Raw genomic sequence first — 144,179 nt, forward strand, 5'->3', positions numbered from 1 at the left:
TATCTCACAGGATCTGGCCATTTATCAGATGATTGTTCAAGCTAATACCTCATTAACTAGGAGAAATGTTATGGAGTAAATCATATAATGGAAGGTGCATGATATTTCTTCTGTGTCTCAGATTGGCTAACTTGATCTCATATGATAAAGGAGAGTCATCCCAGCTCAGGCTATGTAGCCTGAGCTCTGAAACCTGGTGAGGCGGGAGGGTCTTGGAGCCCAGGCTCCAACTCAAGCCAGAACATCTATACTTCTATTTTTAGCCCCGTAGCATGAGCCCAACCCAGCTGACCCGGGCTCTGAGATTCACAGCCACGGGTTTTATTTTGCAGCACCCTTAGCCATTTGTACTTAGTTCCTCAGAGTTGCTGCAATGTAGTTGAGATCCATCATCCAGCTGGAAAAAAATCTCCAGGACAGTACAAAGCAGCTAGAGCATACCAGTTAATCTGACCCGATACATTTCAGTACATTAATAACTATAAAATAGTGTACACTATGAATGCATTTCCTTTCTCTCTTTCCTATAGTGCAAAGACAAAAATGTCTTCAGTCTCATTACTTGCATTGATTTACCATCAAATATGTCTTTGCCTTATGAAATCTAGTGTATACTATAATTTGTTCTAGTAGAAGTTGATGTTTAATAATGAAGATCCAGATAGTGTATGTAGAGGTAACTTCTGCAGTCGAGTAGTTTAAAATACAATTTTATCTATGGCTAACTCAAATGTAATTCATTTCAGGCTAACATTGGTAATCTTCTTATCTATTGCTATTTCTAATAGGCATATCTTCAAATCCATTGGAAGGACAATATCAAATATTCTGCCTATGATAGTACCAATTTTAGACTGAAATAAATACATTTGGCTACATTTCCAATAGTCATGCATAAAAGTTGGCTTTCCTGATTTTCATATTTTGCTCTCTGAATAATATGCTGTAAGGTATATATAAAGATAGAGGAAGGCATATAAGATATGCATGAACAAAACCTTTGCTAAAAGTAAGTTACAGTTGGAAGTGTTTACATGGATTTCGGCTAACATCCAAATCACAATATTGTATTTTCTTTACAAAAATTCTGTACCTTAAAAAAAAACTGTAAAATCACTAAAAATGAACAGTTAAGGGATCCAGCTGGTTCTCTACTGCCATGTAATCCTTCACTCATTAGCATCCTTTCCTATTTACTTCTCTCACCCAACCTTATAATGAGAAGCTAGCTTCTATATCTTAACTGTTTCTGAGCCAGCTCCCTCTACTCCATAATAAAGTGTAAATAATTGTACGTCTTACATTATTACCACTTGTGACATTATTTACAGAATCTATTGCCTTGCCTACTCTGCTCAAGTCACTAGTGCTTTTAGGACTTTCTTCCATATGAAGTTAAAAAGTTTATCACAGTTCCCATTTTCAGCACACTGTTGCATTTTCTCCAGTTCTCTTGAGCTTCTTTTCCAGACGATGTTATGTTAAAACATCCGGAATGAAATATTGGCCCCATAAAAGTTAATGGCAAAATTGTCATTGACTTCATTAGGGCCAGGATTTCACCAATGCTGCTTTCAGATTAGTTTTTTAGAAGTTCAGTCAAATGAATTAGTTTAGATCCTCACGTAAAATATTTGCAAAAGAACACAGAATTACTTATTATTTCTATGTTAAATATGTTTTTCTATACTCCCGTGCATTAAAGTGTGTACTACTCTGCATTAAAAGGTGCTTATTTACCCATTTAGGCATATAGGCCCAGCTCCACAAAAACGTAGTTAGGCTCCTAAAGCCCATTGAAATCAATGGGAACCAATGTTGCTGATTTTGAGCCAGGCCAAGGTTTACCGTCCATTTTAAATTTCTTTCTCATAAAAAGCAATTTTTAACATTTGCCACTTGTTATTTATGATCAGAATCAGCCCCTCTACTTTTTCAGGCTAAGTGCAAGCCATCTGCTTTTGTGGTTTTTCTAATACCTCAGTCACTGTGTTATTAACAACTCACTCTAATGAGGACCTTGTTCTTTCCAGGCAAGAGTAATTTGGAATGTATACATTATATTTTTGTAGCTTAACCGATGGCTTTTCATATCATGATGCACTTGAACTGGCACCTACTTGGAAATAAATGCAAACAAAGCTGGTGTTAAAATGCTGAACGCTAACCTGATAACTCATGAAAACTTAGCTATGACTCAGCACAGTCAATGACATCAAAATAAAGTCAGTGACTTCTGTTCTTGTCACTTTGCAAATACTGTATTGCTGAAATAGCATTTCTGCAGAATGGGCATTATCTAAATTAACATTGTTTCACACTTAATTTGTTGTGCATAGTTTACTCTGCCTTTCATGCCAATTAAATTCCAAAAATGCTTGATGTGCAGAACGAGGGAGATGTAAATGAATTAAATAGGAGTCTAATTGTACTCTGTGGTAAATGTAGCTTTGCAGTTTACACAGTGGTCTCCATTAATGCATATGTGTTTTAATAACTTGCATTTTTAATGCAGACACTGCAGAGCCATTAGCGGAAATACAGTTGGGTGACTATTTCAGGGTCCTGATGGTTTGTGTCATTGCAGAAAATATTAAGTCATCCAACCTGCATGCTAATTTCCTCATTTTGAAATGTGAAGAATGTGTACATGATGTGAAATGTCAACTCAGTCTCTCATGATAATAGAATTAACTGCTCTTCTTACTAGCAGATCATGCCAATTAGCTATTACAATGTCCATGCACTTCAGGAATATTGATATTACAATGGAATTGACCCATTGTTACATGTCTGTAATTCCCATTGATACAAACAAATTTTCAAATACTGAGCAAAACTAGAGGAAACATTGTCTATTAGCCAAAGGAGAGGTCTGGGAGTCAGGTGATTTGGGTTCTATTCCTGCCTCTGCCACAAACTTCCTGTGTAACTTTGGGCAAGTCACTTTTACTCACCCATTTCTTAGATTCCTCATCTGTAATATGGGAACTTGTCTCCTTCACTGGGAGTGTTAATTAATTATTTACAAAACATTTTGAGATCCTTGAATTGGAATTTTTAAATATCAGTATGACAACCTGTCCATAGCAAGGCAACTTATGCAGCAAGCGCTGCCAGTTCTTTAAGGATTGATTAAGGTTGAACTCAAAATTTCACTCTCTGTGCCTTGAAATTTTCAAATAAACACAAAACAAAGTAACTACATGGTTGAAATACCTAAGCACAAGCCTTAACCCAGCCCCAGGGCTCTGGGCTAGGACTGAGGAGCTCCTCTTCTGACCTAGCTTCACCCAGCGCTCCTTCAGAGATGAATCAGGCAAGTCTTTTCAACTGGCCTGCTGGCTCCTGAATCCGACTGGTTGTCTCTTCCCTTCTTGGAGGACTAAATTTTGTTGGTACTAAATTTTTGTTGGTACCTCAGGATGGGGTGTCCGGGAGTTGACACCTCCAGTAGGGGGCAGAGAAGGCCTGATAGACCCTGTCACAACCAGTAATATTACTAAAATCTCAAAATATCCATTATGTAGCCAACCCACACATTTAGCAAGCACAAATTGGATAATTACAAATACAATGAGGTATCTATGTACCCAATTTGCCCTTTCAGATGATAGTTTGTGCATGATAATGTAGGATGATGTTGGTGTCACCTGCATCCCCTTAAATTCATGTCTCCTTTATGGCCCTTATGTATCTCTCATGCAATTGTTCAAATCATAATCCTATACACGACACACTTCTGGGAGAAGATCATTCATGGGGCTCTAACTTCTGAGAGTTATCTTCTCTCTTTGGAGTGTCATTTCAGAAACAATCCAAACAATAGTTTTAAGAATTCAACAGTCTCATTAAAAGATGATTTAAACAAAAGAAATCATTTGAATAATGTATCTACTTTTAAACATTGCAGAAACTAATTTAGATAAAGAACCTCTGCTTAATTCCAGTGTAAAATAAAAAAAAGAAATACTTTCCATTTCTAGAAATCCAGGATTCCTCTTCGACCCTCTTTGCCAAGCAGCCTGAAACACCTATTCCCCTCTGTGCTTCAAGGATCTTTGGCCAGATTCTCATTGATTTCAGTGGGAGTTAGGTGCCCAGATACCTTTAAAGATTTGGGCCCAGGGAACTTCCACATCATATCCTACATTATCCTCTGTACTTCGTTTCATCTTGAAGGTATGTGAGTCCATTGTCACAAAGCAGGAAGCTACATCTGCCTTTCAACAAAGTACCACTGGATCATATGTATAAAATAGTTTCTCTTCTATGACAGGTTTCAGAGTAGCAGCCATGTCAGTCTGTATTCTCAAAAAGAAAAGGAGTACTTGTGGCACCTTAGAGACTAACCAATTTATTTGAACATTAGCTTTCGTGAGCTACAGCTCACTTCATTGGATGTATGTAGCTCAAATAAATTGGTTAGTCTCTAAGGTGCCACAAGTACTCCTTTTTTCTCTTCTATTTACAGAGATAATTATCCCCCCCCATTTCTAGAACTTTCCTCCCTCACTCTAGCCCCCAACTAGTCTTTTGAATGTATACAAACACAATATAGGCCAAATTCTTTATAGTATTAAATTGAAATGGTGCTGCTCCCCTTTACACCCAAAGAGAATTTGGTCCTAAGTGTCTGTAAATGTGCCATTGGTGACTTTCCCATGATTGTCCACTGTGGGAAAGCTGGTCTTTGGGTGTTAAATTAACTTCCTTTCAAATGTTTAAATTCTTGACCAGATAGACATTCCCTAACATGGTAGTGTGGACCACTGACCATCTCATTGTTTGTTTAGAAATGCAGCTTATTGACATCCATCAACACAAGGGTGCTCTAATTTATGAGAGCTGGCTATGGTCTCTTTGAGACCGCACATTGGATGAAAACTGGCACATTGGAGCAAAGTGGAGCTCCTTTCCTACTTGTTTTTACCCCTATGTTGCGAGGCAGGGGCAGCTGATGAGATTTGAGGATTCCCCAGCTGTGGGAGGAATTGTCATCTGCTGAGGTAGTACAAAGAGGCTGAAGATCTGGTTCTTAGAGTATAGAGTTTCCATGATCAGTAAGTACCTTAGTTGCAGGTGCTTTTGTTGCAACAAAGTTGTCTGTCTGTTTTTTGTATATCTTAAGATCAGTAATAGCAGACCCCATGCTTACAGGTTTTAATTCAGTTTATGTGTGGCACCAATTTACAACACGATAGCTTTCAATATTGCATTGGTGTGTTCTGATGGATGAGCTGCCTCCTGCTGCTAGTCCCTGTGGACGTGGCTGTATGTGCATTGCAACAGTGAGTAATGCAACATAAACACACACAGATAGAATGAGACAGGCAGATAGACAGATATTTCCTACCGGACTATGCTGTGATCAGTCTTGAACAACATGAAGCAAATATAACAACCTGCCAGAAGTTGTCAGAGAGGGAATGGGATATAGGTGTTGATTTTCTCTCTCTTTTTAAAAGTTGGATTTAGCACTAAGACTATTCATATGCTGAAATTTAAAGTAGTGACATTTGGGAATTTGTAACCTGCCAAGAGATCTCAAGTATGTGATGATTTAGAACCGTATAGTGTAACACAGCAATGAATAGAACAGTGGTGTCCAATCTGCTTGTGGCCCTCAAGGTTTTAAATGGTGGTGCTCGGGGACAAATCATTTAAGAAGAACATCTGTATTTGATTATGAATTGAAAATGAGCTTCCTGAACCTACTTCCTGAACCTACAATTTTTAAACAGAGTGTTTGATTCAGCCTCATTGCAACAGGGAGGAGGCAAAGGGCACTTCCTTGCCCCAGTACTTCCCACAGCTTCCCCAGAAGCCCCAGGAGTAGCTTTGGTCTGAGCCAGGAATGCTTTGAGCAGTTGCTGCTATTCCTTCCCTTCTGCAGCTCATCATCAGCAACTCTACTGGCTGCCTGTTGCAATGCAGGGGCGGGAGGATAGAGTGGCTCTGGTTTCTCCTTTGCCAGCTTCCCTGCTGCAGAGCAAGAAGGATAGGAGCTCGACTGCTTCCTCCTGAGTCTAAGTGAGAACCACACAAAGCTTGGCTGCCTTCCCCTACGCAGTCACCCAGGGCAGTCCAGGAGGGTGTGGGGGGAGGGGGAGAGGAATTAAGTATGTGCTTAAATGCTTTGTTGACTTAAGGCTTCTGATTGCAGAGAAGTTACTCATGTATACCCATGACTTGTAGTTCATTGCTTTATAACCCCTGTCCTAGGCAGACCACTCTCAGAAAGGACACACCTTGTTAGGCCATCAAAAATCATAGACCTCCAAATAGCCAACATTCCCCACCTCACCCTGGACCTTGAAGGCAATCCTTTTGCTCTCTGGCTCCTACAGGCTGAGTACACGGGACCAAATCCAAACTCAGTGACATCAAGCTAAATGTGGAGTAAATACAACAAATTCAGTCGAGTTACTCCAGATTTACACTTGTGTAACTAAAAGCAGAATCTCCCCACTGTTTCCATACCACCCTTCGGAGTAGGAGATTGGGCCCAGAAGTTGAACAAAGCCACATGGACAACCCACCTGACTGTATGCAGGTATTGCCAGGCCAACAGTGTATCTAATTGTCTTCAGTGTGAGCCAGTGTAATAGGACATAGTTAAGAACATTTTGATAGAATATATGTTTTTCTCTCCGTTGTTTGTAACACTCTCTAAAAAGCTTGGAAGTAACATTTCTTTCCAAACCAGTTTTGTCCTTTGTAATTTTGCAAACACTTATTTCCCTCCCACCCCTTCTATTTTGGGAAAAAATGTCAACCTGGCAAAAGACTGTGTATTGCCTTGTTTCAGAAAAGCTTCATTGAAGGGACAAAATGTCAACTTAGACTGAGTCCAAAATGTAGTGGAGGTTTGTTTGTTTTTGTTAGAAATAATGATTTTACAAATCTAGTAAAAAAACAAAAAAAAAAGGAGGTTTTCATGAATGTTTTTAAAATGTCAATAGATTTAAATAACAAAGATTTCTCTTCAGTCTCTGCAACCCAAACACAATAACATGGTCCAACTAATGATATTGAGAAAGTGAAGCTGACTAGAAATAAAAGCAAAAAGGATCAATCTACTTTAACAGTCCAAGTTGAGTGAAATGCAGCAAAGAATCAGAACAAAGCATAGTTTAGAGAAGATTTTAAAATTTCTTTAATTGTCATTAATTCACAAAGCAATTATTCACCAGGTAAGGATACATTTTTTGTACCTTTGTGCAGGTGCTTTCATGGATGATATGCTTCAGCCAAGTTATTGTCTTACATCTTGCCTTACATCTATGAATTGCCTCTTTAAATGTCATTATTAGTTGTATCAACACATATCTGGATGTTATGTTTTTTTAGTCACCTTCTGCTCCTTCTGCTCACTAGCTATATTCCAATCCTAATGACAAAAAATATTGCAAGGCTATAGTTCTGGATTGCAAGTGCCAGTTGTTCCTAAGTTTAAAACATTTCTAAGTAGAAAAATGGTCAATTAAAAAAAGATGTTTAGAATGCAAGAGACATGTCTCACATAATTTTAACAGTTTATGGCCTATTTTTGCCATGTTTTACACACCATGCACGCAGTAAAGTGTAAATCAATACAGGATTTGAGCCTTATGGTACAATAGATCAAATTTCAAGCCCAACTATTTGGCAGGGTCCAATTAACATCTCAAATAAATACTGTGTTATCTGTTCTTTAGTCAGGGAAGTCATAACTGACAAGCTGTTATTTAAAACACACAAATCCAGACACATGTAGAAATTGGATAAATGAACATTCTCAAAATGTAATGAAACTATAAATGTGTGTGTATGTGAAATATTATGGCAACATTCTCTACTCTAGCCACTGACAGGGAAACAATTGTTTTTCTATTTGTAAGGAATGCGGAGCAAACAACCTTGTGAAGTACTTCACCAAACAAAACTGTAAAGGGCTGTATCCTAATGGAATCCAGGGAAACCAAATTAGAAACCTCTCTATGATTATTCTAGAACTCAGAAGGGTGCCCAGCATGATACATCCACTTAACTACTATACTCTTGTGAAGAATAGTTGATGAAGTGTACTATGTTTGCCTGGAGGCATGACCCATATCATTGCTAATTTTGCAGACTGGGTAACCAAGGAGTAATGAGACAAGCAGGGGTGTCATTAGAAGGTAGCACATTTCCTTTTGTTCTCATAAATTTCAGATGCAATCTGATTGTTTACTAAAGAGAAAAGTCAGTGCTTTCTGCACTATTAAAATTCTCAATTATGTTTTGAATATCAGTACACACCATCTTTCTCAAAACAAATTACTACATCCAAGCACCAGCTTCCACCACTCTGCGAGGTAAACAAGATATGTTGTTACACTGACCTTTCAGCACAGGAAGAGGCTTATCTGTGCTCCTTTAAGAATTTGGTGAAACAAAAGAATATCTCATTTGCAGCAGCAATAATCAGCTTACCTTTAATCTTTTGTTTGCTCTATTAATGACGAAGATTTATTCTTTTTGAGTTTTCTAAAACCAGAGCCAAAGATCATGTGAATGCATTAATCTTTCTTCTCTGTAACCTCATTTCTGAAAACAGGAGTCAAGACAAAAGAGCAAAGAGGTTTTCAAGTGCTTAGAGAAAGACAACTAAACAGATTTCTTCTTTCCAGGCTATTGGTCTGTTGTCACTGAGTTTAGGTGTGAGCAAAGCATTTTCTCCCAACAAGCTGCAGTATTTCAATTCAAGTGTATTTGAAATAATTCCTTGTTGATTCAGATTTTTTTTTAAACCCAACTCCAGACAATTTTTGGCAGTTTTCCAGCCTTTATTAAAACATCTACTGAACATTAAGCAAGAATTATAACAGCCAATCTGCATGGTAATTCATTACACCAATGACTGTCAGAATTTGGCCTGGCTGGTGGAATTAAGGTTTAAGCTCCAAACTCAACCAAACAGATATTAACATATTTCATATGTTACAATCAGTAATTCATCTTATTCATTTCTTGCTTGCTCTACTGGAAGGATGATTAATGTAGCTATGATTAATAATTGGACTCATAATTACTATTTTTTCCCTCCACTTCTCTAAAAATGTTTCCTTATTTTGGCCAAAGTTGGTATTTTGTGCAAATTGCATTATTCATTTATGAAGCACCAGCCTTTCTCTAATTCCCATCCATTTTACCCTCAAACCTATTAAAATTTGTTACAGGGCATAAATTATTATAAGAGCTAGGCAAACAAAGTGTGCCATATTTTCAGTGCTAAATACATCATTGCATAGGTTGACATAGTTAAAGCAAATGGGTGTTTTTCAACCAGCTTTAGAGCTGGCAGAAATTTTCTGAATTTCAAAATTTTCATGAAAAACAAGATAACTTTTTTCACAAAAAAATAAAATCCCAGTTTTCAAGCTGCATTATTGTTTGGTTTGCTGGGACATTGGTATCCCCAAAATTACTTGAGGCTTGTGCATTGCCACCACAACTTGATGTGGAGTCATGACCAGAAAGTGTTGGCATTGTAGCCAATTATTTCATTTTATAATTCATTTATTGTGGGATGTTATTATTAACTAATATGTCATGTCAGACATAATCATTGTGTGTTGAATAGATTTAAATGGTAGGATTATTGAAGTATAAGATTGATCAGTAGTTAGAAGGAATAGGTTTGCATTAAATATCTAAGTAAATATCGAAGTATGCATTAAATATCTTACAGGCTAAGGTCTGTAAGATTTTAGCTTAGCCATACTAGGCCTTTGAGTTAAGAAATGCTTGTAATAAGTAAGTGACTAAAAAATAACCTCATGCCACAAGATTACGGGAAAAGATATACCAATGAGTGGTATTGCAAAAGATTAATTTTTTTTTATCACAAAATGTCATGGAGGCACTTTTTTTTCTAACACATGCCTTAACCACAGGGTACAGGTTGTGTGTCAATGGTAATGAGAATAAAAGGAACTACACACAACCTATGAAAAATGGGGTACCACAATATTCTTGCGGGACACAATACAAATAAGGAAAAAGAGGGTGGATACCTTCCCACACATGCGCAGAGTGTTAGGTGTAGTCAGAATCACAAGATAAAAGATGGCTCCCAGACTGAGTAAAATGAGTTCCCTATGGGAAAACTCCAGCAGAAACCCACCCTCTACTGATGATCAGTTGGTAAAGCATACATCAGACCCTAAGACTATTATTAAGGATGTGAGTATGACTATATTTGTAACTTGTGCATAGGTCTTTATAGGATTTCTGCATGCATGAGTAATCATAACTTTAATTGTAACTTTAATAAAACTTGTAAAACAGACTAGATCTTGTACTTGTAAATGTATGTGTGGTCAATATCCTTGGTCTCCGTGTGTTCCTAGAGGCTCTTAAACTGAAGCAAGTAGGGGAGGTGACTTTACTTCTGTTGAGCTTTAAACTGCAGCCACCAGAGCTGAACCCATGGTGTTGTAATAAAACATTACTAAATACACTTTAAATAAAATAAAACGCTTCAGCATCACATTGGTGTCATATGATGTCATACCATGATCACTATGTGCCACACTGCCAGTGTGTTATGGCTACAAACACTTGCTAAGAGGCCATGGAAAGATCACTAAAGAAGCATGATCATTCAGTGACATACAGGGAGTCATATGTCACCTACATCCTTGCTGCCAGCGTAGAGGGGAAGCTGGTGTGGTTGAGATGGCATCGTGCTTCCCTGATCCTCAGCTGGTTATTCAGTGTCTTGTGACGTGACTTGGAAGGAGCCCTGAAACTGTTCTAATGCATTGTGCATGATGGAAGAAACCAAGCAGCACCATTTTCATGGCACTCCCTGACCTGTACCGTGTGTGTATCTAAGAATCTGACCCAGAGACTTACATCACAATAAATTTGTCCTGCAGAACAAACAGCAGAAGTTAGCAGCCATTTACAGTAGCCTGATGTGAAGGATCAAATGTTCTATGAGTAGGGATGCTACATGACAGCATCCACTTGCAGCCTAGAAAAATACAGAAAGACAGCTAGCATGAATATTTGATGCTTGATAATACTGGCAAGATAGCTGCAAGATACCTCTTCTCCCATCCTTTTGTTCTGCATTGTAATCCTGCCTAAACATTATCATAGTATGAATGAATCTTTCATAGTTAAAACAGTTAACAGATTTTTATCTTTCACTGCCGATGCTAGTTGATCATTCAGGCAGTTATTGTTCTTGCTTCTCTAAGCTCTGGCAATGAGAGAAAGAGAAGGATGACTCGGAAGTTGTGGTCAACTAGCTCTTAGGGTTTTTGTCATGGACCCACTGTGCATCATTGTGCTAGAGTCACACTCAAGTTCAATGTATTCCCCCTTTACATTTGAGCATTTAATGCATAGATATATTGCTGCAGATTTCTAAAATGTTATTCTAGTCTCTCAGGTAAGTATATGCATTTTCAGACAATTTTTAAGGCACTGTTCAAGACAATTATTCTTTCTGAAGCGACTGTATTTCACTCCATTGTGTAAACGCACATTTATCCATTTTTACAAGCTCTGATAAATGTCTTTGGCAAGAACTTACTGTAACTTTTAAGAAACTTTGCCTATCTCAGCAAACTCACTTTTTCTAGAAACACCAAATGATTCTAACATCCTTGGCAGCAGTACCATGGACTGTGGTCTCGTTAGATCTCGCAAACTAAGCAGGAGCTGACCTTTCAATACTAGGAGATGGAAATCTCTAAAGATAACTGAAGGTGTTGCTTTAGTGACTTATTAAGGGGTACTGAATCCATTGACTCAGATTGGAGTCAGTGTCCTGGTAGGGTACCAGAAGGGGCACTGGACAAAATCATTTTTTCAGATGATATTTAAAACAAAAGTCCTGATTATTTGCAACTATTAAAGAACCCATATCACTTTTCATTAGAGAAGAGGTTGTTAATGTCAGTATTTCTGGCCTAGTTCCAGTTCAGACACCTAAAGTTTATCTTTCAGTTGCAAATGGATGTGGTAATTTTCAATGCCTCTTTTCAACTGTTGCATAGTTTTCCTGTGTGCTGTTGAACAGATGATGTGTTCCACCCCAGGTGGCTATGTTTTAGCTTTGGGACAATTGGTTCACATTTTACACACCCACAAACAGTCTGTCATTGAAAACTCAACATTCATTACTCTAGGTATCTGCAATAATTATCCTATAGTTAAAACTGGAGCTATAGTATTACAATCCCTGATGAATGGCAAATGCTGAATTGTAATGATGCCTACTTTATTTAGGTTGTTAAGTGCTTTGGGATTGGTGCTTTTTGCAATGAAAGGTGCTATAGAAATATAAGATATTGTTATGTTTTGAATTAATCACTTGCCTTCGTCTCCAGAGGGGTGGAGAAAACATCTAAACACCTGTTTTTATTTGCAGCCTTGTAACTTTAAAAAGCAAAGGAAAAACAAAACAAAAACCTTCAAACTCACTGAAAAAAAATCATTCTCAGGTTGATGCCTCAGGGTGATCCTGCATTCCTTGCATGTCTAATATTCCCATTGAAGTCACTGAGTATTAATGGAAGAGAAATGAGATAGCAAAGCAGTCCCCCTGTTTATTGAAAATCAGCTAGGAGCAGGTTATGATGGGATAGTGTCTGTAAACCCCTTAAAGTAGGGGGATTTAGGATAGTAACTCTGACGCAGGTTTAGCTCAGTTGGTGCGAGCATACCAATATCAGAATGCAGAGTAATTAGAGTAATCAAGATGCAGCCCCTGACTTAAACTTCAGAGCACTGTGTGAAGAGTAATAAATTCATACAAAATAAAAGTGGAAAGGATTTAGCAGTAGACTGGATTGCATATTGATTCAGATGATAGTAAAATTTATGTATATGGACACACTTTTTGTAAATCATCCACCAGAGACTCTATTTCAAATGTGCATAGACACACATGCTTCACAAGTATGCCAGTGAGTAAATGAGGGTTTAAGTCAGAGTTTTGTTCATTGCATTTGTTCATTCTGGGTAGAAAGCTGGAATCATAGAAACTAGAATTATAATCATTTTTTTATATTGTGGTAGTGACTTGGACACAGAACAAACAAATGGTCTCTGCCCTCAAAGAGATTACAAGTATAAGACAAGAGACAACATGTGGCACAGACAGACAGATGTGGTCATGCAAGGAAATAATGAAATAATGTTAGGGTTTATCTACACTAGAGAGGGTTTGCCGGTAAAGCTATACTGGCAAACTCTTCTATTGGAGATGCAGCTTATACCAAATGAAATAAACAATATCAGCAAAGGACTCCCGCACCCCACCCAAGTATAATGGCTACACCAAGGCTTTTGTCCACATCATTATGTTGTTTAAGGATGTGATTTTTTTCACATGCCTAACTGACATAGCTATGCCACCAAACTTTTAAATGTAGACTAGCCCTGGAGGGCATGATACGTGGTGGTCTTAGCACACGAGCTGCCTAACTTCTTCCATCTATCCCTTTCCCCTTGGCTAATGCATAGTTGGTGCCGGGACTGATCATGGGACCCAAAGCTTGAATGAAGTAGATGAAAGAGGATTTTGTTTCTATGTGGAATTATTATTTGTATTATTGTAGTGCTTAGGAGCCCCAGCCATGGAACAGGACCCTGTTCTGTTATCAGAACTGTCCTGTCCATAGGACGGACTGGGGCAACCGCCCCAGGCCCTGCACTTTGGGGTGCCCTGTGTTTTGGGACGTGGGGTCTTGGGAGGCCTGGCAGGTTAGCAGGGGGCTGGTGCCAGCAGCAATGAGTGTGACCTGCTCTGTTCCGTCCTGCCGGCTTTCAGAGTCACTTGGGGGAGGGGGTGGAAGCCGGAAAGAGACGGGGTGGGGCTTGGGGAAAGGGGTGGAATGGGGGTGGAGCGGGGGGGGGGGGGAAGAGGCAGGGCGGGGGCAGGGCAGGGCTAGAAGAGGGGAGGTGGGGGTTTGGGGGAAGGGGTGGAGAGGGGGCTGAGCCTGGGCCGGTGGCAGGCAGGGCATTGTCCCAGGCCCTGCACCACCCTAGGGATGACCCTGTCTGTAACACATTATACAAACACAGTCCCTATCCCAAACAGCTTACATACTAGTAGATATGTATGCAGTGTAATTTTAGCCCTGTCAGACCCAGGATATTAGAGAGGCAAGGTGGGTGAGGTAATATTTTTTATTGGACCAATTTCTGTTGGTGAGCAAGGCAAGCTTTCAAGCCACATAGAGCTCTTCTTCAGGCTTGGGAAAGGTACTCCCAGCGTAACAGCAATATGCAAGGTGGAACATATAACTTTTTGTTTCTCGCATTGGCTCAGGAAGTAGATATTTAAGTTTTACTTCCTTTTTGTTCATGTCGAAGAGTTTCCATTTCAGACAGCTAATGCTGTATCCAACAATAGAAGAAACCAAATTTAGTTGTTTGAAGTGGAAACTACCTCTGGGTTCTACCTTCTTCTCGGAGAGTGGCACTAAGCATTCAAATCTGATCTGCAGCACAAGTGAAGTTAGGTCCAATCTTGGGGGAAAATCTTTCAGCACAAAATGAGGTCTGTAGAACGGCCTGAAAGCAGAGGAGCTAGAGGATTTCTGCTGCATGTGAACAACAAAGTATGGAAAACCCACTCCTGAGGTAGTTGAACTATCCGCCTGCTGAGGACCAGAATACCAACGATAAGGTGGGGACATAGCCAGTGGAGCTGGAACACAGCGTATCCACTAGACAAACACTCTCCTGGGTTAGAGGTGTGTGGCAGCTGTGGAGGCTACCACTGCCATGGATTGGTTCTGACACCAGCCTATAGCTTAGAGGAGAGTACAATTCTGTCCCTCCCTTTCTGTGGAATTCCCTGGAAAAGTTACCATGTTCTCAGAGCTTTGCACAGGGAAGAGAATTAAACACTTGTTCTCTGTCTAGACCTTAGGGATAATTTCTCCAGATCACAAAACTATTTCAGCAGAGTTGTAGGTAGAAAAACTCTCATGACACCACAGTAAGCAGAATCGAATAAGGCCAAAAATTTCCAAATTTGGGACCTAACGTTAGGTACCAATATCCATATTTAATCACCAAAATAAAAGTAATCTGCTTTTCAGATACACTCAGCAGGGGTGTTGCAGCCACCTGATCTTCTTTAGGATTTCCACTGGTGAAGCAACTTTCAATTATAATAAGATACCAATAATTACATCACTCCCCTTAGATGTAGTTAGGACCCCTCCCCCCATACGTGCCATAAAAGAGGGTGTGTTTGCTTTTCTTCACAGCATCTTCCTCACGCCAGCTGACTTTCCAGCAGGATCTGTTTAGACAAAAGCCAGCCTTGAGGATGAGTCTCGGCCAAAGACTTCAGATCTATTCCAGATCCCTAGACTCCAGACATAACATTGATTTTTATGTCACCACAGAGCTGTGGAAGCTTTGAAAGCTATTGCAGAGTTGGTATTATCAGTTCTCAGTGGAGATGCAGTAAGTGTTTAAACACAAAAATTACCTTCCCCCCCAAAAGTGGAGGCATTTTTCATTATTTACAAACTCAAATATGAGTCAATTTTCTGAGAATTTTGCTATGTTTCTTAAATTCTTTGCTTGAAGATGTCCGCTCCTTTTCCATGCATACATCTTTCCCAGTGAAAACCAGCCCATTCTGAGCAAAACAGGGCTTCAGAATCTCTCATTTGAAATTCAGCATTTGCATTTGTCCATCTTTGCAGTTTGAAAATAGCCATTTCATTTTATAGTGAAAAGTGAAATCTATAGGGCACAAAATCAACAGAAACAAAATGGTACAAATTTTCATGTGAACTTTTCACCAGTTATACACAACACTGGGGGAAGAGGGAGTTGTTTTATTTCTTTTCCTATGGTGGAAACTTTTGTCTCTTCTTGCATAGGTGAGAATGCCAAAGAAGCAGTGAAATGGTGCAATTCCATTGTGATAGGGGAGAGGACAGCATGCAGGAGTACATATCGTGAGTTCACACATGTGCTATGCAGAGACCTGATCCTGCAAGGTGTGCAGTATCTCCTGGGAGAGGATCAATACCCACCATTCCCATAGACTTCACTCAGATTCTCAGAAACTTGCAGGATCACCCCCAGGATTCTATTTGCATCAGCTCAGAGGAATGTTATGGTGGTTGGAGCAGGTGCATGGGAGGCTACTGTATTAACAGCTGAATTTTAGACTCTTCACAGCCCAGTGGGGAGGATTCCATGCCCCTTGGAGAAATAGTGTAAGCCTGTTTACTCAAGCTTAGCACTTGGGAAAGCACTTGGCTGCCTGATAAGATTATTTACAGTAGCACTGAAAACACATTGATACATCTTGTATCTGTATTAAAAAATGAAAAGTAATAACCTCAAGGAAAACAAATCCAGGAATGAAATCAACAGAGATCCAAGTACCAACTGCTGTTTGAAGGGATTGGCTGAAAGAAAGGAAAAAACATCAAATTCACTTGACTATGATAGCCATTTGTAATTGAATAGTATTTATACAGTGTCCATGGGACAGTGTAGAATTCAAATGGCCAAACCGGTGGTACTTGGAGATCAGTTGCATGGAAAGCAAGAATAAATTGCTTTTATGGGATTCTTGGTTGCACTGCTCTATTAATTTAATACGAAACTCTGGCTTTATTACACTAAATAACATATTCATTAAAATGTTTAAATGCTCAAATAGAGACGGAGGAGACATTAGCAAGCTCTCTGCCAGCATAATTAGCAAAGCGATGGCATAATTGCAGTGGGCTGGTGAATGCTAAGTGGATTATTTTGGTGTACTCTTGTACTGTACATCCCTAGCATGGAGTTAAGGAGCCAAGACCGCCATTAACAGAGAGGGAGTGTGTTATCTAAATCCAGTCAAGCTGAGGAGGGACTGCAATCCATTTAGAAAGCCAAGAAGAATGTCTGCTACTTTGAGATGGCTATTCTCCTGGTGAAATGTCTTTTCTTGTCTCCCAAGATGGGAATATAGGTCAGATGTTACACACTGGCACAGCTTCACCCAGCTGGTTTTCCCCAGCTAAGGATCTGTCCCTATATCTTCATTTTATAATATATTTCATGACAATTGTACGAGAGAGCGTTAAGAAAGCAACCTAATTTTTTTAACAGTCCACCCCAAACATACTGAAAATCAAAGGCCAGATTCCTTTCTCCATTGGAGATTTTAGGTCTCTTGTGGTGGTCCAGCTGATGAAGGAAACTTCCTGGGTAGGAGAATCCTTGGGTATTTAGGATTAGGACTTCTATACCACCTCTCCTCTTTGCCCAACACGAAGGGGGTATTGTCTGGAGAAAAGTCTGGTGCTTTCCTGTACCCCAGTGACTCAAGCCATTAGAATGGGCCATGGGACAGTTGTAGATGGTGCAGTTTAGAGCAACCTTAAAGCTATTATAATCTGTGAGAGGAGACCCACCTGGTATTGAATCAGATGAAGAACAGGAGTCTACAAAGGCATACTAGAATCATTTCTCCCCTACTATGAAGGCAATCTGGGGCCCTGTGCATACCAAGACACAGGGTGCCTACTGTGCCATGACCCCATGTGCTATTTGAAGAGGTGGTGGCAGTGGGCCTGCTTTCTCTTGACAGAGAAGCAGAGGTGGAGGCAAAGGCCCCTTTCTTCCCCCAGAAGTGAAACTAGGGGCTTCTCTTCCCATTAGGAGTTACAGAAGTGGCAGCAGAGAGCCTCAGAAAGGCAGGGGTGCCTCTCGCCTCCTCCCCACTCCCCCAAGTAGCTAGACTGTATCTGTTTGGGTGGGTGGGACAGACCCAATGCACTCTTCTCCTCTTGCTACATAGAATCCTCTGCGGGTGGTACTGGTGAGGATTCCAAAGAAGTGGGTCTTAGAGTTAACACCCCATTGAGATGTATGGGGCAGTTCCACTCAGAGCTATTGTATCAGGCAACCATCACTGTAGTGGTTACACATGGGTCATATTTTAAGGCTTTTGTTCCCAAAGATCAGGCATAGAAACTTACTTCTTAAAAATAAAAGCTGTGATTTTAATGTAAAATAATCATGTCTCCAGAAGTTGGGGTCCTTGAAATATACACGCCTAGAGCATTTTAATTTGATTATGCTTCCAGTCACGCTCTGAGAACCAACTGGCTAAATTGCAGAATGCTCACATAATAATTTATTTGGAGCTGGTGCTGGGGTTTCCCTACATCTGCCTGACATTAGTTCATAGACTTAGTTTTTGAACATTTCCCCTGTGACACACCAGTAAGTCTTTGCCTACTTTCTTAAATTTGCTAAATGGATCCTGGTCACAGCAATGGCTGATGCCCCAAATAAGTGTTGGGCCTGGGATTAGCAAATAGATAATTAGATACTCCACTACACTTTTTCTTTTTACGCTCCTTCCCACACAAAAAGATCTTCCAACAAAATCAGCCACCATGCTAGGTGATCTAGGGCCATCGCCACAATCCTCCTCTACTGTAGCTTCCACATTGCTCCCCCTACTTCTCCTGAAAAGCAGAAGGCCCCTGCCCCTGAGCTCTGCTTCCCGCTTTTCCTTTCCCATCCTTTCTCCAGGTCACAGGCCTGTAACTGTTGCCTCCCTGGCCAGCTCCTCACTCCTCTGCCTTTACTATCCCCCAGTTGGGCTCCACTTGAGGAGGGGACTGAGTTCTGCATTGAGGCTCCTCCTGTGCTCATACTCTGGCATTAACTTTCTTTAGCTTCAAAGAGGACTGAAAGCAGCCTGTGAGTATGATCTCAGGGCTGCTCTATACTTTCAATGAAAGGAGAAAGTTTCTTATGGGCTGGAAGCTACCAAGCTTACTTGCTTCTTTTCCCTGCCTGTACTCTGTGATGCTGCTGTATTGAAGGTGCCAGACACTCCTGCTCTCTCCCTCCTTTGGCTGCAGTCTAACTTGCAGCACTGAAGAAACTAGATGCCTCTGCCCCTTCCTCCCTTTCTTCCTTCTGCTCATCCCTGCCGTTTTCTCCATTGTGCAGCCTGAGAGAAGAGGGGACTGTCAGACTGAAGTTTTGTTTGTTTAAAGAAGTAAAGGAGAGGAGATTTAACAGGTGGGATTAGCCCTGTTAGGCCCTCATTACTCATGATCAATCTGTCTAATCACCAAAGACATAATCTTCAAATGTGGGTGTCTAAGTATATAGTTGGGCCCCTAGCTATGAATGGAACGGCCTGATTTTCAGACATGCTGAGAACCCATAGCTCCGATTGGCCTCAATATAGGCTATTTGCAGTAGCAAGAATTCTGGGCCAAATCCTCAGCTAGTGTAAACTGCCATAGCTCTATTTACTCCAATAGAACTATACTGATTTACACCAACTGAGGATCTGGCTGAATGTCTGTTATTGTTTACAGGATCAGACCCTTAGCCTATACTGAACATTTTCTTTTTATTTTCAGACTTTATTTCCCAAACAAAGATGTCATGTTAAGCAGGAAATCTAAATCCATGTCTGGGAGAGTTGGTAAGTGATTTTCAGATATTCTCTGCCTTGCTGGGCTTGGCTGTTGTGTTAAACAGTGCATGAAACTGAGTGGACATGTGAACCCTGTGAGCACCAGTGAAAATTTTCATTTGGCAGCTGTCACAACTTGCTTGCTTTCTAACACAATAAACTCCATACCTCTTAGAACAACTTTGTAAGAGCACAGCATATACCAGCTGCAAGAATACATGGCAACTTGGAAATCATCCTCCACTCTTCAAAAAGCAGGAATATAGGGGTAAGAAAACAACGTATTTACTCCTCTTCAAAATGATGCGCACAGTGGAGTTAACAATAGGGATGAATTTGGCTCATTTTCTGTTGGATAACAATGTCAGTGCATCTGTTTGCAACTTGCCTCTGTCCCTCACACTGTTGTGTGACTATTGTATCAAGGTCTTTGTTGAGGAATCTGTCAGTCTCTGAGACTGAATGTGAGGGGGAGTCACTCTATGGGGAAGTGACCTAGTCATTGTCTGCAAATTTATGGCATGGAGGAAGTAAACATAATGAAGAAACCCCAAAGCTCAGAGCCTCTGGTGCAGGGAGGCTGATTTACAGCAGACCACATTCATGTAGTCTTAAAGTTGGCTTAAGTGGTTCTGAAACTACAGTGTGGGTAACTCTCATGATTTTATCATAAGTCTCATGCTAGTTCATGTTTTTCTTAAAGCCCCAGCTGGTGGAGGCAACTGATTGCATGAGAATCTCAGCTTACATTTTTTTAAAAGCGAGTTTCTAGCCCTCATGAGTGCAGAGAAAAACCTGAGTACACCCTGAAGTTCCGGAAACTAGAGGCTTAAATAATAAATAATAACAACAAACTAAAGCATGTTATTTTTAAAAACTCTTGTTATTTTTGAAAGCAGTTTCATTAATTTGGAGAGCCTGACTCATGATTTTTGAATGTTTGTTACAAGATCAACCCACCTCAGGGTAAAGTGTGATCCTTTGGTAACATACAGCCCAGTGTACAGGCTTTTTGCCACTCTACCTCCCTATTGCTATAGCAGAGAAAGGGGATTGTGGCTGGAGAAAAGAAAGTGTGTCCAGAATGCCTGTTTATCATGCCAAACTTCAGATGTGTTTTCAGTTTCTTGTGGCTTTTTGTAGCTATTGTAATTCATCTGCTTTAATTGCCCAGGGAGGGAGTGAGGGAGGACAGGTTTGAATAGAGGTTGCTCTGAAATCAATGGAGTGTAAAGAAGAGTTTTAAGCCAGTTTTTGCATATACCATCCCACAGATCTGTGCTCTGTGCATTCCACAATATGGCTCATAATTTTTGTGTAGCTTGACAATGCCAGTGGAGAAGAAAGACACACACACACACACCTCTAGTTGTTATGGTTTTCATACCAAAATCTGATTCTGTTTAGTTATAGAGTCAAAGTAGAAGCAGTTTGGATTAAAAATCTCTGCAGAAATCTATCATGTTTAGTTTACAATTGACTGTGGGAGTTTGTTTCCCTCTGACAGCTGAGTTTGGCCCAATCAGAGCTTTTGATGTGCTTACCTGTCATTTATAGGAAGCAAGTCTCTGTTGATGTCCTCAGCAGATGTCAGTCACACAGCCCATCAATAATGCTGGGAAGACATCGTGCCCAAACAGAGAAAGAAACAAGAAAGCGAAAACACATAAGGATGCTTCTAATTTGTCAGCAAGTAGCTCTCCCTGGTGTAAACTCAGAAATCTGTGACTCTTAGAACATGACTATGGCCATGGCTCAGGATAATTCATTTGAAAAGCCACATAGTGTATAGTGGCTTTAAAAGGATTTAATATGAAGAACTGGCTAATATATTTATACTTTTAGTCATCAGGTACCTACAAATGAGTTATCATAAAGTGCATACAGGGAATAATGCAGTGATTCCATTTTCTTCCTTCTGTAGACAGTTACAAAACTTCAGTACTTAATCCTTCTGGTTTAACAATTCCTTCTGTCATTTTGAGAAATTGTGTAGGTTTGTACTCCCTTGTAAATTGAGAGCACAGTGCTGTGACCCTTACAGCAGGACAAATGAGTTAAGGCTCTGCCACACAAAGGCAGCAACATTCAGTTTCTGACCTAAGTTTACTATTTTGTATAAAAGTGTTTGTACTCTGGCACCAGCATATTGTAACAAGTCCATGGCCCTCTACCACTTCATAGTTGTCATTATGCTGCACATTATAGCTACGCAGAACTTCACGGCAGCAGAAGGGATGGAACTCAGATCTTACTGCAATGAAAGCATGGATCCTTATAACGTTAGCTAAAGGAGAAACTGTCAGCAACTAGCAATACAGGTTCCGTGAAACACAACCAAGCAGTTCTTAATTTTTCCAGTAAAGGACAGTGGCCTTTCACACTAGTCAGTTTATTACACTAAGTTCCTTTTATTTGCTCGTGTGGAAGATAACCTATAACTCAAACTAAACTATTATTGCGAAGGTGATCAATGATACAACTGACTATAAAAGATGGGATTTTGAGGTGGCAAGCCTCCAAAAGTTGGAATACCTACATCTTCCATGGAAATGGGGTCCATGTTGTTTTCATTGTATGGAATTCTTAATATTTTATGTTTAAAGAGCTTTGATAATGTGGAATGAATGTCAAATTGTGGGTCCTATTTCAGGTGGAATAGCAATACCTGAATGCTTATTCCCCAATCAACACAGGCTGCAGGGACACGGGGCCTTTCACTCTCTACCGTTCTTTTTACTCCAGGGCAGTCACAAGAATCAAACTGTCTCCTGCAGATCTCCTCCTAACAGTGCTCTCTCCATCCTTTATAGAAAACACCTGCCCGTTTTCCAGTTGGGTCTGATAATTGAACAGGGCTGGGTGGCCCCAGACCATGATAGGGGCAGGCCATCCTGTTACACACTCTCTGTATTTTCAGTTAATAATTGGATCTGCTATGATCCACTCATATTGACCAATCACTGAGTATACAGACAGCTTTAGACAAAACGTTACAAAATGGAACATTTATGCATGATTTATTTTCTTAGCTATAATCTGGGAGCCTTAAAATTCCACCAGTCTTTCAGAAAAAGAATGTCTTTGCTGCAGGAACTGAATGCAATTCAATAGTGTTCATCTTGCAGGGCAGCAAATGGAATTTTAAGGCTAAAGGAATGTTAATTTAAAAAGCTATAATTTTGAGAACTACTGTCCCATAACCTAGTATTTTTGAGATCTCTGGCCTAACCTACATGTGCTTGAAGAGACAAACACATGGCACTATGGTGTGCTATGGGCAGCCAAGTTATGATTGTTCTCTGGAAATAATGGTTATTAAGAAAGTGATTTACAGTATTTTACCCATGTTTCTTGAACAAACTGTTTTTGCAATTTCTGTCGTTCGCTCACTCACTCACAGATACATTTTAAATTATCTTTAGCAGGAAACACCATTTATAAATGAAAATATACATGATTCCTAATATCTTTTGGGATAATATTTTAATAATAAACTTCTGTCTGGCAAGATACAGTGCATGAGCATCACACTTTAAACTGATCTTATAGTTTAGTGCAGGGATCGGCAATGTTTGGCATGCGTCCCTCAGCCCGCGCTGCTTCCTGTAGCTCCCATTGGCCTGGAACGGTGAACCGCTGCCAGTGGGAGCTGTGATTGGTCAAACCTGCGGACACTGCAGGTAAACAAACCAGCCCGGGCCACCAGTGGATTTCCCTGCTGGGCTGCGTGCCAAAGGTTGCCGATCCCTGATTTAGTGCATTGGAATAAAAAAGCCAGCAATTTTATTTAAGAGATACACACAGTGATCTTGGAAAAAAAACCTTTAACATTGTTTACTGATGGGTTAGTTAATAAGCTAAAGACCAGCGCTTCTTATGCGAGAAGCTGGTACAGACCTATTGTCTTCTATACAGAATACGGTTCAGTTTCTCTGGGTGTTTGGGAACATATGGGTCCAGTTACAGGACAGACACAGGACTACATTATAAGTTTGATCCGAAACACACTTAATGAAATAGGAGCCTTTCCATTTACCTTAATGAGCTTAGGATCAGGCCCTGTGGCATGTGCAGATGGGCCATGCTTTAGCAAGAGCCCTGTCACTTTAGGGAAAGGTAGCCCTTGCTCTCCTTTCCCACGCTTCCCTAGCTCCACTGGCCTCACTGCACCTCACCCTCAGACCACATCACTCCATCCCTTTTGAAAAGGTTAGCAATTCTGGAGGCACTAACATGGAGACTAACATGTCTGGAGGCACCTACATTTCTCCATACCCAGCCACTTTATGGCCAGGGTCCTGATCCAACACTCAATGAAGACAATGGAAGTCTTTCCACTGGCTTCAGTGGATGTTGGATCAGGACCTAGGTTCACTTGTGCCCTTCTCCAAAATACAAAAAGAAAGAAAACAACCTCTCTTATAACCATATAGCCCAGTTATATCTACCAAATACAAGCAAATCAGGGACCCATAGTTTTAGATGACAACTGGATGCTAGGGAGAATAACACTCCTTAAATACTATAGATAGATAGACATACATCAAAACCATTCAATTCTCAACAGCTCTAGGTACTCTCTAGCTCTAGGTACTCTCTAGGTACTCAGCAATTTACGCACAGCACTTGACAGGAGCAGACCCTATTTAACAAAGTCCTAAGTAAAGCAGGGTAAATAAACAACAAATAATTTACACAACAAATGATGTTCTCAACAAATACCCCTCCTCTTCTATTTGCAAATTATACACAGCCAGATCATGATTGTTCACAGATTTATTATTTAAAATGATTCACCAAATAATTGTTGATCTGTAGCTTATTTACAAGCAGATGAGCATGAACATTTGATATTCAAAATGCAAGCTGTTTGATTGGACACATGGCATACATGGTATGTTTCTTTTTCCTGATTGGATGGGTGAATCTGTGAGAATCAGGTTGCTGGTGCAAGTCCTCATTCTTATGATGATTTCAAAATTTTCCTTCTGTGAATATTCTTTTGTAATCTTTTGTAACCATATTGGCTACCATATTTGCAGACAGTAACCACTAAAGGGGAATAAATATTTGGAACAAATTCACTAAAATCAAGTTAATATTCACAGAAAATTGTTTGCAGCATTCACTCAGGTCAACTTTTAGACTCTGAATCAAAGGGCGAGGTCTACACTACCGCTTAAGTTGATCTAACTTACATTGGTCAGGGTGCGAGAAAGACACACAGACACCCCTCTTCCCCCCCCGAAGTGACACAAGTTAAGCAACCTAAGTGCTGTCCACACCGGTGATCTCCCATCAACATAGCTTCTGCCTCTTGTGGAGGTGGTGTAATTATGCTGATGGGAGAGCACTCTCCTGTTGGTATAGAGTGTCTTCACCAGACACAGAGCAGCTGTACTCTGTACTAGCGCTTCTAGTGTAGATCTGCTCATTGCTCACCAAAGGTAATGGGAGTCTTTCCACTGACTTGGTAGACTTTGCATCAGGCCCTTGATATCTCTGATTGCCCTGTTGTTTCATTTGTTGTTTAGACTGTAAACTTCTTGAGGGCAGCGCTTATGTCTGCACTGCATTTAGATCATATGGCACTAAACAGATCATATGTTACAAGACAAGACAAGAAAAGCAGAGTGTTTCTCCATCACTGTGGTCACTCAAAATGCAGTAATCACCTCCAGATTCTGGTGTGAATCTTATTTCTATTACAAATGGAACTTTTAATGTAGTAAAAGAGTTAGATCTGCAGAGTCAACAAGGACAAAACACCAGTGGTATTTAAAACAGAGAGGACTAATTAGTTAAATTAGATAAAACACTAAGAACCAAACCAAAATTATGCTTGATTCCAAAAAAGTTTGAATACTTTTGCTTTAGTTTGTTTGTATTGAGAGTTTCACATAAATGGGGTTTGAGAGCGTCTCTGATCACCATATTTATGACCCAACAGAAAACAGGAAGCCCCTGGAATTTAAACAAGGTTCCCCTCCTCTCCCAAGATTTCTGGTTCCTGTTTGTTCAGTCTTTCATGATATAGATGACAGAGTGCTCTGCTGAGTCCTCTGCACAAAAAGAATTATTATCAAACTGCTTTAATAAGTATCCTCATAATGAACAAAGACTCTATGTCACATGCTTAAAAATCAAATAAACTGATCATTGCTGCATTATTTTAACCTTCCATTAATTAAAGTGAGCACCAATTGAGAGAACACAGAGGTAAGACTGAAATATATTTTGTTTTGCACTGTTGTTGTTTTTTTCCACAGGAAACAGGTCATGACAGTAAATGGGAGCCCACCACTTACTGAAGTTTTAATTACATTCAGATCAGCTAATTTAGTTTACCAGATATCATCAACCAGTTAATGGAACATTAATTAAGAAATGTACTCAGTAAAGTTAGATTCATATTTATAGAAAGTGATTCTTCCTGAGTTTTTCCACCTAATGAGGACCAACTTCAATATTAACTGTTTAGCAAAATTATAAAGATGAACAACATCCATGTGCTACAGCAGCAATATGATTTTGTGATTTCTAGAGTATCCTGAAGTCTTCAGCTCTGTAGCCTAGATGGATAGATAATGGGTGGAGGTGTAGGGAAAATAAAGGACTTGTCTCAGAACTCTCCTCAGATAAATTATTAATCACGTACAGTAGTACACTGGTTGCCAGCTGTAGTCCATAGACCCCTTCCTGGCAGTCTGTGGTGAACTCACTAGTCATAAGGAGCTAGTTCTATTCCAATTTCAGCTCCTGAAGTACCTTAAAGGATAGCTAGAGTAAATTTAATGTTTTCCGAATGTTACTTTTCCATATAAGCAATTGTGTTATTTGAGCACTATTAGAAGAGGATCTTCACAACTGTGAATGGGATTTCTCTTTTTAAGAGGTGGTGCACACTATGAGAAAGTTTGAGAGCCTGTGGAATAGTAGAACTCAGTACGGTAATGGTTGTCAGCAGGGAGGGATTATTAAGTCTTATTATTTATTTAAGTGACAACAATGTGCTTTACACTGTACTAGACTCAAGGGAGCCCCAGGCTTAAAGAGCTTACTGTCTAAAAGACAGATGCAGAAAAGACAAGAGACAGTGGGAAACCCAGTAGTAGTAGTAACTTGGCATTTTAAAAAAGAACATTAACTTATTTCTTGTGGGCATCGCAAAAGAAGTGAGCCTTTAAGAAGTATTTGAATATAGACAGGAAAGATGAGCTGGAGAACCAGAATGGGGATTAACTATATAAAGGCTTAGGACCATCAACATATCTGCTTTATAAGTACAAGCCACAGTGGAAATGCTGGGTGTCCGAGCACTCCTAATTCTACTGAATCTGCTTATGATTTCTAGTGAAGGGAGAACACCAGAATATAGAAAAGGTATATCAGAAATGTGTCTGAACATTTTACATGCCCTATCTCCTCCCACTACAAACAGATTCTTCTCTTCTCTTCACAATCCCGTACTTCCAAGCTTGGCCTCAAGTTTCTCTTCCCTGACCCTGATCTTCCTGAACTCTAAATCTCCTTGGTTACTGTGTGTTTGAATTGGACCTTTCACCTCATTGGAATTCAGTTTCTGTGGTTTAATTCTACATGTAGCAGAATGTTAGTTTAAACAGAGAGGCTGATCAATAGTTTAATCAGTCATTTTCTTTCTAATTCTTTCTGCACTACCTGTTCCAGCTGTTAATACCTCTTTACTTTGGCCTGCTGCAGCTCCAAAGTCAAACTCAGGTCAAGCAGAGACAGATAGGCATGTGAGAAAAAGAGACACCATGCCTGTCTGCTGAATTTCTTTGCAGTTGCTGGATCAGAGTAAGCAGAATATGTAAATCCACATACCTATCCTGACTGTTGGCCTCTTCCTCTGGAGCAGTTTACTTTTACATAAAGAGAATCAAGTTATTTTCAGTAGGAGGCTTTCAGAAGAGGAAGCTAGAATAGGGACTATATTAGGGGTGATTATGATATGTAAATATAAATTCGCTTAAGGCCTCCACATTGGAAAACTGGACCTTATAGAAAAGGAGTACTTGTGGCACCTTAGAGACTAACCAATTTATTTGAGCATAAGCTTTCGTGAGCTACAGCTCACTGCATCCAATGAAGTGAGCTGTAGCTCACGAAAGCTTATGCTCAAATAAATTGGTTAGTCTCTAAGGTGCCACAAGTACTCCTTTTCTTTTTGCGAATACAGACTAACACGGCTGTTACTCTGGACCTTATAGCTCATTCCTTATTGTTGTGCTGCTATCTGCAAATACTAATTCTGGAGTTGGTCAGTTATTTGTTTCTGAAGCAGCCCTTACATTTGCAGAAATATTCCTAAATATTCACGGGTAATTTATGTAAACAATTTCAACAGAAAGGGTGTGTATATTCATTTCACTTATTTGCACTTTGTAATTCCTGGCATGTAATTGGCTACCTAAAGTAACATGGCATTGTGTTTGTGTAATGCCAACAGACCCCGGTCATTGGCAGGCAGGATGGAACCGGGGACCTCTGGAGCTTAGTTCATGAGCCTCTACTGCATGAGGTAAAAGCCAACCGGCTATTAGCTAAGACTGTAGAGCAAACTCATTTTATCTCTCTCTTTAAGTGGTCTCAGTGCCACTAGATGGGACAGAACACCACTCCCAGAAGGTGTGTGGATTACATTTGCTCCCTGATTGGATGACTGGAACTTCCTAAAGAACAACCACCAATAACAGGACTGGGGCACTGAGGCACTACAATAACACAAATAATAAATACTTGATATTCCCGTGTTAACCTCATTAGCACTTTTGGTCACAGCGTCATCTTGGGAACTCATGTTCAGCTGATTATCCACCACAAAACCCACATCAGAGTCAGAAGCTTGCTGCTTCCCAAGACAGATTGACCAAGAATTAGGAGAGTATAAAGATTGATTGGATCCCCCCTTACATCCTGATTCAAATTCTGCTGAGCAATAGTCAGGCACAACTCGGCATCTAGGCCACTATTTTTAAAGTGATCAAAATGGACTTGGAAAAGAAATAGAAAAAATTGAGCCAGATATGCTTTGAAGAGCTTGGAAAACAACTGGAAATGACATTGTCTAGTCTGATTTCCTGCATGACACATGCCAAAAACACCACCCAGCACCTGAACACTTAGCCCCACAACCAAAATTAGGCCTGTTACAGCCCTCGGGAGACTAGACTATTATGTTCCACAGGCAGAGAACTGGCGGGACTATGGTGCATTGGTGCCAAGGCCTCAGAACAGCAGGGAAATGATTGAGAGAAATATACACAGATAATCTTGGCAAGTCACCTAGATGCATACATTGTAGAGGAAGATTAAAAAAAAAGCCCAAGGTCCCTGCCAATCTGACTTGCGGAGAGAGAGGGGAATTCTCTCTACACCACATATGGTGATCAGTTAGGACCTGAGCATGTGAGCAAGAACCAGCAGCCAACCACCTGAAAGAGAGAATATTCAGTGCCACTTCAGAGCCATGGCCTTCCCAACCCAATGTCCCATCTCCAGCTGTGGCCATCCCTTATGCTTGACACAAAGGAAATCAAAAGCAAGCAAATGAAGAAACCCAAGAATACATTGAGGGGGAGAGGGGAATCCCTTCACAACCCCTTCATGTGGCAGGCTGAAACCCTGTAGTGTGAGCTTTTAGGTACATAAGACATTCACGGGAAGGGAGCCCCAGTGCTGCTGGAGTGTTAAAATTGAAAATCAGACCTGAATGAACACCCCTAGATTTAAACTCCCTCAACTCTGGGAACAATTGGATCTTGATAAATACTTCATGGCTTCTAATTATCACTGCTAGAAGCATTAGTTTGTTTTTTCGCACATGGATGATTATTTATTTTCAGTGCATTCAACCCATTTCATTTCCTATGATACTCATCTCTGTTGGATAGGAACACCCTGAAAAGACTGATGTATTAAGCCTCACAACAGCCCTGTTGGGTGGGAGACTATTAGCCTCATGTTCACAAAGAGATGAAATAATCTGAGCAAGATCACACAGGTAGTGTGTGTGGAAGAGCCAGGTATAGACTCCAGATCTCCTGACTTCCTGGTCTTCTGTCTAAACCATCCCTCCATCTTATTAGGATAGGTTTATGTTAGAGATTAAAGGTTATTTTTGAGAAATTTTAGCTCCTAGTACCATATGTGGAAAATCACATACATGCATTGTCATAAATATAAAGGGAAGGGTAAACCCCTTTGAAATCCCTCCTGGCCAGGGGAAAGCTCCTCTCACCTGTAAAGGGTTAAGAAGCTAAAGGTAACCTCGCTGGCACCTGACCAAAATGACCAATGAGGAGACAAGATACTTTCAAAAGCTGGGAGGAGGGAGAGAAACAAAGGGTCTGTGTCTGTCTATATGCTGGTCTTTACCGGGGATAGACCAGGAATGGAGTCTTAGAACTTTTGGTAAGTAATCTAGCTAGGTATGTGTTAGATTATGATTTCTTTAAATGGCTGAGAAAAGAATTGTGCTGAATAGAATAACTATTTCTGTCTGTGTATCTTTTTTGTAACTTAAGGTTTTGCCTAGAGGGGTTCTCTATGTTTTTGAATCTAATTACCCTGTAAGATATCTACCATCCTGATTTTACAGGGGGGATTTCTTTATTTCTATTTACTTCTATTTTTTATTAAAAGTCTTCTTGTAAAAAACTGAATGCTTTTTCATTGTTCTCAGATCTAAGGGTTTGGGTCTGTGGTCACCTATGCAAATTGGTGAGGCTTTTTATCCAACATTTCCCAGGAAAGGGGGGTGCAAGTGTTGGGAGGATTGTTCATTGTTCTTAAGATCCAAGGGTCTGGGTCTGTAGTCACCTAGACAAATTGGTGAGGCTTTTTACCAAACCTTGTCCAGGAAGTGGGGTGCAAGGTTTTGGGAAGTATTTTGGGGGGAAGGACGCATCCAAACAGCTCTTCCCCAGTAACCAGTATTAGTTTGGTGGTGGTAGCGGCCAATCCAAGGACAACGGGTGGAATATTTTGTACCTTGGGGAAGTTTTGACCTAAGCTGGTAAAGATAAGCTTAGGAGGTTTTTCATGCAGGTCCCCACATCTGTACCCCAGAGTTCAGAGTGGGGGAGGAACCTTGACATGCATAAAAAGGGAACAATGGAAAAATGTGTCTATATTTCTAGAGGTAAAGATCAAGGAATATAATGACAAGGAATGTGACTCATGCTAGTTGTCTTGACTGACTGTTATGATACTGGTAGGGTGACCAGATGTCCTGATTTTATAGGGACAGTCTGGATATTCAGGCTTTTGTCTTATATAGTTGCCTATTACTTCTCCCCGGTTCCTATTTTTCACACATGCTGTCTGGTCACCCTAGATACTGGCTATGGCAAGAAGCTCCTATTTTCCCATAAACACTGTTGACCAAAGACAGCCTGGTTGCTTGATTTTCTGTTCAGCAAACAACACTGGGCCAGATCCTCAGCAGGTGGAGCTGCAGAAATAGACATCAGCTGACCATTTGGCCAAATATGTACCTCAGGTGAAATCCTATCCTGGTGCCATTGATTTTAACAGGTCATAATTTCACCCTCCTTTTTAGGTTTGACCACAACTATAGGTCAGACATAAGTAGTTTAGGCAGAAGATCTTTTCGTAGACATAGGATCAATATCAAAACAGCAGCATTACTCAGTAAAGAGGAAGGCAGGAGTCTGAAATGGATAAATGAGAAGCATCTGGAGTGGAGCTGGTTGGGAATTTTTTTGATAAAACTTGTTTTCAATCAGAAAATGCCAGTTTGTCAAAACTGAAACTTTTTATGAAAACAAATGAGTTTTGATGAAATTTTCATTAGGAGGTTTGCTTGGGTAGAGGATTGAAGGAGAAAGAGCAAGATACCCAAGAATATCTAATAGCCTGGTGGTTAGGGATGTGAGAGACCCAGGCTCTCACTTGGGATGTGAGAGACCCAGGCTTGAATATCTACTCCCAATCAGACTATTCTGGATAGGGACTCTCTTTCTCATCAAAAATTTCAAAAGGTCAAATTTTTATTCTGATGCAGAATGAAACCAAATGTTGACACCTCAACATTTTTCATGAATCAGAATTCTTGTTTTCTGGCCAACCCTAATCTGGAGTAGGAATACCTTTGAATTCTGAGAACAAAGCAGGCTCCAAAGAACATAGAGTGGTGATTTTAAAAAACTTTGACCTTAAGGGCACTTGTACACTTATGCTATATAATACATTTCTTTCCTCTGAGATTGCTGGTGTATTAACTGTGATGGGAGTTATAAGAGGGAAAGCTTAATGAATTGTCTGTTCTAAAAGCATCCCAGAGAGAGAGAAATAAAAATAAGAGACCCAGTTCTACTGTAGTTTATCTAGCCCACCCTAACCCCAGGCTGTTTCCTGTTTCACTTCTGGCTTACACTTCTCATTATGTTCTTTGCTAACTTATTACATTCTTGTGAATAATATTAATGTTAAACATGAAGGATTTCCTCTGGGGCTTTCATAAGAGATGAATAAGTGTATATGTTATGTGAAGCTGTATTCAATATTTGTTTTTGAATAGTACAGCAAATTATGCTTGTGGAACTATGTGCCACTGCTCATTATGTAAGACTAGAGTATCTCAGGGTATGTCTTCACTGCCTGCCGGATTGGCGGGCAGCGATCGATCCAGCGGGGATCGATTTATTGAAGTGATAAATTAGAAGTGATAAATTGACCCCTGAGTGCTCTCCCATCGATTCCTGTACTCCAGCGCTGTGAGACATGCAAGCGGAGTTGATGGGGGAGGGGCAGAGTCAACTCTCTGCGGTGAAGACACCAAGGTAAGTCAATCTAAGTACGTCAACTTCACCTACGTTATTCACGTACCCGAAGTTGCGTAATTTAGATGGATTCTCCCACACAGTGTAGACCAGGGGTTTGTCTGGAGAAAGAGTCTAACATTACACCTCTCTTTTGCATACAGTTTGCGTATAGTTAATTCTTGATTTAAATACTTTGCAAATAATACTTTGCATCCAAAGATGCCAAAACACTTAACAGATACTAATTCTGTTTCAGAATATGACTGTGAAATATGAAAATATTATACTGCCAATTTTACAGAACATGAAATTGAGACATAGTAGGGATAAGACATATATTTTCATGAGCATCCTCTAATCTTGGGTTTCTCAGTTTTTGAGTGTGCAATATGAGGCACCTTGGGCCTGATCTGCGGAGTTGCTGAGCCTCTTGTGACTGCCAGTGAAGTAAATTGGAGTTGTAGCTACTCACAATTCGTCCTAGTGGAGATTTACAAAGAGGAGTTGATGTAGTCAGATCAGCAGACTAAGAAGATTGTTTTAGTGGCCCACAGTTTGCATGGATTAGAGGGACTTAGAAGCAATCAAGCATTATGTGCATCAGGGAGGTCAGACAGAAAAGTGGTTGTAGTGATCAAGATTGGAGATAATCAGAGATGGGCAAGACTGTTATCTATCAGGATAGAATAGAAGGTTTGGATCTTCAAAATGTTATGGAAGAAAACCCAACAGAATTCGGCCACTAACTGGATGTAAACTGCCAATGTGATTGAGGACTTGAACAAGACCTACATGATACTCTTGTTTTTCCTCTAATCTGGATCGTCAGTAGTTAATATATAAAACACAATATAACAAATGACACATTTGGTTATGTAGGCCACACAGTCAAAATGCTAAATTGCAAAAGAAGGCACTTTGCATAACACACATAAAACTAATTCTGAGCTCTGTGAATAAATGCTTTGCATATTCCCTATGTCAGCAACTGCATTTTTCAATTTATAGAAAAGTAAGAAAAGGAATTCTGAAATTTCCGGTAAGAAGTGAGAAATTGTTTGGATTATAACACAAGACAACATTTTCAAAGATAGAAAGAAAGCATCCACCTTTGTGAGTCAGAATTTCTGTGGACCATCTGATGTAAAGTACAATTAATGATAACTATAGTACAGTATATGCACTATAATGACTTCATTATGCTAGCTGACTGCATTGTTGCAATTACTAGAGCAACATGCACGAGACAAGTTCTTTAGCATCCAATAAAATCTCTGCTAACTGATTAACCACAAAAACATATGAGTACAATTAATTTTGGGCGCACAATTGTAAATGAAAAAAAAAATGTGACCTGGCTAATGTCTTCAGTGTCAAATGTTAACTAATTAAAAAAGGGCTACATTTCCTCCTGGTGTAAACTGGTGCAGCGACACTGACATCATTTAAGAAAACAAAAGCAGCCAGTCTTTAGGACTCAGCCTTCTTGTTTAAAGAAGATAAACTTAAGCATGATGTTGTGATGAGTTTGTTGGCGGCTATCACTGTTGCATATGTTGGTGTTAGGATACACAGTGGGGTTTCTATACATGATAGGAGAGCATCAAACAGGCAACAAAAGGATTCTGGAAAAAGTCCCTGAGAGCCAAGCAATCACAGAGGTTTATTGTTCTAGGATCACATTCTATGGTGTATTAGTGCATGTTTTCAATCTCTCCTTCCTTCTTCTCTGATTATTCTGATAAGGAAAATACTTAAAAGTGGAAATAGGCTGAAATGATTTTCAGATTGGGTTTGAACTTCAGATGTGAAATCAAATCAGACTGAATATGGGATCAAATTCAGTTGTACTGAAATCTCATGAACTTTGCTCATGAGATTTCAGTGCACACTGCTGTTTGGGTTATTTCTGTCATTTTTAATGATGAAATTCTTATCTTATGAAGTTCTCATAATATCTTGTCTGCATCAAACAAGAACTAGAAATTAGGTTCTCCTAGATTTGGATCCATCTAGAACCAAAGGACTCAGGGTTAGGAGTTGGATTTGGGGATTTGGAGCCAAGCAGTTTTCTGTTGCTCTAGTTACAACTAAGCACAACCATGATTTCATCCTTCACAAAAGTATGTAGTGGGCAATACGGTAGATCAGAAAGACACAAATAAGAATATGGATTATATAGCACAATTTGTTAAGGCTTTCCTTGCATTAGTGAATGCATCCTAACATCACACTTGTCAGGTAACTAAACCCTCTTAACCTCCTTTCACTTGAAATCAGTGTGATGACTCATGTAAGAAACATCTCACCAATGAGAATAAGGGGTTTACAATCAGGTCCTTACCATGAAAGGACATATAATTGGAGTTATTTTTCTACCAGTCAAAATATGTTACCAACTTTGTGAGTGGGATGTAAGTTTTGAAGGGTAACAGAATCTAGTTTCAGATGGACTCTATGGTAGTGCAGTTACCATTGTTGTGGTTTGTTAAGGGTTTAGAAATCCTATGTTTTCTCTGAGCATTTATATGGCCCATTGTTGATGTAGCACAGTTATTCTGAATTATGATGGTCTTTATCCAACATGACAGCTATAGTACTTTTGAGACTGTATTGTTGTTTTCATCATCTGGTCTTTCAGCTGTACGTTGTGTTTCACTTTGAAGTGTAATATTTTATTTGATGTTTTCTTTGGCTTAGTCTTTATCTAGGTTCTTATGGATCAATCACTGTTGTATCTGAGCATCTCCCACAAATAGAAATGACAGCAATGATCTCTCTCTCTCTCTCTCTCTCTCTCTCCTGTTGACAAGAAGCAGGCTTGGGCTTTTTTAGATAAAGTATGGAAGCTTGGGTAATATTGTGGGAGCTGGATACTGTATTTACAATGGGCACTCTTAAGAAATTAATTCCTGTATTAGAGATGTTCCCTATTTCAACAATAGTGAATATACTTCAATGTTGAATTCCACTGGAACAATAAGATCTCAACAACGGAAATAAATATTTTAAATGTGCCCACTGTAGCTCTGAGTTGGGTGAGGTTCATGTTGGGAGAATTTAATTCATTTGGGATGCTCTGATGATGATGCTTGGGGACACTGTAGAAATTCTATCCTTCCCTAATAATATTTTGCACTTCTACAGTGCCTTTCATCTGAGGATCTCAAAGCACCTTACAAAAGCCCATTCATTGTAGATAGGTAAGGGTTATATATATGTTATAGACAGGGAAATTGAGGCAGAGAGAAATGAAGTGGGCCAAGGCCTCTAAGCAAGACAATAGCACAGTCAAAGATATAACTTAATAGTCCCAACTCCTGTGGTATTGAAACAAAATAAAAATTTGACACAAGAGAATTAAGAAGCTCAGGCAGTGACAAACTGCTAAAAGTTGATAGATTGATTCTTACTTGGAGCTGTGGGTATCTCAAAGATTCTGTTACTTTGAATGTTATAAATTTATTGTTGTCCAACTAAATTCTAAATTCTGTTTATTTATTTTTAATGTAATGTCTAAATCAGTGAAGTAACTGGATTAATTTGGCAACTTGCTGCATTGTCTAATTGCTAATAATTTTCTTGAAAATCGTAGATCTCATAAAAATCTCTAATCCTATTTTGAAGTTACTAGGTCTGCAGCTATGTGTTAATCACTCAATTTTCTTTCATTCTTTCTTTATATTCATTTGTGATTTTTATTTGGTTTCTGAATCTGCCTTTTATCAGAAAATTGATGCAAGAATAGACTTCATCTTTGCATCCCTAATGTCTCTTGGAGGAACACAACGGGTTCTATTGAATTCTGAATCATTAGCTGATAACAACACATCTCTGAATGTTATAAGGAAATCAGCTTTTCTTCGCTATTTTTGAACCGAAGAGCAGCAGGAGATAATCATATGCAATCAGTCCCCGTAAGTGACATCTCTTGTAAAATTACATCTTTACTCCAGACATCCATTAATTGATGCCAACACATCTCAACTGCAGAAGGTTGGTACTTTATAAAGCAGCCGGATTTACAGGCAACAACTTGATCAATAACAGTAACAATTAATAAAGCACATAATAATTAAAAGTGCAGGCTGTGGAGAATTTCTAGCTGTAGCTTGAAATATGCAAGTAAGCATCTCTCCTAACTGAAGTGTTTTTCTGCTAACACACCAGTCTGCATATGCACTGATGAACTCAACATGTCTTTACCATTCCAGCATCAGGATGGATAATTCCCACTTCATAGGAGTTTGAGTACAGAGTGCATCTTGCTAGAAGCCAGGGTAATTTTGTCTGCAGTGCAATGGATGTTGGAAGACACCTCGACTCAACTCCTTCCTTGTTCCTAGTCCTCTGACCTTTATCTCATTCAAAACACAATAACAAATTATTCAAGTGCCAATAGACTTTAATGCCTGTTAATCAAGCAGCTCTAGTTAAAAGGACCATTGCTTGTTCAGTCTCCAAAATCCACACAATCTGCCCTTCTAGCAAATGTTTTTGAACTATTTGTATGTGCCTGAAATCTGCTGTGAATCACAGACTGCTAAGGGCACTTAACTGCCAAACTCCCATGGAGAAAGACGAGGTGGGTGAGGTAATATCTTTTATTGGACCAACTTCTGTTGGTGAGAGAGACAAGCTTTCGAGATCCCTCACCAACAGAAGTTGATCCAATATAAGATATTACTTCATTCAGCTTGTATCAGTAATATTCTGGGACCAATACAGCTACAATACTGCATGCAAACTCCCATGTAGTCTGGAACTGGTACTGTCCACTCCTTTCCACTCCATGAGTTTGGTGTGCAAGTACAATGGGTCAAATGCTCCTCAGAGGTAATTCACTGTGCACTGGTGCCATCCCATGGATTTCAATGCAATTACAAATAAGGTCTAAAACAGAGGAAAATTGACTAATTTATAGCAATATATTAATACCCATATAATCCCTCTCCTTGTACTAAACTATGTATGTGTCTTAGTGTGATTTTGTAGAGCTTCCATCTGAGGATCTTAAATAACATTACAAACGAAAGGATCTGAATCTGTTGTCACACTGCTTTGACACAAGTATAACTCCACTGACTTCAACTGAGTCACTTCTGGTTTACACCAGTTTGAGATGAGATTTAGGTTTATTTATGTATGTGTTTATATGATACTGATTTCCATAGTATCTTTGTGCCTCACAAACATTCATAGGGAGGTACAGAAAGATGAAATGAGATGAATAGAACACAGGTCTCCTGTATCACATTGCAGAGTTAACCTCTACACCACACTGTTATGTGAAAATTTCAAGTTAAACAAAGTAAAAGAGCCCTCATTATTTCATGCACCAAGCTCAAATGTAATAACTGCCAATTCATTGATTTTTTACACCACCTTATTGCTAGAAGGAAACAAAACTTGATTACTATTCAGATGGTGTCCTCCAATCAAAACTGATGCTAGCAACTGATATCCATTTTAATACTTGATTACCAGCATCCAAGACTCTTGGCTTGTACACTATGAGCCTCTGAAACAGATGCTAAAACCCCCTTCCTTCTATGTATGCTGTATCCTTATGATGATACCCCATTGTATTGCTCTGGGAACAGTTTCCATACCTAGAGGTCTCGCTCTCATGTTTTCCTAGCAGTCACAGAAAAATAAAAAGATGCAATATTCCAGCTCCTGCCAGCTGTTTCCATCTGCCTCAAGAAATAACCTTGCAGGCAGAATCCAAAAACTGAATGACAGCAGCCTCAGCTGGCAGAAGATGACCTATTTAAGTGCCATTTCATCCTGAAATAACTTCAAAAGATTTTCCCGTATCAGGCATTCTTCTTTACCCACCCACTTATCGAAACGCTGCTCTTCATGACTCTGAACAAAGGCAGGAGGCTAATAGATTGCTAACCCATTGCTACCCAAACTCTAAGGGCACTGTTCTGATCTCATGGACATCATGTGAGAAGAGAATCAGGCTGTAAGCCGCAAACTGAGACCCACACAGAACAGGTTCATAGATTTGTAGAGTTTAAGGACACAAGGGACCAACTGTGATCTCTAGTCTGACCTTCTGTTTATCACAGGCCATAGGATTTTACCCAGTGACTTCTTCATCATGCCTAAAAACTTGTGGTTGAACTTGCCATGTCTTTTAGAAAGACTTCCTTTCTTTCACCTTCCTTCTTCTGAAACAAAAATGTGAGGTGAGAAATGAAGAGTGTGTTTATTTGGCATGTGGGTGGGAGTAGTAGCGTACAAAAATCCCACTACAGTGTCCATTGAAAACAGAATTATATTCATTAATAAGTGACACTAATGCTACAGGCTTCATGGACTGGGTTAATGTCTAAAGTTAGATGCCAGGTTCTGATTTTACAGAAGCTTCATATTGCTGTAACTTCACTGGCTTGAAGTAAATGGAGTTACTCCCAATTTACACTAGTCTGGATGGATTTACCCATAAATTCCAGTGAGATTCACGCTCAAATCACCAGGCACTTTTAGAAAATACGACTGTAGTAGTCTGTTTGATTTCATACAGGAATTACCTCACCATCCTCTGTTATCAGTGAGTTATGGGATCTTATTACCTGTGGAATAATATGTATTAGGTTAGAGTCCTCAAAATCTCTGATCATCCTGATTTTTAAATGAAATTTAGTAAACGAAAGACTCTTTCTTTAATTCATCAGGAAAATGTTGCATGTACAATATTATATATGATACTCAAGAAATATCATATACATGCAGCTTACTTTACTGCTGCCTACAGGTATTATCAAGAGCTAAATAACATTAGAATCATATTTTAATGGGGATGCTAAATTCTTCCAGTTGCACAAGGATAAATCTATAGTAAGTGCCACTGATTTTAATAAGTACAGGATTCCAAGGGCAACAAGGTCTAACAGTGGATTGGGTGCTGGCTTAGAGGTCAGGTGACCTGCATTCTATTACTGGCTCAGTCACTGATCGGTTGTGTGACCTTGGGCAAATCACTTCACCTCTCTGTGCCTTGGTTTCCCCTCTCACCCTTTGTCTGTTTTGTTTATTTAGACTGTAAATTCTTTGTGGCAGTGTTTGTTTTTACAGTATCTAGCATAATGGGTCCTTGATCTTGTCTGGGACTCCTAACTGTAACATAATACAAATAATAATGCTGTCATAAATCTCTAAATGGTTTTCATCACCCTTCAGAACATTTATATGCATTCCTTCCACTTGTGTGAATAGGGATTTATATGTAAGTCTTTTCTTCATTAAAAGGAAAACAGATTCTCCCTCCCTGACTCAAGAAAAAACACCAACATGGAAAGAAGATAACCACTGGCACTAGTATAGAAATTGCCATGTTGTTATGAGAGTCACATTTACCTGCCTTGACCCTTTTAGTGAGGCTAGTTGCAGAACTTGGAATAGCAACAAAACCTCTGAGACGCTATTCATACAGAACAGTGGTAAAGAAGTATGTCCCAAGGCTGACATTAGTCAAAGTCACTTGCAGTGAACAACTTCTGTCTCATCATTTAGAATCTCAGAACTCTAGACAGAATAATTGGACACCCTGCTAATGCAGGTAGAATTCTCCATTATCTTCCAGTCTTAATTCTGGGGTCTGTCAAAAAAGAATACTGCCAGTTAATTAGCAATTTAAAAGTTATTGTTCTTAAAGGGGATATTTATTTGAAAAAAAAAGTTATCTATTTTGCTAAAATTAAATTAAATTCCACTTAAAAGAAGATTGAAATAAAGAAAATGTAATAAACAAACTTGTACTATATTTTTATCATTAGTATCACTTAATTTATGTTTTAGAATACTCTAAGAACATTATAATTAAGGTTTAGCTGGCTTTTCCATTAATTAAATTAAATTAGGCTTGAGCTTGAGCTTGTTATTCACATCAGCCCAAATGTGAATTATTTTTAATATGATTAAATATTATTATTTATTAGAATTTTTCTAAAGTGTTTAAATCTATTAACTTAAAAAGAGAATATCAGTATAACATAGACATATATTTAGATGCTTTTAGTGTTAACTGTAGGTAACATGGCTTAACGTTAAAAAAATAAACTGAGCTAAATAAGTTTAATATATTGGGTTTGTAACATAAAAGGTATTTAAAATAGTAGAGACATTTAGGCCCTAAGCCAACACAGCACTTAAACATATGTTTAACTGTAAGCACCTGAATAGTCCAGTGAAGTCAGTGGGACAACTTACATGTTTAAAGTTAAGTATATGCATTTGTTAGAAAATCATTCTTGGAACAATCCTGATGTCTGTGATTCAGTATTTGCTACTCAGAAGTATTTGCTGAAAAGGTATCAACCATAAATATTGTGATCACCTGTATGTAAACAAAGGTTGGGCGAAAATCTGGCCTCATTGAAATCAATGGGAGTTTTGTCACTGACACAAGGATTTCACCTTTTGTGTCTTGCCACAGTCACACAGAGAGAAAGCATAACACAGGTAGATAGTGCAGAGTTGGAAATAGAGTGACAGAGTCTTGATTCCCAGTCCTCTGCCCTAGCCAATGTCTCATTATAGGTACTGAAGTAAAAACAAAATAATCAAGGCTAGTACTTCATTTTGAAAACAATCTTCTGATATGCCACATTCTGTGCAATTGTACAGCTAGTTCCAGACTGCATGCCTAAACTAAGCTTTGTTGTTCTCCTACTAGTCAAATCATTTGGAGTAACTGTAGCAATGCAATAACTGGTATAATTAAAAGTTAAATATGGAAATACTTTGGTTGAGTTTTTTTCTCCTGCAGTCTTTCATAAAACAGAACCACTGAAGTGTCTTTGGATTGTGCCACCTGAGGAGGACCCTGAGGAGACATTCTTCAGTTTGTAACAGGAATGAGTTACATATGTTTACAGCACTGTTTCTCATTCTTGCTGTGATTGTTGCCAAGGAATGGATTAATGTTGTGCAATTTTCACTATAGCAATGTTGCTGTAATTCACAAGATGTGAAATATATTACCCTTCGGTTCAAGGGAAAGAAGCTTTAGGTTAAAAGAAATTAAATAAATACAAAATTTTCTAGTGTCTATGGGCCTGATTCTTCATTACCTTACACTTTTTGTCATTATTTACACCAGTACACAGGGAAAAAAGCTACCATTCTGATAAGGTAGCTTCTGTTTTACACAATGTTAACACTTAACAGGGATTTTACACTTACTTTGCACAAGTATAAGTGACAACACAAAATGAGGGCCGTGCAAAATCAGGTGCAAAGACTGCTTCGCTTCCCTATTACTCCAGTTTTACACTAGCATTATTGAAATAAGTGGCGTTACACTAGCATAAAACTAGTTTAATATTGGATACTAAGACTTTTAAATTTGAATTCTCCTGGTGTCTGCTTTCAATTGATTATTTGCCTCATCTATGCTTTCTCCCTTTCTCTCTCTCTGTACATATAAAATCCACTGTAGCTTTCAAAACAAAGGACTTAATCTATGTATCACCAACTAATTTTATATGTTGTTTTTTGTGACACAAATAAAAAGCAGTGGGAAACAACAGAGTGGCAACCCATTCTTTCTGCAAATTTCGAATCCAGACCATTTTGTATACATCAGCAGCATGGGATGGATCAACTTGATCCTGCACCCGAGACTTAGGTGAATCTTTGAGCTAAGTAAGGGGTACAGGATTAGATCCAAGTTCGAATAAAATGAGAACCATCTTAAATTTTTGCCCTAAGCACAAACTGAATTGACCATTTTTTTCAGTTTGAAAAAAATTGAACTTTTTTAAAATTTGTTTTTCCCCAAATTTCCCACTCTTGGATCTAGGCTGGGATCATAAGCAGAAGAGCAAAAATACTGCAAAAAGACTGTTCTCATGAGACTCCCAGTTCAATTTTGCAGCCCCAAATCATTTGGATAGTTCAGATAAGCATCAGAATGTTTGGATTCCTGTCCCAACAGAATAGGGTCTGTAGTATTAGCATTTAGATTGCCTGGTCATCCAGTGTCAAGTCCTACTACCATGGAACACAAATGCTAAGCTTCCACAGACTTAATGGGAGGAGATAATTCCATTGTTACCCAATGCTAGTGAACAGCGTGACTGGTAACTAAGGGTATGTCTACATAGCAAAGACCCTCCCACCCTGCAGGGCCCTAGAGCCCAGGCTCCAGCTTGGAATTCTACACAGCAATGGAATGTCCCTGCAGCCTGCGCACCTGTGAGCCCAAGTCAGCTGGCATGGGCCAGCTGCAGGTTTTTCTTTGCTGTGTAGACATAACCTAAGGGACTGATCCAAAGCCCATTGAAATCAATGGAAAACCTTGTATGGACTTTAGTGGATGTTGGATCAGGCCTTAATAAAGGACCATATCTTGCCCCATAGGTCTGCATGCACAGGGATTCTTCCTTCATGTGGATGTGCCCCAATCCATAGACCCATGAAGTCTATGTGTAAGGAGGGATGAACAAAGGGTAAGGGGGATTGAGTCTGATCTAGAGCAGACGCAGATCTGCATCATCCACCGTGACAACCTCTGAGGGTTCCTCCTATATGTACTCCTCCCACAAGTTTTCATGCAGTGGTGTGAACTGACCTGGGGATACATCTGCTTTTAACAAACTGTGATGCATTTCAAATAATAGTTCATAATAAATCATCATCATTACATTTCTTCCCACGTTACAAACCCCATTTTGATCCCAACGCCGAAAAGGATTGTGATTAATCTATAAACCTTGAAAAAGATTTATCAGCTAAATGGTCATACAATGATTCTTGCAATTTACTGCAGATAATCTTGTAGTCAAGAAAAATTAGGGCACAAAGTTTTACACAGCTTGGCAATGTCAATGGATATATTATTAGGAGACTGCATGCAGTAAAACAATATTTCACAGAGGTGATTTACAGAAACTTGTAATTTGGATTTCTTTCTCCCTGTCTATAATTACTACAGTCCTTTAACCTCTGTTATTCCCCACAAAGCCAAGGATATATATTTTCTAGCTGTTGTTAACATTTAATACTTGTCCCGAAATAACTAACACCGAGCAACAATGCAAGACAGGGTGTTTATTTGTGAAGTTTCAGAGTAGCAGCCGTGTTAGTCTGTATTCACACACAAAAAAAGGAGTACTTGTGGCACCTTAGAGACTAACCAATTTATTTGAGCATAAGCTTTCGTGAGCTACAGCTCACTTCATCGGATGCTATTACCAGCAGGAGAGTGGGGTGGGGGGAGAGAAAACCTTTTGAAGTGATAAACACCCATTTTTTCATGGTCTATGTGTATAAAAATATCCTCACTGCATTTTCCACTTTTATGCATCTGATGAAGTAAGCTGTAGCTCACGAAAGCTTATGCTCAAATAAATTAGTTAGTCTCTAAGGTGCCACAAGTACTCCTTTTCTATGTGTGAAGTGTTTGTCATCAGAGCAATAGGTAGAAATTTATGGTTAGGCTTTTGGAATTGATTTTATATTACATATATGAGAGAGAGAAAGAAAGAGAGAGAGAGAGAGAACATGAGAAGGTAGGAAAGCCATGGAGCTATTTTGTCTTTAAGGAATAATCCTGCGTGGGAAGGCAGGGCCACTGTGTCACACCACCCCAGGAATCTCTCAGAGACATTGGGGGAATTCATCTCTGCCCTGTATGCACTGGTGAAAAGGGGCCATGAAGCAGCTGTTGGTCTCTAAGAAATATTCCCTGCACAGGGGGCATGCTGGGATGGAGTGGACATTGAAAGGATTTTACTCTACTCTTCTGCAGTGGTGCAACTCCCTGTGGAGAGTTTTGCAGTTGGGGTGATATTTAGGGCAGCTTTCCAGGCTCCTTTAATCTGTGCTGGCAGCCAAACTGCCTTGGAATAGGGGAGATGTACTGTCTCCCTTCTCAGTCCCTTTGCCAGTCTCAGCACCAGTAGAGGGAAATATCTGGCCCATTGTACCACATGGATTCTGATCTCAGTCTCTTTTTTTAGCAGTGGAATGTCACTGACTTCAGTGGGGTTTCTCCAGTACAAATGAGAGGAGAGTCTGGTCCAACACCTCTAGAGGCACAGGGGGAGCAGGGATATAGAGTCTGTCTTTGATATGGGTCAGTATGTAGTAGTAGGATTTTATGTTTGTATTTTGTATAATTTAGAATGAAGGAGACAGAATAACAATGTAGCATGCATTAAATGTGTTGATGTATGATTTAATCATTTCCTGCCAGCCACCCTTTCTGAAAGCAGAAAGGAATGGCCTAGCGTGCCACTGGTAAAGATGCGTCAGCCAGAATCTTTTGTCTGATGCTGATTTCAAGGCAGTAACAGAACTTTAGAGTCACCACTTTGTTGTAGGTTTAGCATTTTTGAAATAAGTAAGAGAATGCAATTATTGTTTTTTCCTGCATTGCAATTTGATGTTCCTGTTCAAATGCTCTGTGTAAATCAATCCTGTTCTGTGTGTGAATGAGGAATGTGTGTGTTAGGAGATAAGTGTGAAGACCATCACTGGACCAGAAGTTCTAAGGGGGAATCGAGGATGGATGTAAAAGCGCCAGGAGATTGCAACACGCCCCTATTGAGATGTCAGAGGAGGGCAGATTGACGACTCTAAAATCTGTGGCAGGCACCCATCAATGGGGACAAGATAGTTGTAGTCAAAACTAGCATGGGGTAATTCCCTGAGAGACTGATGAAAGAACAAGATAAAGGATGAGAAAAACAAACACTCTTCAAATGGCAATTGATTACAGCATGACGGTGCAAAACTCATCAGTCCCGGTGAAGGAAGATCACTATATAAACAGGGTGTTTTGCCATTAAACTTTGGGTTTGTCCTTCCAAGACTTTCCCAGAGCATCAAGTCGCAACCGACAGAACCTAGCTCCTACCTACCCGTGATCAACCTAGCTGGCCACTAGATTGATCCAGACTCTGGGCTGGTAACTATAACATCAACTGTGTGTGTGTGTGTGTGTGTGTGAGATTGAATGTATATGCTAATTGTTGTATTTCCAATTAATGTGGTGTATTGCCTTTTGCCCTGAAAAAGATCCTGTGTGCTTCTTATAAGCATAACAAGTATATGGTCTCCCCCAACCCCCAGGGAAGTCTAACAAAAGATGCAGCACCAGACAAGGACAGACGCTGTGCTCTCTGACTTCAAGGACTCCAATTATGCCCCACCATAGTGCGGGGTGTAAGGGAGGAAGATTTCTCATGCCCTGTCTCGTCCCTCTGAATGCTTGCAGAGGGCAAGACGTAGTTAAGCTTGTAATTGTTTAAATAAAAGTTTAAGTTACAATAAAATTAACTAGGAAACCCCAGCAGTATAACTAACCAGGTGTCTGACGAGCTAGAAAAATGACTTTCTGTTGCAGTAGTAGGCGGAGAAATACAAAGCAAACCCATGGGTGTATTTAACATAAATAATATCATGGCAGCTAGTACAGAAGAAAAACAAAACAAAACATATGGATAAGCAAATAAAATAGAGTTGGCATATGCTTTATAAAACTGACTTTATTTCTTAGTGTGAAAATACTTAGCATCCTGATCCACAAACGCTAACTCTTATGAGCAGTCCTGACTCATTTGCCTAATCCAATATTTGTTACTTATTCTAAAAATATTCAGTGGATGGGGAGTTCAGGCATATATATTAACACCAAAAAAGTTTGTATTTCAAGATTCACATTCAGCAAGTGATTGAGTCAGTGTTAATATTCATTATTTGTATTGTGGTTGTGCTGAAAAGCCCCAGTGAGGATAAGGACCTCATTGTGCTAGGTGCTATATAAACACCTAGGTAGACATGGTCTTTGCCACAAAGATCTTATCCGCGATGTGGCTAAGCTAATAAATACTAATAAAACAATAAAATGAAATACAATTTTCCTAAGGATTTTCTCTGTACCTACTAGATAAATAGCCACAGCATAGTATTTAATGTACCCAGTTGTCTGAAATATTGCCTTAGAACCATCCTGTTACCAAGTAGGTTGTGTTAGTTATCAGATTTCTAATAGATTGCTAAGTGGGAAATAGACGGGTCAGTTCTGGAGTGGGAGGCCTTCAAGGGAAATGTCGGTGCTGCAGAAACGGATGTTTGTTGTTCAGTAGATGTTTAGCCAATGACCAAAATAAAGTCTTTTTACAATAGTGCACTAAAATGTATTATTATGAAAGATTATCATAATTCTTTATTATACCTGCATGTACAAAACATGTACATAAGCCTCTGGGCACATTTACAATTGTTTTAAAAACACACATTAATAATGAACTGCTCAGAATTGGCAGAAGGCAGACAGTCCCCATATTAATCGCCAACAGTCCATAATACTGGCTATTAACCAGATACCGCATATTGATTTAGTAAATGCACAGTCTAAAAATCCTCAAATTTGTATGGATCTAATGGGGGCTTTTTCCTATTCTTCTGATGTGCTTGTGTGTACAGATCTTACACACGTTTTATAACTATTGAAGATTTATAGCTGAGTATCAGAAATGTACTTCGCTTTCATGTGGATCTGTGCCTCACACCTTCTCCCCCTGGGATGTGACAACACTGCCTAAAGGGAAAAACATTTGCATGGTAGGCCACCTTTAATTTAATTCCTTAGTCGTCTCACTCTGCACATGGATGATTGCACTTTCCTCTGATTAGAAATCATCTTTTATTCAAGAAATACCAAAATAATTACTTTTTGATGCCTGTTTTGGCTGAAATTTATTTCTTTGTAGTGGAAGAAATAAGACTGGTACTTAAGAAGCTTTGCATTGTGCTGAATTTTATCAGCCTGAATAAGAAAAGGCCGCTATTCCTGGTATACTATAAGTAGACAGATTTATCATGTGTTGAATCCTTGTTGAATATTTGAACACAAAGTCTGACACTGAAGACTTCCACTTTCATCCTCTTCCTAGGGTATCATACACAAATAACTAGTTATTGGTTACTCTAAGCAGTTAAGTATCAGAGGGGTAGCTGTGTTAGTCTGGATCTGTAAAAGCGGCAAAGACTCCTGTGGCACCTTATAGATTAACAGATGTATTGGAGCATAAGCTTTTGTGGGTGAATACATGCATCCGACGAAGCGGATATTCACCAATGAAAACTTATGCTCCAATACTTCCGTTAGTCTATAAGGTGCCACAGGACTGTTTGCTGCTCTAAATAGTTAGTCTGCTGCCAATTGAAGCTGTCATAAATATAAAGGGAAGGGTAAACCCCTTTGAAATCCTTCCTGGCCAGAGGAAAAACTCCTCTCACCTGTAAAGGGTTAAGAAGCTAAAGGTAACCTCGCTGGCACCTGACCAAAATGACCAATGAGGAGACAAGATACTTTCAAAAGCTGGGAGGAGGGAAAGAAACAAAGGGTCTGTGAGTCTGTCTATATGCTGTTTCTGCCGGAGATAGACCAGGAATGGAGTCTTAGAACTTTTACAAAAAGAAAAGGAGTACTTGTGGCACCTCAGAGACTAACCAATTTATTTGAGCATGAGCTTTCGTGAGCATCCGATGAAGTGAACTGTAGCTCACGAAAGCTCATGCTCAAATAAATTGGTTAGTCTCTAAGATGCGACAAGTACTCCTTTTCTTTTTGCAAATACAGACTAACATGGCTGTTACTCTGAAACTTAGAACTTTTAGTAAGTAATCTAGCTAGGTATGTGTTCTTAAGATCTTAAGGGTCTGGGTCTGTAGTCACCTAGGCAAATTGGTGAGGCCTTTTACCAAACCTTGTCCAGGAAGTGGAGTGTAAGGTTTTGGGAAGTATTTTGGGGGGAAAGACGTTTCCAAACAGCTCTTCCCCAGTAACCAGTATTTGTTTGGTGGTGGTAGCGGCCAATCCAAGGACAAAGGGTGGAATATTTTGTACCTTGGGGAAGTTTTGACCTAAGCTGGTAAAGATAAGCTTAGGCGGTTTTTCATGCAGGTCCCTAGTGTTCAGAGTGGGGAAGGAACCTTGACAGAAGCATTAAAAACTTCCTTGCTTTCCTGCATGTTGATATAAAACAGGGTATAGAATCGGTCTTTGGAGAGTCTGTAGAAGGTGGCTGATCAGGTGCTGATTTGCATGGCTTCACTTGTTTGTGTTAACCACGTCTGGCAATCCAATATATGATAAAAATATGGGAGCCCTCAAAGTTTTGAGGTACAATATTTTCCCTTCTTAAAATGGAATTAATAAATAGGAACAATTGAAGTTATTATCAAGAAGTTAGAAAAGCTAACTGGATGGTCCAGTAGAAGGCACCGCAAGATCCACCTTGAGTATGGATTTCAGAGTAACAGCCGTGTTAGTCTGTATTCGCAAAAAGAAAAGGAGTACTTGTGGCACCTTAGAGACTAACCAATTTATTAGAGCATAAGCTTTCGTGAGCTACAGCTCACTTCATCAGATGTATATCGTGGAAACTGCAGCAGACTTTATATATACACAGAGAATATGAACCAATACCTCCTCCCACCCCACTGTCCTGCTGGTAATAGCTTATCTAAAGTGATCATCAGGTGGGCCATTTCCAGCACAAACCCAGGTTTTCTCACCCTCCACCCCGCCCCGCCCCCCCCCCCAAATTCACTCTCCTGCTGGTGATAGCCCATCCAAAGTGACAACTCTTTACACAATGTGCATGACAATCAAGTTGGGCTATTTCCTGCACAAATCCAGGTTTTCTCACATCTCCCCCACCCCCATACACACACAAACTCACTCTCCTGCTGGTAATAGCTCATCCAAACTGACCACTCTTCAAGTTAAAATCCAAGTTAAACCAGAACATCTGGGGGGGGGGGTAGGAAAAAACAAGAGGAAACAGGCTACCTTGCATAATGACTTAGCCACTCCAAGTCTCTATTTAAGCCTAAATTAATAGTATCCAATTTGCAAATGAATTCCAATTCAGCAGTTTCTCGCTGGAGTCTGGATTTGAAGTTTTTTTGTTTTAAGATAGCGACCTTCATGTCTGTGATTGCGTGACCAGAGAGATTGAAGTGTTCTCCGACTGGTTTATGAATGTTATAATTCTTGACATCTGATTTGTGTCCATTTATTCTTTTACGTAGAGACTGTCCAGTTTGACCAATGTACATGGTAGAGGGGCATTGCTGGCACATGATGGCATATATCACATTGGTGGATGTGCAGGTGAACGAGCCTCTGATAGTGTGGCTGATGTTATTAGGCCCTGTGATGGTGTCCCCTGAATAGATATGTGGGCACAATTGGCAACGGGCTTTGTTGCAAGGATAAGTTCCTGGGTTAGTGGTTCTGTTGTGTGGTATGTGGTTGTTGGTGAGTATTTGCTTCAGGTTGCGGGGCTGCCTGTAGGCAAGGACTGGCCTGTCTCCCAAGATTTGTGAGAGTGTTGGGTCATCCTTTAGGATAGGTTGTAGATCCTTAATAATGCGTTGGAGCGGTTTTAGTTGGGGGCTGAAGGTGACGGCTAGTGGCGTTCTGTTATTTTCTTTGTTAGGCCTGTCCTGTAGTAGGTAACTTCTGGGAACTCTTCTGGCTCTATCAATCTGTTTCTTTACTTCTGCAGGTGGGTATTGTAGTTGTAAGAAAGCTTGACAGAGATCTTGTAGGTGTTTGTCTCTGTCTGAGGGGTTGGAGCAAATGCGGTTGTATCGCAGAGCTTGGCTGTAGACGATGGATCGTGTGGTGTGGTCAGGGTGAAAGCTGGAGGCATGCAGGTAGGAATAGCGGTCAGTAGGTTTCCGGTATAGGGTGGTGTTTATGTGACCATTGTTTATTAGCACTGTAGTGTCCAGGAAGTGGATCTCTTGTGTGGACTGGACCAGGCTGAGGTTGGTGGTGGGATGGAAATTGTTGAAATCATTTGACTATGAATAGCAGCTACTCTGGATGAAATTAACAAACAGAGCACGAAGAATAGTCACTTTATAGCATACACAAGGTTAGAAAAGTTAGAACAGCAGTATCACTTGACTTAAGCTAACTTATCTGTGTTAAGAGCTCCATCTAAATAGCTACACAAAATAAGCTTTTTGCAGGGCACAAAATGAAGTTCTATTAGTCCCAAAAAAGCCCAGAAGACATGCCACATATTCTTGAGTACCGTCTACTGGCACCTTATCTATTATCTAACTTTTTACATATGTATGCATCTCTAATTTATATAGCACTTCTGCAACAATCTAATATATTGCACTGGCCTATCAAGTAGGACTGCAGGGCTCACTGGAAAACAATAATTGAGTTTGGTGAAAAAATTCAAGTTGCAGAATTTGGATTCATTCTAGTGCAGAAGGAAGCCAGGATCTTTTGAATTTTTTTTGTAAAAAACAGGGATGGAGAGAGAAAGAAACTCCCCATTACCACAGGAGAATAGCTATTGGTCTGGTGGTTGGGGCGCTAGTCTAGAAGTTCCCCTGATTTGGAGAAGGGACTTGAACTGGGTCTCCCAGATCTCAAGTCAGCTCCCTAATCATTGGACTGTTGGCTACTCTAGGTTCTCTCTCTCTCTCATATATTCCATCCTGGTCCTGAGAAACCTTCCAGAGGAAAATTCCATTGAACCTGCCACATTTCTATGAAACATTTCAGTTCCAATGGATAAAGCTTAGTATAGAATTTTTCAGCTAACTCTACTCTCAAGCTAGTATGACATTCCCCATGGGGAAATATGTAAGGACAAATGTATTTAGAACTGAAATAAAATACAAAGTGGTAAGAAGAGGTCCAGATATTATTAGTGGATATTTTGAGGTTTTTTTAAGTTATCAATAAAATGATCATCCTAGTTTTGTTCCATGTTAGTGTTGCAGACAATAAACAATAAGTCATCAATATAAACCTGTGCAAAGTACTAAACTTAGGAAAGAAAAATCAAATGCAAAAATACAAAATGCGGAGTAACTGGCTCAGCAGTAATATGGCTGAAAAAGAAAAAAAGTAATATGGCTGTAAATATCACAAGTTAGATATGAGCTATCTATGTGGTGTAGGTGTGAAAACAACCAATATTCTGGAGTGTATTAATAGGAGTGTTGCATGTAAAGCACAGGATGTAATAGTCCCACTCTGCTTAGCATAGGTGAGGGCTCAGATGGAGTACTGTGTCAGAAAGACATGGATAAATTGGACAAAGTTCAGAGGAGAGCAACCATAATGTTAAAAGGTTTAAAAAAACCTAACCTCTGAGTTAAAAAAATTGGGCATGTTTAATCTTTAGAAAAGAAGATGGAGGGAGGACCTGATTAGAGTCTTCAGGTATGTTTACGACTATTATAAGAGGACAGTGATCAATTGTTCTCCACATCCCTGAAAGTAGGACAAGAAGTAATTGACTTAATCTGCAGCAAAGGGATTTAAATTAGATCTTAAGATAAACTTTCTAACCAAAAGAATAGTTAAGTACTGGAATAGGCTTGCAAGGGAGGTTGTGGAATCCTCTCAGAGGCTTTTAAGAACAGGTTAGACAAACACCTGTCGGAGATGATCTAAGTGTATGTGGTACTGCCTCAGCCTGGGTAGCTGGACTAGATGACCTTTCAAGGTCCCTTCGCGATGATTCTATAATCTTTGTTCTTTAAGAAGCACATTACACTCTGGAAGGGGTATAATGAAAAAAGCTCTTTGCTTACATAAACATATGCTGACTCACATGGCAAATCAAAGCAGTACAGGCTAGTAAATACGTAGGAAAAGTGACTCACACCCAATGATTGAAAAAGGATTTCTAAATGTACCATGAAACAATACAGCATGAGAACAATCAGGCAAAGCACTTTCTACTTATGTTCTTTGTAACTGGTCCAGCTATCTCCCATGCACCGTTGCCATTGCATAAGTCATGCTACAGGTAGCGCCCCTCAGTTTCCCCTCTTGGACCATTCAAATAAACTTCACTTCAGACTTTTTCTTGGTCAAAAGATACCCCTCCTTAGAGACTAAGTTTATTAATATAAAATAAACTAACTAAAACACCAATGCAAAGTCCATTCATAAGTCCACAAAACTCAAGGTTTCTCCTCCTCCTGTCTGGAACCTTTGCAGTCCGTCTGCTACTTGGTCAGGCTCTCTCCAAGGCTTCTCTATCTAGAGAGCTTTCCTTACTGTCTGCAAACTCTGCCACAACTTCCTGATCTTTCCCCCTTTCACTGCAACTTCCTGCTCCTTTTCACACTGACATCACCTGATTCCTCTCAGGTGGGGCTCATCCTGTAATCAGGCTTGGTTTAGCCCCACCCTCTCCAGCCCACAGGGTGAGCCACCCTGTTACACTCTTCTACTAGGAACACACCTCAGTGTATATTTCTATCTTAAAATTACACTCAGCAGGGGGAGAAACAGTGGTTTTCAATCAAATTTACTAGTGACTCTTGAAAATGTTGGCCCTTTCCTTTAAGAAGCCTTTTCCTGATATTTGATGTCCCCAGTGTTCAAGTCTTCTTCTTTCCTGTGGGAAAGAATGAGATTATAATTCTAAAGTACATGTTCCTACAGCATGGAGTAGATGCGTGTAAAGAAAACCCTACAGCTGCTGCAGACCTTACTGTGGTTTCTCTCATCCCATCAGGGGACATCATTAAACTACAGCAATTCAATTAACAGACTCTTTACCTAACCAAGAACTCAGAAGTAGGTTAAATTGGAAACTTTATCTAAAGAAATTGTGCACAATATGCTACAGCTATATACAATTAGTACACTGGCCTGAGGGGGGTAGGAGGTGGGATACAAATAAGTAAATAACCCCTCACCCCAGACTAGTATCCTAATAATTAACAGTATTGTAATAATTAACCCCCTTCAAGTACAAAAGGTTCCTAACCAACAGTTAACTTCAAACATTTAACACAAAAATTTAACATTTCTCTTGCTGTAATATTATAATTTTCCCATTTCACCTTACAATTTCTTGGCTAACATAAGGCTGTTGTGTTCAGGTTTCCAACCCTGCAGTGTAAGCTTTACATCATCATCATTATAATTTTTATTGCAATTAAAAGAACCCATGAAAATATTTCTATTCATAATATATTTTGTAAAATGTAAACTCAGTAAACTAGGCTAACAGTGATGGCACAGAATGATGCATTCTTATCTTTAAGGGATATCACTTGTGTTGCCTAGCTAAGAACTCTCTTTATGCCCTGGGATAGGCCATCAGTTTTGCTTTCCTCAAATGCTATGGTTCATCTCCTCACATGCCATCAAATAGTCCATGCGAAAATATCAATGTCTCTCTACGCTTTCATTTTTAAAAACTAATATACACTGGAAACAGACAAGGTTCAATTACTAAGAGAAAGTGGACTGCAAACATTGGAGGTGAAAAGCCAAGGCAATCAAATGATATTCCAAATAATTACATACTCTAAAGAAAAGGCATGTACACATTCATAGGTGTGATATTGCCTAATGTCAATGAGTGGAATACATGAAAGAATAGAGAGGAAACAAAGGGAAATTTTCTATTTGTGGGTATGAGATGGTTCAATAATTGCTTATCTGGAAAACAACAACAACCTACAACAGCAGCAAAAATGACACCGTTCATGGTACTCCTGGTAAAGCAGCTGAATCCAGAGGAAACAAGGTAAAAAGAGAGAGAGAGAAAAAATCAGCTATTACAACTATTCGAGCGTTACCATTTAAAGGAACCCCGTAGAGAACAAAACTGGGTTACACAGGATCACTGGAGGCCTATGTAATACTTTATGTGCACTGTTGGAAGAGTTGGAATGCTGCCACAATGCAGATTTAACTACAAGGGCCCAGTTCCTCCCTAAGTTGCATTATCTACTGATATCAATAGGCTTGATTCCTCCCGGTAAGGCGGTGGAGTTACAGCTGTGTAAAACCTAAAGATTCAGACCAAATATGAATTACACCTCTGAAACAAATGGCAGAATTACCCCCAAAGTATGTGTGTCAGGATTGCTTTATCTTACTCCCTACTTTTAGTCACTTTTTGACAGGTTGCATCACTGCAGGATTCCACTGATAAGCCACTGGTATGACCTCTTTTTGATAGACCACACCATGATTTCCAGCTATGTCTCCCTACCAGCTTTTGAGCACCTAACTAAAGTAGGCACTACTGCACCATTCCAAATTGGTACAACTATTTTGGAACTATATCCTATTTTCTAATTTACACTAAACATGGAAATTACATCACTATTTACACCACAGCATAATTTAATCTCTGGAGCCAAATTCGACTCACAGGTACATCAGAGGATAGCTGGAGTAACTCCATTTAAGCCTGTGGTGCAGTTTTTAAAAGAGAGTGGGCCAAGGGAATTATACCAATGTAAATCAAGAGTAAGTGGAGGCGGAATTTGGCCCAATGTTGGTGGACAAGGCCATCTTTAAGTAAGTGTGCAATGTGAATTTTATTACTGATGGCTGCAGCCTTAATGAACACATTAAAACATGGAGAGTTTAATGAGTAGGAATAAAACAGCACACAAGTGACAATAATTCATTTCCATTTTATATGTCACTGTCACCACTCCAAGCTGATAAAAACAAGACTTGAAAGCCCAAGCATGAACACTGAATTCAGAGATCCCGTCAATCAGAAGTAAATCCCAATGATGAACTAGCATATCAAAGGTCAAATGCCATGTAATAACCCATTCCAAATGCTGCACATGTAATAGAATCAATAGACTATTAGCTGAGCCGTAGCCACACACTGAAGTAACAAAATTAACAGATCACAATTTTCAAGTCAGGTCTGAAGTAAGCAAAACCAGGGCTATGATTTACACACTGCCAGTAATGATCCAGGACCCTCTTCCTCCACAATGTGTTGGCCTGGCTTAAAATCATCAAGAGGGTGAAATTCAACAGTTATTTCTTTCAGTGTGGAATACTCTGGACAGCTCTAAAATGCTGTATTGCTGGGGAAAAACAAGCACACACATTGCTGGGCAGTGGTTTTTGCCTCGTTAACTTGCACTTATTAAGATGACTAAAATTTATTCCAGGTGGTAGTGATGGTAACATATGACCGTAATGTTAGTTTATCAGCATGCATAATATATCAGCTAAGATGGAGTGGGGGTGGCTGGTTAGCTCAACATGGTTTGGAGCACAGCTGCCCAAAATTGCAGCATCATCCAGGGCTTCTTCCCATCTGAGCAACACCACATAAATGGCCAGCTCTAGTAGGAGCCTGGCACCTGAAAAGATACCACCCAATATGCCAGCTGTAGATGTGCTGCTTGTGCTTTAGTTTATGACAGGCACACCTGGATGGGGATTGATAGTTTTTTCTTTTTACATTTACATTCTGGTCTGAAACAGCTGGGAAACTTATTATCACCATAGTCATCAACCAAAGCTCAGTCCTTGCACTGCCTTACTGCTTATTTTTTCAGGACGGCCCTTTTGAGCTGTGGGTCAAATAAATACAATCAGAGGCTGGATTCAGTCTTGCTTTCCTTGGTTTCTATGGCTCCATGCCATCAAGTGGACCATAAACAAATATCAGTACATCTTTATTTTGTTTATAAAAGTTAGTTCATTTTGGAAACAGACAGGTCTCAATTACTGACAGAAAGTGGGTGGTAAACATCAAGAGTGAAAGACCAAAGACTTGAACTGATATTCCAGATAACTACATCGTTCAAAGAAGAGGGATGTACATATTGGGTAAAAATGATTCTATCAGTAGAATCCATGAAAGAATGTAGAAGAAGCAAAGATGATTTTTGCGTGGGTAGAAGATGGCTGAATATTTGCATATTGGAAACCCACATGACTGACTGATTTCTGATCAATTCACTGTACTGATTTGGACTCTAATTCCATACTCATTTCTAGAGCTGGGTGGATATGGCAAACAATATTTGTCTGTGAATTCACTTTCTTTAGGTCTCCAACTTTTCTGTGTTAATTGTCTGTGTATAATAGTGAATGAGATTGCTGGATGTAATGTTTGTTGAAATACTGATTTTTAAGCAAACATTGTAGAATATGAACAGAAAGCAAATTTAGAATATGTAATGATGCGCATTTGCTCCGGAAACCTGAGTCTAATAATTATGCTCATCCAATCAGGGAAGAGATACATACCATCTGACAAACTGGCATTGGTCTAATAAACACTGCTTGAATTTCAAATATCAAATAATTCCGTAAACTGCTTACAAACAAGCTGCAAACTAAGAATTATCCAGAAAATGGTTGGCAAATAATTTTGAAGCTCTCAAAAAATAAACAAGTCACAGCGTTTGTCAACAATTCACAAACAGAAAAAGAGTATAAACTTGTTGAATAAATTATTTGTCAAAAATGATTTGCCCAGCTCTATACCTTCCACAGGCAAAACTATTGTTTTCTTTACTGAGTTTTGATTGCATGTGGATTCCAGGATTGGGAGCTTTGATTCTATCAGGGTATTTTAAACCCTATAATGTCTGAGTACCTCAAGGCTGGGAAGACAGATTGAGAAGTCAAAACCCCTTCTTAGTTATATGTAACACAAGAAGCTGAACTTGTGCAATCAAGACAGCTTCATTGCACCAGAAAAGAAGCTGTAGAACTCAGCACAAAGAAACTGTGTCTTCCACTCTGGCATGGCTGCATAACCAGAGACATAATCTTGCCCACTCTATCTTCATTTCCCTCTTTGTAAAATGGAGCTGAATTATATCTAGCCTGTCTTAGCGGTATTGTGAAACAAAATTAATTATGGATTGTAAAAGACATCAAGATCTTCAGATGGATGACCTTAGAGGAGTGCAAATATCATTGTTAGATATAGACATATTATTTGTATCTTGAACTTTTCTGTTTAACAATACTCATAATCTAGAGAGAAAATGTGTGGGTGCTCTATGGTTAAGTGCTGTTTAAATTAGTCTACAGTTTTAAATGAATTTTAAAACAAAACTCATAAATGTCTACTTACATTTCACATGCATTCAGTGGAACAGGTTGTTAATACCAACCAATTAAAAATAAGAAACTACAGTTCATAAATTCTGTTTGTTTTTGCACAAAGAGGATAGTAGGGGCAAACACAGGGAATAACACACTGATAGACTGCAGTGCAATCCAGCTTGGTGCAAAGTATTTCATGTATTGTGGGCTGCTGTGCAGGATTTTCTTGGCAGCCAGTGGATTAAACTTGACATTAGCCCATCTTCAAAGCAGACGTTAGGGAACAAAGAGGTCCCAGTGTTCTGATGGTGAAAACACATTATTGGGTTAGTGTGACAATATACACCTCTGTATTCTCATCCTACACACTACTGTAATCATCTTTGTACAAAATATGCCATGAGGTATCATTTGAAAACTAATGACTCACTGGTCAACTATATCATGGTGAAATGTATATAGCGACATATGTAAAGCATCCCAACAACGTCCCATGAATGATGTTGGTAGCACATTTTGAAACCCACATAGCTCTGAGTAGGCAGGAGTGGTCAAGCAGGTCTATCTTAAACAACATTTATCTCCATTTGTATATAAATAGTAAACAAGGTCCTTGAGACAGCAAGAGGGAGACAAGACACTTCAGAGTCTATAGCTAAATCTATGTCAGTGTGTCATGAAAATGTCCAGCTATGTACTTACCTTTGTGATTCCTCATCATCCTATGCTATGGTTTTTGCATGATCAATTAATGAAAGTATACACAGAGGAGAAGAAAGACAATGGGGGCACCTTCACCCCCAGACTAAATCACACCTTCTTTACTGATTGAATAAACTTTGCTGTGATAGGTAAGCCTTAGGAGACCCCATTTCAAAGGGAGACTGGATTTAAAATATGAAGGGAAGCCCTGCCCATCCCTCTCTCTTTCACCTAACCAAAAAAACAAAAAACAACGACAACAAAACCCCACAACAAAACCCCCAGCCTTTGGACTTCAGGAGCAGATCCTGGCCTGAGAATTTGGTCAGCTGTGTTACTGGGAACATGTGGTAAGGGATTTCACCTTGAACCAAGTCTAGTTTGTTAAGTTTTCATACTAAGAAGAGTTTAATTTTTATTTCTCTTGTAACCATTTCTGACTTTGTCTTATACTTGTATTCACTTAAAATCTCTCTCTTCGTAGTTCAAGAAACTTACTTTATTCTTTAATTAAAACTAATCCAGTGCTGCGGTTGAAATGAGCTGCATGGAAACTCCATTTAAAGAGGCAAACTGTTGGATATTGTTTCGTCATAGGTCAACAGACCTAAAATACCTAAACTGTCCAGGAGAGGGTTGGACAGTGAAGAACACATAATTTTGGGGGAAAGTTATGACTGGGAGTATGTTGGGGTCACCCTGCAAGTAGTAACCAATGGTGCTGGAAGTCAAGGTGTGGCTGGTGCGTTACTGACAGGATGTTGGGGTCAGAGTTGCTGGACCAGGCTTTGGCTATACACAGATAGGCAAGGAGTGACCTGCATGCTGGGAGTCTGTTTGTGAGCATCCCAGGTGGGAGCTATAGCGGCAAAGCTTATGAGGCACCCAAGGTGCTGGGCAGGGGTGAAACAATCCCTCACAGGTCTGGATTTCACCCTGGAATATCATAGTTAGATGCTCAACTGGTGTAAATAAATTCAGTTACATTGATTCCAGTGAAGTTAGACTGATTTACATCAGCTGCCGAACTGGTTTAAAATCTAATAAGAGCCATCAAATGTCTCCAAATGTGTTTTCTTTCTCTTTAATTATATATAAAAAAGTCAAGAGCAGACAATATCAATTTAGTACAGTCAGAATTTATGACAATAACTTTTAAGATTCTGTAGGCTATAATAAAGAAACATGATTTACTGTAAATTATAATGATTTTAAGCTTGAGTCCTCTTATTAACCCCATCTCTTCAGACTGGAAAGCACTTGCAAATATCCAGTGCAAATCACATACAATTATCTGACTTATGAGGAAAGTTGAAAAAACCTGGGCATGTTTAGTTTCGTGAAGAGAAGACTGAGGGGGACCTGGTAATGGTCTTCAAATATGTTAAGAGCTGTTATAGAGGGGATGCTGATCAATTGTTCTCCATGTCCACTGAAAGTAGGACAAGAAGTAATGGGCTTAATCTGCAGCAAGGGAGATTTAGATTAGATATTAGGAACAAAATTCTAACTATAATGGTAGGTAAACTCTGGGATAGGCTTCCAAAGAAGATTGTGGAATCCCCATCACTGGAGGTTTTTAAGAATGGGTTGGACAGACACCTGCCAGGAATGGTCTAGGTCTGTACAGTGGGCTGGACTTGATGCCGTCTCAAGGTCCCTTCCAGCCCTACATTTCTATTATTCTATTTTTAATGTTAAAGCTGTGGTTATTTTTATTTTCAAATGTGCTGTTATAGTAGTCCTTTTTGATTCTTAGACAGGATAAATTCCACCAATCCAGATAAGAGAATGGCACAAATGACTTTGTTTGCTTTATGCCCTTTGTATTAATATGACCAGCCAAACCCCTGCTGGCTGAATACCGTTGGGGTGAAATCCTGGTCCCATTGAAACCAATGGGAATTTTGCTATTAATGTCAATGGAGCCAGAATATTACCCCTGTTTTTATTGCTTGACAATTTGGTAAGAGCCTACTTCAGCTGATACTAGCTGCTGTGGCCTGAACAAGGGACTCAAAAGCAGCTGCCCTACCACTTAGATTGCAAGAGAATCTCCATCAGCTGTAAACACTAGTGTATAGGAAAACTTCAGACAGGAGCACTGATAATTCAACAGTAGTAGGCTACTAACTGGAGCTGCTTGAATAATATCAGCAAGATATTTGTGAATATTTTGTTGAATAAAAGCAGTATGTTGGGCTCACAGTCGTTTATGATGTCATATTATTTGTTGTCTGCAAGGATTGGGACGGACACAAAGTATTCATAGACATGTTAGTTATTTCCTAAAGTTTCAAAAAGTTTAGCATCATGATTGAAATAATACATACCAACATGTGCATTATTCACTATTTATGATTAATGATTAGTTATTTATCTGTTTAAAAGATTTCAATCATTCAGTCAGAGACTGACACCAAGTGATTAGGTAACCAGTCACACAGTGAATGGTCAAAGTGAACAGTTCACCAGTCAGACATTTGTCCATGCCAATTATTGGATGAATACTTATGAATAACAAATATATTAGCAGAAACAGCAGCAATTAGCAAATGTTTCATGACAAGAAAAAATTCACAATGAGTTATTCAACCAGCTCTGTTACTAGTCTTTTCACTTTAGCTGCTTCTGCTGTTTTTCTCCACAGAGGATGAGACACTGTTAATAAGTCTCTAACCTTTTTAATTTTTTAATTTATCTTTGTGGGGGAGGAAAAAGGTGGTTTAACCAGGAATACTCCCAGTTGACCAGATGAACATAATAGTTTTGCCCATGTGTGGCAGTTACCATCAAAGGATACCAATGTGATTTAAAACAAATTATTAGTGTTGTACCACAATGTCCCTGTGATATAGTTAAATATCGTTAACCTAATTTTATGCATGAGGAAACTGAAACACTGGGAGGTTACATGCTTGTCTAAGGTCACACAATATGTATCAGAATTGGGAAAGTATTTGATCGCTAAATCCCAGTCCGATGCCGTAATCACAATCACAATCCTTATTTCCAGTGCAATAACATCTGTTGCTACCCTGAACCTTCTTTTGTTGCACTGGAGATGAGGCAGCAGACATAGCCTTAGTACTTCATTAGTTTCTTTGGACTTTATCTCTCTGTTCTGAGCTGTAATCACAGCAGTTGCATTGACCTGCTGGTTCATGGCAAAGAGCAGAGTGTACGGAATGGAACAGATTCAAAAATAAGATTATTGTAGTCTTCTCACCATTCTACGCTGGATTGTGGGCACAGGCTACAACTAATATTTCTCAAGTGATGTCACTTTGCAGTAAAGTCCCTTTTCCTCCTTTGCTCACCTAGGACCACATCATTTTGCCACCGTTACCCCATAAAAGGTATGCTGCACACACGATAATGATCTACTCTGCTTTTCTCCACGTGGACTGCTTCTGTGTTGCTCTCTTAGTGATGTCTGCATAACCTGTAATCAAGGTAAAATCAACATGGATTTATAGAAAATAGATCTTGTCAAACTAACTTGATTTTTTTGGTGAGATTACAAGGTCCATTAATAAAGGTAATAGTGGCGATATAATATACTTAAAAGTCTGGAAGGCATTTGACTTGGTATCATGACATTTTGATTAAGAAACTAGACCAATAATAAATGGTCTCAAATATTGCCTCAAAATAAAATGGTAAACAGTGAATTGTCATTCAAGTGGGTGTGCTTCTAGTGGAATCCCATATCGGGATTTGTTCTTGGTTATATGCTAATTAATATTTTTATCAATTATCTAGAATAAAACATAAAATCATTACTGATAAAGCTTGCATATGACGCAAAATCTGGGGGAAGCAGTAAATAAAGAAGAGGACAGATCACTGATACAGAGCAATCTGGATTGCTTGGGAAACAGGACACAAGCAAAGGTTATGTTTTGTAATACAACTATATGTAAGATCATACATCCAGGAACAAAGAATGTAGGCAACACCTGCAGGATGGGGGACTCTATCCTACGAAGCAGGAACTCTGTAAAAAGACTTTGGGGTTATGGTGAACAATCAGCTGAACATGAGCACCCAGTGCCACACTGTCACCCAAAGGGCTAATATGAACTTTATAAATAGGAAATATCATGTAGGACTAGGAAGGTTAGACCCCCTATTACATGTGTTCATTGAGTCTGTTCCGATGTTGGACTCTCAGGCCGTCAAGCCTTTGTGATTATGCAGGAACTGACTAAATGGCGAATGATCACTACGGCCGACTATCTGGGTAAGCACTGAAAAAGAAGAAAAGAGGGCTGACAGTTCATAACCACCAGAGACAAGAGGTCATGACAGCATTCTACATGGCTAGAGACAGATGAGGATGGGCAGGCTGTGACCACCAGATAGAAGAGGACCAGTAGAAATTCCACACAGTTAGAAGTTTCCAATCAGTACCATGTCCTTATTGTGGAAACTATGGAAGATACCTTTCAAAATAGAGCTGTTCCAAGAGACTGGAGAGATGTACCTATGGATGCAAGCTTGGCACAACCTGTAAGAAAATCAGGTTTGCCCACAAAGAGTTGTCCAACTGATCTAGGAAGATAGATGATCCTTGCTGGTCATTCAACACTCCAAAGAATCAAAAGAACATTCTGCAAGGGACAGGTGGACAACAAGATGGTGAGCTGTCTTCCCAGAGCTAAGACACAAGACATCACTCTAAGACTGGATAGACTTCTGAAGTCGATGAGCAAGCATGCTTTGGTGATGGTTCAATATTAGCATTAATGACACTGAGGCACAGGATATCTCACAGATAATAGGGAACTTCAAAGAATGCATAAGTGTGCTGAAGAAGAAGAAGATTGTCCAAGAGATCATCTCTAACGTCATTCCTGTCCCAAAACTGAAAGAAGACAGAAAGCAGAAAATCTGGTAAGTACACTGCTTGCTAGGTAAGTGGTATAGGATGTAGTGTTTTGGCTTTTTGGAACATTGGTCCATCTTCTGTGGGAAAATGGGGCTGTATAGTTTGGATGGCCTATGCCTCAGTAGAAAGGGAACCAATCTTTTTGGGTACAGGCTAGCTAAAGTAGTCAGGAGGGTTTTAAACTAATAACAGAAATGAAGGGTAAAAACAAGGAAGACAGGAGCACTTATTTAACACAAAATTGAGAGACTGAGAACAAAATTAATCAGGAAACCAAAGGAGGTGAAAAAAAGAAATTCTTTAATTGCCTATATACAAATACTAGGAGCCTATATAAAAATACTAGGTAACACACAATAGGAAATGGAATTGCTCAGTACTGAGCAAACATTTTATCTAGTTGATATAACTGACACCTAGTAGGATAATTGGCATGGTTGAAATGTTAAGAATCAATGGTTATAACCTATTTAGGAAGGATTCAGCGGGGAGAAGGGGTGGGAGAATGGCATTCTATGTCAAAGCTGCATTACCTGTTTCCGAGTCACTGGTAACTTGAAGAAAATGATCTTGATGCTTACAGATCAATGTCCTAACAGATAAAACATAAGATGGTGTATTAGTTGGTGTCTGCTACTGACCACCAAATCACACTCGAGAATAGGATGACCGCTTACTTATACATCTATCTATAAAATGCAGGGGGAAAAAAGTTTCATGATCATGGGTGACTTTAATCAGAAGGATGTATGCTGGAGGTCTTATACTGCCTATATTAAAACATCCTTGGAATTTCTAAATATTAATATAGATGACAATTTACTAATTCAAAACATGTTACAACTAACACAGAGGATTTCTGTATTACTCCTAATCTTGGCAGATAAAAAGGAACCGTCACAGAACTAAACATTTATGGTAGCTTAGGAACAAGTGATTATGACTTGATCACATTTGTTGTGAGAAAACAGAAAAAAGTCTAGACCACACATATATATACACACACGAACTTGATGCCTTAAAAAGCTCAGTTTAATAAAGCTGTAAACAATAATAAGCCAAATCAGCTGGGAGGAAGAATTTAATAAGAAAAATGTGAATGATAATTGGGAATGGTTTAAGAACACTTACTAGATGCCCTAAAAGCCAGTCTCACAATTGGTTAAAAAAATGACCTGATTTAGAGAGGGAAGTGAAGGCAGTTATAATATACTATCAGATATAAAACAATTATCGTAATGAAGCTAGGAGCACAGGACACAAGGAAAAAAAATCTATAACCAGCAGGGTTAAGGACTGTAAGGTGGATTTTAAAAAGTATATTAGGAGCAAAATGAATACCAACAATTGTATTTGTTTATTATTAGATGAAAATTGTAGAATTACCAGTAATAATTCAGAAATGGCAGAAGTGTTCAATACATATTTCTGTTCTGTATTTGGGGAAAAACAAATGATGTAGTTATCTCATGTTTTGAGAATAAAACTCTTTCCATTCCACTAGTAGTCATATTAATATTAGCAGGTATAGTTCACTTGACTACAAGAGTTTTAAAAGAGCTGGCTGACTAACTCACTGGACTGTTAAGGTTCAATAAATCTTGGAACACTGAGGAAATTTCAGTAGATTGAAAGAAGGCTAACATTATGCTAATATTTGAAAAGGGTAAAGGAGATGACCCAGATAATCATAGGCCTGTCAGTGTGAGATCAATCCTGGGCACATTATTGTTTTACTGTTTAAAGTAGGGTAATCTAATCTGTGTCAAGTAATCCGTTCTTACAGGAGCGGGGAGCCTATTCAGGAAGTAGTGATTCTGAAAAAGATTTTGCGGTCATGGTGGATAATCCTCTGAACATGAGCTCCTATTGTGACAGAGCAAATGCATACAGAGGGGACTCTCAGGTAATATAGAGGTTATTTTGTCTCTGAATTTAGCACTGGTCTGACAACTGCTGGAATATTGTGTCTAGTTTTGATGTCCACAATTTAAGAAAGATGCTGAAAAACTGGAGAGGGTTCAGAGAAGAACCACAAGAATACTTAAAGGATTAGAAAACATGCCTTACACAGCAGTGGTTTTCAAACTTTTTTTCTGGTGACACAGTTGAAGAAAATTGTTGATGCCCATGACCCAACAGAGCTGGGGATGAGGGGTGTGGGAGGGGCTCAGGGCAGAGGGATGGGGAGCAGGGGTGAGGGCTGCAGGGTAGGGCTGGGAATGAGGGGTTGAGGGTGTGAGAGGGGGGGTTTGGACTGCAGCAGGGGATTGGAGTGCGGGAGGGGATAAGGGCTCTGGGCTGGGGGTTGGGGATAAAAGGTTCAGGGTGCAGGAAGGTGCTCCAGGTTTGGGGTGGGGGTTCAGGACTGGGGTAGGGGATTGGGGTGCAGGCTTACCTCAGGCGGCTCCCAGTCAGCAGTGCAGCAGGGGTGCTAAGGCAGGCTTCCTGCCTTTCCTGGCTCCACAGTCCATGCTGCGCCCCGGAAGCAGCCAGCAGCAGGTCTGGCTTCTAGGCAGAGGTGTACAAGTGGCTCAGCCCAGCTCTCGCCCACAGGCACCGCCCCGCCAGCCAGTGCTCAGGGTAGGGACAGTGCGCAGAGCCCTCTGGGCCCCCCGCCTTGGAGCCGGACCTGCTGCTGGCCACTTCCAGGGCGCAGAGCGGTGTTGGAACAGGTAGTGACTAGTCTGCCTTAGCCAGGCAGCACCACCGATAGGAATTTTAATGGCCCAGTTAGCGGTGCTGACCAGAGCCACCGCGACCCAGTGCCTTACATTCTGTGACCCAGTACTGGGTTGCGACGCACAGTTTGAAAACCACTGCCTTACAGTGATAGATTCAGGGAGCTCATTATTTAGCTTAACAAAACCAAGGGTCAGGGATGACTTCATTACAGTCTATAAGCACCTACATGGGAAACAAATATTTGATAATTGGCTTTTCAATCTAACAGAAAAAGGTATAATACAATCCAATGGCTGGAAGTTGAAGCTAGGCAAATTCAGTCTGGAAAAAAATATATGCATTTTTAAATGTATGAGCTTAATTAACCATGAGAACAATTTACCAAGGTAGATTCTCTATCACTGGCAATTTTAAAAATCAAGATTGGATGTTTTTCTAAAAAATATGGTCTAGGAATTATTTGGGGAAGTTCTGTGGCTTGTGTTACACGGACGGTCAGACTAGATGATCACAATGGTCCCTTCCAGCTTTGGAATCTCAAACTATGAATTTAGAAGAACCTGATCCCACCTAATCATTCCAGAACTGCAGTCTGTAGCGTCTGTATGAGCTCACGTGGGGTTGCTGTTTTTCTCTGCTCCCAATTTGAATGCTTTTGTGTGCAGGCTTCTGCAAATGCCACACCTGACCCTTTCCATCTTGTACTCAAGTGTTCTCATTCAATGCAGTGGGATTGAGTGATATTTGTCTAGCTGTTAAATGTGTGAAATTATGGGCTCCAATCCAATTACGTTTAGAATGTGTCCAATTAAGTTTAGAAGGAAAGGAAATAAAGATGAAATGTGATGAATCTCATTTTTAGCTTTCTGATTTCATTCAGTATGGCATTTTATTTCATTTTTGAATCTTTTCACATTTTTAATAGGTCTTTTCTCATCAGACTATAGTCCTTTTCTCTGGAGGAACCAGTGGAACAGGACCAATCCTTCCACAAGCTCCATGAGTCTTCTTTGTTTTGTCCCCATGAAAGGGCCTAATCCTCATCACCTGTAATGCAAGAGAGAAAAATTAATTAGGGATGCTTTATAGCTGGGATATGATTAACTGAATGCCTTCTAGCCAGCAGAGAAAGAGCTAGATAGTATAAGGAGCTGAGACAGAACCCAGTTCAGGAGGAAACTCGGAGGTCTTAAAATAATAAAAGTTTCCTTGCAACTTCTATCAAGAATACAAAGGAATGGGGCCCAGTAAAAAAAAAAAATCTTCTGCAATTATTTAAGTATACCAGAAAAGATGTGAGATTCTAAACCATGAACAAGATTAGAAGTTCTGTGCATGGGGGTCGTAGACTCTGGAAGTGAGTCTATTACTCTACAAAACCCAAGAAGAAGAAGAATTATTAATAGTAGTTCAGGAGGAGAGCCAGGAGAGAGTAGCTAAGGAGAGTTTTCTCTCCCTGATAAAGGATCTGGAGGAAGATCTGACAAGTTGGGTCTGGCTGAGCCAGGATAGAGTGACAGGAGTAGGGTTTATCTCCTGTGGTGCAGATTCTAAAGTGGTGGGGAGCCCTGTGCTAATAAGGTCTATGAAAACTAGGAAATGAGATAGAAGGCTATGAGGGGTGGAAAGTAAGGTTAAAGCATACTTAAGACTCCCTGCAGGGAAAAGCCTGGGTGGCCGGCTCCCTGACAAAGGGGAAAGGATCGGAGTCAAGCCCAGGAGAAGCAAAGGACTTACTGTTTGGAGTTGAGCACAGGAGGGGTGAAAGACCTTGTTGGTGTGAAGCTGAGCCCAGGAGAGGCAAAGGACCTTTTTAGGACTAAACCCTGAAAGGGGCTCAACTGTGCATGACTTAGCCAGAGGGCTGAAGCACAGAAGAACCTATAAGGCAGTGAAGAGAAGGAACTGGCTCAGACTGACCATTGTAGCTGAAGAAGTGGCTAACAGAATGAGTGAAAGGCAAAGTCCTCTGCAATGGAACATCTGGGCACAAGGGTACAACCTAGGGGTAAGGACTGGTGTTTACAGTCCTTTCAGGAAATGCGTTCGCTCCTCAAAACTGAGGAGGGCCTCTCAGACTGATCTATGGAGTCAATTCATCCTGGAAACCTTCTCCCATGGCACATGGCAGAAGCTATACATCCATGTAGTCTCCATAAGTGGCTACCTCTGAAACACACCTCAGGGAGCAGGAAGAGAACTTCAATGTGTAGGAAATACAGTATGTCATAGATAAAAAATCATAAATAGTTACCTATTTGCATTTCAGACTTTATGGGACAGACGTTGAACTCAGTTTCTGCAGAATAAGATTGAAGGAGTTACTCCAAATTTACACCAAAGTAACTGAGATCTGAATCTAGCCTCTTGAATCAATGTAAAATGGAGAACCAGAGAAATCAGGACATTCATAATGGTGCCTTGCAGGGGAAGAAAAATGATGGCATCAGAATTTTTAGACACAATCAACTTGAACTATTTTGTTTTGGCTTTTTGAAATAGAGCATGATAAGTACATTCATGGGAACTGGCTGAGATTGGGCAGCCAGTTCACAGGTGGGAGAAACATCTGACTGAATCCCTTTTAGCAGGAAAGCTGCCAGTCCATGCACCTGGTTTTTCGTAGGAGTTGCTTGCATATGCCAAAATTGTTGTAGAGAGATGATGAGCAAAAATAAACATTGCAAGGAACAAGTCACGCTGAAATTTCAGCTAAGAGAGTATCCTGAATGAGGCAAAGCTGGGGTTTGTAAGTGGCATGCTACAACCTTCCCTTAGGCTAAATTTTTAAAACAGAAAAATGAGGATTTTTTTTTGCATTGTTGATATTATATTATTTGTTTTGCAGTAGCACCTAAGAACCCCAGTCAAGGATCGGGGCACAGTTGTGTTAGGGGCTGTACAAACACACAACAAAAGACAGTCCTTCACCTGAAGAGCTGACAGTCTAAATAATATTAAAGAGCTGCTGATGCCTTCCAGTTTCTAGGCCAAGTTCAGAGGTGATGTAAGTTACATATCAGTAAGTTAGTGGGAATGAATAGTAGCTGCTGTAACATTAACGCTGAGGGGTCAAAAGGCTAAAGAATAACAGGAGAACCATCCAAAAGGAGAATGTAAGGTGTGCAATGTTGTGATGGTGGAGCTGCTTTATCATACACCCTCCTGCTGTTTTTCTTGCTACAATCCAGGCTTCTGCCCCGTCCCCACTGATCTCACTTAAAAGCAGGAGTAACTCCGCAGAGGTCAAAGGAATGGTACACATTAAAACCCGGTATGAGTGAAAAGAGAATCAGGTGCTTTGGGACTGATTTATCAATGTCCCAGGATTACTTTCTTGAGCCAGCATAAAAAAGCTATAACAGTCCCCCAATACATTCTCCTGACATAAGGGAAGGCCCTGGTAGGCATTGTGTGGCCAGCGTAGTTGGCTTTTTGCCACCCGCACAGGAACCCCAGGTACAGGGAACATGGCAGGACTGTTTTTGGTCATTGTGGTATTGTTGGGTCATTTCTATGTTCCAGCTATTCCTGACTGCTAAAATGGTGTAGTGGGGCTGTTGACAGTCAGAGCTAGCTTTTGCCTCTAATCCTGTGCTCAGCTTTGAGCAAAGAGTGATTCCAGCCCTGTGCCTATACAGTACACTAGCATACACTAATTCACCAGTCTGTAAATCAGACTTCTCTATGTTCTGCCTCATGCAGTTTGTGTTAGAGCTGACTCCGCCTCCCTGTGCTGTTGCCCCACATATTAAGGTAGGGTGTTTTTCACTACATGGGGCAGCAGCTGGCTGGGAGGTTGAGGAAAGGAGGAGACCCTTCTCTATCAGCTCTGGGTTCCCTGCTCTCTTCTGCACTGCCTTTCCAAGGAGGAGAGAGAACCATCACAGGGAGGGAGTCCAGGGACTGACAGGATTTTGAGGCAGGAAAGGGGTGAGGAGAGAAGGAGCAGATGGGTCCACTTTATTTTCACAGAGGGGAAGGAATAGTAGCAGTGAAGGAAGCCCTGAGCAGTTGAATCCCACTCAGACTGAAATATTCCATCCCCTTCTCTCTTGTGAAAAATATGGCTGCTTAGCCTACTCCTTCTGACTCCACTCTCCTTTCATGGAAAACAAGTCAGCTCCTGGGCATCTGAACTTCCTCTCTGAGCACAGAGGAACAGGGTTGGTCCCAGAGCTACTCTTGGAGCAGCAATAGATGGGACCATCCTGGGGACAGCAGTTGTTCAGTTCTGGAGAGAGGAAGGGCTGTCCTAAATTAATATTTTGGTGGGTGGCCTGTATTAATTGTAATTAGGGTGGTGGATTAAATTAAATTAATTTGGGAATTATGGCCTAAATAGTCTGTATTGGGGCAACCTGGGGCAGAACAGCCCCTTCCCCTCTCCAAACTCCCACCATCCTGTTGCCCTGAGAAGCTTAGACAGGGACTCTGGGTGAGATCCACAAAAATATGTAGCCACGTAAGCCTCAAATTTAGGCACCTAAATCCCAGTTTTGGCTCTACTGTATTCCACAAAACTCCCACCAAATTCTGTAGGTGCCTAGGTTTTTCAAGGTAAAAGTTCCCTAGGCATCTATGTTTCTGCATTTGGGCATGCACACTACTGCCTTCCTCTTGGCTCCTGGATGCCCATCTCCCTCCCACAGCAATCCACAAACCAGGAAAGGCAGGTGTGTGGTTGCCTAAATCGCATGTGGGGCCCAATCTGGTAAGCATGCTCAGAGGGCACCTACCACATTGAATCCCATTCAAAAGCCAGCCAGAGGAAGAGGATGTGCCCACATTCTAACTTTTACCCAAGTAGTTAAAGCACTTAGCCGGAATGTGTGAGACTCAGGTTCAATTCCCCTCTTGCTGCCAGAGGGAGACAAAGGATTTGAACAAAGGGGTCTCTCATGAGAGTGCTCTAACCACTGAGCAATGGGATATTCTGATGTGGGGCTCTCTCAGTCTTTCCTGTTGAAGCTGTTCCACTGTGTATAAATGATGAAAGAGTGATTGGAACAGGGGGACTGGACCTTGCATCTCCAATGATGCCCTAACCACTGGACTACAGAATCATTCTCACTCTCTTCTTCTCTAACCCAATGACTATTAAGACCATGATCACACCCCATCTCTAATGAGATGGGCCTCTTGCCCCTTTTGTGTTTCTCTTCCCTTGCTTTATTAAAACACACACAAGATATGTTTTCATGAAACCAGGATCTTTGTTTTGTAAGCTTTTATCTGTTCTGTCTGCTTATTCCTCCCTTGAAGCCATAATCCTCTGCTTGCAACATCACAGTTAGTTGCAGACATGACTGGGATAGCACATTCAGAAGATTGTGACTTCAAGTGTGGAATAAGCAGCAAGAGGAAATGAACCAAGAAATATAAATCCCGTCTTCATGCAAATATCTTTAGCAATAAAACTAAAACAAAGCAGAACCAAACCCCCTCATACACAAAGGGAGAAACATATGTTTTCAATGTTGTTTCCAAATAGACTGAGATTGTCAAAGGAGCCTAGTGGGGACTGTGACACTCCATACCTCCAAGGAGCACCCTGGAACACCCATATTCACCACTGTCGTAAGGACATAAGAATCGCCATTATTAAGACCAAAGGTACATCTAGCCCAGTATCCTGTCTTCCAACAGTGGCCAATGCCAGGTGCTCCAGAGGGAATGAACAGAACAGGTAATCATCAAGTGATCCATCCCCTGTCACCCATTCCCAGCTTCTGGCAAAGAACATAATATAATTATGATATGTTTTCTACAAAGTATGCCTTATTAGGTATCATTTTAAAAGTCTTGATCTGTTAAACATTAATATCCTGTTGGATTGTATGTGCTATCATTGTATGTGAAGTTATTAAGTCTTGCTATGTGTGTGTTTTACTGTAATATGTTGTGAGATTGGGAACAGGTACATCAATGGAGCATCAACACCTATCAACGAAATAATCTTCTATCCTAGGAACTGCATACAATGGAGACTTCTCAGAGAGAACATGTAGACAACAGACACTGTTTGACCAATGGGTAATGACTAACCCATCTCACAGTAAAGATCTTTCCAACAAGCTGGAAAAGCTCCTTGCCCAATAAAGCTTTGTTTCCTTGCTTCCTCTCTGGATCACATTCACAACTCCTCTGTAGGCTTTCTTCCTCCAGACACACAAACTGCAACCCATTTTTCTATCCCCCTGCATTTGCGACCAGGGAACCTGCTCAGTCCACACAGTCTTGTCCTGACCTGCCATGAGACCTAGTGTCTTGAGCAGTAATTTCCATTTTTTGCAGCCATTTTTATTACATACGGGGGGCTTAATTGCACCTTCTGACAGTCTGGAAAGAATGCTTAGCACAACCACTGACTTTAATGAGAACTATGATTGATTGTGAATCTAAAATCCAAACCCCTTGATGGCAGCCATTCCCTACTTTCAACATAGCCTTATATAAAAAGCACCAGAAAGGAGTTTCTGCAAAGGTTTTTCTTTCTTTCTTGGTTTTATCGTTGAAATACCAGGAATGCCAGAGCTGATATTTCCTGGTTTTGCTAGAAAGACTTGTTTGGGGATATCAGAGAATATATATTATAAACTTTCACACCCAAATTGAAGTATGAGGTTGCTGACAAGCACATCAATTCACCAAAGAGTTGATTAGTTATTTAATTTAATAGCCGTTAACAAAAAAACAAATTAAAATATAGAGATTTAAACTATATGACTAATAACTTGTTTCCCCTTTCAACTGCTCAGTTTTCACTCTTTTGATACTTGTAATAGTATCATTTTACTAGTACTCGAGCCATCATAGAGCCTTCCAGATAGGACAGGATCTGGACATGTAATGTAAGAAAGAAGAAAAACACGCCATTTATTTCTAAATACCACGTAAACATGGCTTTGGGTTATTTAATGCAGATATTGTGTGTGCTTTCATAACATAAGTGGAAATAGCTTTAAATAAACTTTGAAGGGTACCCTTTGACTAGTCTGTGCTAACAAGGGGATTTGTTTTAGCATCAGCAGCAGCTCTAGCTTTTCTGTAAAATAGTCTCTTTATTACTTTATTGAGATCCAAATGGATTTCACGTGGAAATACCTTATAATGTTGCTTTTGCCACTATTCAAATGATTGTGAGTTGTTAGATTTGAATCAAATTACTTCTTAAAAAGTAAGCTGTGCCTTTCATTAATAAGTGAATAATTACCCTGAAGAACTTTGCAGGTACACAGTGCCCTAGATTAGTGATATCACACTGTCATCAACTGCTGAGAAATGAATTCTGAGTTTATAATCAGCTTGTTTCCATTAGCAATCAAGCTTTCTTTATGTTCTTATATTAAATCCAAATACACATGCTTAATGCTTATTGGCGAATTTGCTCTAAAAGCTTTGCTTCACATACACTCCAAAAGGGGCATGTACAGAATGATAATACATGAGGCAGCATAGTTCTCTTTCATTTAAAAGACAGCAACCCGATGTTGAGATTGATCTTCAATCCATCCTCTCATTATCAGTCCCCACAATTTTGTGAGAGAAAATAAATGCCACCTCTCTGGTGATACACAAACACTTGCATAACCACACAACGGTATCCATTTTTGTTTATATACTCCAAAGCAAGGTGTGTGTGTATGTTAGGTGGGGAGGAGACCAGAATCAGGATGTGTGGCCTGTCTATTGCCACACCATAGTTCAAGAAGCCCATTGCATCTAACACATTAATTATTTGCTACAGATTGCTCAGAATCACATTTCTCTGCAGCAGGACATACTTAATGACCTTGCACACCTGGATGATGACAGCTTCCACTGGAGACTTCCCAACACCAAACAGATTGCCACTGACTGATAGCAATCTGGTTTTGCAAGTTGTCACAGCATATCCGCCAGCTGTTTCTTCACTGTCTCAGTTTGGTGTCTCTGCACTGGGGGCTGGGATGAGCTCAGGACACAACTTCAGGAATGTGGTCTCCCATATGCAAATGTTCTGCAGCTACTGTTAGTCATCCCAAATTTGTATCACAATCTGGTCACACCACTTGTTGCTTGTTTCACTGGCCCAGAAATGCCATTCCACTATATAGAGCTGGTCAGTGAATGTCATTAGCACCTGGCGATTTTCATTCCTTGCCACCATCCCACTCTTCCTCAGTTTTCTCATTTTCATTGCTGCATGCCCAGATGCTGTTAGAGTTGCTGAAGTTCTGCAAATACAGAAGGTCAGGTGCATTGTCTTTAGAACAGACACAAAAATTCTGTGATCTCTTTGGCATCCAGGCTTCTACCAATGAGATGGTTTAAAAAGGTTGAAAACAAGTGTGAGGAACCATGGGAGTCAAACTCCCACAGTTCCCTGAGAGGAGTTCTGGATCCTGCAATGGACTTCCAAAATATCCCCAAAAGCAATGAGGTATAGTTGGATGCCAACCCTCAGCCTACCTATGTGCCATGTCCTTTTCACTAACAGAATCTCTTGCATCTAGGAGACACAGTAAAGGCAGCCAAGTGTGTATATGCTCTAGTGACATTGCAGTGCTGGCAGCTGTATGCCACTATAGTTGCTACTGGTAAAGTTTCTAGTGTAGATATGACTTTACTGTGCTAGTCTTCAATGTCTAACCATCCAATGAAGAACATGATATGAGGTATGAAACGTACCCCTGTCAGTCAACAAGCACAATAATACTTTCTATGTCATGCAAGTGCCATAAAGAAATTTGACCACTATTAAGATTCACAGAGCCCCTGTGGGACAAGGAAGTATTAACACCTTTTAGAGACGGTTGAACTGATGGGTGAACTAAGAAACAAATCAGCATTGATGCTAGGAACAGAGGCTTTGAATCTGGACTCCAGGCTTTTCTTCTAGACAGACTGCCTAGCAGCCTTTAAAATTAACCATCTTTCAAGTGAGCGGACAGCCTCAATCAATTATCCCAAGGATCAAATTCAAAAGAAATGAATCTGAAAAAGGAAGAGCAATAACAATGAAAGATTAGAGCAAGTAACCCATTGGAACTGGAAACTGCCTAAGTCAAAAAAAAGGCTTGCTAATTGCAATTAGAAACAGAGAGTGATCTGAGCAGATGCCATGATAACAAATTTCAAATCATTGCAATTATTTGGTTGCTCATTACACCTGTAAGCATGTTAGATGGCTTGTTGCAGAAATCTGGAAAGCTGTTCTGTGAAAATTCATCACTACATTTAGCTTTTCTGGGACAGGCATCAAGACTATGAAGTTGACACTGCAATTATGGTGAATACTTTCCTGCTAATTATATATAATTTTTCACAACTGAAATATAATTAGCAAATCATCACCACCAGGTGCTGTATTACCTAACCAGTTATGATGAGGCTGCATTTACAGAACTCCACAAAATGACTGGTTCTACAAATGTCTGAATGGATTTCTTTCTTTTTCAGTTTTGGGTTCTTGTAAAGCAGCTTCCATATACATTCCAAGGCCAGAATGGACCATTGATCATCTACTTTGACCTCCTGCAATCTCAGTAGCCATTGCATCCCAGGAATGTTTGCATGGTCTTTTCAGAGCTTTATTTATTTTTATTTGTTTTTCTAAAGATAATGTGAATATCAGGAAATAAAAGACAACTGTTTGTTGAGGAGACAGTGGGAATAGGAGTCAGTGTATTGGACTGGGATTCATGAGACCAGAATCAAGGCCTGACTCTGCTAGTGACCTGTTTTGTGGTTTTCAGTAAGGCACTTTACCTCCCTGGACTCCATTTGCAAAATGGGGATAATGGTACTTACCCATCTTTTTAAAGTGCTTTGAGATCTTTTGATGAAAGGTGGTAAGTATTATTAGTACACTAAATAACATTATTAGCTGTGCTTAATGACTGAAGCCCAGAAAATGCCTTCTAACCAGGCTGTATTAGATGTTGGCATTAAGAATGTTTTGTTTTATCAGCTAAAGAGGCATGAATTGTCTCCTCCAAAGTGGGTTACATTTTGATCAATATTGCATTGCATTGTAAATATTGCTTCATATATCATGGTCCACACTATCCAAGCCATTTTAGAGATATGAGTATCCTCAAATTTGGGTATAATTTATATCTGGAATCAAACTTTGCTGTTTTGGGCCCATCTTTAATGCTTTTATATTGCTTTGGTGAGGCAATAAAATAACTCACTGCTACTCAAAATAAATATTTCCTATTATAAAAGCACTGATAACAATGAACTCTGTTAGAGATGAACAGTTCCTTGCAAGCTTGTTCTTCTTTTAAATCTATTCCCCCTGTTTATGTACTTCTCACATAGGAAATTGATGCGTGATAAACATTGGTGCATTGATGACTTTTTGTATACAGAGCTATGCTGACAAAAGTTTGTACTGTAGGCCTGGCTTTAGTCTTAGCTAATCTTCTCCTTCATTACAAGCTAAATTGGATAGTCTCTCTCTTTCAAACAGAACAGAATCTGTTTCTATTCTCCTAGCAATGCAGTCTGGCTCACTCTTTCTCTCTCTTTCAGGGTCATTGGGTTTAAGGAATGCCCCCCTTCGTCCCTATGCTTATCTGGGCACAATTACCAATTTCCTTAATTAAAATGAACAAGTAGTACTTGTGGCACCTGAGAGACTAACAAATCTCCATCCTATCCTCCTAGTGCAGGAGTGGCCAACCTGAGTCTGAGAAGGAGCAAGAATTTACTAAGGTACATTGCCAAAGAGCCACAGCAATACATCAGCTCCCCTACCCTGCTCCCAGTGCCTCCCACCACCGGCAGCCCTGCCAATCAGCGCCTCCCCCTCCCTCCCCACACCTCCCAATCAGCTGTTTCGTGGTGTGCAGGAGGCTCTGGGAGGGAGGGGGAGGAGCGAGGGCAATGCAGGCTCAGGGGAGGGGGCAGGAAGGGGTGGAGTGGGGGCAGAGCCTGTGGCAGAGCCGAGGGTTGAGCAGTGAGCACCTCCTGGCACACTGGAAAGTTGGCACCTGCAGCTCCAGCCCTGGAGTCGGTGCCTATACAAGGAACTGCATATTAACTTCTGAAAAGCCATATGTTGCTCCGGAGCCACAGGTTGCCCACCCTTGACATAGTGTGTTTTATGGGGCATACCTGGATGGGAGGGGTAGTGCTGCAGTCTGGTAATCCTAGGCCTAAGCTAAGACTCTAACTTATGCTGAGGACTGCCTCTGTTCTGTCTCCTTTGGTCATGGGAGCAAATTGTGGCAGAAAGCCTATGCTCTCCCTGCCCCCTGCATCAGATATGCTGAGCAGAGCTTAGGCACACCAGATAGTCTAAGCCCATGGAGTGCACATTTTAATGACCAGGTGTGAATTATGGTGAACCTGAATTCATATGAATGAATGTTAAGGAGAAGTCTGGTTCCTCAGCCTTGAATCACTGTGTTTGCTCATTAGTCATTTTCAGGCGACCAGCTTGGCTTAATGGTGAAATCCTAGCGGATCTTAAACATAAAAAAGAAGCTTACAAGAAGTGGAAGGTTGGACTTATGACCAGGGAAGAGTATAAAAATATTGCTCGGGCATGTAGGAATGATATCAGGAGGGCCAAATCGCACCTGGAGCTGCAGCTAGCCAGAGATGTCAAGAGTAACAAGAAGGGTTTCTTCAGGTATGTTGGCAACAAGAAGAAAGCCAAGGAATGTGTGGGCCCCTTACTGAATGAGGGAGGCAACCTAGTGACAGAGGATGTGGAAAAAGCTAATGTACTCAATGCTTTTTTTGCCTCTGTTTTCACTAACAAGGTCAGCTCCCAGACTGCTGCGCTGGGCATCACAAAATGGGGAAGAAACGGCCAGCCCTCTGTGGAGATAGAGGTGGTTAGGGACTATTTAGAAAAGCTGGACGTGCACAAGTCCATGGGGCTGGACGAGTTGCATCCGAGAGTGCTGAAGGAATTGGCGGCTGTGATTGCAGAGCCATTGGCCATTATCTTTGAAAACTCGTGGCGAACCGGGGAAGTCCCAGATGACTGGAAAAAGGCAAATGTAGTGCCAATCTTTAAAAAAGGGAAGAAGGAGGATCCTGGGAACTACAGGCCAGTCAGCCTCACCTCAGTCCCTGGAAAAATCATGAAGCAGGTCCTCAAAGAATCAATCCTGAAGCACTTGCATGAGAGGAAAGTGATCAGGAACAGCCAGCATGGATTCACCAAGGGAAGGTCATGCCTGACTAATCTAATCGCCTTCTATGATGAGATTACTGGTTCTGTGGATGAAGGGAAAGCAGTGGATGTATTGTTTCTTGACTTTAGCAAAGCTTTTGACACGGTCTCCCACAGTATTCTTGTCAGCAAGTTAAGGAAGTATGGGCTGGATGAATGCACTATAAGGTGGGTAGAAAGCTGGCTAGATTGTCGGGCTCAACGGGTAGTGATCAATGGCTCCATGTCTAGTTGGCAGCCGGTATCAAGTGGAGTGCCCCAAGGGTCGGTCCTGGGGCCGGTTTTGTTCAATATCTTCATAAATGATCTGGAGGATGGTGTGGATTGCACTCTCCTCAAATTTGCGGATGATACTAAACTGGGAGGAGTGGTAGATACGCTGGAGGGGAGGGATAGGATACAGAAGGACCTAGACAAATTGGAGGATTGGGCCAAAAGAAATCTGATGAGGTTCAATAAGGATAAGTGCAGGGTCCTGCACTTAGGACGGAAGAACCCAATGCACAGCTACAGACTAGGGACCGAATGGCTAGGCAGCAGTTCTGCGGAAAAGGACCTAGGGGTGACAGTGGACGAGAAGCTGGATATGAGTCAGCAGTGTGCCCTTGTTGCCAAGAAGGCCAATGGCATTTTGGGATGTATAAGTAGGGGCATAGCGAGCAGATCGAGGGACGTGATCGTTCCCCTCTATTCGACATTGGTGAGGCCTCATCTGGAGTACTGTGTCCAGTTTTGGGCCTCACACTACAAGAAGGATGTGGATAAATTGGAGAGAGTCCAGCGAAGGGCAACAAAAATGATTAGGGGACTGGAACACATGAGTTATGAGGAGAGGCTGAGGGAGCTGGGATTGTTTAGCCTGCAGAAGAAAAGAATGAGGGGGGATTTGATAGCTGCTTTCAACTACCTGAAAGGGGGTTCCAAAGAGGATGGCTCTAGACTGTTCTCAATGGTAGCAGATGACAGAACGAGGAGTAATGGTCTCAAGTTGCAGTGGGGGAGGTTTAGATTGGATATTAGGAAAAACTTTTTCACTAAGAGGGTGGTGAAACACTGGAATGCGTTACCTAGGGAGGTGGTAGAATCTCCTTCCTTAGAGGTATTTAAGGTCAGGCTTGACAAAGCCCTGGCTGGGATGATTTAACTGGGAATTGGTCCTGCTTCGAGCAGGGGGGTGGACTAGATGACCTTCTGGGGTCCCTTCCAACCCTGATATTCTATGATTCTATGATTCCTCTGTGGAGAAAGTGGTAGGTGGTACCAGGAGTGGCTCCAGGCTAATAAATCTACATACAATTACTGAAAGGCCTGCCTGGACTCTTATTTATATTCCCTTTGTAGTCCCTGGGCTTTTCTACACAGCTTTGCAGTTTGGACTACAGATGTGTAAATTGCAGTGTCTGCACTAGTGTGCTGAGCTGCAACTCCCCCACATGGGCCCTATGGGTGCAAACTAAAAAGTACCTAGTTTGCATTAGCACAGTCCAGTTTAAAGAGGACTATATTAACATGAACTAGGGGTACCTAGTTTGGGCATGCAGCATCCACTTGGGGGAGTTACAGTGTAGCATGCTAGTGCAGGTTGCAATTCACACCCGCATAGACTGAACTGTGGGGCCATGTAGACATAGCCTCTGTTAAGGATCTTACTACACACACACTATATCAAAAATGTTCTGTTAAATAACTAAGTTTGTTCTTCTTTGGGGATTTTAGCCAAACAATTTTGGATCTGGATAAGTAGCGAGACCACAAGCTGTTATATCTGCTGCTAGCTACCTAGATTGTGCTATTCTCAAAAGTGTGAGAGTTTGTTTCTCTTAAATATTCAATATGTTTAAAATGAACCATATTAGAACCCAATTCCAATACTGGGAATCTCATGAGAGCAATCTCTCTCTTGCATTGCCTGATACTTTTGATCTGTGTTATGAGTTACTGTCTTTGGACAATTTCACTTTCTTCCTGGGCTGGATGTAGGAGAAGCAGAAGCAATACAAACATTTAAACAACAATAAATCCGTTAAACATTTTTTTTTTAAATTGTACCCCTCACAACTACTCTCCACCTAAGAACACCTACAGTAGCCTTGTGGTTCTGTCATCTTAGTTGCTCTGTCTTGAGTCTGGATGTCTTGGGAATGGTAGGGTGTTTAGTCTAATACTGGATTTGTAAATTTCCCTTTGGATTGCAGCCTCACAGATCATGAGGCATGTCCTTTTTATAATGGAATCTGTGAATAAAATCCCAAGTGTACTCACCATGAGAGGAAAGTATGAGATTCTTTTACTACCCAGAAGGGTTCTATTGACAGTGAGATGAGCCACAAAATCTGCAAGGTTAGTGAGAGATTGCCTAAGAGAATACTTTGTGACCAAGTGAACCAAGGAAAACACTCCCAAAAGGGCCAGGGAAAATGTTTTAAAGACAGCCCAAAGTCTAATCTAAATATCTTTAACATTATCCTAGTAGGTTTCAGAGTAGCAGCCGTGTTAGTCTGTATTCGCAAAAAGAAAAGGAGTACTTATGGCACCTTAGAGACTAACAAATTTATTTGAGCATAAGCTTTCGTGAGCTCCAGCTCAATGCATCCGATGAAGTGAGCTGTAGCTCACGTAAGCTTATGCTCAAATGAATTGGTTAGTCTCTAAGGTGCCACAAGTACTCCTTTTCATTATCCTGGTAGCACACTGTAAGCAACAAAGGCAGCAGGGAATAAGAACCCCATATAATTCAAAGGAATTGGTATCCTCTTTGTGAAGAAGAAATGTATTAAGGGTCTGATATAATTTATTTCAGTGGGCTTTGGATCAGGCCTAGAGAGCAATACTAAACAGGACTCCACATCAAATCACCAGGAATGCAATTGCCAAGAATATAGAAGTACAGATGAAGTGAGCTGTAGCTCACGAAAGCTTATGCTCTAATAAATTTGTTCGTCTCTAAGGTGCCACAAGTACTCCTTTTCTTTTTATGGGTACAGACTAACACGGCTGCTACTCTGAAACCTGTTAGCTGTATGGTTGCTAAAGATGACTTTTGAACTATCAGGAAAGAGGTAATATGTTTAATAGAGTACATGGAGTAATCCAAATGATGATCCTTCTTCAGAGACACAGTTTATGTGTTTGGATGCTTCATCACTGTGACTATCCTATTAAGGCATAATTAATTCAGTTGCCCAATTATTTACTCATCATTATTGTATTAAAAATCAACACAATGACACAGTTTTTACTCACGGAATTCAATGGCAGTAAGAACAAGGAGTTGGCATATTGTAAAAACTCTTATTTATTTAATGAATGTATGCATTAATAAGGAGTACAAATGTGGGCTGTCACATGGATGAAACGAGCTTTCCACTTTTCCATAATATTATAAATAAAGCGACCCCCATGGAAAATTCAACAGTTACAAACAGTAAATATCTGTCTCTCTATTCATCCATCTGTCTATTTCTAAGGGGCCCAGCATGATAGTATCTGAGGACTATCTTATTTCACATTCTATATACAGTAGAGGAAGCTAGTGGGGTCCACCTTTTGTGGTTCCTTTCCCCTCTATCTTACATGAAAGAAAGACATGATTTGACTTTTCTCCTCCCCACAAAGTACAATAAATAATCAAAATAAGTTGGGATGCATCCAAGTCTCTATACACAATGTTGCTGCATTCACATCTATGTTATGAGTTCAGCAGGTAACTGAGGAAAACCTTCAGAAGATACCTCTGAAAGTGTAATCTTATAATAAAGGAAATAATTGTTCAACTGGGATAGATAAACTAGAAAGGAACCTTCAAACATGGGGGTATCAAGAGCATTGTTCGCAAGTTAGAGATGTTGAGCACCGCAACCTCTTAAGAATCAGTAGGTGCTACCACCTTGAAGTCACTCAGTCTCAGATGTACTGTAGAGGTGAGTGACATGACAGTCTAGAGTAGTGTGACATAACTGATGGGGCCAGATATTCCAGACTTGTCCATGTCTAATATAAAGAATAGACATATTAAAGTTACGTCCTTAAACAGGTTTTTGTTTAAAAAAAAAACCCCAAAGCCATCTGACTGTTCACGTGTAATGGCACACTCATTTAAACATCTATTGATTACATTTTTATATGCCATCAAACTTTGAATGTGATTCTTTTTTCTCTGTTTAGAAATTACTTTAGCTGAATAGAACACTTTGTATTAAGTCTGACTTGTGCCACACTTGCGCTGCAATCAAATCTCATACAAGATACACTGCATATTAGCCACAAAACTGAATGTATTTTCTAATAGTTATATTTTCTAAATGACAAATGAGACTTATGCAGAAGGGACTGCTTAAGTACTATGTAAGACCATAGTGACTGATGACCTTTCATTTTTCTCTTCTATGCTAGGCTGCTGTCTTCAAATAAGTCCAAATATGATAAAGACTATTTAGACTATAAGCTTGTTGGGGCAGCAACTGTTGTTAAGCCTTCGTGCTGCAGAAAATGGTGCTGGTGGTTCAGTAGCTGGCACTTTTTTCTGAACCAAATGCCCCAGGAATAATGTTTAGGATCACTGTACTGCTGGAGGCTGTGGCCTTTAGGTAAGATGGAGATTTCACTTTAGTGTTCTTGCAAAATTCTAATTTGGGTAATTGTATTCTGTCTACCTAAATTCTCCCTGCAGTTTCAGTTGGATATGGTACTATTCAACTATAGCTTATAGACAACTAACTTTCTCTTCCTTAATGCCAGCTCAGGCTTTTAAAGGTTCTGAGGCTAACAAGGCTCAGCTGCACCTAATTGCCTCCTAGTTTGGCATGCCACCTTGCTTTGATTCTGATAAAGTCTGCTGGGATTAAGTTAGAGACATCACTGCATTATCTGGCTTTGTGATGACTTGCCTGTATATATCAGTGCGGGTAGGAGGCATCTTACCTGCAGGGTCCCCTGCAGGGGTCAATTAAAAAAAAACCCTTGTAAACATGTCCTGTAAGGCCCAGCTCTAGCTATTTGGCCTCTCCTTGAGCGGTTTTTGTTGAAGCACTAGCAGGGTTACTGTGGCAGCTGCATTTGACAACTGTTGGGGAAGGCACCCAGTTTTTCCTATGTCATGAACTGCTAAGTGTCTTTGTTCACAGTATATATATGTATGAACTTGGGAAATGTATCCCTTTGAATGTTACAATTTATTTCACAAATAACCGATAGACTATTTTTGCTTTTCTTAATGCCTTGCTTTTGGAAAGTGAGGCGGCAAAATGACAGAAATGGGGGATTCCCACAGGCAGATCAGTGCAGAGGGCCTCAGGAAGGCAACACGGACTGTTATTAGCTGCTAAGATTTACAATGAGGACCCCTAAATAATCGGACTAGCTTTTAGTCAGAAAGAAGCTGGGGTGGAAATCATAAATTAGTGCCTTGAAAACTTCTTTTCAGCAGATGATCCACTGCACAAATGACCTGGCTTTTAACAATTGTGAAGTGTCATGCCACATCCTTTCAGTTAGTTTAATGGCATGAGAAAAAAGTGAGTTTATCTGTCTGCAAAGAGATGTTGCTTTCTTGACCTTATGTTATCATTTGTTCCACAGCATGTGAGAGGTAGTCAGGGAGTTTGACTAGGGGGAGCTATATCAACAACAGCAAAGTTAGCTCATTTTATGTAATTAGTTGTGTGTTTACCCATTTTATTTTCATTTTGTTTTACCTCCTACAAATTAACTGTAAATTCTCTTAGCACCAAAGGGAATTACCCAAATGTTCTTTCCAGACACAGTTTAAAAGGGATCAGAGTAACAGCCGTGTTAGTCTGTATTCGCAAAAAGAAAAGGAGTACTTGTGGCACCTTAGAGACTAACCAATTTATTTGAGCATGAGCTTTCGTGAGCTACAGCTCACTTCATCAGATGCATATCGTGGAAACTGCAGCAGACTTTATATATACACAGAGAATATGAAACAATACCTCCTCCCACCCCACTGTCCTGCTGGTAATAGCTTATCTAAAGTGATCATCAGGTGGGCCATTTCCAGCACAAATCCAGGTTTGCTCACCCTCCACCCCCCCCCCCAAATTCACTCTCCTGCTGGTGATAGCCCATCCAAAGTGACAACTCTTTACACAATGTGCATGACAATCAAGTTGGGCTATTTCCTGCACAAATCCAGGTTTTCTCACATCCCCCCCAACCCCATACACACACAAACTCACTCTCCTGCTGGTAATAGCTCATCCAAACTGACCACTCTTCAAGTTTAAATCCAAGTTAAACCAGAACATCTGGGGGGGGGGGTAGGAAAAAACAAGAGGAAACAGGCTACCTTGCATAATGACTTAGCCACTCCCAGTCTCTATTTAAGCCTAAATTAATAGTATCCAATTTGCAAATGAATTCCAATTCAGCAGTTTCTCGCTGGAGTCTGGATTTGAAGTTTTTTTGTTTTAAGATAGCGACCTTCATGTCTGTGATTGCGTGACCAGAGAGATTGAAGTGTTCTCCGACTGGTTTATGAATGTTATAATTCTTGACATCTGATTTGTGTCCATTTATTCTTTTACGTAGAGACTGTCCAGTTTGACCAATGTACATGGCAGAGGGGCATTGCTGGCACATGATGGCATATATCACATTGGTGGATGTGCAGGTGAACGAGCCTCTGATAGTGTGGCTGATGTTATTAGGCCCTGTGATGGTGTCCCCTGAATAGATATGTGGGCACAATTGGCAACGGGCTTTGTTGCAAGGATAAGTTCCTGGGTTAGTGGTTCTGTTGTGTGGTATGTGGTTGTTGGTGAGTATTTGCTTCAGGTTGCGGGGCTGTCTGTAGGCAAGGACTGGCCTGTCTCCCAAGATTTGTGAGAGTGTTGGGTCATCCTTTAGGATAGGTTGTAGATCCTTAATAATGCGTTGGAGGGGTTTTAGTTGGGGGCTGAAGGTGACGGCTAGTGGCGTTCTGTTATTTTCTTTGTTAGGCCTGTCCTGTAGTAGGTAACTTCTGGGAACTCTTCTGGCTCTATCAATCTGTTTCTTTACTTCTGCAGGTGGGTATTGTAGTTGTAAGAAAGCTTGACAGAGATCTTGTAGGTGTTTGTCTCTGTCTGAGGGGTTGGAGCAAATGCGGTTGTATCGCAGAGCTTGGCTGTAGACGATGGATCGTGTGGTGTGGTCAGGGACTTTCTCTTATTAACAACAAGACTCTCCTAAGGAAGTGAACAATCACTTCTCTAAGGATATTTATTACAAGATAATATACTTTTGATAAGAGCAAAATGCCACTGATATTTCCAGCTGTGTTATCCTAACTAGTTGGCGTTATGTAGCAACTATTTGAGGCTACAATACAGGATGTACTCTCCTTTTTCAACTCATAAATGCATAAAAATAAGAATTGTTTTAAATTGCACTTTTGTCTCATAAGCGTTTTCTAAAATACATATTCTTAGGAATCCATTCTGAATGCCTGCAAGTATGGAGATACTGTATGTTTTATCACCCTCTATTTCCTCTGGTCTCAAGCACCTTGTAAGGAACAACTTTGCTTGTTCAGAATAAGCACAGTTCTCTAAAATACCCTTATAAGAGCATCCAGCCTCTCCCATTATAATAAGCTGGTACAATAAGCACATTTTTAGTATGTGTTGCTCTTAGCATCCTTGCAAAAAGGCATAAAAGATAGTTAGCATTATGTCCATTTAACCATAGATTTTCTGGTATTTCACCACCAGGAAGGGAAGTGATGGGACTTTTCATTCTGCTCCATTTTTTGGTGATATTTCAGGAATAGGTATGAGTTATTTAGGTTTCCTTAATGATTTAGGAGCACTGCTTTAGTTTTGCAATACAGGACAACACTGCTCGTTTAGGTATTCTAGCTTCCTCCCTTTAGCAGTGGTCAATATCTGATATTTCAGAGGAAGACAAATATTAGAATCTCATAATGTAGATAGCCACCTATGGAATAACGTACATGGTGGTGTGGTAATTAGAAAGAAATATTATATTACATGTGGTGTTATTAATTATGAGGATAGGATGGAGATTTGATTGCTCAGGAATAATGAAGGAACACCAAAATGCCCATTTCTATGGTCCCTTTTCTGCCCTTCGTCATGCTTTAAGTTACAGACTTCAGTGATCTCATTATATATCATAGACTCTCTTTCAAGAATACAAAGGTTCACTGAATACCAGATTTTACTTTTGTTTGTCAGAAAGCACTTTTCTTCAAAACGTAGATGATTAATCAAATACAAGGATGACCAGCAGATAATTACATTTCATAATTAAATGCAAGAAAGACAGAGAACAAATAAGCTCTTGGATCAGATTAAGTCTAATATATGTTCACATTCAAATGCACTCTGTTAATTTCTCAACCGTCTTTTATTTTTTCAACAGAGGAATATAATTATTTTAGTTGCATTAAGATTTAATCAAAGCAGAAAAGCTTATAGTTTTATAATGATGATTTTTCTATTGAAAATCATATAACTTTTTACCTTTGGTTTCTTTAGTCCTTGTCAGACATGTTATGTAGCCTTCTGTGGTCCTGTTTAGATTTGTTGCTTCCCAATACCTAGTACAAGTTAAATTCGTTTGGAGCATATTGTATTCTTATTTGGTGCATGGAGATTTCTAGGCATATTTTCCATTTGATCTTTTGGATAAAAAGGATTTGGTAGTTTAGGAGGTAAAAAGAGATTGTAAGAAGAGGACTTGTTAGGAAGAGAGAGAGAGAGAGAGAGAATGGAATCAGCAATTGGGTTGATTTTGTGGGGAGAGGGAGGTGTCCAGAGAGGGACAGATTGCTTTTCATTCTAAAGCAGGGATCGGCAACCTTTGGCACATGGCCCTCCAGGGTAAGCCCCCTGGCGGGCCGGGCCAGTTTGTTTACTTGCCACGTCCACAGGTTTAGCCGATTGCAGCTCTCACTGGCTGCGGTTCACTGCTCTAGGCCAATAGGGGCTGTTGGAAGCAGCAGCCAGCACATCCTCGGCCTGCGCTGCTTCCTGTAGTCCCCATTGGCCTGGAGTGGCGAACCGCGGCCAGTGGGAGCTGCGATCGTTCAAACCTGCAGATGCTGGCCGAGCCCTCCAGAGGGCTTACAAACTGGCTGAGCCCTCCAGGGGTCTTACCCTGGCGAGCTGTGTGCCAAAGGTTACCAATCCCTGCTCTTGAATAAAGGCAGCAGAGCCACAGCAAAGCATTATGAAGATAATTCCTCTTTCAGGACTCCAGCTACCAGTTCAATACCTTCATCAAGCAGCAGCTTCTCTATCTGGTCTCCACTCAAAATCCAATTGGCCAAGATTTTAAAAAGTGACCAGTTGTTACATTTTGGGGTGCAATCCAGACCATTGAGAGGTTGGGCCACTGCTTGTCCTGTAACCCTGTGTGCCTTAAAATGCCCTGCTGTTGTAGCTTCCCGGCCAGCATACAAGCGTGCACTGATTGTCTGTGTGAGAAGCAGCCCTGGTTCAGCAACTCTGACTCCAGAAGCCTGTTTGTTACAACACAGCAACACTCTGGTCTCCACCAGACTTGGTTACTACCAGACAAACAGCCCCAACACACCCCTAGTCCTGAATTTCCCCAAAACTGTCTGCCTCTACTGGAACATTTAGGGAAGTAATAAGGTCTGTTGTGCCTTTAAAGAGACAAAAGCACAGCAGTTTGTGGTTTAACTGGAGTTAACAATCACTTCAATTCAAACCCAGAACTGGGTTGGTTTAGATCAAAAGTAAAACGAGTTTATTTACAAAAAGAATGTGGATTTTAAGTGAGTTCAGTTGTGAGGGATAAAGTCAGAAGTGGTTACAAGCAAGTAAAACTGAAAAATGCTTTCTCGTGGTTAACCTGAAATCTAGGTTCAAGATAAGATTCTTACTACACATCCTTCCAGCAAGATGACTGACCACATCTTTGGTCAGGATCTCCCACAAAGTCCAAACTGCTCAGTTCCTCTGTCTTCTTAGGTGAAAGATAACCTGGGCTTCTTTGCCCCTCTCTTTTACAGTCCAGTGAATTTTTGAAATGTATCCTTCTCAAAGTCCAGTGCCCCTGCTGTGAGGAAAGGTGCTGTGGAGTCTGATGGAGAAGGTTCCATGCTGGGTTCTTCCCTGTTGATGCTTTCTACACTGTAAATTGATCTGTCCCTGCAGCCTCCAATATGCCAATGAATAGACACTTGACTGTGATTGCCAAGCATCTGTAATGGCACCTGAACAGGCATCAGCCTTTCCTTTGTCTGGAAAAGGACAGGTTTCAGAGTAGCAGCTGGGTTAATCCGTATCCGCAAAAAGAAAAGGAGTACTTGTGGCACCTTAGAGACTAACCAATTCATTTGAGCATAAGCTTTCGTGAGCTACAGCTCACTTCATCGGACTGATTATCCCCCCCCCCCAGACTTCTCTGGTTGAAATACATTTTAGTGCCATATTTCCTCCATATTTGTACAGTCATGTTGGCATTTGCCACACGTATACCATACAAGAATACTAATGATTAATGTGTTTTTGGTTTTCCAATGATACCTTACATTACACCGATTAGGTACAGATTATGGCATAAGTGAATTGGGGTACACTGAACTGGTCAGACCACCTGAAACTTATTATCTGATACCACTGAGCCCTTTGCCCTCTGTCACTGGGATGCTCTTAGGGTCACACCAGGGGTACTGAGTATCTCAATTTTTTGAGTGTCCAACTCGAGACCCTTCAAAGAGTCTGATTGTTAGAAAGCGGACACCCAGCACTTTTTTGAAAAACAGGTTCATTTAATGTGTCTCCTGTTGTCTCACCCAACATGACTTGTCCTTTTTTGTAACTCTTATAGCCTCTGCACCCAGTTCTGGTTTCTTGGGCCCAATCCTTACACATACTCAACGCCCATTGTAAGAATATGTCTCTGTTTCGTATCTCAGAAAATGTTACCTCCAAGATGGCCTGGCCCACCTGTTTCTTGGATGTGTGGTAATAGAGTTTGCATGTCACAGCCAATTCCAATAGATATAGTCACATTCAATAAATGTGTGGTGATTGGGTTTTCAAAGGATTCCTGCCAGTGGAGTCTTCCCAGGAGATGAACTAATCGGCATAGTCCCTGTATACTCTGACCTCAGTTGCCTAGCCAGTGTCACTCATGTTTTGGTGCAGTGATGGCTGCTGTGGGAGCCCCTAGGAGACTAGGCTTTGTAGGAGCTTTACACCTCTGAAACCCCTCTCCCTGTGGACTCTGCCTGACTTCTTCCAGAGTCCATCTTTGTCAGAAACCAAAATACTTGATTATTTTAAGTGCAAGTATTTGAAAGATTAAGAACCAAGGGAGGAGAGGCATTGTCTTGGATGATCCTAGCCATAATAATTAGAAGCAATGAAGAAGCCGGGCAGAGTAAGTTTAAAGTGGATCAGAAAAACATTTCCTAAGAGTTTCACTGAGGAAATGGCAGGTATTCTGCTCCTCAAACCATTTCAAACTGTATCAGAAAAAGAACTGTAGTATATATGGAAACACTGGACAATTCTTATTGGTCCAGGGTGCAGGATGTGGACAAGGCATGACTGAGATCAGGTCTACACTACAAACTTACATCAGTATAATTACATCACTCAAGAATGTGAAAAATCCACATCCCTGAGCAACATAGTTATAATGACCTAACTCCAGGTGTAGATAGCGCTATGTTGATGGGAGGATGTCTGCTGTTGACATAGCTGCCACCTCTTCCAGATGGATTAACTATGCTGATGGGAGAAACTCTTCTGTAGTCATAGTAGTGTCTTCACTAAAGTGCTACAGCACCACAGCTGCACTGGTATAGCCCTTAGTTTCAATGAGCCATTTTCAGGGAAAAAAATTTTACTTCAACCAGTTCATCTTAGTTATGTCACTGTTGGGGCTGACCACAAGTTACCTTGGCCTGTTGTTACAGAACGGTTCAGGTGGAGCTCGTAGTGAACTGGCTTTGACCACAAGCCGGGCTGGCTTGCAACCACTCCAACTGGATAAGCAAGTGAAGAGATAAGCAGGGCCCAAGAGTGTTAAGTGTGGGAATAGAAAGCAAGAATGTTTCCTTCCAGAGCCTGCTTGTGGATGTATACACCTCCTGAGAAAGAGATGATGATAAAAAGGGCTATGAGAATTGCTTTAGACGAACAGTCTAACCTGCAGACCTTGGCCTTGTGGGTGCCCAGAAATTCCCCATGCTGGAGCAGTGCCTGCTATGAGCTCTCAAGGACAAGGCTGGAGGGTCCAGGACTGTCTGTAGCAGAAGGAGCATAAGCATTGATTCTTGCTTGGTTGCTGGAAAGCACATATTTAGTAACGCGTGAAGGCTAGGAAGCTTATTATACTTTGGCAATAAAACCGGTTATACTTATACACCTGGTATGGCTTCATTGAGTGTATCCGAGCCCCTCCTTTGGCCAGATAGTCACCCATTATGAAGGATAGTTTCAAGCACTGTATGACACAGTGTGACTGATATGATTTTGACATCTTCGTTGTCTGCCAAGATATTTAAAAGCATGATGTATTTTTTTCCCCTGAAACTGTAGCCAGGGGATGTTTGAGTATTGGCAATTTGGAAAAGAAATAGAATGTGTCAAAGGTTTATTATTCAAGACTTCATTGGAAATTAAAGTCAAATTAGCAATAGAGAGTGAATAATATCGTATTCCCAGTTAAAGCAGTTAGTATCTTAGATCTGACCACATATATAAAAGAGGATGAAGTGCAGAGAGTGCAGATGTAAGTTGTACAACATCAAAATGTTCAGTAAGTGCAAAGGAGATGTACAGTATGGGAAAACACAAGCTAAGGAAAGAAGAATCCTCCTTTCTCATGGTATAACAAAGCAGTACACCCCAAAGACTACCTTCCGTTTAAGAGATGAAACAGCAAAGTAAGCTCTGGGAAATGTTGCAAAATAGAAATAATAGGGGCATAGTTGGGTATGGCAGGGCTGGAAGCTACAGAGGCAACATCAGGGGCTGCAATCAAGACAGCAAATACTGTACTTATGGTACCTGCAGCATATAAATGAAAATGAAGCAAGCACTGCAGTCACAGACACAGAATTGGGGAACATAGGGGAAGACAGAAGTAGCAACAAAGGTAAGAGGAGCTTCAGAAGTCATGGAAGCCTCCTTGGCAGGGTGGCTATTACATTTATGGCAGCAGTACACACGAAACTGCAACGGCACCCGTTGAAACAGCAGCTGTAGTTCATGCAGCATTTTCCACCTCCATTAAAAAGAGCCACCAGCATAACCTAATTGCCGCACCAGCTGCAGGAACCTGTAATCTCAATCAGCTTCTTGTCTTCCAAAGCCATCAGCTGTTACATTTCTCTCCTTAGCCCATCTGCAGCGCCCACTTTTATTCTGCAGCAGACATGAAGAGCAGAGTGAAGCTTCTCTGTGCTTGATGCTGCATTTATCCACCTGCAGTACGTCTCATACCTTTTACTTTCCTCAGGGTGGGATGGGAAGCAGGTGCTTTTGAAAAAGTTGTAGAAAAAATGTGAATGTGATGATTAAAAATAAAGAGGCATTTAGCCAGTATATTTTTGTGGACATGATGCAAGGGCAGGGCCTTTCTCCCTCTCCTATTTCCCTTCACATATAGGACTTGATCCCAAACCCCCTATTGACTTTCGTGGGCTTTGGATCAAGCCCATGGGTATCAGGCTAGGTAGCAGGAGGCAGTTCTGAAGCATAAATGCAGTTGGATAGTGGAATGGAAGTGGCCAAAGCACCATCACTGTAGATATTGAAATGGGTAGTACTGAAAGATGCACAAGAATGATGATTATGATGACGGAATTATATTTCTACCACACCATAGGCATGCCTGGAGTTTTCTAGATAGAAAAAATGATACCATGATAAAAGCCGGGGGGGCGTTAAGTCAGAGAGGGTTCTATTACAGCACTTAGCAGCAGACAACACAGTGAATGGCTGATAGTTGCCTGACAGCATAGGAGGTAAGCTGGCTGTATGGTGTTGTCAACCTCTCAGGTGATGATGTGACCTGAAGGAAGTGGGGAACTGCAAGCAGCAGTCAGGAGTCATATGTCTCCTATTCAGCTGGGATATGCACAATATTCTGCTGGGTTTCCAAGATTTGTGATTTGCCATGACACTATTGGGCTCTATATTTTTCATAGATCCTGGCCCAATATAGTTTAAATCCACTCTAGGGCCCAGATCCTCAAAAGGTATTTAGGGAGATTTATTGCAGATTTATTTCAATGGGAGATAGGCACCTAAATACCTTTGAAAATCTGGGCTTAGGCCTTTGTCTGTTTGTACCAACTATGAGGATTATAATAAACGCTTCCTAAGGCTGACCTTGACCATTCCATTCCTTTGTCTTGGCGAAGCAAAATCTGTAGATTGTGCCAAATAGAGTCATGTTTTTTGTAAGGTTCACTAGGTCATGGAAAGGACTATTCTAAATGTAACAATGAATTTTCTAGAGACGGCTCTCAACCAAAACTCCAGATCCAAACTTCCCCGAAGTTTGGATTGAAATCCAATTCTTTGTTTGTAATTTGCGGCTGAGCCCCATCTCTGTCATGAGCTGAAATAAATACCCAGCGCTGAACAGCCTTAAATTTGCATAACGTTTGGCAAGATCCAGTTCTGAACTTAGTGGAGTGAGTCCATCTCTAATATTTTCACTCAGGATATGTAATGTATGAAATATTAATATACTAACTCACTAAGAAATTAACCCCATTTTTCCTCTCTGAATTCTCTAAGTGTTTATTGTTTCTAATAATCAGGAGATTTAGCTTTTGTGCTTTGCTTTGCCTCTTAACTGCTTTCTCACCTTTGGCAAGTCAATTAAACCGCTCTATGCCTCAGTTTCCACAGCTGCAAAATGGAAGCAGTAATATTTATTCCACCTCATAGGAAGTTGTGATGTCAAATGAATGTGTATAAAGCTATTTGAGATTGTGAGATGAAAGATGCTAGAGGAATGACACTATCTACATTTCCTAAAGCTAGCGTGGTTCTGATTGCATTCCTAATAGTTTGATTTTCAGTTCTGAATCCAATAAAGAAACTGAAGAGTCATTTATCAGGATGGTCTTGCATTTCCTGATCTGAAAATTAAATTAAAATTATAATCCTCTCATTAAAATTGATAAAAATAGTTACAGCATAAAGTGAGAGTCAGCCATTTTTATAAAATATTTAAAATAGTGTTCAAAATTAATTCAATGCAAGAGAATCAGGAAAGGTAGCTCATCTGTGGGGATTACCTCTGATGCTGCCATACTTATTCACCAAACACTACAGGGGAAGAAAGAAGCTGATATAATCATACACTGTGCTCAGCATTCCTTCTGAAAATGGCAGGCAATAAGACAGTGGAGAGGATGTGAGAATGATTGTCTATCAAAATCAGTAACAACAATAAACACTTTTTATTTAAAGGCCTATTTCTGTACTGGCTATCAGGGCTAGAATAATAAAAAATAGGAATGCAGGAATTTCCATAACACATTAGTACATCTGGTCTGGTATCTTGTCTCTGACACCTGCCAGAATCATTAGCTTCAATGGAGGTATAAATACCCTCATAATGTAGTATTTTACCTGCCCATGAGGGAAATTTTTTCCTATCCCCAGGAAACTGACAGTTGGTTTATGCACTGAAGAATGAGGGTTTAGCACATCTCATACATTTTGATCCTGCCCATTGTAAATGTGAAAGTTTAAGTACCTATACTTTTAAATAATACTTTGCACTCGATCCAAAGCTATCAAAGTGCTTTAAAATATTTATTAACTAAGCATCACAATAGCCCAGAGAGGCAGGTAAGCAAAGAACTGTTAATTAAATACAGCCTTTAATACAAAGCAGGTGCAATTTCAAAACAGAGCATTTAATCTCTTTATACCAGGGCTGATTTTCGCCCTATGAGTAGAAACAAATGGAGAAATTCTGCCATTTAACTGCCTCTGTGCCTTCCCAGAGCACCAAACCCCAAGGATTATGCATAAAATAAAAAGTTCTTAAATATGCCTTTTCCTTCCTTTGTCTGTGGTTCTGGTTCTTCAAAAGAATGAAGATGCAAAGCTTAGTTTTGGAACAAGAAGCAGCCAGAATTTGGTTGCTTGTGTACAAGAGCCCAAGGTGAAGACCAGGCAGAGCTCTGGCCAGAGTTATAGATAGGTATGCTAGGATGGGGGTAAGGCCCCACTGTAGCATTCTAACACTCTTCTTTAGAAGAGATGTCAGAAGGGCCACCGGTGAGCACGCACCCTGCAGTTTCCCGGAGACATCTTTCTAGCATCTGGATCTTACAGATATCATTTCTCCAGGACCCCATGGAGGGCGCTATACTTTTCCCCAATCCAGCAAAGCTCCCCTTCTAAGGAGCTTTATTTAGCCTTACATCTCTGTTTTCCACATTAATACAGGCACTGGGATTAGGCAATAAGCACCTGGTGGGTCTCTTTGGTTTGCTGGTTGGATCTAGTATTTGAATGCCAGCCCTTCTTTAGAGTGATCTATACTAAATGATTCAGTACGCGGTACCTTGGTGTCATAGTAACAAAAATTCTTTGTCACCATTGACAAAGGAATTAAATTCAACACACACCAACACACATCTCCCCACAACCTCCCTTTGCTGTCTTCTGGTACAGACATGTGGTGCAGTGAAGAAGGGAGAGGTTTAGCTTTCCAAATCTAGCAACTGATGAGAGGGGGCTGGGAGCTTAGGCAGATCATTTCAAAGTCATTAGTGAGATTCAAGCTCATTATCAACCCTAATAAGGATTATAATTACAGATGTGCCAAAGGAACCTGAAAAGATATGAATAGCAGTGCATACTCTGCAGCTGAAAGGACAAATGATGCTAACCAAGTGACAACAGGAAAGCCTTGTGCGCATTCTGACAAATGCTACATCAGTGATAACTGCCACTCTCTAGCTTCCCAAGAATTTGAGGAACATATTGTATTATTCAAATTCCTTTCAGAGACAAGATGTCTTGATCTGGCTTCCATTTTTAATAATAAATACACACACACACACATTCCCTTGCATAAGTTTTCCGTAATGATCTCAATTCTAATCCTTACACGTAGTATTTCCTCTAAATTTTGAAATACATGTGAACTACTGTTTTTTCTTTGATCTCTCTACATTTAGTTTTACAAACTACAAGAAAGAAACATATTCTTCCCCTGGTATTTTAATTTGGAATGCAGCAGAAGCTCTAGTCCTTAAAAATATGAAATGATTTTTAGGTAGTAGCATAGAGATGCAACTATTAAAATATATCAGTACACACAAAATGAAAACATAACTGAAGTACAAATAAAATGGGGCAAAATTCTGGTCCCAGGGAAGTCAATGGGAGTTTTGCTACCAGTGGAGCCAGAATTTCACCCAAGGAGTATAAGAGGTATTCATATATAGGGTTTTTTTTTAATTAACATGGGTCCCAAAAATAGCAAGCTGCTGATGTAATTTAGAAATTATGGACTCTTTTTTCTGGGTCAGACTTAGGCCATGTCTACACTAGCGAGCTTACAGTGGCACAGCTATACTGATGCAGCTGCGCCCCTGTAAGATCTCCCATGTAACTGCTCTATACTGACAAGAGAGAGCTCTCGACATAATTAAACTACCTGCAACAAGCAGCGGTTGCTATGCTGGCAGGAGAAGCTTTCCCACCGAAATAGCACTGTCCACACCAGCACTTATATCGGTGTAACTTTTGTCACTCAGGGGTGTGTTTTTTCACACCCCTGAGTGACATACGTTTTGCTGACATAAGTGGTAGTGTAGACATAGCCTCAGAATAATTTGCCAGAATTCAAGCAACCTAGGTTCCTATACCTTTACAGTAGCACTTTATACTTCTCTAGCACAGGTCATCAAGGGATTTAATCAAAGACCTCAACTCCCACCACCACTCTGCCAGTGATGCTGGCCTTCATAAATTTGCTACAATGTCAAACAGGCACATTTGTGCTTTCTTCCATATCACCCCTTGCGCTTGGGAGGAGCTCCTGGGAAACACTGCAAAGCCACCTCATCGTCTTTAAATTCCCTCCTGAAATCTCTCCTCTACCTCAATGCCTCTGAAACCTTGACAATGGTGGTGGTGTGTCCTTTGCTTTTCATGTTGACCACTGTTGTCTCATTGTTACCTTGTACTCCCTTCCCCGTCTGTTTGTTGTATCCACATGTTTTATCTTGTCTTACAATTACATTTGGAAGCTCTCCCCAGCAGGGACTGTTTTTTTGTTATGTATGCTCAGCACCTAGCATGATAGAACCCTGATCTTGTGCTACCTCAATACAAATAATAAATAGTAATAATTTCATAGCATTTTACAAACATGAATTAAGACTTGCATGCATGATATGTATTATTATCTCTATTTTACAGACCCACAGCTGTAAGAAAGCCTGATTCCTAGTGCACTACACCACATGTTCCTCAGTCTTCCACTTTGCTAGTCTGAAATTGATATTACTGGAGAGTCACTTATCTCATCTTTAATGGTGTCTAATTCAGAAACATGACTTAGGCTGAGGTTTATTACCCTAGACAGTTACCTGAAGCATCCTTTTTGCAAACCTCATTGCCGTATCCTCAAGTGATACCACACAGTTTGCTATCTTTAACAAGTTGTGTTTAGACATCACTTTCAGAGATTTAGGGGACCTAACTGATAAAGAGAAGGGTAGGAAGGAGGAGAACAATCAGGTTTGTTGAACAAAAAGAAACAACAAATAAAGGTCCAAATGCCAATGCCGTCAGCATAGGGAGGAGAGACAAAACGTGCTTGGAATGGCTTATTATAAAAGGATGCAAATCAAAACTCATTTCCGTTTATTTTTCATTGTTGACAACAGATGTTGTGAACATTAAAAGCAGTCAGTGAGTGTGCGGGGATACGTCTTAAATGTGTCTTTGGGAAGATTGACATTTCTGAGTTGCAGTGAACGGACTGATGAAGAGACAATCAAGTTTGCTGACCTTGAGGCTGTCATGGAGTTGTCCTTGTGGAGTTTGCAGTATGGAGGAATTGCTGACTCAGAGTTTGATTAATAGTTTTAACTCAGAATGAGATTATTCAATAATTTAAGGAACCAAAAAGTAAAGCTTCTTAACAAATTTTATCCTTAGAGTGGTGCTTGGTGCTTTTTAATGTGGTTTAAATGCACATCTGACTTGTCATAGCAGAATAATCAGTTTGTTTTTTAAAAGAATAATATTCCATGTGAAATGAAGCATACAATAACGCTAAAACAAAATCATTCTTCTCTCAGTGGTCTATTTCACCTACAGTCACTTACTAACCTAGCTTGCCAAGACTTTACTTGTTTTGTTATTTTCACAATTGACAGTTGCATATTTATTTAATGTTCATATAAATGTAAAGCATAAGAACAGAATTATTTCATCATTAATAGATGTCACTGTCTCAGCACTAAATGCAGTTTATTTACAGGAGTTAATAGTCTCCAACAGGCTATCCTCAACTGATGAGCTATGTTTGTGCTCTCCACTGTCTATTGCATACTTAGTCTTGCCTTTGCTAGTCCGAGTCTGTGAGGTTGGATTTCCTGCTTTTAAGAGGAAATGCAAACTTTTGTGTCTGTTACCAACACAGGAAACAGAGCAGTCCCAATGACATTCCCTTGGAAGTATTTGAGATATATTATCATACTATCCTGAGACAGAAAATTCACACGAAGTTGATCAGGATTATGGAACTGATGTTGCTGCTCTTACTGACAGGACTAGTCCCACTTACCTCAATGGAACTAGTCACATGTGTAAGGGCTGTTGGATAGGCCTCTACATGAACAGAGTGCAATCCCACAGCCTAACATGAAGCCCATATTAGGAACATTCCAATTTTTTGACAACACTATAAATAAATTCATTAGTATACAACTGTCAAGGTTCCTCCCCCACTCTGAACTCTAGGGTACAGATGTGGGGACCTGCATGAAAACCTCCTAAGCTTACTTTCACCAGCTTAGGTTAAAACTTCCCCAAGGTACAAATTAATTTTATCCTTTGTCCCTGGATCTCCACTGCCACCACCAAACTCTAACTGGGTTTACTGGGAAACGTAGTTTGGACACATCTTTCCCCCCAAAAATCCTCCCAACCCTTGCACCCCACTTTCTGGGGAAGGTTTGGTAAAAATCCTCACCAGTTTGCATAGGTGACCACAGACCCAAACCCTTGGATCTGAGAACAATGAAAAAGCATTCAGTTTTCTTACAAGAAAACTTTTAATAGAAGTAAAGAAATCACCTCTGTAAAATCAGGATGGTAGATACCTTACAGGGTAATTAGATTTAAAACATAGAGAATCCCTCTAGGCAAAACCTTAAGTTACAAAAAAGACACACAGACAGGAATAGTCATTCTATTCATCACAGTTCTTTTCTCAGCTATTTAAAGAAATCATAATCTAACACATACCTAGCTAGATTACTTACTAAAGTTCTAAGACTCCATTCCTGGTCTATCCCTGGCAAAAGCAGCATACAGACAGACACAGACCCTTTGTTTCTCTCCCTCCTCCCAGCTTTTGAAAGTATCTTGTCTCCTCATTGGTCATTTTGGTCAGGTGCCAGCGAGGTTACCTTTAGCTTCTTAACCCTTTACAGGTGAGAGGATTTTTCCTCTGGCCAGGAGGGATTTTAAAGGGGTTTACCCTTCCCTTTATATTTATGACAACATTAAAATTCATTGAGGTTTAGGTTATTAACATTCATGGTTACTGATTGCTATAATGCAGGTAAATTCACGCTGGCTTATTAGACTCCGAAGTAATTTACTAATGTTGTTGTTTGAGTCCTGACACCAGCTTTTGGATTACAAATCAATCAGTGCTGAGCAGAGGGCACAACAATGCAGATGAGATACCTCAGACTTCACAACACGAAAGGAGGTATCTGCAGTGTTTTAATTTAGAATGGTGTGTCATAGCTTGGATAGTAGCAGTACCATTTCTCTCACACAAACAATGAACACCAGAATGGAATGGAATTTTATCTTGGTGCAATGCTTTTTAAGGCCTACGTTTTCCAGGACACTTCACAAATTTGTAAATTAGAAAATGGTCCATGCAGGGACTATGTAGGTGAACAAAGCAGCCACTTTGTATGATACAATGGTATGAGCACATCCTTGGATAACACACCCTGTTTCCCTGAGAAAGTGAATGCTGTCCAGGGCACTAGGACTATTCCTGTTTTTTAATTTTTAAATTATTTTATTTTATTTTTTTAAGTACCATAAGATTTTAAATCTCACCATGAAAATCCCAAGAGATGGGCTGGCTTAATAAAAGATGGAGCTTTCAACAATGTAGTGCTATGTTTTTCCACCCAGAACCATACTTCAGGGCAATAATCAGAGAGAAGACCCAGCATAGGAGCTAGAAATTTCCCATATGCCCATGAATATCCCAAGTAACTCTACTGAGGTGAATACATGAGATTTTTGCAACCCTCCTTGTCCCTTCCTTACTGTGGTGCAATGCATTTCCAATCTTAATGACCTTCTCACCTGATGAAAAATTTCTTCATATATTTAAATATGAAAATGCCATATGCTGGTGATACCAGTGCTCATGTCCCTCCAATGACCCTAGGATAGTTAATACAAATGAAAATAAGGCACTGGAACCTTCTGAGATTTTCCCATCACCAATCAACATACTAAACAAAGCATATGTAAAAAGCAGATGGTGAGTATTTCCGTCCCTTCACAGCTTTATGTACCTTGGGGAGAGATAATATCATTGCTGTTACATTCTGAGCAAGTCTAATACTTTCTATTAAAGTTATCACAGTACAGCCTGTTTTTTGATATAGTACATTTTGAGGAGAAAAACAGTTCTTTGACAAGAGAAGTTTCAGTTTTCTTATTTTTTTCTTGTAAGCATATATTTTAGTTTAATTGTCAAAATATGTCAGTTTCTTGACATCCAGAAATTATGTGGGTGTCTCGTTGTAACAAAAACTTTTGTTTTTAATTGTGGCAGCAACTGGAGGAATGTCCGGTCTTATAAGTAGTTCATGCCTAGCTGATTTAAAGAGTTGCCAGCTCGTTCACACTACCCACCTGGGTTTCATTTTCTTTACTGCAAGAAACTGAAGAATTTCACAGGACCAAGTCACGTCTGAACAGCATTTAGAGTAATACACTGGGGAATGATGACAGCTTCATGGTGCTATAATATGATGCACTTCATTGAAAGCTCTGATTAATAATACTAGCCTGATTTTTGAAGGTATTTGACCAGGCAGCTGTTGCCTCATGCATTCAAATCAGTCTTTCAGAAAATCAAGAGCAGAATTAGCATTGTTGCCTCACTGCATGTGTTATTCATCCTAAACTCTTTCATTATAAATGCTGAATACTTGTAATGTATGTTATCAACATGTTTCAGTCCTTTGCTTAATGCAGAAAAGAACTCATTATTATTCTCTATAGATTCCCTTGCCATGGTAAGACTAAACCACAGTCATTTTGAAAAGCAGTGAAGCACTTAAGAAACCACCCACAGGCCAAAGCCTGCCAGTGAAGGAGCAAGCAATAAATGGAAAGTTTTACATTTGTAAACCTTATACAGAAAGTTACTGAAGAAGAAAAAGAGGTTTTAAATGTATACACAAAGCTGTGTCAAGGACTGATGAAAACTAAGCCATCGGTTTGTATAGGTGCAATTGGCAACATATAGCACTTGATAATGCTGTCCTTAGCCTAGATACACTGACTTCCTCAGACAAATGGGGATATGTCTACCTTTAAAATGCAATGGTGGAGAAGTGCCCCTGTAGCTATGCCCCACTACCTATGCCAACAGGAGGGGTTATTCTATTGGCATAGGTAATCCACCTCCCTTAGAGGTAGTAGTTAGGTTGACAGAAGAATTCTTCCATTGCCCTAGTGCTGTCTACATGCGTACTATTGTCGGCTTAACGATGCTGCTCATGGGTGTGGATTGCTCATACCCCTGACCAACATAGCTAAACCGACCTAATTTTCTAGTGTAGACTGGGTCAAAGAAGTGGCAGCTGGCTAGTGCACACAGTAGAGGAAGGCTGAACAGGTTCATTTGAAAAGTAGTGATGGTCAAATATTTTCCAAGCAAACATTTTTCCATCAGAAAATGATATTTTGATTAAATCAAAACATTCTGCAGGAACATGTTGATTTGGCAAAATTTTGTGTTGGAAAAAAATAAACAAAATGAAGCATTATAATAATTATCATTTCTTATTTGTATAATTGTAGTGCCAGGAAGGCCCAATGAAGGACCAGGACTTCACTGTTTTATCATTTTTGGAAATGGAACATTTTGCTTTTTCATCTTAGAATGGCTTTATATTTGGAAATTTATGTTATTTTAGATTATAAATTACAATATAAAATAAAAAAAAATTGAAATGAAACATTTTGATTATCTGATTTTTTTTTTAATTTTGTTTTGCTGGAATTTTGACTTTTTTGTTTTTCTTTTTGTTTTGATGCAGTCTGACAACAAATTTGAAAAAGTTGGAATTTTCCACAAAAGGAATTTCTGCGTTTTGATGAGCTATATTCAAAAGATTTAGATGTTGGGGATGGATAAGCATTCAAAAGTTTTAATCCTTATGAAAACTTCTCTCTGCACCCAAACCGATTTCTGGAAATCTAGATAGAAAAAAGACATATTCAATCATTTAGTACATTTTTCCATCCTACAAAACATTTTCTAGTGTTTTGTCCTGTCTAGTTTTAAAAGTCTCAGGTGACAGGATTCCATCACTTCCCTGGAGAATTCCACAGCCTGAGATCTCACTGTCAGTAGTAAAGTGAAACTGGGCTCTTTTTTGAGAGTTTCTGTATTACTAATGTCTAATATGACTGCCAACAAAGCAGCCTTCATTGTAGCTCATCAGTTTCACTACTCAACTCAGCTGTAACCAAGAAGTAAAGAATGAAAAATAATGGAAATAAAAGTTTCCTGAACTTTAACAACACACTTCAATGTGAATTGAAGATGCTCTATACGTTTTGGTATCAGATTCTCAATTTCACCCATCTTACTGTAGTATCTCACTCTGGACAGTGATTATACACATTCTCAGGTTGTTGCAATTTCTGCTTCTCAGGCTTTGGGCGTTGCATTAAAGTTGCATAAAACATTTTCAGCTGCAGACAATAATAATCCAGTGTCACAGAAGACAATTTTGCAAGTCCTGGAAATATGGAACCACTATAAAAAAATGACTTGTGCTTTTCTCCTTAAATACCATATCCACTCAAGCCTCAAATCTAGACATACTCAAGAGATTATTATTTAAAGGTACTGTAAAACTACCAATTTAAATTTTGACTTCTTAGTTCACTTTAAAATATAGAATTATACAATATATTTCAGGAGATACAAGTTTCCAATGAGCAGTAAAATATATCATGCCTAATTTTTGCTTCAAGAAAAAAAAATGTAAATACTGTACATACAATAGATGTATGTGAACTTTTTCCATCAAGTAATAACAAGATGTGTTCTCTCAATCTTGACTGATCACAATTTCATACTGTGAGAAATATAGTTTATACCCATATGAATAAACATTTTCCACAAACATAAGCAATGTTATATATATTTTAATAACTAATATCTCACTAATATATATTTTTTATTTTTCATATTTCTGTCACTCATTGAAACATGAAGAGTACTTGCAATAGATTAAATTCATATAGTTGAGGTGAAGTCTCATTAAATGGGATTTGCATGGGGCATCAAGAAACAAGAGGGTGCTGTCTTCTGGTTTTCTTATCTAGCAGCTGTCACCATGAGATCTAAGCACCTACAATGCAATAGACCAGATATGAGTGTTGCATAAACAGTGGCAAACTGGAAAACTCATTGACACAACACATGCCACTGACAACAGATAAATCTAGAGAAACCAAGGTAGAAAGGGAAAAGATAACCATTATGGTTGTTAAAGCCATCATAGGAAGGAACCCCTGGAGGGTCACACAGAATAGTCTAGTGTTGCCATCAACATCTACCCCAGAGTAATATACTATGTGTTTGTATTTAAAAGCAATGGTCTGAGGCTCAAAGTTTAGATCTGCAGCTGGACCCTAAGCTCAGGGGTAACTGTCTTACTAAAATAAAATAAAATAAAATAATAAAAAGTATTTCTGAGCCCTGGAAAACCTTTGGACCAGATTTATTGGCTTGTTCTTTTACTTTTGTGCTACTCAGGAGACTGTCTAACTCCTTGGTTGGGGATACCCTCAGTGTGGCATAGAGTTGGTATTGCTGGTTCCCTACATCTCCCTCCTCACAGCCCCTGTGCAGAAAGCTTAATGGGGCAGGAAGTAGAAGTGGCTGAAGCACAGTGAGGTTCTTGTTGCATTTCAAGTACTGCAAATACTTTGTATGTCTACACTGCAAATAAACAAAAAAAAAAAAAACCCCAAACCAAAAAACATGGCAGAAAGGCTCAGAGCCATGGTCTACTGAACCAGGATCAAGAACTTGTGCTATGGCACTGAAAATAGCCATGTGGAGTTGTGAGCTTGGGCTCTGCAGACTGGGGAGAAGAATAGACTTCAGAACCCAGGCTTAAGCTTTATGAGATCAAGTCTGTAGACGCAGATTCAGACTCACAGCTGAAGGGGTTTTTTGGGTTTTTTTTTTTTTTTTTGCAGTGTAGACATACACTAAGAGACTTGATAGTAATGTACATGACTGTGAACTATACTGGCTGAGTGATAGAACCATGGATCAAATCCAGAATACAGCCCTCAGCCTGAGAAGTCAGACTGGACACTGGGGAGATGTACAATGGGCTAGTGAAGAAAAAATCTTTCCCCGCAGGCTATGGAGCAGCTGCAGAGCTCACAGGGCACTTATAGGGACAGAAGGATCCTCACAGAAGTTTATTCCCCCGAGGTATCACAGGGGGCTTTTGCGGAGCAGAGCCAAATGTTGCCCACCCCATCCAGAAAACCCTTGCAAAGTGGAACCATACTTCATCCACAGCACAAGGGCCCTGCATAGCCATGGAGAAAGGACTAGATTTGCCCCCATGTGATTATCCACACTAACCTCATTAAACTCCAACGACCAGATCCTCAGCTGGTAGAAGCCGATAGCTTGAAGAGATCTATACTGATTTCTATTAGCTAAGGATCTGACCCCAAAACTCCTTTCCTGGCTAAGTCCTGTCCTGATATGCACTGGGTTCACTGAAAAGCTTGGGATGGGTTTTTTAAGTGGAACAACCTCTTCTTCAGTTGTTCCCAAGCCTGGGCAGATAGCAGGAGTGGGTGTGTCCACTAACTGCAAAAGTGCAAAAGTGTTTTAGGTTGCATAATCCTGCCTTAACTAAATGGACATTGTTTGGCAATCCAAAGGGCATAATATATAAAAAGTCTGCTTAAATGCCCTGTTTTATGGCCAAATAGTGTGTTCAATATATAGTACTTATCACATTAAACTGAAAGAAGTATGTCAGTATAGATTTGTTCTTCTGATTTTTGTATTGATATACTGAACCTGATTCTCATTTTTTGAAAATATACTGAACCTGATTCTCATTTTTACATTGCTCTGGCAGTGTTAAGGGGCCTGAAAATGCGTGTGAAGTAGCCTTAGTATAAATGAGAAACAAGCCCACTGAATCTAGTTAATACTGTTTCATGATTAAAAGATATTATCAGTTTCTGCATGTGTTTACATGTAGCATGAAGCAAGAACACTGCCGTATTTTCCTGCAGGGGACTATACATACATCTCTCTCTGTAGAAGCGTAGTTTTCTCTGAAATTTTGGGACAGAGTGTAGTCAAAAATCCTCCCCCTCAACACACTTTCTTTTCTTCTTTGCTGAGATGAGACTTAAGGGGTATAGCAGTCACAGAGGGTGATAGTGCCACCTGGATACCTGGGCACTTCTAATTCACATTGATGCCAGGATGGTAAGTAATCATGAGTATGCTTTAGGCAGCTCACCTGTTGCAGAACATTTAGCAATGGAGAAACTTATTTTTTCCCCAAAATGAATTTGGTGATTTTGAAAAGTGCCAGATTGATAGAAGTACAGCATGGGCAACAGCTGTATTTGTTTTCCCTTTCTGGCCTGCCCAAGTCTTCCAGGTCTGTTTTGGATGGACCCTTCATATGGATCACAGTTAAGCTCAGCTTCCACAGTCTTGTCAATCTATGAAAGTATCAATAAGGGAGCCACTAGTTCCAGCTATGCTGCTGGTGCATTTTGTGTATAGATGCTAAGACCGCCCATTCGTATTACACTGACAACTTAACAGTCTCAGAACAAAAAGACTTTCAGTTCCTAGGGATGATATTTTATTCACACAATGCAAAACTCTCATGAATACTTACTCTTGTAAACGTGTTTGTGAAGCAAACCTTGGTTTTCCTTCTGTAGGATGTGATATGTAGAATATATATTTTAGGTGTTGGGACATGTGAAAAGATGCCTCCTTGTCTATCAGGTAGGAAGAACAGCCAGGTGAAAACCTGATCAGGTGAACAACTGGGTCAGCAGTTCCACCAGGTGAACATCTTGGTCAGCAGTCCAGTCAGGGGAACAACGGAGTCAGCAAACTAATCTTAGTGTTAGGCAGAAAAAGTGTTTATACAATATATAATGAATAACTTTGTAAGAATGTACTTAAGGGGAGCACTTGAATGTGGGTGTGTGCTTACATTTAACCTGTACTCTCTTTCAGAGGACTGATCATTCAACTGAAGCAGTGAATAAATGACATACTTCTTCGGTTCAAGAGTCTATCTGTGAACCTTCTCCTGTTTATAAAGGTCTCTGTCATCCAAACAAGGAGTAGAAACAATATAATGGGACTTGGTGACCAATCATTAACCATAAAATAATGAGTAGCAAATAGTCCAATATTTTCGAAGGATGAACTTCATCCCTGTACAGAGGGCCAGCACAAGGTCCATGCTTCACTTAGGTTTTACTAAAGGCCCAAATGGAACTTAAGACATACATAGGCTTGTGCTGCCTCTCTGCACAAAGGTGAATTTCACCCTAAATGAATAGCTTGTGAACAGCCTTTACTGTAATTCACTTGTATAAAGTGTTCATTGAACAATTCTGAATAGCAGATAAATTTGTGGAAATCAAAGTCTATTCACTGGTAATTCATAATCAGAAAAAAAGGGCTGCATCTCTTGGACAAATTGTTCACAATGAACATTTTGTCCTCCTTTGTAATTAGCTTGAGGGATAAAAAGTGTTGGAAAGATCAAAGATTTGGCAATAGACGTACATTCTCTGCTGCATTCTTTCAAAAGGCATGGATTCAACATTTATTCCAACATGAAATTAAACAATTTAACAGTTACCTCCAAACATCTGTCATTTATATGCTTTAACATTTCATATGAAATTATTCATGTCAAAAGGAAGAAATCCTATACCAGGTTATACCTCATTAGGTTCATTAACTGTGAATCTATAATATAAATCATCCTCATCCCAATTTTCAAGACTAGAATTAAACATTTTTTAAAAAATCAATCCTCATGCCGTGAAAAAACAACTCCATAGTTAGTATCACTGCTATTATTAGCAAACCACATATATCTTCCATGTATTTAAATCACCTTTAATTAATCTTGATATTACAAGATAAATCCCATTACAACTGATCCTTTCTATCTTATCCCACATCTTAGCAACAGATATTGCCTATGTTATATCAGAGTTCTACTAATAACCCTTTAAGTGGGAAGGTGCTTTCTCTTGTAATCTAACCAAATGTGCATGTTTTAAGGAAACTTACACTTTTTACCAAACCTTCTTACTTTCAGGGTGTGCACAAGTGGGAGTAAGCAGGAGCAGGAGCCCCCAATAATTGGCCAGGGCAAAGAACTCTGGCCCTGGAGCTGTGGTGGGGAGAGCAAGCTCCTCCAGTCCCAGAGCTGCAGCAGGGAGAGAGAACTCCAGCCAAAGGGCTGCGGCAGGGGCACAGAACATGCCCCTCCAAACGTGGTCAAATCTAAATTCCCGCACAGGCCCCTGCTTACTTTGGTTGCTATGTTATGATTTTGGAGGACCCGACTAGCAATTTTTGAATGTCTGAAGTTGACTGTACTACATAATGAAACTTCTTACAGGAGCAGCCAAAGCATAAAATGTTAGGACAAATACTAATATATATATATTATATTAATATCTGCAGCAAGGCTGGTCTACTTGTCCATGATCAAGATAAGAAGTTCCATCTCTGACAATGACTCATCTCTCTGGTCTTGGACAATTCACTTACCTTCTCTTCGTCATTTTTGACATCTATAAAATGGAGATAGTGGGCCAGATTCAGTGATGGTATAAACCCATTGACATTGACACCAGAGTTGATTTTAAGACAATAAAAACTTGCCTATATAAAATGTCAGGACCATAGCAGAAGACAGAATACAAGGATAGATGAACCATTGGTCTGACCCAATATGGCCCATTCGTATTTTCTTATGTTTATGTTAGGTACAGCAGACCAATGAACACAATCAAAGCATTTTATTTTATCTATTTACCATTATGTTAAATGTTACTGGTTGTAGATGTATTCCCACTCTCTGTTAAGGGAATGCCCTTTGCACCAATAATGCCATGCCTAATATGTTGAGTTTGGATTTTCAAAGGATCTTACAGGAGTAGGGTACCCAGTAAGACCTGCATTACGCTCCTTACGAAATCTAAGCCTTAATTTAGGAATTTCCATGCTCCAAGTTTTAGGAATAAAATGATCACCACCTCTCCACCCAAACATAAAATAATACAAAAATGAGGTACACAAGTAAACAATTCTTGAAGACTTCTTTAAATGATGCATGGATATATTTTAGCAAAAATAACATTTTCTGTAATCTCTGTTTCACAGTGCAGAATTTTTTATGACAGTAATTTATCAACAAATGTAAAATAAGGCTAGACTAGTGTGGGACAGAGGTCAATTTGGATTAAAAATGAAGGGTGATCTCCTGTATTCAGAAAAAGCTGAGAACTATATTTGCAAGTCTTTGGTGTCAGTTATGAAGAATCAAGAGCTTTCATCAGAACCTTAAAATCCCCTGAAAAATATTCTTTACAAGCATAATTGATGATGTCCCCATAATTCCAAAGGCAGAGGTAGAAGTAAGACTTCAGATAATTTTTTCAAAAGATTAAAATTTGTCAGGAAAATGAATAATCAACATTGTGTACTGTCCTTTCATCTGCATACTAAAATTCATTGCACTTATAAGCAATGTAATTTCAAAGTACGTTTTGTTGGCTGATTAATCTTTTTTTATGTTCATGGGAATCTGCTCAATGTCCACTGATTCATTGCAAATGACTTAATTTAATAATTGTTGTTAAGACAGAGTTTGGAGAAATGTTAATTAATAGAAGAAAATGATTCGGATAGGCGGAGGTCTGTATTGTGTGACTGGACCTTATACTCAGATACTATCTAGAAGATGAGGTGTGGATGGAGCCTCCTCCCCTTTTCACAGTCTGTGTAAAGGTCTAACATCTTTGCAGTCCTTATGCTTGAAGGAGTGTTTTCCCCTGTAAGGCACATTGCCTTGCATGGGGGATATAGAGCTATAGACCTTTCCCCCTATCCAAGCCCACAGAGAGGACTGAGTACACCATCCAAAAGTACAATGCAGCCTGCACAATCTCCCTGCACATCAGGGCACTTGGAGAGGGATTATGTTTATGTGAAACACAATGCATCTCCCTAAATTCTTCACGGGACAATGTCCCCTGCTCCTTCCAGGGGCTAAGGCCCTGATTCAGAAAAGCACATAAGCATGTACATAACACCCAACGATTTCAATAGGACCTAAGCATGTCTTTTAAATTATGCACATGCTTAACTGCTTGGCTGAATTGGGGCCTACAGGTCATGATTTGTTCCCCAGTGACATAGGGTCGCAATTCTTGGCTATAGTTCAGTGTTATTTATACAAATCGGTGATCAGAGCAATGTGTAGACAAATGTTTCAGCCTCATTTGAATGCCTTTTTAGGCTCTTCTGTTATTTTGTACTTCATTAGCAGAGTAAAATATAAGAAAACAAAACAAAGTTAAAGTTGGTGACATTTTTGGCCGAACGATTCTACCAATGTTTAAAGGTGGATTCAGGCTCTCATGACTGGAGCTCCATGGTGCTACTGCAATACAAATAAGAAAAAAGAAATGAGGGAGAAGTCAGTTCATTTCTACTTATTCCGTAATCTCTTTCAACCAACTCCCCAAACAATTCTTTCTCCCTTTCACTTGAGATGGTCTTCCTCTCCTGTATCCTTTAACTTCTTTCCAAGTATGGCAGTCCATCCTACCCCCGATAGCCTGCAGCTATCAGCTGCTGGATGTGCTGATCAGACCCCCAGTGTTCTACCTTGGACTCTTTCTGCCAACACATCACCCTCTGACTTCAAGGCTTGGACACCAATGTATTAATTTGCTCTTGGTAATCTTTTAGAACAACGTTTTAATAATATACCAGTAATCCTTTTATCTGTCACTATTATTTATTTATTTATTCATTGCTAGTTAAATGGCAGACACTGAGCTTGCAGACATGTATAAATACTGGGTCCCTGGTCTGAGAAGATTACATTGTAAAAGGAAGACAAATATCATTGAAGCAAGATGTGGGGGGCTGGGGGGTGGTGGTGAAGAGAAGGGTGAAGAAGACAGGGAAGGGGAAAGCGAGGCCATATGGGAGTAAATTAGAACTTGTGTGTGTGATTAATGATATATGGGTCTTCTCATTAAAGCAGGAGCTTATATTTAATAATTAAATTATTTTATTTAAATACAACATGTTTTTAACCCAGCAACAACCAGAGCATCGCATAGATTTCACCCTGAAGCTCCCTGATGCCTGCAGTCCAGAGCACTGATGGAGGATAGAGATTGGCCCCAACAGCCACCCCTCCCGCACAATTCTTACACAGCAATAACAGCTGCTCCACACAGCTGGAAAAGTGATGATGTAATAGCAAGATGGATTAGTGTCTCTGGGATTCGAGGAAGAAGGTGTGTTGGTAGGAGTGATTTGAATGAAGAGAAGATGGGTGATAGTGCACTGGGTTAGGGAGGTCATTTTAGTTATGCAGTGAAAAGAAAAGCAAATAAAGGGAGTGATGCGGTAAAGACCATTGGTTGAGCTAAGTTGGAAATGAAGGACATAACACAGATGTGTCTTCACTGCAGAATTAACTCAAGCTCTTATTCAGTTATTGTCTCCAACCCCCCTCCTGTCCACACACACAACCCTTTCACCTGGAATAGGTGGTGCTTTAAACCCCGGCTAGCTGTACCAACCTAGGGGTATAGACTAGAGCCTGGGTGCTACTTTCATTCAAGCTGGTAACTTACCCACTTTGCAGTAAGGACATAGGCTAAACTGCTTGAGTGCTAATAGTCCTCCTGTGCCTTCCCACAATTTTCCCCATGTGCCCAGAAGGACAGACAATTTCTCCCACATTTCACAGGGAAAGAATCATAGAGCTGCTCAACTTACTGCAGTGCAAAGAACTATGGGATATATCTCCCGGATTCCTAGAGATACGTGAAAGAAGGGCTGCAGCAGTGAAGACACAGTAACTCGGGTATGGCTTTGCTGTCCAGCTGCTTGCACCCAGGCTAACCTGGGTGCTCAGACATGAGTGCTGATCACCTGGTCTAAATGTCTAAAAGGCAAGAGCAGAGATGTAGCTGGGGGCTGAGTTGTACAGATCCTTGAAGGTAAAGACTAGAATCTGCTACTTTATTCATGGAGGGATTTGTTTGAGTGGCTGCTGCTGTGTTCTGCATGGACAGGAAGGGAATATGATGAGATATGGGAAAGCCAGGAAGGAGAAGGGTGCAGTAGTCTGAGCTCTTCTAAAAGAGAAATGTGCTTTTGGATTTAAAATAAGTACTGATATTGTTATACTGACAGATGATTGTACTGGGCCCACAGAAACACTATTGTTCTAACCTGAACATTCCAAACATGTTTACAAAATAAAATGTGTGTAATTAATTAGAGTAAAAGATAGACTGGACTGTAGCCAAGTCTCCTGGGTAGTTAGAATAATAGTTTTCCTGTGCGAGAGTCAGTAAGAAACTTTCAGTTGCTGGCCATAATTCAATAAACTATGCACTTTCCACTCAAAAATCGAATGACTCATTAAAAGCTCCAGTGGCAAATTACATTTGACTATACAGGTTACTACACAATTCATCAAGTGATAAATCTCAGTGGAGGACAAGCACCATACATTATAGAACAACTGAAAAATAATTAATTCTGAATGATCTTTGAATGATACTGTATGTGTGTATTGGAGAATTTTTTTAAATTAATTCTCATTTCTTTAGGGAACTTTATTCCTAGTCCACAAATACAAGATTTACAGAAAATGTTTGCATCAGTTAGTGCTTGGATTAACAGAAGACTGAAGTCTTCAGTGCATTCACAAGTCATATACAACATGGGCAATGGCTGCAAAGGTTTTTTGTCACTACTCCTTGCCAATGTTCTTCAGATATGATCTTGAAGAACCCCTGCTCTTGTTGACAGGATAAGTTAGTTTCTATGGGTCCAGTCCATCCTCTAGCTATTAAGCTAAGAAAGCCAACAAAGCCACATGTGGTAGTGGCTTTTGTGGTGTGAACATCTGGGCTGGTACCATCAACACATTTCAGATAGACCAGCAAATAACTGTCTTATGCTAATTTTTAATCACTGTCTACTTGGGCTGCATTCTACTACAGAACATCATACAAAATGCATTTGCCCAATGAGAATTTATGAGGATGGGGTGACACATGATAGATTATGGAGATTGCATTCTATGATTTCAGCTAATCCAATTACTGTGATTGAGAAAAGAGAGAGAGAGTAGTACAGAGAAGAGTCACATTTTCCCAGCTTCCATTTGCTTCATAAGCCTTTGTTTACCAAAGGGTTGAATCGTGTGCTCCAAAATGTAAGATCTCATTTTAAAAGTTAGGGGGAGATTTTCAAAGTCCCTAGGGGATTTCAGTGCACAAGTCCCATTACCAATCAACAGGTGCTTTAGAAGAGTCCACCCCCAAAGTTTCCTGCTTTTATGGTTGAAAAGAAAAGCTTCCAAATTTTAGATGGATTTAAAAAAAATGCTAATGTCAGCGTTTCATATGGATATAAAACAATACACTGCTGTCAGCTTAAGTCTGCAGACAGCCTGCAAAAGGACTCAGGGCTCAGGTCTGCACTGTAATACATTATGCTCTATAAGTTTGTTTGATTATCGTCAGCCTCTCGGGGTATGTCTACACTGCAATGTAAACCTAGGCTTAGGCTCAAACCTAACTCCCCTTCTGTCTACACACAAATCTTCTAAAACTGTGATTAACCAGGCAGTGTCCAGAGAGATTCTGTGGACTGAAGCATTCCTTTCACAATATATTTTAGTTCAGTTTTGAAATGTAACTTTTTATGTCCTTGAGATTCCACAAGAATTAATTCTGTGCTCTTCCACTGAGTTACATTAGACAATAACACTCTGTTTCTTGTCCTGTTTCAGGCCCCTCAACCTCCACTGGCTGCTGTGCATCCAGAACTTGACTCCTGGGTCAATGTACCTTCATGGACTGTTCCAAGCGGAAGGGTTTCCATGATGAAGTTATGGTTGATGTTCTTGAGAGGCTGACCAGCAAATGCAGTACCAGACGCAGAAGTACATAAGACTGGATCAATGGCATGCTCAGAGGCAGGATCAAAGACTGAGCCTTGCCATGCAGCTGGAGGACAGGGCTTCAGTGAGGGAGCAAGCACTTGCAACACAGTTCCTGGAACCAGAACCACAACTAAGGGAGGAAGACAGAGCTCAACTGAGATAATTGTTTGAGTCACTCATCTTCATCATGGCTGGAAGAGCACCAGCTCCTCCTGCCTCTCCCACACCACGGTCTATCACCCTCAGTCCAGAAGCAGCTTGGACAACTCCATGTTGGAATGGCCCATGCATTCAAGCCCTGTGAGTGGCTGGGTAGGGCAACAAAACCCCATGCAGCCTTCCTTCTTGAACCCCTCTTCTATGGACACCTCCACTCCCTCCCTAGGTGCCTAGTGCACAGAAAACAGGAAAAAAAGGGAAAGGAGAATGTGGGGCCAAGAGGCATGCAGCGGTAGGGGGGTTGTGTCATACTGCGCCAGAAGTGATGGACTATGTAGGGGGCATCAGGAGCTATGCTAATTGTACTGAGCAGCATCTGACAGTGCAAGTCTGCCTGTCAGGGTACTCTTTCTCCCCTGCTTCCTCCTCCTCATGAAATCTGTCCAGTACCTTTCAAAACGTCCACCAATGCCTCATGGAATCTCTGCCCATTTCCTGATACAGAAGTGAAAGTGCAAGCAAGAGAAGTTCTTCAAAAGATGCCTCCTCCATGTTGCTGGCTTCAGTACCCGGGAGTGCTCAGACCAAAATGACTCCCTGGAAGACTGTGTTGGTGGGCTGTTCAAACCTCCTGCAATGTGCAGGGTGGACAATGAAGTTTTCCCACAGTGTGTCACAGTCAAAGGGCGAGAGCAGGCACATTTCAGGAGGGTGCTAGGAATTCTGGGATATGGCTGATTTGAATTGGGTCAGTGTGCTGCAGTGTGCACACCAAAAGCCAGGTCTGAGCACAGGTTAGAAAAGTCTTAATGCAGGGTTAAGACTCAGTGTAGACACCCAAGCCCAGGGTTGTCTAACCCAGATCAGTTGACTTGAATCTCACTAGCCATGGGTTTACATTACAGTTTAGACATACCCCCAACGTAGTGTGTGTGTCCCAGTTTATAAACCTAGAAGAAATAAAGCCTGGGAAAGTGAGACAAAGCAAACCTGGGGGCATACAAATGATACTCTTGAGGGAGGGTGCAATTGTTGTTTGAGACAGGAAAGAGAGATCTGCCTAGGGTCTCTGCGAAGAGATGACAAGCTTTTTGGGAAGAGAGACATGCTTGTAGACCTTTTGTTGTTTTTAAAGTATGTTTTTCTCTTGTGTTATACTTTGTTCCTGCTATTAAGATTAAACAATACTTTGGTTTGAGAAGGCTGCCTGCTCACTGTATTTAGAAACTCTTGAAGGGAAGAACTGCAGGTATTGAATCCTGTCAGACCTGCTGGGGTAAGTACAGTTGATACACAAGTACTGTAGCCCAGGGCCCCGTGTAAGAGTGGGAGAACTGTGTGATTTCACCCCAAGAGAGGTGAAGGTATAAGAAACCTCACATCTGAAGGGGTGTGTATTCAGTGAAACCAGTGAAAAGGTCAGAACAATGACAAGCCCTGAACCAAGACAAGAAAGACTTAGAGTTGTGAGAATGGTCTCTCCTGATTCACCTCAGAAACCTAATGCTGATGATTTAGAAGTCAGCATAGTTAGCTATTTCATTATGGATCAAAGAATGAAAGTAAGGTGCATTGCTCCAACTTTCTCCCACCTCTCCTTCACAGTCACTTCACCTGAGATTCACTTCACATCTGCTCCCTTGTCTTCTTCCCTCCTGCCCTGTCCCTTCCCCTACTTTACTTCCCCTTTCTTTCCAATTAGCTTTTCTCCCTAAGTAATCTCATCCCCTCACACCCTCCCCCCCAAAACTTGTGGAACTAACATTATATTTTTCTGCCATCCCATTGTTCACTCTGCTTGTGTGTTCTACCCATTGCCTCACCCTGTATCTGTCTTCTCTATTTGGATTGTAAGCTCTCTGAGACAGGGATCATGTACTACTTTGTGTCTGTACAGTGCCTGGCACAAAGATGTCTCAGTCTACTATGAGTGGCATTGCTATTTAGCATCACAAATGGGTGGCTTTGGGTTGTGGAGCTTTCGAGAGTATCAGCTACTTGTTTCTTTTTTCCCTGGACTGGTATGTATGTCAGAGGCCTCAGTAAGAACAATGTTAATGAACTCAAGTTTTTTCTGTCAAACTTTAAAAGTCCCATAAAAGCTCAGAGTTAGACAGACCATTAAAAAAAAAAGCAAAGGTTTAATTTCACAAAATATGGCTGTTACATACTGGACTGTGTGGAAAATTAAATGTAAATCAATTTAAATCACTTGAAAATTCCATATTCCCTTTAGAAAGATTTCAAGATGATCTTGGGTTTGTCCCTTTTTTCTTTTCTTGGGAAGAACAATTGATGACTTCAGCAATGAATCTCATAAATTGGATTTTAGACATATGAAGAAAAGAAAGCAGAAATCAGCGGTACAGTTTAAATAGAATAATCTTTGAGACAGGCTGGCACAGAGAGCTTCACATTGTAGGTCTTATCCTGAACATTAATAAGTTTGACCAAAAGAAACCAGTTTGCACAATTAAGTTTTCTGCATTACAGATAATTCTGAAACCAAACATCAGATCCACACTCCTTAGAACCCAGGGGAAATTCAGATTCTGAATTAGAGCTGAAGTTCTTGGCTTGAAGCAATCCCGTTACAACATTCTTTATAAAATCAATGGATTATACATAGTAATCTTTGGACTGAACTAATGGAATTATTTTGAATGAACTTAATTGGTAACAGACCCAAGTATGAAGATGATTCTCTCTGATCAATACGACTTCCTGAAATACTATTTTTGAGCATATAATAGTAAATCCATAATTCTTTCTTTACATCATAATACAATAAAACAACTGATATGTTGTTCAGAAACAGTTTATCTCCTCTTTTCAAAAGTAGGAAAAAACTTAACGGAAGTCTTATGCAGCCCATAGTTACAGTAGAACCTCAGAGTTACGAGCTGACCAGTCAACCATACACCTCATCTGGAACTAGAAGTACATAATAAAAAAAAAAAGGCAAATACAGTACAGCACAGTATTAAACATAAAGTAGTAAAAAAAAAAAGGGAAAACAGCATTTTTCTTGTGTGTATTAAACTTTCAAAGCTGTATTAAGTCAATGTTCAGTTGTAAATTTTTGAAAGAACCACCATAAGGTTTTGTTCAGAGTTACGAACATTTCAGAGTAACAAACAATCTCCATTCCTAAGGTGTTCTAACTCTGAGGTTCTACTGTATATAAACTATTACACTTCATTCTACTTGTTAGATGCTGTTTTCATCTTATCTGATTAGTCATGCAGTTACAATATGCTATGTACATCTGGCACTATTATTTTTTCATTGTATAACTCTATGATTTTGTATTCTAAATCCAAATTAAAATATACTGTAAAAATATGTATCTGAATCCGAACACCAAAACTGAATCTCCCCCAACTGTTGTATAAATTGGGATCTTGGTTTGGAGTTCTCAGCTCAGGACTACCTCAGTTGTCAACAGAGAGCACCAATTAGCCATGAAATACCAAAGGGACAGTTTTAAATCCTACATTATTTGGTACTATAAGATTCTCTACTGTTCCAGCAATTAAGACCATGTGCACGCAACTCCTGTTCATAGCCATGGGAATTCCAGCATGGGTTGATGGAAGTAATGGCTTTAATGGCTTTCAGATGAAGAAACTGAGCCACGGAAAGAGAGAGAGAGAGATTAGGGCTGCAGTCCTGCAAACTGATCCACAGATGTAGCTCCCGGCATGGCACTATTAAAGGCAGTGGGGCCCTGTGGGGATAGAAGGGTCAACCTGCATCAATCAGCATTCAGGAAAGTATTGTGTCCTAAATCTGATGCCCAACAAACATTGCTTACAAAGTCTGTGTTGAATCCAGGACTATAATCTGCATCTACTGACTCTTGCTTTTGTGCTTTAACCACCATCTTTGCTCATCAGTGCTTTGCTCTCATCAATGCAAATGAGATAGGTGATAAAGAGAGTTAAACAGTAAGTGAGGTGGGCAAGAATTTTTTAAAATATATAGAATCATAGAATCATAGGACTGGAAGGGACATTGAAAGGTCATCTAGTCCAGTCCCCTCATGGGAGGACTAACTATTATCTAGACCATCCCTGACAGGTATTTGTCTAACCTGCTCTTAAAAATCTCCAATGATAGAACGTCAACAACCTTACTAGGCAATTTATTGCAGTGCTTACCCACCCAGACAGTTAGGAAGTTTTTCCTAATGTCCAACTGTGATGGTGCTGTCTGTGGGAGCCAGCTGAGGCCACTCAATCAGGGTGAACTGCAAACAGAACAGAGCAAACAAACCCCAAGCACTGGTGGATATTCCAATACTTATGTAACCCTTCTGCCCGTCAGAGTTGGCAGCAACAAGGGCCGGGTTCAATATCTAGGGGATCCATTCCAATAACACAATGCAAACCGGCTCGAGCCCCCACCCAGTGACCTGGGACAAATATATACCACCCCCGCTGGGCGCCTCCAAGAGGCAATACTTCCCCTCTCGCAAGCACATAGTCTGAGTGTAGCAAAAGTCTTTTAATAACAGAGAGAAACAATGTGGCATTATGTTGGGGAAACACCACCAACAGGATTCATAACACAACCCATGAGCAAAAACAACCCCACCCCAGGCAAATTGGGGCATGCCCTTTTCCCTTTGGTTCTTGAGTCCAGCAACCCCAAATCACCCAAAGTCCCAAAAGTCCAATGCCCCAAAAGTCTCTGTCCCTGGTCAGGGCAGCCCCAGAGTTCGAAAGTTTATCGGCGGAGCTTTACCTCCCAACCTGGGTGGAAATGGGACGGGGGTAAGAGGCACCTTACGTGATCTGAAGCTGACCGCCCCATAGCTCCATAGCGGCGCTCCGCCAGCCGCCCCACGAACTCCTTCGCTCAGCTGCGCTCCGCTCCGCCAGCCGCCCCACGAACTCCTTCGCTCAGCTGCGCTCCGCTCCGCCAGCCGCCCCACAAACTCCCTCGCTCAGCTGCGCTCCGCTCCGCCAGCCGCCCCACGAACTCCTTCGCTCAGCTGCCCCACGAACTCAGCTCCACGGCCCACAAGCAGCTCCTGCCATCCACACACTGCTCCGCGTCGAACTGCTTCACCAGCCGTCCCGCAAACCGCTCCACAATATATCTTCAGGCTCCCCCACTACTTAACACAACACTCAGTGATTTCAGCTCTTAGGTGAATTCAGCTTATAGTAGGGGAGCCCCAGGGCTGGTGCACTGTCAGCCCAAAGTGAGCTCAGCAGCCTATAACTAGACTTCTAATGAAATCAAAATTAGCTCTGATATTCCACAGTGGAGAGAGGAGGAAGTGCAATCAGCATGTAAGGCCCTCACCAAGGGGCCCATGCCACCAAGTACTACTACTTGTCCCCAGCCTCTCTCCATTCACACAGTTTTGGAACCCATGACCCTTGCCTAGCGAGTGCTACTTAGTTGATGGTGAATCCCTCCATCATAACAAAAGGCCACGTACAGTTCCAAGCACAGTTCCCATAATCAGGGTAATAACAATTTATTCTTCCTGCCCCAATAACAGAGACACTGGGGATCCCACAGCAGCCAAAGTGACCATTTGGGCAGCTATGGTCTCATTCTAGGCGTGGTGGGTGTGCCTATGCAAATGAGATCGGCCCCTGAAGTTCTTTTCCACAACTTGCCACACCTCACCACCAGATGTCAGGGTGGAGCTCATCCTGACACTGCTTACATCCTCCCCCCAGCCGAGACTTTGTCGTCCCGACAAATCACACTCCCTTTATACCAACTCATTGGTTTCCTCCAAAGGGCCTCAGGAAGCCCACTTTAGCTTCCACAAGCCTGTGTGCTAAATGTATTGGCTCCTCACTAGTCACCCCAGGTGCATCATAAGTTAACCGTTTCACTGGTCTTATCACCCTGTCTCGTCTATTGAGAATCTCTGTTGCCGAGGTAGGGGGAACATCCTCTTGAGTGACGGATGGAGAGGCTTCCCTGGAGGGTCCCTCGGCTACTGGCGTAGGCCCCTGCACTCCTAGTTCTAACGCTGGAGGGTCCAAGGTGCCCAGGACATCCTCTACCTGTCTGTCCCCATTGTCCAATAACCTGTGTGTGTCATCACAGGGGGGTCTCATCAGCAGCACCGGGGTATCAGAAATGGGCCTAAATAGTTCCGCCATTGGGTTTAGGGCGGAAGAGGGAAAACTCTCGTTTGGTTCAGCTGATCGAGACTGAAATCTTGTCTCCATCCCAGGATACACCAGGGTTGTGTCTTCCTCCTCAGACTCACTCTCAGATGTGCAGAATAGGGGTAAGTTAGCTGCAGGGGGCCCACTGTCTGTGTTGGATGGCGGCTTTGGTCTAGCACCTCTGTTCTGCCCGGCGGCCCTGCCGTGGCCCATCTCACAAGGGGTGCTTACCAATTCCCCCACAGGGAGCAAAAGGTTTCTATGCACCGTCTTTATTTGCCCTGGACCGTCTTCAGGTTTGATCTTGTAGACTGGCAGATCTCCCAGCTTTTCCATCACCAGGTAAGGTATTGCCTTCCATCTGTCAGCTATCTTGTGTTTGCCAGCAATACCCAAATTTCGCAGCAGGACTCTGTCCCCCGGCTGGAGCTCCTGCGAACGCACTCTAGCATCATATCGATGTTTGTTGCGGTCTGCGTTCTTCCGAGCCGCAGCGGTAGCTAAGCGATAAGCATCCCGCAGCTTTTCTCTTAGTCGGGATACATACTGCTGATGAGTTTCATAGCTATCTCCATCCTCTGATACACCAAAGCACAAGTCTATGGGTAATCTTGGTTCTCGCCCAAACATCAAGAGATATGGGGTGACTCCCGTAGCATCGTTCTTTGTGGCATTGTAGGCATGCACCAGAAATGCGACATGCTGGCTCCAGGTTGCCTTCTGCTCTGGTCGCAAAGTTCCCAACATATCTAATAGGGTTCGATTGAACCTCTCGGGCTGAGGATCACCTTGGGGGTGATAAGGCGTTGTCCTAGACTTTTTAATTCCTGCTATCTTCAGCACCTCCTTCAGAAGGTGACTCTCAAAATCCCGCCCCTGATCAGAGTGTATCCGAGCCGGGAATCCATAGACTGAGAAATATTTGTCCCACAATACTCGAGCAATGGTGGTGGCCCTCTGATCACGTGTGGGATATGCTTGTGCATACCGTGTAAAATGGTCAGTCACTACTAGAATGTTTCCAACATTCCTCTTGTCTACCTCCACAGACAAGAAATCAATGCATACCAACTCCAAAGGTTTGTTGCTGGTGATGTTCTTGAGATATGCAGCCCTCGTGGGCAGAGTTTTCCTTTGAACACATCGAGCGCAAGTCTCACATTTCCTGCGAACATCTTCAGCCATTCGGGGCCAATAGAACCTACTACGAATAAGTTCCAGGGTCCTCTCCATCCCTAAATGCCCAAAGTCATCATGCAGGGCCCTCATGGCCAGGGCTCTGTACTTTTTTGGCAGTACTAGTTGTGCTCGTTGTTTTTGTAAAGGGTCAGTGGTCATTCGGTGTAGCACTCCCTGAATCAGTTTTAGTTTGGTCCATTCTCTCAATAGTAGTTTACCCTCCGGGTTAGGTGGGACAACCGCAGCTGGGCTTCGCCCCTCCCTTTTGGCAAGTAGTGTATCACGAATGTCAATATCTTGCCGCTGGGCTTCTTGCCAGTCAGCCGCATTGAGCATGGGCAAAGGAGATTGGTCTAATGCAATATAGTTCACCGAAGCAGAAGGCATGCATTCAGGGGGCAGGCCCAAAGCTTCTGCAACACATCCCTGAAAGTCTTCACGGGCCTCTGGCTCTCGGCGACTCACACTGCAAATAGCTCTCACTCCATCTGTGGGTATCACAGCAACTTCTGGAGCCTGCGGACGCCTGGACAATGCATCTGCATCTACATTGCTTCTCCCTGATCGGTACTGAATGCTGAACTCATAGCTAGCCAAGGCGGCCACCCATCTCTGCCCTGTAGCATCCAGCTTAGCACTTGTTAACACATAAGTCAGTGGATTGTTGTCTGTCCACACCTGGAACTGAGCACCATACAAGTAGTCTCGAAATTTCTCAGTGATGGCCCATTTCAAGGCCAAAAACTCCAGCTTGTGGGTGGGATAGCGAGTTTCACTATCAGACAATCCTCGGCTGGCAAAGGCTACCGGTTTACATTTGCCTTCCACTTCCTGGTACAGGACTGCTCCCAGACCCTCCAAACTGGCATCAGTATGCAGGATAAATGGTTTGCTTGGGTCAGCAAAAACTAGGACTGGAGCATGAGTTAGGCAAGTAATGATTTCTCGAAAAGCCCTTTCACATCTCTCATCCCACCGTGGCCCAAATGGTGCAAAGGGGCCATTGTGTCTCTGCACAGGAGGCTTTGGGGACCTCCCCTTATTCTTGGACTTAGATTTGTTCTTGCTGGACTGATGTCCCCTGGTAAGATCATTCAGAGGCTTTACAATCGTAGCATAGTTTTTCACAAATCTGCGGTAGTAGCCACTAAATCCAAGGAAGGTCTTGAGTTCTCTGTAGTTACTTGGATGTGGCCATGTAGTGAGTGCTTCTATTTTATCAGGATCGGTACTCACACCTTCTTGGGACACAATGTGACCCACATACTTCACTGAGGTTCTGCAGAACTGGCATTTGTCAATTGAAAGCTTCAGACCATAATCCTCCAACCTATCAAGCACTTTAAGAAGTCTTTCTTCATGCTCCTCTAAGGTTCTTCCAAACACAATCAGGTCATCCAAATAAACTAACACTTGCAGTAAATTCATGTCTCCCACAACTTTCTCCATGAGACATTGAAAGGTGGCAGGTGCTCCAGAAATCCCTTGGGGCATGCGTTCGAACTGATAAAACCCTAATGGGCAGATGAAGGCTGTCTTCTCCTTATCTTCTTCTCCCAGAGGGATCTGGTAGTATCCACTTCGAAGATCCAACACAGAGAACCACTGGCTTCCCAGCAAACAGTCTAAGGCGTCTTGCACTCGAGGCATAGTGTACTGGTCGACCACAGTACGGCTGTTTAGGGTGCGGTAGTCAATACACATCCGGATTTTCCCATTCTTTTTGCGGACTACCACAATGGGTGAGGCGTATGGGCTGCGGGACTCTGTAATGATGCCATTCGCAGCCAGCTCCTGAAGATGATGTCGCACATCTTCCATCTCAGAGAGAGCAATCTTCCTAGATCTCTCCCTGAAAGGTCGAGAGTCATGTAGTCTGATATTGTGCTCTACTCCTTTTGCACATCCCACATCCCACTCATGCAGTGAGAACACCTTGGATCTTTCACAAAGTTTCTTCCTCAGGCGATCTTTCCAGTCCTCGGACACTGGTGAATCTCCAAAGTCAAACTTTGCTGGGTCTATTGCCAAAACTGGAGTTTCATACTGGGGTTTTACAATCGACTCAGGCTCAAAGAGGTCTGCTATCTTTTGTCCTTGCTTCACAAAAATATCACGACTCGTTTCATTAGCAATCAGTATAGTCACCCTTTCCTGGGCTTCAGCAGGTAGGGTTATGACTCCACTGGGGACCAGCACTCCTTCAGGGAGCTCTCCTCCCATCGGCTGCTCTATCATTGCTAACGTCCCTTTACTGCCTTTCAGACAGGTACTCATGACAAGCACTTCTTGCTCCGTCCTTGCAGGCACTACTAAGGGGGTTGTGCCCGCGTACTTCAGTGCCCCAAGCGGTAGCTCAGATGTGTCCCTTTTAGCGCTCTCAATTTTCCTATAGGCTTCAGCACAAAGCGTATGGATCATCAGGGTATTCAGGTACTGGTCCCCAGCCCGCCTTCTGCAGTAATCCGCGAGTACCTTGAAGAGACTGGAGTTGGTCCCTATCAGCACAGACACATCGGAAGTCCCTTTAGGGTCAGGGCATATTAAGGCAGCTGTGTCTACCTCTTCTCTTACCCCAGCAACCTCCTCTGGGAATTCCAGGTGCACTATGACATACCCTTGATAGGGGTATTCATCCATGCTGAGGCCACATAGGCCAAGGCCAGTCAGTGGCTGTATAGGCAGGTGCCTAAGCATCTGTTGGTAGAATGACTGAAATATAATAGTCACTTGAGATCCAGTGTCAAGCACTGCTTTACACTCCACCCCTTCGATCCTCACCATGACCTCTGCTCGAGGCCCTATCAGTCCTGCAGGGATCCCAGCTGGACAGTCTTTTCTGGGGGAATCTTCAAATCCTGCAGACCTGGGGGGTCCCCGTCCCCAGACCCTCTGGCAGCTACCGGATCTCTCCCAACTGATCCTCAGCTTTCCATACACTAAGGAGGGGTTTTCTTCATTACGGCACTTGGCAGCACTGTGTCCATCCTGACCACATCGGTAGCAGAAGAATTGACCTTTCCCCCTTCGCCTGGGGGGGATGGTGGCTCTAAGTGCGGGCTTCTCAATCGCCACAGTTTGAGGCTTCTTATTCCTAGAAGTCTTAACTCGGTCAACGGTACTTTGCAGCTCAGCTATCCGTTCCGTCAGGACCTGCATTTGTTGGGCAAGTTCCTCTCTGGTGCTCACCATCAGTACACTGGCCATTTGCAGTGGTGTTGTGCTGGCTGGCTCCGATGTTTGGGCTTCCCAAAACTCACTGGCAGCCTGCCTTTCTTCCTCCTCTCTGACCTCTTTTATCAGCTGGGAGTAACTTGGGGGATGTTCCCGTCGTTCTCTTAGCCGGAGATGAAGTAGAATCGGGTTCTGATACTGAGTTCCTCTTACAATTTGAGCCAGTCTGGTCTGATCCATCTGCTCAGCAGTCACTGCTCCCCTCATGACAGCTCTCTGAAGCAGTCTCTCCAGTCTCTGTATGTAGGCTGAAGCCTTCTCGCCCTTTTGTTGTCGGGAATTAAGGAACTTACAGTAGCTGTCTTCAGGGCCCTCTACGCTCCCAAAGTTGTGTTCAAGGGCCTCTAGGCAGTCCTTCACACTGACCCCAGGGTCAATGAGCTTCAGGGTGCGAATCACATCTAATGCTGGGCCGCCAAGGCTCTCTATAAGGCATCTTCGCTTTTCTGCATCTGGTACGGCCCACTCTTGCAGCATTTCAGTGGTATGCTCTAACAAGGGTTCAAACTCCTCCTCCCCAGCAAATAATCTTAACTTACGACAAGAGTCTGACTCAGCATGGGGCAGCACAACCTTTTCCAATATTTGCCCCAGAGCTTTTGTCCAATCATCAGCCGAGGCTGCAGCCTCCGAGCTAGAAGCTGCTGAGCCAGGGCCCAACAAACCTGACATATTAGCCATTATACAAACAGTAATTTCCTCAAAATATAAGCACAAACAAAAAAATATAAATTGTTTCCCAATGTAGTGGATCACTCAACAGGTGCTTGCGAGGGGTATTGACCCAGGCATCCCGGACGAGCCCCCAAAAATGTAACCCTTCTGCCCGTCAGAGTTGGCAGCAACAAGGGCCGGGTTCAATATCTAGGGGATCCATTCCAATAACACAATGCAAACCGGCTCGAGCCCCCACCCAGTGACCTGGGACAAATATATACCACCCCCGCTGGGCGCCTCCAAGAGGCAATACTTCCCCTCTCGCAAGCACATAGTCTGAGTGTAGCAAAAGTCTTTTAATAACAGAGAGAAACAATGTGGCATTATGTTGGGGAAACACCACCAACAGGATTCATAACACAACCCATGAGCAAAAACAACCCCACCCCAGGCAAATTGGGGCATGCCCTTTTCCCTTTGGTTCTTGAGTCCAGCAACCCCAAATCACCCAAAGTCCCAAAAGTCCAATGCCCCAAAAGTCTCTGTCCCTGGTCAGGGCAGCCCCAGAGTTCGAAAGTTTATCGGCGGAGCTTTACCTCCCAACCTGGGTGGAAATGGGACGGGGGTAAGAGGCACCTTACGTGATCTGAAGCTGACCGCCCCATAGCTCCATAGCGGCGCTCCGCCAGCCGCCCCACGAACTCCTTCGCTCAGCTGCGCTCCGCTCCGCCAGCCGCCCCACGAACTCCTTCGCTCAGCTGCGCTCCGCTCCGCCAGCCGCCCCACAAACTCCCTCGCTCAGCTGCGCTCCGCTCCGCCAGCCGCCCCACGAACTCCTTCGCTCAGCTGCCCCACGAACTCAGCTCCACGGCCCACAAGCAGCTCCTGCCATCCACACACTGCTCCGCGTCGAACTGCTTCACCAGCCGTCCCGCAAACCGCTCCACAATATATCTTCAGGCTCCCCCACTACTTAACACAACACTCAGTGATTTCAGCTCTTAGGTGAATTCAGCTTATAGTAGGGGAGCCCCAGGGCTGGTGCACTGTCAGCCCAAAGTGAGCTCAGCAGCCTATAACTAGACTTCTAATGAAATCAAAATTAGCTCTGATATTCCACAGTGGAGAGAGGAGGAAGTGCAATCAGCATGTAAGGCCCTCACCAAGGGGCCCATGCCACCAAGTACTACTACTTGTCCCCAGCCTCTCTCCATTCACACAGTTTTGGAACCCATGACCCTTGCCTAGCGAGTGCTACTTAGTTGATGGTGAATCCCTCCATCATAACAAAAGGCCACGTACAGTTCCAAGCACAGTTCCCATAATCAGGGTAATAACAATTTATTCTTCCTGCCCCAATAACAGAGACACTGGGGATCCCACAGCAGCCAAAGTGACCATTTGGGCAGCTATGGTCTCATTCTAGGCGTGGTGGGTGTGCCTATGCAAATGAGATCGGCCCCTGAAGTTCTTTTCCACAACTTGCCACACCTCACCACCAGATGTCAGGGTGGAGCTCATCCTGACACTGCTTACACTTAGATTTACCAAGACAGCACAAAACAGCTTCTATAGCACTTCCCTGGTTACTCAGAAGTCCAAATAATGCAGTTCCCTTAAAGTACCCAGCCTCAGGCCTCCATCCAGACACACATGTCAAACAATGATGATAAATTCTGAAAATCTTATTTCATCATACAAAAGAAAAGGTTCTCCTGATCCCAAAGGACCAAGCCCCAGACCCAGGTCAAATGATAACTCAGATCTGACCCCAAATACATGTTTACAGTCAATTCTTATTAACTAAACCAAAATTTATTGAAAAAGAAAAGAGAGAGCGTGTTGGTTTAAAGATCAATATATATATTGAGTTCAGACTTGAGTTCAATTCTTGAGGTTCAAATACATAGCAGAGCTGAGCTTGTAGTTGCCAAAAGTCCTTTTAGAAATAGTCCACAGGTTAGTCCAATAGTCCAATGTCCATATTCAGGGTGACTCCGGTCAGTGACTGGGGATCTCAATCCTTATGGCTTAAGGTTTCCCCCTCTTGAAACCCAAAGCAGATCTGAGATGAAGAAGGATCGTGTCCCAGGGTTTTTTACATTTCCTGCAGCTTTTTGGCTGGAGAAAACAACAGGCTTAACTTTCCTTCTTCCAAACATCAGGGCAATTAGCACAAGGCAATTTATCCATTGAACAGTTCAGATACAGGTTATCACAACCTTCAAAGAGACATAGACAATAATACTATTTCACTCAAGTGTCTTCCTAAATGTTAATATTCTTTTTTTGATCTTTGACTCAAAGCTATAGCCATAGACAAGACTTGTTTGCTTACATCACAAGAGCTGAACAAACATCTACTGTCGATCTCTAACAATGCAGGCTTGCATTTCAAAGCTCTATTCATTTACATATCTTCCTAACCAGTCTCTAAAGTTCCGTCAGGGGTCAGGTCAGTTTGTGAGTTAATTAACTCTTTCTGGCCCTGTCACCTTTCAATGAGATATTATATTACACTCATAACGTCACACCAACTTAAACCTCCCTTGCTGCAATTTAAGACCGTTACTTCTTGTCCTATCCTCAGAGGATAAGAAGAACAATTTTTCTTCTTGTAACAACCTTTTATGTACTTGAAAACTGTTATCATTCCCCCTCTCAATCTTCTTTTTTCCAAACTAAACAAACCCAGTGTTTTTAATCTTCCCTCATAGATCATGTTTTCTAAATCTTTAATCATTTTTGTTGCTCTTCTCTGTATTTTCTCCAATTTGTCCACATCTTTCCTGAAATGAGGCACCCAGAACTGGACACAATACTCCAGCTGAGACCTAATCAGTGTGGAATGGAGTGGAAGAATTACTTCTCGTAACTTGCTTACAACACTCCTGCTAATACATCTCAGAATGATGTTTGCTTTTTTTTTTTTTTTTTTACGGTGTTACACTGAGGACTCATATTTAGCTTGTGGTCCACTATGACCCCCAGATACCTTCCGCAATACTCCTTCCTAGGCAGGTTTCAGAGTAGCAGCCGTGTTTGTCTGTATTCGCAAAAAGAAAAGGAGTACTTGTGGCACCTTAGAGACTAATCAATTTATTTGAGTATAAGCTTTCGTGACCTACAGATCACTTCACTGGATGCCTAGGCAGTCATTTCCCATTTTGTATGTGTGCAACTGATTATTCCTTCCTAAGTGGAGTACTTGGTGTTTTTGTCCTTATTGAATTTCATCCTATTCACTTCAGACCATTTTTCCAGTTTGTCCAGATCATTTTGAATTTTAAGCCTATCCTCCAAAGCACCTGCAACCCCTCCCAGCTTGGTATCATCCGCAAACTTTATAAGTGTACTCTCTATACCATTATCTAAATCATTGATGAAGATATTGAACAGAACTGGACCCAGAACTGATCCGTGTGGGACCCTACTTGTTATGGCCTTCCAGAATGACTGTGAACCTCTGATAACTACTTTCTGGGAATGGTTTTTCAACCAGTTTTGCACCCATCTTATCGTCGCTCCATCTGGGTTGCATTTCCCTAGTTTGTTCATGAGAAGGTCTTGTGAGACAGTATCAAAAGCTTTACTAAAATTAAGATATACCATGTCTACTGCTTCCCCCTTATCCACAAGCCTTGTTACCCTGTCAAAGAAAGCTATCAGGTTGGTTTGACACAATTTGTTCTTGACAAATCCATGCTGACTGTTATTTATCACCTTATATCTTCTAGATGTTTGCAAATTGATTGTTTAATTATTTGCTCCATTATCTTTCTGGGTACAGAAGTTAAGCTGACTGGTCTGTAATTCCCCAGGTTGTTCTTATTTCCCTTTTAATAGATTGGCACTATATTTGCCCTTTTCTAGTCTTCTGGATTCTCTCTCATCTTCCATGACTTTTCAAAGATAATTGCTAATGGCTTAGATATCTCCTCAGTCAGCTCCCTGAATATTCTAGGATGCATTTCATCAGGCCCTGGTGACTGAAGACATCTAAGTTGTCTAAGTAATTTTTAACTTGTTCTTTCCTTATTTTAGCCTCTGATCCTACTTCATTTTCATTGGCATTCACTATGTTAGACATCCCATCACCACCAACCTTCTCGGTGAAAACAGAAATAAAGAAGTCATTAAGCACGTCTGGCATTTCCACATTTTTCGTTATTGTTTTTCCCCTCTCATTGAGTAATGGGCCTACCCTGTCGTTGGTCTTCCTCTTGCTTCTAATGTATTTGTAGAATGTTTTCTTGTTACCCTTTATGTCTCTAGTTAGTTTGATCTCGTTTTGTGCCTTGACCTTTCTAATTTTTTTCCTACATACTTGTGTTATTTGTTTATATTCATCCTTTGTAATTTGACCTAGTTTCCACTTTTTGTAGAACTCTTTTTTTAATTTTTAGATCATTGGTTAAGCCTGGGTGGTCTCTTACCATACTTCCTATCTTTCCTACACAGGGGGATAGTTTGCTCTTGTGCTATTAATAATGTCTCTCTGAAAAACTGCCAACTGTCTTCAATTGTTTTTTCCTTTAGATTTACTTCCCATGGGATCTTACCTCCCAACTCTCTGAGTTTGCTGAAGTCTGCCTTCTTGAAATCCATAGTCTTTATTTTGCTGTTCTCCCTCCTACCATTCCTTAAAATCATGAACTCTACCATTTCATGATCACTTTCACCCAAGCTGCCTTCCACTTTCAAATTCTCAACCGGTTCCTCCCTATTTGTCAAAATCAAGCATCCTCTCCCCTAGTAGCTTTCTCCACCTTATGAAATAAAAAAAATGTCTCCAATACATTCCAAGAACTTGCTGCATAATCTGTGCCCTGTTATGTTATTTTCCCAACAGATGTCTGAGTAGTTGAAGTCCCCCATCACCACCAAGTCCTGTACTTTGGATGGTTTTGCTAGTTGTTCATAAAAAGCCTTATCCACCTCTTCTTCTGAGTTAGATGGTCTGTAGTAGACCCCTATCATGACATTGCCCTTGGTTTTTTACTCCTTTTATCCTTACCCAAAGACTTTCAACAAGTGTCTCCTATTTCTTGGAGGCCATTGCAGCTGGGTATCATTTAGAGCAGCCTCAAACCCTGGATGCCCCGAAGACCAGTGAACTGAGTTCAGCTGAGTTACTGCTCAGCTGGGTATGGCAGAGGATTAAGACCATAGTCCCTGCCACAAAGAGATTACAATCTACTAGCAAGTATGACATGAAATTTTGTCTTGCTCTCATCATTGGTGTCATTCTCTTCTTTTAGCCAGTAATGTTCACCCAGTTGGAGGTGTACTGGTCAAAAAAAAAAAAAAAAGATTTCAGTGTCTTCATGCACATTTTTCTACTCACAGATTCCTTTAAAAGAGCAGTTTTCCTTTTATTCAGGAACCTGGATTTTCTGGGAACCTGGATTTGTTTTGGCGAACGTGTCAAAGGAAGCTTGGTGTTCCACTTAAAATCCAGGACTCTCAGAACATTATCCATCTTACTATGCATCAAAGGAAGCATACTCTGTTTGTTTTTCTGTTATTTTTAACTATACATTCTTTTAGGTAAACCAGTTAATTCAAGGCAATATTGTAACATAGTGCATTTTGTTTGTCTAGTGCTGTTTTCTGTTTCCATTATTGTACAAGAAGAACATAATACAAAATCATTAAAAGAAGCTTCTTAAAAATCTCATTTTGTAAATGAGATCTGACACCCTACCTCCTTTACTGTAAATAGGGGAAACAACTGTGGAAGAGACACAAGGCAAGGAAAGTTACAAACATTGTTGCACATGGTAACTGAAGCTAAATTGTTATCCACTGGAATGCCATTCATTTTCATCCTCTTTTTGAAATGTCTCAGAGCAGTAGTTATTCTTTGGCTCAAAACTTAACACTCAAGTTATCAAGCAAAAGGCTATATTTTCTCTATCATTTATTTCTATATTGAGCCGGGCTATTGACTCTGTCAAAATGGCTATCAGAGATGTACTTTAACACTTTAGTTTTAGTACTACTGTACTTGGTACTAGCTATTGGGCTAGGGCCAGTGGCTGAAGTAGAGTTCATGGTGTTTTCTAGGGAAGCAATGGGTCACATAACTGTTCTAAAGGATTTCTTGTTGGTGAGGATTAAACTGTCCCTAAATAATGCCACAAGATAGTTACACCAGATATCTTATACAGTTCCCAGAGATGCACAGAGGCAACATTATATGTGATACTGCACACAGTCCCTTTCTGGGTGCAGAAGGGAGGCAGGCTGTATGGTTATCATGGCCATAGTGTCTGAGACAAAAAAATGTAATTTTGGGAGTATTTTCATAAAGAATTGTGGTAAACTATTCATGAGAACCATGTAATCCTTTTCTAGTGAAAAAGAAACTGTGCTTTCAATGATTTTGTTAATTGTTTATAAAAAGCCTTATCCGCCTCTTCTTCTGGGTTAGGTGGTCTGTAGCAGACCCCTACCATGACATCACCCTTGTTTTTTACTCTTTTTATCCTTACCCAGAGACTTTCAACAAGTGTCTCCTATTTCCATATCAACCTCAATCCAAGTGTATACATTTTTAATATATAAGGCCACACCTCCTCACCTTTTTTCCCTGCCTGTCCTTCCTGCGCAAGCTGTACCCTTCTATACCAATATTCCAGTCATGCTTATTATCCCACCACATCTCTGTGATGCCAACTATATCATAGTTGTGTTTATTTACTAGGTTTTTGAATTCTTCCTGTTTATTTCCCGTGCTTCTTGCATTAGTATACAGACATCTAAGATACTGATTTGATTCCACCCTCATTCTGCCTTGTCTCTCCTTTTTTGTTATAACAGCCCATGCTCCCCCCAAATTTCAAGCCTTCTCCCAGATCTCCATGTTTTTGACCTCACTAGGTTAGCATATTTGGATACAGCCTGGCTCTTCCCCTTCCTTGATAGGTGGACCCCATCTCTGCTTAGCAGTCCTTCTTGGAACAGCATCCCATGGTCAAGGAAGCTGAAGCCCTCCTGGTGACACCATCCTCACAGTCAGGCATTCACCGTCAGGATGCATCTCTCTTTGCCTGGGGCCCTACACTTGACTGGAAGGATAGAAGAGAACACCACCTGCGCTCCCAACTACTTCGCTCTTACTCCCAGAGCTCTGTAGTCACTTCTGATCTGCTGAGGGTCATATCTTGCAGTATCATTAGTGCCCACATGGATGAGAAACATGGGGTAGTAGTCAGAGGGCCAGATGATCTTTGACAATCCCTTCGTAATGTCTCAGAAATGGGCCCCTGGCAGGCAGCATACCTCCTGGGATGCCATGTCAGGGAGACAGATGGGTGCCTCTGTCCCCCTCAGAAGAGAGTCACCAACCACCACTACTCTAGGTTTCCTCCTGGGAGTTGTGACTGTGATACTCCCAGCCTTGGGGATACACGGCTTCTCCTCCTCCACCTTTGGGGGTGATTCCTCATCGCCTGTTGCCAGGGCAGCATATCAGTTTTTCATCACCATAGTGGGTGGGTTGGGAATATGGGTGGAACACTGTCTGCTCGCTCAGATAACCGGCAGTCAGTGTCCTCCCTGTGACAGAGCCATATACTCCTCCCCTGGTGGTGTGACAACAATCCTCTGTAGCTGGATAGCTTCCTCAGCCTGGGATGTCTCCATGTGAATACTTTCAAGGAATTCCTCATGGGCATGGATGCTCCTCAGCCTAGCCACCTCCTCCTGTAGCTCTCCCACCTGCTTTCGGACAGATTCCGCCAGCAGGCACCTTTCACACTGGATGGTCCCCCCAGCCTGGCTTTCTGTGAGTGGGAAATGCAGGCCACAGTCTCTGCAAATCCACACCAGGATTCAGGATCTGGGTAGAGGCATCCAGGGTTAGGTCTGTGTGGATACAGGCGCAGGTGGAGGAGACAGGAGCAGCATTGGCACTGGCAATGCGGCCCTTCCTAACCATAGCGATTATATTACGTCTCCCTCCCACAAACTCCCTCTCAAACTCCATTGGTTGCTAGCTCGCCTTGGTTGCTTAGCCTCTGGCTTTTAAGGCCTTCTTTCCTAGGTCAGCCCTACCCCCTCGTTAATCACACTGGGGGAGGGTGATCACAAGGCTGATTGAGGCTGATCAAAGATGATAGAGAATGATCCAGGGAACAAAGGCTCAAACAGTTCCCAGACACACAATCCCAACTGACTCTGTAAAGGAAATAACCTGAAAGAGAAAAGAAAAACACAAACAGCCAACAAACTCACTATATATATTGACCTGCTGTTATTGGCCGATATAACAAAATTTTAGTTGACTAAAATGGACAGGCCCTAACTCAGCAGGAGATGGGAGGAACCAGAGTTATACTGCAACTGCTGAATATTCTTTTCCAGCTACCCCTAAGGTGGGTAAAAATTGTGACATCTGCTTGGATCTATTAGTGACAGCTATGTTTTATTATAGAGCTCAATCACATAATAAAGATCAATCATTTGTTCTCTTTCATTGTTTAAATCAGTGAGGCTTGAATGACTTGTTAAAATTCAGGGGGAAAGGGAGTCATTTATGTCAATAATTCAATAACTCATATTTTCCAAGTGCGGATAAATGCAGCATTTATTTTTGAAAAGTAGATGCAAAGCCCAGATGGCTCCTAATATGTGTCAGTCTTATTTCTTTTCCATCACTGAATTCTGGTTTCACTATGCTTTATAGAGCCATTGGGGAGCCTGGTGGTTTTCATTATATCATGTTAGCTACATAGAGTTATATTATCAGTATGTCCTCGTATCTTTGACCTTGAGACATGTATATCAACATGCTTAATTTTTGCTTGTTTGTTTGACAATCCACATCCAAGATATTAAGATTTTGCTACAGTGCTGTGAGTCCTTTGGTTAACTGGATTTATAGCTTCACCTAGTAACATCATGTGAAGCAAACCAACAACAGTAATAGAATTATGCTGTCACATGATAACTATTCAAAGCAGATTGAGACATTTTTGATTCACCTTCTCACAGAGGTCAGAAAATTAGATGTAAAAATGATGATATCCGTTAGTTTTTTTTTCTCTGCACCTGTGTGCATTAGTAATGCATTCTAAAAAGAGCAAAGTGACTTTGATTTACATCTTGCAGTTATACTGGGAGTGAGAAAGACACATGGTTTCTCCCCCACATCCCTATGGGATAAAATCAGCTAGGAGAGACAGAAGAGCTAAAGCAAAAACAAACATTAGGTTGTCAAATACATTGCTTTTGAATTTGGTCTCTTAAACTCTCCATCATAAATGATAAATTGTTGAGTTAATACAAGCTAAGGTTGTCCTTTTTTCCCTAAAAAAAAAAATATTGCTAAAGTAGCATTCTCTTTTTAATAAAGTCTTGAAGATTAGGAGAAAGCAGTCTGATAAGATAGCATCTTCATTTTAGTGCACAAAATAATAAGAATTACAGCTGAGAAAATAAGTCAAAATGTACAATTTCTTCTCAGGGCTTACATGAGACTGAAGGTGGCACATAGGCCTTGTGATGGCCCTCTATACAGGCGTGACTGTCACCCTTTGTCGTAGTTTTCCCCTACATAAATAGCTCATGAACAGTAAACTGTAAATATTCAGTTTTTAAATTCATCCTGTATCGGTTAGTCAGATATGTGTTTGTCATTATCAGTTATTTATTACTTGGAATACAGTAGTACTCAGGTTTCAGAGTAACAGCTGTGTTAGTCTGTATTCGCAAAAAGAAAAGGAGTACTTGTGGCACCTCAGAGACTAACCAATTTATTTGAGCATAAGCTTTCGTGAGCTACAGCTCACTTCATCGGATGCATCAAATAAATGCTTATGCTCAAATAAATTGGTTAGTCTCTAAGGTGCCACAAGTACTCCTTTTCTTTTTTAGTAGTACTCAGGTCCCATTTGCGTTCAGGGCCTCAGTGTGCCAGGAGCTGTACGAACAAAATAAATGATGATCTCTTCTCCAAAGAGCCTATAATATAATACAAGGTAAGAGACAATGAGTGGATGTAACAAACAATCAAAAGATGTAAGGAGGAAGAGCCATATTTTGCACACCTAGATGATTTTGAGTGGGTTAATTTAAAATATATACTTTATAAACAAACAAGTAAATAAGACATATCAGAAGGCCTTATTGTCTATCTTTGTAGTGATTACCAGTTGGCAGATTTAGTAGAAGTGGGCCCAGAAGAGGGATGTTAAGGATGACCATGTAGTGACTTCACAGGTCAACATGAGAGAGCTTTCGAAACCTAAGGGTCAGCAGGGAAGAAAACAAAGGTGAGAAACGGACATGTGGGCAACAGAAGCTGATATCACTGGTGAAGAGTGGGGCATCACAATAAAATATAAGAGCAGATCATTAGAGACTAGATTAAAGGGACTAGGTTGTAAATTTCATGGGGCATCAGTTTAGGCATTCTGAATATGTGAATGAGAAGAGTCAGACACATACTTCTTGTGACAGGTTTCAGAGTAGCAACCGTGTTAGTCTGTATTCGCAAAAAGAAAAGGAGTACTTGTGGCACCTTAGAGACTAACCAATTTATTTGAGCATAAGCTTTCGTGAGCTACAGCTCACTTCATCCGATGGAGTGAGCCGATGAAGTGAGCTGTAGCTCACGAAAGCTTATGCTCAAATAAATTGGTTAGTCTCTAAGGTGCCACAAGTACTCCTTTTCTATATACTTCTTGTGGAGTATTAGGAGTTAAAGATCTTATCACAAGTACCAATTGGTCTTGTGTTCTCTTTACACATCATGAGTTATGTAAGATTAGACAAAAAGAAAAGGAGTACTTGTGGCACCTTAGAGACTAACCAATTTATTTGAGCATGAGCTTTCATGAGCTACAGCTCACTTCATCGGATGCATACTGTGGAAAGTGTAGAAGATCTTTTATACACACAAAGCATGAAAAAATACCTCCTCCCACCCCACTCTCCCGCTGGTAATAGCTTATCTAAAGTGATCACTCTCCTTACAATGTGTATGATAATCAAGTTGGGCCTTTTCCAGCACAAATCCAGGTTTTCTCACCCCCCCCACCCCCCTAAACACACACAAACCCACTCTCCTGCAGGATTTGTGCTGCATTTGTGTAGATTTGTGCTGTAAATGGCCCAACTTGATTATCATACACATTGTAAGGAGAGTGATCACTTTAGATAAGCTATTACCAGCAGGAGAGTGGGGTGGGAGGAGGTATTTTTTCATGCTTTGTGCGTATAAAAAGATCTTCTACATTTTCCACAGTATGCATCCGATGAAGTGAGCTGTAGCTCACGAAAGCTTATGCTCAAATAAATTGGTTAGTCTCTAAGGTGCCACAAGTCCTCTTTTTCTTTTTGTGAATACAGACTAACACGGCTGTTACTCTGAAACCTGTAAGATTAGACAGTTCATCTGTTGGATGGGAGACCTTCTCATGTTGCCTACATGCTGCAAGAAATGTTGCGGGCAATTAGTTAAATATCAATTTTCCTTGTGAGGTAGCAAAGAACTATAAGACACTGTCATGGTAGCTAGGAGCATTGAACTGCTGAAGGTATCTTCTTCCACATAAAATGTAAAGCTGAAGTTCTGACCATTGGTGCTCATTGAAAATCTGATAATATATTTCACAAGAGTAAGAGTGTTAACCTCTGTTGTGCGGTCCATATTTCAGTACAGGAAATTACACTATGTGCCTGTAAATTCCTATCTCCTGACTACAGTACTCTTCTTCATTTTTTGTCATCAATTGTTATTTTGGGTTGCTAAGTGTGTTCTTATCAATAGTTGGTGTGTTTCAACTCAGAGGTGGCTGCATTTCAGTAGTGGAAAAGCTGATCCATATACATACTTTCTTGGCTTACAATAATAGAAACAATTTCGTATAACACCCTTACGTCATAAATTTTTCAATCCCTCAGCTTGGTATTTGATTTTACAAGAGGTCAGACCACAAGTTGCCATATATCTGAGAAATGTCTTACGATTTATGCAGTTGTTGGGTGTATGGGTTTACTTTTAGCTGTAAAATAGTCTCTCTTTTTCCGAGATGGGTCTCAGACACTGTGATAACACTATTGACAGTGTGCCTTTACAAACAACTAATCATAGAATCATAGAATATCAGGGTTGGAAGGGACCTCAGGAGGTCATCTAGTCCAACCCCTTGCTCAAAGCAGGACCAATCCCCAACTAAATCATCCCAGCCAGGACTTTGTCAAGCCTGACCTTAAAAATATCTAAGGAAGGAGATTCCACCACCTCCCTAGGTAATGCATTCCAGTGTTTCACCACCCTCCTAGTGAAGAAGTTTTTCCTAATATCCAACCTAAACCTCCCCACTGCAACTTGAGACCATTACTCCTTGTTCTGTCATCAGCTCCCACTGAGAACAGTCTAGAACCATCCTCTCCGGAACCCCCTTTCTGGTAGTTGAAAGCAGCTATCAAATCCCCCCTCATTCTTCTCTTCCATAGACTAAACAATCCCAGTTCCCTCAGCCTCTCCTCATAAGTCATGTGTTCCAGTCCCCTAATCATTTTTGTTGCCCTCCACTGGACTCTTTCCAATTTTTCCCACATCCTTCTTGTAGTGTGGGGCCCAAAACTGGACACAGTACTCCAGATGAGGCCTCACCAATGTCGAATAGAGGGGAATGATCACGTCCCTCGATCTGCTGGCAATGCCCCTATTTATACATCCCAAAATGCCATTGGCCTTCTTGGCAACAAGGGCACACTGTTGACTCATATCCAGCTTCTCGTCCACTGTCACCCCTAAGTCCTTTTCTGCAGAACTGCTGCCGAGCCATTCGGTCCCTAGTCTGTAGCGGTGCATGGGATTCTTCCGTCCTAAGTGCAGGACTCTGCACTTGTCCTTGTTGAACCTCATCAGATTTCTCTTGGCCCAATCCTCCAATGTGTCTAGGTACCTCTGTATCCTATCCCTACCCTCCAGAGTATCTACCTCTCCTCCCAGTTTAGTGTCATCTGAAAATTTGCTGAGGGTGCAATCCACACCATCCTCCAGATCATTTATGAAGATATTGAACAAAACCAGCCCCAGGACCAACCCTTGGGGCACTCCACTTGATACCGGCTGCCAACTAGACATGGAGCCATTGATCACTACCTGTTGAGCCCGACAATCTAGCCAACTTTCTATCCACACAACAACTCACAATAACTTATAAGGTAGATGAGTATTCACTGTATTCTTTTAACAGATGGGTAAACTGAGAGACAGAGAGATTGTGAGACTTTCCCAAAGTCATTAGAAGAACTGGGAATAAACCCCAAGAGTCCAGATCCCCCCTAGGGAGAGTGATGGTTTAACCAAGCCCCTGATGGTAGCATGCCATATCTACTTTGCACTCACTTTGCATTGATGTTTATGACTACACAAGAAGCAGGGCAACGAAGAATCCAGTCCAATAGATTTGGATGAGAACACTGACAGTAACCCACCCTGATCAATACATTGGATAGCCAAGTTTTCCTCGTGATCATAGGATTATAATTAAAAATGGAAAAAGAGATCTAATAACAATTCTATCACACTTTAAAATGTGGGGGAAAAATAAGTTGTCTTAGTGCAGTTCTTAGAAGACAAACATCTAAGTCACAGTGGCGTTCATTGAATTCAGAACTAATTGACTCCCCTGTTAGCAGTTGCAGTCCAGATGCCAAAGGAGATTGAACTACTCTTATCCCTGCAAATGGTCCTTGCAGCTCGTGGCTGAGGCATGATAGTGGTGATGGTGGTTAAAGTGCGGAAATGTTAACTGCCATGGTGAGTCCACTCCCTTTGCTAATTGAGCTTTTGTCTTTTGAATCCTTCCCTACTTTCTCAGCTTGATAATAACTAGCTTCTGTATTGCCTGTCATTACACACCAGTGATATGAAGATCAGATAAGAACTGTTACGAACACGGCATTCATCTGAAAATCAAGCTTCCATTTCCAAGTCTATAAGACTTGTTTTAGTCAAAGGGCTCAATATAAGGTTAAATGGATGACACTGTGTGGCCGGTGTTCTACAGGAGGCCAGACTAGATGGTCTAATAATCTAATAATCCCTTCTGCCCCTAAAAGCTATACATTTTATTAATCAAATTTAAAAATAAGCACACATTGTGAAAATAGGCCTCTGCAGAAGCCAAAAGGCTAGTAGTGACCAAGGGTAAGGGATTGGGAGAGAGACTGCCTTGAGTTAAGATGGCAAAAAAACTTCCCAGAGTATCTGATATAATTAAAGACAAAAGACAAACTTGCCAGTCATTTTTGGTGTCATTTTGAAAGCACCCTACTTTTTTATGGGCTGCATGTGAGTGTCTGACTTAGGAGCACTTCCAAAGATCATTAGTTGCTATTGAAACCAAAAAGAAAACCCCAGCAAAAATATACAAGTCATAATGATCCAGCTGATAAAGGTGTTACCAGCTATTCGTATTTAATTATTAATTATTATTATTATTGTTATTGTTGTTTGTATTGTCATAGTACCTAGGAGACTTAGTCATGGACCTTGACACCTTTGTTCTAGACACTGTACATTCTCAGAACAAGCAATGGTCCCTACCCCAAACAGCTTAAAATCTAACAAATTACTAGTAAATAGTTTATTTATTGTATGCAGCACCACTTGTGTGTTCAGTTCTCTGCCGGCAAACAGAAGACAGGTCTCTGCAATGAGACGCTCACAATCGAAGCCTCATTCACATAACTAAGACAATTGAAGTCAATGGGGCTACTCATACTAATAAAAGCTTTGCAGGAGCAGACCAAGAGTTGTGACATGGCAAAAGGATAGATGATGTTATAACACAAGGAGAATGGATAGGAAGGGACAAGGTGAAATAGAATGGTGGGTAGAAATAGACCATGTATTTAAATCCATGGACATAGCCCCAATTGACTTCAAAGTGACTTAAACAAATGCTTAAAATTAAGCACACACTTGTGCTCTCCTGAATATACTTTCCTGAATCAGGGCCTCAATGCTTTGTTAAATAGGGACTGACTTAAGCACATGCTTATGTGCTCTGCTGAATCAGAGCCCAAATTCTATTCCATTAATCCATTCTTCCTCAACATGAAGCAAATAATTTCTCTTGTAGAGGTCATAAAATTCAGCTAAAGGAGGATTTGTATGAGGTTTTTAAGAACTGGTTTTTATTAATGTTAAAGTGGCAGTGAGCAAATGTCAAAGGTGAAGGGAGATAGCACTGAAAGTTATGCTTCATTTTACAGTCAGCTCCTGTGTAAAGATTTCCTTATCAAAGGTTGAGCAGGAAGGAATGCATCAGACTGCCTTTGTGTCTTGTCAAAAAGGTGTTCACATTTTGAAGCAAACCTTTAGTTCACATGACAGAGAGACATTCATTTCTTCCATGCATGAAATTATTATTGTCTTTTGTTTCTTATCAGTGCTAATATTGCAGGACATTGTCTATTACCTTTCATTTTTGGCATACATTTTCTCTGATGTAACTTTTTTGTTAGGGCGGCCGTTTGCTCTGTTACTCAAATATTAAAGTAAAAAAAATCTTAGTTTGTTGCACTTTAAATATCATAGGTAAAATGTTGGATGTAAAATGTGATAATTATTTTGCTGAAGTGTCTGGCATGCGTGTTTACCATTGCTATCTTCTGGATGAGCTGTGTGGCATAGGCCCTATGATACTAACAGCATATAGAGATTTCCCTTTACCATGAATGGGAGGGGCCTCTGCTTTGGAAGCAGCAGAGTCAGCATTCAGCCCCTGCTGTCACCATGACATCTTGAGTGGCCAGGGTGCACAGGATAGTGACAACTGTATAGTTCCAGGTGGCTAATGATTTGATACACTATTTATTTCCCCCGCAATGGTTCAGCATTGCACTTCATAAACAAACCAGGGGAGTTTTTAGTTTTCCTCTGAATTGTATGGTATGCATTACTGCCATGGATGAGCAAAGGAAGTCTGCTCTCATGTGGCAATTTCTGTTGTATCAGCAGGTTTAACATAGGCTACTGGATGTGTTTATTTATCAAAGCATCCAGATATCATTCTTGGAAATTGGGAGCCTGACTGCACTTACTTACACTGGTGTTGATGTGAATGTAGCTAATCCTGATTTACACTCATGTGAAAGGAAAATCAGCCTCAGGTTTATAACTAGATATGAGGTTGAGCTAAAACTCCAATTCAAAACACACTCCCCAACCTGAACCCAGGTCTGGATACTAATTTTACAGATGACCCTTATATCACTAACCACAGACTAGAAATATGGATACAATTTTATAGTTCAGGCTCATCTCTATATCTTATAAAGTTCCAGTCAAGACTTACCCTTAAAAAGCCTCCATCACTTAACCAGTATATATTGTGACTGTTTTAAAGAAAGCTGTCCCCTTCCCAAAGGCCTGGCTGGAGCTCATATGAGGAGGCAGAATGCAATCCCAGAAAGGGGGGAGAGAGCATGAGAGTGAGGAGAGACAACCCTGGTGGAGGATTCAGAGGGTCATAGAACTTTAGGAGAGGAGGGGAGACAGAGCACTCCTGGAGGAGATGGGGACACAGTTTCCTGCAGGACTCAGGATGTGCAAGACTGAGGACACCGAGTGTTAGGGGACATAGCACTGGGGGTGGACAGAGAGAGGCACCGAATCCTCTGTAGGATTCAGAACTGGTGGCCACTAGGACACAAAAATGTGGAGGGAATAGCCGCACACACAGACATATGTCCTGTATGAACATAGGACATGGTGCTACTAAGATGCTTTGGAGAGCTGGAGAACTGAGTTCATATTGTGGCAAATTGCCGGTACAATTATGATGGGTCCCATTCTTCCTCTTCTTCGGGGGTGGGCAGGGCACAGTTTTCTGCCCCTGAACTAGGGTATCTACTGTCCCACTAGTAATCCAGAGAAGGGTAGTGGAGAGGGAGGGACCCAGGTCCACCCTCTACTCTGGGTCCCAACCCAGGGGCCCTAGGGATAGCGGTAAACCACTTGAACTAGTGCTTCCTTCCCCTGGGCTACTTCCCTCTCCTGCACTTCAGCTTGTGGGCTTCCTGCCCTCTCTCTCTCTCTCTGCACAAGCCAAGTGTCTCTTTACCTAGGGTCTTGGTCTTCCAGCCAGCCACGGCACTTCTCCAAACTCTCCACTACTCCAACTCCTTCAAACTGCTCTCTGCTCTAACTCCTTCCCCTGGCTGACTGAAGCAGGGGGGTTTTATCAGGTGACTAGCTTCAGGTGCTCTAATTGGCTTCAGGTGCTTTTAATTAATCTATAGAAACCTTTCTTCCCTCTACAGGGAATAAGGCTTCTCCTCATGCTGGGACTTACATCTCTCTCCTATATCACTCTCCTGCTGCCTTCTGGCCATGCTGTATCACAATATGTACAGCCTGCTCCTTCATGCCCCCTACACCATGTGGGTCAACAATGGCTTGACTGGTGGCTCCCCATTTGTTTGTAGTCAGACCTTTTCTGTAGACACACCTTGGAAATCCTACAGTAATGACGATAATAAATACTGATTTACAAGGCATCCTTTGCCTGAAGGCCTTGGCTTGCACAACATAATAGATCAAATAAAATAGTACAAATGCAAAGGCAACATGGCCTAGAAGTAACCAAGGAGAAGGTGAAAGACAAAGCCAAAATTCACAGCATCCAGAGCCTTTACAATCATATAAGAAAACAACTGGCTTCTCAGGTTTTTTTCCCCATAAACAAATATAGTTAAAGGGGCGGGGGAGGGGAGGAGGAGAGGAGGAAAAGCATAGGCCAGACAATACACATATAGAAAGAGATTGGTTCAGCAATGCACAGGATTTCTTTTCTCTTATGAATGACAATGTAGCCATAATGCCTGACTGGACTATAATATGCTTGTCTGTCGAGCAATAGTAAATAGAGTGATTTGGAGGTTTCAGGTAGGCTTACCTCCCCAAGGCAAGCAAATCTTTATTTTCTTCAGGTTACAAAGGAAAGCAGGAGACATTAAGAAAGTGTTGAGTAAGCAGTTTATTGCCAAGGGTTAAAATAACACACAGTGTTCCCAATTTTAAAGAGTTCAGTCCCCTTTTTAGGCCCCTTAATGAAGCTGCCAGGTTTTCATTGTTTTCCATTGTTGTCAGTGATTCTGCTGGGTGCTGAACTCTTCTGGAGATTTGGCCCCTACTGTGTTGCCATTCTTTCCTGGTGAAGTGTGTTACTTTTTTCCCCAAACCAAAATATATTGTATACAGTAAAAAATATACAAATTTGATCTCTGAAAAGTGGTGGCAACAACCAAAGATCATGTGAAACTGGACTGGCATTTTGTTCTGTTACAAACACCAAATGCACTCAAGGCTCAGTAAGAAGATCAAGAAAAAATCTGAAACTTTCTAGTAAGCCTGGAATAAGTTTATAGTTTTGCATCAAAACTATGTGAAATGTTCAATGTTTCATGATTCTCACACAAAACCAGGTGTAGCTTGGAGGTTTCTGGTGGGTTTTGTTTTGAGATCTAATGTTTTTTTCTGAGACTCAGTGAAATTCTAGGACTGTGAAGTAAAATATTTGCATGATCCCCTGAACATGAAACTGTTCAAAGTCACACATTTGTACTCACAAGAGGGATATAATATATCATATAATACCAATGTATTGCACTATGGTATCATACAGAATTTCTTAGGCTAGTTATAAGCATGAGGGAAATGGACACTCATTATTTTTCATTTGACTTACAGATGAGGTATAAAATTTTCTGTTAACAGATTCTGCCTCTTCTCTGAGCTTTTGATTTCACTCTTTTGAGCCTATTGTTTCATTAATATATTTATATATATTTACCAGGATTCTTCTGCCTTTTTCTTGGTAGAAGTAGAAAAGGGCTCCTGAAATTATCCATAGAGTTGTAAGTGCAATGAATGACAAGGCAAGTACAGCTCTTGAGATTGTTCAGATAAATAGCATGCAAAAGCATTCAATTCTGCACTTAGTGAATGTTCTGCTGAGTTCTAAGCTAAAGGGCCTGATTCAGACCAGATGTTACTCCTTTGATTTCAATGGAATTGCATCCACTTACACTAGCTTTGAATTTAGCAAGAAAGTTATACAAAATTTTAGAATTTCCTTATAGTGTGTTACAGTTTTGGTGTGTCCATTGCTCTGGTTTGTTTTGTGGGTTTCCATGCTTTATAATGAGGATTTAGTTGGGGATTTGTCCTGCTCTGAGCAAGGGGTTGGACTAGATGACCTCCTGAGGTCCCTTCCAACCCTGATATTCTATGATTCTATGAATTAATCAGAATAAAGTCTGATTTTCCTTTCTGTTGTATTACTTTTACATACCGTGTGACTTCACTGAAGGCATTGTGTAGTAACTCTAGGAGTAAACTGACTGACACCCCTTCAAATGAGAAATATTTGAGGGGCATGCTTTGCATTAAATCCAACCCCTAATTTCCTGGAGCTAGGAAGAAACTTCCTTTATAGACAGGTTGTTATATGCCTACTTTAGTATTTCTTGCACTTTCCTCTGAAGCAGCAGTACTGGTCTATGTCATAGACAGAATACTGGACTAGACAGACTATTAATCTAATGCACTGTTGAGAGTCCTTATCATCCTAACGATTTGTTCAATGAAAGGAATTAAACTTCATTTAATAGTTCATTTATAAACTGAAGAAAGAAGCTTTTTATTTTCTCTTCAGATCCAATGAACACATGATTTATATAGGCTTCTAATTAGAGCTGATTGGGAATTTTTTGAAAAAACATTTTTCATCAGAAAATGCCAATTTGTTAAAACCAAAACTTTTTGGAGTTATATATTGGTTTCAAGTACATTTTCATTGAGAGAGAGATACCAGGTTCACATCATTTGAGGATGACACAAAAATTAGGGGAGTCATAAATAATGAAGATGACAAGACTCTGATACAGAATGATCAGCTGTAAGCTGAGTGCAAGAAAACATTATGTTGGTATAGGTGATGTAAATATCTACATCTAGAAACAAAGAATGTTGGTCATATTTACAAGATGGAGTACTCTATCTGAAAAACAAGAGATTCTGAAAAAGATTTGGGGTCCTGGTGGATACTCAGCTGAACATGACGTCTCAGTGCAATGCTGTATCCAAAAGGGGTAATGTAATCCTTGGATGCATAAACATGGGAATCTTGATAGTAGAGAGATTATTTTACTTTGGTATTTAACATTGGTTTGACTACTGCTGGAATACTGTGTCTAGTTCTGATGCCCACAATTCAAGAAGGATGTTGATAAATTGGAGAAGGTTAGAGAAGAGCTAGAAGAATGATAAAAGGATTTGAAAACATGCTTTATAGTGATACCCTGAAGCACCTCATTTGATTTAGATTAACAAAGAGAAGGCTAAGGGGTGACTTGATCACAGTTTATAAGCACCTACATGGCGGAAAATATTTGAT

At 40.8% G+C, this 144,179-nt stretch overlaps 1 long non-coding RNA gene across 3 annotated transcripts; it reads left to right on the forward strand.

Moving 5' to 3' along the window:
* Positions 1-19,600: 19,600 nt before the first annotated feature.
* On the forward strand, positions 19,601-114,706 carry LOC140912846 (uncharacterized). 3 transcript variants are annotated; one of them, XR_012159398.1, is made up of 9 exons: positions 19,601-19,730; positions 61,172-61,303; positions 61,613-62,746; positions 64,528-64,647; positions 68,275-68,433; positions 70,921-71,115; positions 105,370-105,457; positions 109,499-109,700; positions 112,220-114,706. It is a non-coding gene; the product is annotated as an uncharacterized lncRNA (long non-coding RNA). The 3 variants fall into 3 exon arrangements; XR_012159399.1 differs by lacking the exon at positions 105,370-105,457; XR_012159400.1 differs by lacking the exons at positions 105,370-105,457; positions 109,499-109,700; positions 112,220-114,706 and adding an exon at positions 100,905-100,987.
* The last annotated feature ends 29,473 nt before the right edge of the window (positions 114,707-144,179 follow it).

The sequence above is a fragment of the Lepidochelys kempii genome, chromosome 6 (assembly GCF_965140265.1).
Source record: "Lepidochelys kempii isolate rLepKem1 chromosome 6, rLepKem1.hap2, whole genome shotgun sequence".
In the NCBI taxonomy this organism is placed as follows: domain Eukaryota; kingdom Metazoa; phylum Chordata; order Testudines; family Cheloniidae; genus Lepidochelys; species Lepidochelys kempii.